Source organism: Rhopalosiphum maidis, chromosome 3, assembly GCF_003676215.2.
Source record: "Rhopalosiphum maidis isolate BTI-1 chromosome 3, ASM367621v3, whole genome shotgun sequence".
Taxonomy (NCBI): Eukaryota; Metazoa; Arthropoda; class Insecta; order Hemiptera; family Aphididae; genus Rhopalosiphum; species Rhopalosiphum maidis.
This window is the reverse complement of record NC_040879.1, coordinates 21,592,406-21,700,590: the sequence shown is the minus strand read 5'-3', so window position 1 is coordinate 21,700,590 and position 108,185 is coordinate 21,592,406. Positions and strand designations below refer to the sequence as shown.

The window sequence follows — 108,185 nt, the reverse complement described above, 5'->3', positions numbered from 1 at the left end:
ATTAAATAATAATTTTTAATCAAATTTACTATTAATTGTTGTTCAATATATTTACGTTTATAATTATTGTAAAGATATTAGAAATTGACAATAAATTAATAAAATTATATTCATTTATTGTCGATTTCTATGTATTAAATACTATAGGTAATATTAAAAAGTATTCAATAAATAATTGTATATAAATTATTATGTAATTATTCAATTAAATTCAATTATATTTAAGCTTATACATACATTATAATATAATAAGTATACAGTAGTATAAGTTACATACGTTTTAAATTATTAAATCATTTGATACATGCCAAATTGTGTTAGATATTTTTTTAAATACAATTTTTTCCTGAAGTTGAAATAGCTAACCAACTACTTGCTTATTGGATAGAATTAGGTATAAATATCAACAGTCACTTGATAAAACGACGAAGGGTGTGTATGAAAATATACATAGTAGACAATATAATATTCCCTAAAATAACTATATCGCTAGATCCAAGAATAGTGATAAGTGACATTGTCAGTTCAAGTGGTAAAAATGTAATAGGGTTATAGTAACGTAGCATGATATAAATTCTGAGCGGAGCGAAGAATGTATTGTTATTAGGGTGGAATTTAATCGCCTGACAGAAAAAGACACTAACACGATAAGAATATGAATTAAAAAGAAAATTATTACAATGATTAAATCTTCTATTCTCAAAAATAAAAGGATTTGCCTGACAAGAGAAAAATTTAAATGACTAAAAATGTATTTCACGTGAAATAAAAACATTTACCTTATACTTTTTACGACCGCGCAGAATGATAAACGTCAAACGTTTAACGGAAAATACTTATTGCTATTGAAAGGGTAGAAAAAAAATTATAAAAAGTGGATCACTGTCAAAAAAACATTAAAACTTACACGAGTAATTATTAACCAAGGTGCGTTTTTTGCCCTTGATCTATCTTCTTTTTTTCTTTAAACCCGTTAATATGAATTTTGCTTTCGTAAGTGGGTCCACTAGTCTCAGTTGAATCTACATTCCCATGACATGTTTGCAAATTAAATATGTGAAAAAATAAGGATAGCTGCATTATCATGCCTCAAACATTTTTATTGATAAATATTTTCCAGATGCACTAGTAAATAGGCTGGAATTTGTCAAAACTAGTTTATTTTCCCATTGTGTCTTGGTAGATGATCACGTATAAAGGAGTGATCTACTTACTCGATATGAAAGAATTCGCAATAAATTTTATACAGTCTGGATCTTCGTGAATCTTTTGCAGTATCTTCACCAACAATGATGCACAGTAGTCCATTGTGCCAATGATATATAGTCCGAATTCCAGCAAAGTGAATGCAGTTTGGATCTCGAGATGTCAATCATTTGACAGTCAGCTACATCACTTTATTTAGAAATTTATTTAATGGAAGTATTTATAGAGTGTGTATTAACTTTTTATGATTGAATTAGTTGCTTCAATAAAATCAGTCGTTGTCACCTATCCAGGTGAAACTTTTTTACTAGATCATTTTAGAATCCGTTATTTTTCAAAGTACTGCAAACACTCGTCCAGAAAAGAGAAAAGATAGAAAAGAGTTTTAGTATCTTATTTTCAAAAAAAGAGCTTTTATCTGCAATGATTTGCTCAGCATTAATACCAAGCTTCAACTTTATACCTTTTACCACCTTTATTTAACTCATAAAAAGATTTTTTTATGTTCTTCGACATGATATGAAAAAAATACATAATTCGTTCTGTGGGCTTCCAAAGACGTTTATTATGAATTTCAAATTACATAAATCATACATGTTATCAAATCTTAATTCGTAAATCGTTATCAATTGGATCCAAACAAACTAAGATGCCTATTAACAGTGTATACAAAATAAAATTATTAAATTAATTTTGTTTGTTAAAACAATTTAAAACAATTTAGAGCATTTTTTTTATTTTGAATTTTTCTTTTGTGAATAGATTTAATAGATTTAGCTGTATTAAAAGATTATAACTTACGAAATTATTTTATTTTATATATATTTTAAATGTGTATTTTATTTTGTTTTTTTTGGATCCAAAATGAAATTTTAATAAGGATTTCTAATGTATGTGACGTCACACTAATCTTCCGTATTAGATACTGATTATGAATCCAAAAAAGTAGTCGACTATATCATAAGCTAACTTATGAGTTATGAAACTTCCATTTTTCATTTTATATAGACAATTGTAATTTTTATAAATTTTTCGACAATCAATAAGTTGTATAAACATTACAAAATGTCAAGGCATTCATATCTTAATGCTCCTTCAAAGAGGTAAAAAGAAATCGCAAAAAAAAATAATGTCTTACCTAGTCTAACAATTTTTTTTTCTATTCTTCCTTAAGAAAATATCAACTTAGTTTTACCTTTTACCAATACTCCAATAAACTATAAATAATGACCAACAAGTATCAGAAAATCAAAAGTAAATAAAAATTTTACTTTAAACTATAATAAATTAGTAATTACCCATCATTCTTTAACTCATTTCAGAACAATTTACTGGAAATTCGATTACAGTAAAACATATTCATATGATTTTTTTGAACATTAAAAAAACTTTATGCACAGAAAATCTGTTATTACTTTTTCGGTAAGGACGAAAACTCTACTAGATCAAGAAATATACGTTATTAAATAAATTTGGAAGTAAATTATTGAAAATAAGTATTGAGGAAAATTGTTGTTGTAATATAATTTTTATCGTCACACGGAGAAAATCAAATAATTGGATCTCAATATAACGGGAATTATTTAGGCTGTTTAGAGTTAATACACAAAATGAACTATTTCTTTTAAATCATTTAAAGAAATATGGATATCAAGGCAAAGGAAATCCTTCATATTTATTAAGCTAATGTTTGTAATGAGTTTATTAACATAATGGGGAGAGAAGTGTTAAATAAAGTTATTTCGCAATTAAAAGTGACTAAATATTAATCGATTAGGTAACGTTGATTTTATTAATGATCGTTCTCATATTGATCAAATGGTGTTTATTGCTCAGTATGATTAATGATGACACTACAGTTAAACGTTTTTTGGAATTCATTTCATTTGACGAAGAATATTGTCAAACAAAATAATATCTTTCAAAACTTTGTCATCGATGATAATTATCAACTGTATTGGGAAACATTCATTTTCAGAGTTAAATATAATTAAAGAAGAACTTAAAAGTACCCCAAACCAAAAACGGTTAAACTGCCTATTTTTAATGTTTATCAAACATGAACTATTATTAAGCTTAGATTATGAAAACGTTATAGAAAAGTTTACAAATTAAAAAACTAGAAAGAAATCATTAAATATTATTTAAATATTAAAAATGACAAATATAGATAAATTACTATACATACATTTTTGTACATTTATTTTACTTGTTTTTTAAACGGCATTTATTTTTCTACAGTAAAATGTATAAATATTATTATGTTCACGTTTTTTTAATTAATACGGAAGTACTCTTTTAACCTTGCATTTTGAAATCCTAATAAATAATAAAGTACCAGAAATTCAATCAGAAATTTAATTTTTACTGATAAGTATGATATTTAATACCAAGCATATTATTATTATTATATGTGTTAAAAATGTATACATCATAAAGGCCCTTGAAATTGTATCGGAGCTTTTAAAACGGCTCTGGATATAAACAATACTCGGTAGTAAGTCTTCTACATCGCATTTCAATTTTTGTTAGTTTCATGTTATACATATTGTTATTTGTGACGTATTTTTGATTTACAGCATAATTGGGTAGACCACGTGGAGGGTTTCATGTTTGTTATAGAATTTCCTGGTCTGAAATTCTACGACAAATATGAAATCTGCATGCTGTCTACAACACGAGAACTGCAATCAAAAATCAAAAAGTTTCGGATATATTATTTTGTTGAACAACCAGAATCAGTTTTGCATTTATTTTTCGAAGAACGAGAATCTGTTTCCCATTTATTTTCTTGGGCAACAAGGTGTAGTTTCACATTTCTTTTTTGGACAACAAGGTGTAATTTCACATTTCGTTTTGGGACAACAAGGATTAGTTTCGCATTTCTTAGGACAACAACAAGCTTCGAAATTGCACTTAATTTGCTCAATTGTCTCTGATAATGAACACATTTGTTTTAGTTGAGATTCTCTTTCACAAATTGTATTTTTCAGTTCACTTATTGCCTTACATTTACATTCGTTTTCTTGCTGCAAATCTGTGACTTTTTTCTTTGTGGAACATAAATCATTGTTCTTTGCACAAATTTCTTCTTGTAATTTCTGTATCCGGTTTTTCATTTCTAAATGATTTTTAGCACTCGCTTTATTCACTTCTATTAATTTTGAAGCAAACTTTTTGGATTTACATTTCTCGTCATTTAATTTACACGTAGCTTCATCGTATCGTATCTCTAAGTCGTTAATTTTTTTGCAGCTTTTTTTCAACTCATTTGATAAATGTTCTCGGTCTTGCATGAATCTTTCTTCCATACGCGTAGAAGATAATTTTGTGTCACATAGACTCTTTTTCGTGTATTTTAGATCAACATTTAACATCCCATTTGTCTCACTTAATTTATTGCATTCATTTTTACACTCATCAAAGTCTCTGCGAACTTTACAGAGTTCTTGTTCATCACACTTCAAATTTGTCTTTAATTTATTAATTGTGCTGTTCTTTTCTTCTAATTCCAACTAAAAAATATCAATACAACTATGTAAATATCTTAATAATGTTATTAAGTATTAAAGTAAACATGAATCTGTGACTTGTAGCACATTCCTCACCATATAGTGTATATTTAATGTTAGGTAGTTTACCTATATAATTATATAACTGCATGATAGATTATTCTAACATAAGGCAGCTGAGCTAATTTCGGTCAAATCTGACTTTAAACATTTAAAAGTTAAACCATAATAATTTGGTAACATATATTTTAATTGTTAAACTGAAAGACTGGTGACAGTAAAATATAAGCCAAATGCCATCTTCAAAATTGTTCTTTGATTATACGGCAAAAATAATTATTATAGTCAACACGTCAAATAAAACATACAGCCAAATTAAGGAATATTAGATTAATTACATTTGTGATAACATAAATAGAAAATTAATCAAAACGTTTATAACAAATAATATGTAGGTATACACATAGAACAATTTTAACTAATATTATAAAATCATTATCGATATAATAATATTTACTGTTCCTGCAGGAACTTTGTATAATAAATTGATATAATGTAAGTATTTGTAATTAGTATATTTTAATATTCATAAATTTAGATTTATGTAAATTAAAATAATTAAACCATATAAAATTATTTTTTTATAATATTTTAATGCCAATTATATTTATAAATTGTATCATTTTCAAATCAAAAAAGGAAGTATTTACTTTAGTTGTACATAATTCCCTCTGAGCGCATTTCAAAGCTGTTTCCATTTCTGCTAAATCTGATTGTAATTTATTTTCATTGCATCTTAGAATTCTTAATTGGCGGTTTAAGCTGTTGTTATCGTTTTCCAGTTTCCTGTACTTAAGTTCCAATTGGTATTCTGTATCCGCAGCTTTCTTAAGCTTTTCTGATTGAATATCACACGTTGCTAATAGTTCATTGAACGATTTCTTATAGTTTCCATTATTACTATTTTCGTTACTTTGTTCAAATTGTGTGTATGTTTGTTGTATATCATTCCTTTCGGAAACCACCGCATCAAACTCTACTAATTTTTTATTTAACTTACATATTTTTTCCTTTTGACAGGATATAATCTCTTCTAATTCTTGTGTCTTGTCTTCTGAGTACATCTATAAATAAATATAATTTTAAATAAATATTTTGGTTGTCAATATAACATTAGTACATAATACATATATAATATTATGTATACTGTATACCTAACCTACTTCGTATGGATTTATTATTTGTATAAATTTAGAATAAAATTAAAATTTTAAATTTAGGTAACAAAATTGGTGAATAATTTATTTTATATATGTATTTTAATTTGTAGTTAATTGTATTGTTTGTTTATAAATAAACAAAATGTATGTTACTATACTTAAAACAGTAATAAACAAAATGACTAAAAATGGAGTCATAACATAGACGCCAAGATAATATTTATTTTAATTTATTACGTATTCAATTTTTTTAATTAACTCAAAATTAATTTTTCGATTTTTTTAAAGTCCTTTTCAAGTAATTCATGAAATTTCATGGTGAAACATTTTAATTTTTATGTTTAATTTCATAAAATAGTTGAATGTAAGGTGGTTTATTGTAAATTTTAAAAATTAATGTTTAGAATTACTAATTAGATAAAACTGGTAAAAGTATCATGAATTATTTTCTTTATAGTTAAGTTGTTTTTTTTTAATAAGACTATCAGGTAAATGTATGTTTAGAATGAATAATTTTGTTCCAAAAGATATTCATGTCAACATCATTGCTGTATCAAGTCAATATTTCAAATTTCAAATTTTTTTTTTTATAAAATAATATTTATACCTTATTTATTTTATAAATTACTAAATTATTCAAAAAAAATTATAGAGCATTTTTGGCTATTTTTCAGAGCATGGTATCATCATTGTATGGTTTTAAGGGACTTAAATCCGGTCTCTAACCATAATATTATATTATTATTTTAATAATAAATTTTAATTTATATATCATCAGTAAATAATTTATTTCGATTTAAGAAGAAATTATTATAATATCTTTATAATTAAGTTTTACGTGGTTTATTCAAAATAACAAAATAAGTAAGTACGATAGAAGAATTTTGATTTTAACAAAATAGTAAGTATATAAATACTAACAATTTTAGTATTTTAAACCTAAAAACATGATTTAAAAAAAAATCAAGCATTTAGAAGTATTTTTACCATAATTTCCAAATGAAGTTTGAGAGACTTTTTTATAAAGTACCTACCATCAAATTAAGCATACAAAAACACACATTTTCCAAAACATTGCTTGAGAGGTAAACTACATTTATGCTGGTGTTAACATAAATTATTAAAGTTTAATTCCGAGATAGTCGGACGTTTTCAAACTCTTTATCGGGACACCGGGACTCCAGTTGCGTAACTATGGGATGGCAAGGCACGACAATGCCCCGGGGCGCTCAACCCTTATAAATACGATTTGTATTATAAAAAATGGTAGGCAAGTGGGTATTGTTCTGATGTATAGACGTTCGTAATGTATAATGTATAGTAGTGATGGGGAGTAGGTCACTATAACGGATGTGTTAAATATGAATGCAATGATAGGTATACGAAAAATGATTCTGAACGGAGATGATTAATTGTCAGTCTAGGATAATTAGTAGGATATATTATATTATTACCTATCTTTAAATTGTAATATATCGTTATTTTACGCGATTTCGTTAAAAATTAAATTTCATACACTCACAAAATGTTTTTTATATTGACGTTGAAGTTTTTTTTCTACAGTTATTTAAAGAAAAACTTATGGAAAACCTTGTATTGGGTTTTCTAATCTTAGGTGTAAGTCACAAAAATTTTATGAATTTTTACATATTTCGTAAACATTTGAACTTTAAATGCTTATAAACAAAAAATTTTGATTTTTTTTTACTACGATAAGTATAACTTATAATAAAGTTTGTATTAAATTTTAAAGATTTTTTGGAAAGCCAAATTTTTTTTATCGGCATTTTAAGAAAAAAATTTAGAAAAATCAAAAATTTCAATTGTCTGCAAATAGCTTTAAAAAAGTCAAAATATTTTGAAATTTTATCGTAAATAAATAACGCTAGTATAAAAATTTGATGAACATTTTAAACATTTATAATGATTCGTTTTTGAGTTGCAGCAAAATAAAAAAATCGATTTTATCAAAAATTGATTATGCGTAAAAGTTCCAGTTTTTCTGTTATTTTTTTAGGTTTTTGCTGACGCTTTTGAAAACTACTGAAAAATTTTTATTTCCAAAATACCAACTATAGATTCATTTTCCTTTTTAAAAAAGGACTGAAATAAAAAATTAAAGCATTATTTCTACTCCAAAACGTGATGACAGACACAAAAAAAAAAAAATTAAAAAAACATACATCATTGTAAAATCAATACATTCCTCACTCCATTCAGAATTTAAAAGGAAATACAAACATTTGAATTTTATTTTAAAATTCACGAGACTTTTAGGAAAAAGTGCAAAACAGCCAAAACATACCTATCATATTATTAGAAAACAGACAAATGGATACTAAAGAATTGATAAAAACATTTTCTGAGATGGAAGCTAGAAAAAAAATTTGAATAGCTACTTTGTAGTTTAGTACATATAACATAAATAAACTATATTTATAATAAGTAATGAGTAATGACTGTTGTTTTTTTTTTTAATTCGGTAATTTAATAAGTATATTAGGGCCAACACTGAACTCTTGATACTTCCCCAGGGGCCCAAATTTATAGTTACGCCACTGCGGGACTCTATATTTAAAACCAGTATCAGTGGCGGATCCAAGTGAGGGGTAAAAGGGTAAATACCCCCCTCCCCCTTGAGCTTATTATATTTAAATGTTATAAATTTATAAAGTATAAAAATGTTGTCAAGAATAAATTCTAAATGGTGAATATTATAATAAGTAAATAATATAAGTAACAAATGTCTATATTAATAAGTATGTTATAAGGTAGGTATGAATAGTATCTGGTGAATATATTTTAATTACCCCCCCCCTGTTGATGAAATTCTGGATCCGCCCCTGACCAGTATAGTCCTGGTTAAACTAAGACGTATGGTATAACAAGTAACAACTCTATTCTAAACTCTCACTAGAATATCTGGTATTACAGAATAGCTTGTTGTGAATTAGTCGTGGTGGAATGAAAACTACCTAAGTGATGATTGAAAAAGTCTGGCTACACTCGTCAGTCACTTTTATAACCGTCAGTTAGTATGTGCATGAACATCCGAGACAAGAATAAAACCAGAAATATAAGCTGACCACTCGAAATATTTTTTCATCGTATACAGTGATTTACATTAAATTAAAATGTAACATTTGCATTGCCAAAACTATCTAAATTATTGTTTTTAAAAACACAAACACCATTTTGTTTTAATATTCTTTTATACGTGTCAAACAGATTTGAAATTGATTTTGTTTCGATTTAAGAATGAAAAATAAAAACTATTATCATTATTATTAGTTATGAGTTTACGACAATAAGAAACAGAGCACGTCACTGCAACACAATATATTCTTACTCCAAGTTATTACCCCTTGATGTGCAATCGGACGCAATATAACGCACGAGATTTGTTATCATCCATAATAATATATATTATTTTAGTTTCAAACGCGATTATAGAAATTTTATCTTTCTGAACGAGATTTCAAACATAAATTATCACTGCTCTTATCTTAAAAGCAATTCTATCGTTTTCGGCACGGGCGAGACGATTCCCGAGCAATTGACTTTATTTTATATTGTTTTATAATACTACCGGAATAAAATAAAAAACATTTTTTTAAGACTAGGCGTCAGTATTTTATGACTACGAGGCACTTGGCCGCGAATAGCATTAGGTAAATCTTAATGACATTGTTACGATTATTTTTTTTCCCATTTTTACCATTAAATATTCAAGAATTGCTGTAAGACGTGCTCGTTTGATGTAGATGGTAGACGACACTTGCCTACAAAAAAATGATGAACAGCGATCAAGACGAAGAGCTCAAGCTCAGCAAAACACATTTCGACGCGATCAAACTTTTGGAGGGAGCATTGCAAAAAATGGATGGAATCATATCTTCAGGTATGTTGTCGTATTATGTTACGTCGCAGAACCGACGACGTCGGACATCGAGCAACAATTTCTAGTCGGTCTAGTAGTGTTTTCAAATTGCTACAATGATTACACTGTTTTCCCAGTTTAGGTTTTTATTGCACTGAAAGGCAGGTGACATATGTAATGTTGGAGAAGATATATAATTGTCTATATTAATTATAATTGGGTAGTCAATGTTATTTTTTAAATGTTTCTTCTATAAAACGTTTGCCTTGTTTGCGATTTTTAATACCTATAGAAAATTTATCGAATTTAAAGCTTAATAAATGAACTGAATTTATTAATAAGACTTTATAATATAATTCAACATAATACTTAGTGTGTTAACAACATTAGTAAGCTATAATTTAGTAAATTCTTAATCATAATAAAAACAAAATTAACAATACTTAAAGCATTTCTATGTGCAAGTTATCTTCAATTAAGTACCTATCTATATTTTACAAAGCATTATTATTTAATAAAATGTTTGTAAATAGATAATAACTTACAAATAATTCATGTATAAATGCCATATTAATAAATTATAGTTAGTTGATAATACAAATTAACCGGTAAATTTAACCAAATATGTACAATGTTAGATTGGAGATTTTCATAGAGTTAATTTTTACTTTTAATTATTCATAAAGTAAAGTACAAGAAAAGTGTGAAAATTAACTGAAAAATAATATGCAATAAAAATTCTTCTTCAGTCGGTAATTGTTTTATTTAATATTCTAGTCCGTTCATTTTAGAGTCATTATAACAATATTGATAAAGTTGAAAATTTTATGGACATTTTTTAATACTTAAAAAACTTCCTACCCAGTAATTTTATCATTATTTATCAATAAGTTTATAAGGAATAACATACATGTCATAAATAATTACAACTTACAATTACTTATAATCAATTTATCAATCATATTTCTTCATTTATAATTACTATATTATGTTGAATGTGAAACGTATTGATATTGATTTGACAAAAAAATTTAAATGTTTTTTATCCTATGTTGTTTTATTGAAGCATAATAAATTATTTATATAAACAATATTAAATAATTTGTAAAAAACAGATATGTGTATCTTTATTTGTTTATGTTTATTGGATATTGGGTAGCATTTTTTTGGAAGGTTCACACAATACCTTAACAAGATTAACTTTATGCAAACCAGTTAATTAAATCATAACAATATAATGAAATTGATATTTTATATATTATGATTGATAGGCAATTCGGTCTACTGAAGCCATATTGTTGGTGAGATTTAATTAAATATTTTATGTAGTATAATAATTGTTGCATACTGTTTTAGACTTAAATATTTTTTCCTCAATATATTGTTTTTAAATATTTATTATTTTTATTTTGTTTTATTTTATTATGCAATGTGTGTTTAGATAGTTGTTTCAATAAATTCAAAATTTAAAATCAAATATATTTATGAGAGGCACATTAATGAACTAATTTATATTCTAGTTACAAAATTAAATATAATTGTAATTTTAGTATAGTAGATGCTGTTATTGCATTAATAAGTATAGATTTGTTTTTGAACTATTTGTATAGTTTATACATTTGTTTGAAAAAAATATTTTTTTATTATTATACCCAATGTATTTTGGATTATTATTTGTTATATAGTTAATAAAAAACTGTTTTTACACTTCCACAAATGTTTTTTAGCATATTCATTTTTTTTAAGTAGCTTAGTATTTTATAAATTTTAATATCAATATTTTGCATGGATACTTGTAGTAATATTACCAAATAAATATTTTCTCATTATTGAATTTCAATCAGTTTAAGTAAGCTGATTGGTTTCTAAAATTGTTATTCATTTATTTTTGGTATATTAAAAATGTTTTTGTACAGAAAAAAATTATTTTTGTTTAATTTCTATTAGTAATTTTTAATTCTAAATTTCTAATTACTAGAATTTTATATTTTTAGTTTAAAATTATAATAAATTTAAAAAAAACCATTATATACCTATGTTATAATGTTTGTTTAACATATACAATTTTGAAAACTCAATAGGTAAACCGCTACAATAAGAATTGTTAAATCATTAATGATAGTAAAAAATTAATTATAAACCATGCGATGAACAAATAAATTAAACAAAATAGATGTTCCACAATCATTCTTTGATTTATCAGATTATTTACAATTAAATATTGAATCATCATATTTATGAACATTTTGAACTATTTTTAAATTCTGAAATTCAAATTCATTTTATAATACTTATAATTAATTTAACAACAACGTTTCTATTTAAGTGTTAAATATTTTATTGTTCAAAACATCATAGATAAGTAGTCTTAAAATTATTTTTATACCTTATAAAGTTATAAGTTATATTATTCCTGTTTAAAATATTGCATAAGTTAACATCTTTGTTATAATTTTTCCTAAACCTTGAACTTTGATAATAACCAATAGGTATAAAAATTAATACAACTTGTTAAAAATATAATAGAGATAGTTTAATTATATTTTTACTATTACAGACTCAAAACAGGAAATTTAAATTAGGGAATTCTTAATAGTTTTAGTAGTACAATAATTGTTATAATTTATTTATTTAAAACTGTAAATATTTAATAGGTATAATTATTGTTAAATTTATATGTAATATCTATCTACTAAGTATAAATATTTATTTTTAGAGCCAACATCAAATTCAAAATGTTTCACCAATTTAAATGGACAGACTATATTAAATAATTTTATTCAACAAGTAAGTATTAAAGTTAATATTTAAATAAATGTTAAAATTTAAATTTTTATACATATTTTTAGGAAAACTCTGATGATTCTTCTGATCATTTAGAGTCATTTAAGCTCCAAGTTTCCGTGTTAAATAACCAAGTTGATATTCTTTTAAGAAAATTAAATCATTTAGAAAAATATCTATTACAGCAAAATGAATTGAGAAAAAAAGCTGAAAATAGGCTTCATGAGGTAAAACAACTTTTCAAATTATGTTATTTATTATTTTTGTTAGTATCTAATATAATAATTACATTATTTTGAAGGAAATGATTTTAAAATCAAAACTAGAAACAGAAAAACTTGAAGTTATTGCCATGCTCACTAATTTGAAATTAGTTAATGTAATGCTAACTAAGGAAAACATGAATCTGAAAGAAATGATAATAAATAACCAAAATACACAAAATTCAACAACATCATCTTATACATCAGAAGTAATAGTAAGTATTAAAAAATGTATCATTATATATGTTATCTAATAAAATACATTTTTACAGATTATATCTATTATATCTTATAGATTAATAACCAATTGTTACAAAAAGGGGGCACTTATACATAAGATTTTCATAAACATTTGTTTTTTAAATTTTATTTACCTTTTAATGTTATTGAAATTTTCAATTTTTTAGAAAATATTTAAAGTTAGAATATTATTTGATTCATATCAAATATTATGACATTTATGGTCTCATGTAAATTGTTTTGATAATTAAAATTATTTAAAATTACATTAAATACATTTACCTATAGAAAAATATACATTGAAATGAAAACTGGTTGATGTCATGGTTAATTCTTAACATCAATGTTTAACTATTATTATAATTGGTATTACTATTTGATTTAGAACTCTCAGTTCCATCGTTCAAAAAACCATGGATCACGTTTCTATTGTAGTTTGCCTCGACATACTATATCTAAAAAGAAAAACGAAAACAAGAATATTAACAACGAATTATTAAATGATATTACTGAATCATGTGCAAATTTAATGAACAGAAGATCACAGTTTGACAAATGTTCATCAGCGCCAAATTTAGGTAACTTTAAATATTATTTAAATTATAAGAACATATTATAACAATTGATTTTGATTTTGATTACTGTTAAAAAAAATGATAATCAAACAATTATTGAAATATTGTTTTGTGTTAAATCTAATTGCATTTGTTTTAAAATATAAAACAAAAATCTAGTATTTTTTTCATGTATATATTCTAATTATTAATTGAGTTCATTTTTTTTTTGTACTCACTATTTAGTTGATTCAAAAAATGATTGTAAAAATGAAAAAATTTTAGAAAATAGTTCAAGTTTTTTTTCCAGCACCAAAATTTATTCTTCTCAAAAGTAAGGAACACAATTTTTATGATTAATAATAAATATTTAATATTAACATTTCTTCTGAATGTTTTAGTTCAAATTTACTAATTAGTGAGCTAAATCGTCAACAATTACATGATTGGTTTGCTGAACAAGGTATTGATTATGTTTTAGAAGGATCAAAATTATGGCCTACTTCTGGAAAAGAATTAATTTCTTCTTCCATCAGTGAAATTGATGAAAAATTTAAGTTTAAAGTAAGTTTAAATAGTTGTTAATGATAAATATTGATCAAAAATATTAATGTTGAAAAACTTATGTTTAAATTATTATATATATTTAAATCACACACGAATAAATTATTTATGATGTATATTTAAATAGAAAATAATCAATAACTACTAAAATAAATAGCCTATGATTAAGTTTAGTTTCTCAAATTTGTTATACTCTAATTAACTAATATTTAAATTATTATTTTTATAGACAAGTGATTACATGATCTCATTAAAAAAAATCTAGAAAAAAAGTTAGCTTAGGTTGATAGAAAAAAAATACAATTTATTTAATTAGAATTTGTCAGCAGGAATATTTTTATTGTAATTTGTATTATAATCTATTAATAATTATTAAGACAAAGAGAATCTATTTTCCGTTTAGTGATTGAAAACTGAAAAATATATCAAATTATATTCTTTAAACAATTGAATAAAGTAAAGTTGCTTAAAAAATAAACATCATGTATAATATGTATACCATATTACAATTATAATATTTGTCTTATAATATAGTTTTTCATACATAAACAGTATTAATATATTATATTTATTTTTTACACAACTTTCATACAAATATAAATATTAATTAAAGTATTACTAAACTTAACACATTTTAATATTTTATAAAAATAGTATATTGTAACTATTTTGTATCAGAAAAGTTGTAAATATATTAATTAGATTGTTTATTTGTTCATGTTAATTAATTACATAATTAAGTATTAATTTATCTTATTTTATTTATGTTTATATGAAATATTTTATCTTGAACTTATAACTGTGTTCTAACGTTTATATACTTTATTGAAACTAAATACAAAAAACAAATAAAACTATACTAATAACAATTTTACTATTTTTTTAGCATTGGCTACATAGAAAAAAGCTAATTTTAGCCATTCAATTTGAAAAAGATCCAAATAAGTTATTAGCTGAAGACAAATATCTGGAAAAATCAAGATATTTAAATACATCTTGGGTATTACAATGGTTAGATGACATAGGTCTTCCACAATATAAAGAACCATTTTTGCAGGCAGCTATTAATGGTACCCTTTTACACAGACTAACCAAAGACGATTTTCTAATGATGCAATTTGGAAATTCAGATTTACATTTCTCTAGTCTTCGATATGGAATTAAAGTAAATAAAATAAATAATACTTATGACAAATTATAAATAATATTTACAAGCTATATTATGTATATCTTAGGTATTGAGAAAGAATAATTTTGATCCTGAATGTTTGATCCGTCGGTCTAATACTAACAAAAATGATGACGATTGTAATTTATCACTATGGACAACGCATAGAGTAATGGAATGGCTTTGTAGTGTCAATTTAGCTGAATATGCATCTAATTTAAGGGGTTCTGGTGAATATTTAATATTGTTACCTTTTATTAATAAAATAATAACTAATCTCATACAGGCAATTATATCAGCTAACATTAAGTTAAAAAATATATTTATTAAACTAAATTAATTTCTAACAAATATTTTACTAATCATTTAAATATTAACTTACATAATTAAGAGGTTCTACTTTAAAAACTTAAATTATTTTATAAATAGTTAAACATTTTAGTACAATATTATAGAAATATGTATTTATTATAATTTAGGTGTTCATGGTGGACTAATAGTATATGATGACAGATTTACTTCTGAGCTTCTAGCAGACATTTTATTCATACAACAGAGTAAAACATTGTTGAGGCGTCATTTAAGCATACAGTTTAGTCAGTTGATAGGAAGAGATTTAAATCAAAAAAAGAGAGATGATCAGTGCAAACCAAAATATAGACCTCTAACAATATCATCTAAGACCAAAGTAAGTGTAATAATAATGATTTGAAAAAAATCAATAATAATTTATGAATTTTATTTTAACCATTGGAAAATTACATAAAACGTGTTTTTTGATGTAGATTCAAAAGAAATCACAATTTTCATTGAAGAGGAAAAAAAATAACAATGAATTGAATATTGGTGATCTGATTTGTCCTATCGACGATTGAAACTAGTAGTTTTATTTTCACGTAGTTAAACCAAAGTTAAGATACTTTTAGTACATGACAAAAAAGACTTATTGCTTATTATATTTTATTATTGTATTTAAATTAATCATAATAATATTTGTTAAAAGATATAACAATAATTAACGATTTCCTAACCAAAAATTTAATTATATTATAAAAGTTAAGGATTTTTTACTAAAAATATTAAATATTTTTACATTACAAAAGTTTTATGTTATAGCCAAATGTATTTTTATTAATAAGTAACTTAAAAAAGTATTTTTTTGAACACAGATTTTTATTATCAATATTTTGGATTTTATTTTTTACTTATTATTTAAATGTATATGAATTATTTATGTTGACTAGAATAAAAGTTTCTGAAGTAGGTTTCAATTAGGGAAAATAGAAGTAACTATGCTCCCATTTTCTTTCTTTCTTTATTTTTTTTTATTATGTTTACAAACGTTAAGAGCAAATAGCATTCCTATATAAATATATATTTATAAATATTATTACAAGGGCAAATCCAGAAATTTTACATGATAAAAAGTAATATACCTAAATACCAATTGGCGTACACCTGTATCATTATATTTATAAAATATTAATTTTAAGTTATGTTCTTAACTTATTTCAATTAACTGGTAAGTTTATTCTTCTATTAAAGATAACAAATCAAGATTAATTCAGCTTGAAATTTCTATGTTGCACATAGGTCAGAGAAAGAAAAAAAAGAAAATATTATTTATTTGAAACAGTACAAGTAGTGGTTACTTCTTTTTTGATTTTTTGGTAGCAGTATTTCCTTGTTTGGTTTGTAATGTATTTTGTTGATTTTTATAGGGGGTGATAACCCTAGACAATGCATTCTTAAGATAGACCTAAGTAATAACATTGATTATAAATACTAGTATTTATAATCAATGGTAATAATGACAATTTATCAATAAAATGTGACGTAAAGCCATAAAGAGTAAGATAAAAAAAAAGTGTAGGTCTGTTATAAATAATTTTAATCTTTTTAAAAAAAATTGAAATTGCATCAATGATTTTGTAGAAGATTAGTTATTATAATAGAAAACGTTATATTAAATTTACAGAAACAAAAATCATATCTATGTAATGGAAAATGGTGTACTCTAAAAAAATATTGCGGACATCCTTAAGCTTCAGTAGTATACCAAATTAAGTATAAATCTAGTGGAAAACTAACAAAATTGAAGGTGACTCAAGTATTCAAGTGTTTTGGTATTCCCATAGGGTGCTTATTCAAATTTATATTAGGTTGTATATTAATAATATAAAATAAAAATTTCATACAACAATAACCTAAATAGGCATAAGTGGATGGATTGGAAGCGATAATTTTCTGTCTTTGTTTAACATACATGCAATATAGGATTATAGACATATTTTATTTCCAATGTGCTGATTAATATAATTTTAATTAGTAATCAAGTATTTAAAATCGGTTTTCCTATATTTTTGATTTTATCAGTTTATCTTCTCAAAATCCTAAAAACGTTATGTTAAAAAAGAATAAAAAATTAACATATTTCAATTTTTGGAGAAGTTAAAATCAAAAATGTATTGTTTAATTATCTTAACTTTTTTCAATAGATTTAAAAAAATAATCCATCAACTCAAAATCAAAAATATTTTTGAAATTTTTGAAGTTAATGATTTTATTACATTTTTAATGTATACTGTCATAATAGTTTTAAAAAAAAATTATCTTATACTTTAATAATAGTAGGTAAGTTTAGTAAGTAATAATACTTATAAATAATTAATAATGATTAATTGTGTTGTTTCTTGATAAAATATACATACCTACAAATAAGTATAAAATAATCTTTATGTTGACTGATCAAATATTAATTTAAAAAGTAAACTTTTTCAAAACTGAATTAATTTAATAGTTTTTATTATATTAATTTTAAACTTAACTAATTACATTTATTATTTGTGACTAACTTGATGACTAACTTTCAACTTGACAATGTAGTGTTCACTTAACTCAATTCGGGTTGATTATTTATATGTACATGTTCAAATTTGAATTTATATAATAAATCAAGTTAAAAGTTAAACTTATTTTGAGTTTCAAGACAAAATTATGATCCAAAATGGCATTATGGTTATCTTTATCAATATATTTATAAATATTAGAGAATGGAAGTATCTCTTAGCAATTGTCCTTAAACACTTAGATCACAATATAATACTATACTAAACAACTAAACTTAAGGATATGAGCAAATACTTAAATAATTACCTACTTAGTTTCTTATAATAATCGTATTAAGTAGGTATTTGGTGTATATATATATGATATACCTAAGATTATATTTTAATAAATGATACAGACCAATGGTTCTCGATCAATCTTTTATATCCAAGTACAGAATAGGTAGTGAATATCGTCAAAAATCTTTTGAAATTCGATTTTCTCGTGTAATTATAAGAATGCATCTAATAACCCTTAATTTTTGTTTAAAAAAATTATAACTTCTTAACTACCTATGTAATTATATGTTGGTAATTTACTACTTCTAGTTCAGAAGCTTTATTTGGAAACTTAATAATTATTGTTAAATCATTTTGTATTTATCACATACAAATTAAAATTGAATATTTAATTAGTTTTAAATCTAATACATATTGATGATTACCAGGTTAATTGCCATAACCCTAACTACTGATCGGAAATGAGATTTCACAGAAACATTAATTTAATTTGTATCATTTGCTTACATCTTAACATAGCGTGAAACTTGAAATACAATTTTTACCGTGTAATTTCTCATTTTCCCTTTATAAATGTCAAAAACGTACCTATGAACACTATAATACTACCTATATAATCACTAGTGACAAAATAAGCAAGCATTGTACTACACCCTTACTCCTTACTGTTATTTTTTTTATAGTAAAAGGATTTACCAGCTAGGTATCGTCTATTCGTCTACGGTTGTGAATTGTAAGCCAACTAAGCCATATCGAAAATATTGACTACTTGACTATTAAGTTTTAATTTATTGTTTTTATCATAGCCATCAAACGAAAGGTTTTCAGCACAGATAAGGTTTTTAGGATTTATATGGTTTTCAGTTCTTGTTTACATTAAATTTTGAAACGTTTCAAAGTAAAACATATTTTAACGAAACAAAACGTTTCATTTGAATTTGGTATTTTTTTTTATCACAAGCAATGATAATTAAATTATAGATACATATATTATAATACTATTGATCGTGTAGTACTACATAATAATCAATGATATTATCTAAGTAGGTACCTAATATTAACTAATTATAATTTAATAAAATATAATAATATTGAAAATATAACTAACTAGGTACTATTTATTAGTAACTTAAACTCTAAGACCAAATATCATTAAAATGAGAAATATGTTTTCATATTTTTATATGCCCAGTGGCCAATTACCTAGTCAAATGGTATGACTCTAGCTCACAAAAAAAAATAAGTTTAATGGTGTTAATAATAATTTCCGATTAAATTTCAATTTTCAATAAGATTATCGAATCATCGATTATCATAGAATGAAAAAAAAAACTTAGTAATTAGATCGAAAACAATATTGTTTTAGTAAATACCTAATAAATATGTCATAAATCATAAGCGTCTTCCTCGGGGATAGATATTGTGTTTTATGTTGATTTCGTCAGTGGGTTTCTCGGCGATCAAAATACGACTAGGATCTCGAGATCAAAAGCTCGACGTGCTAGTTCGGAAAGTTTGACGGGCCGGAACGAGTAGGCAACAACGTCGAGCATCGTAGGAAAGTAGGAAATCCATTCGTTATCAGATTAACTTCGGTCGAACAATCGTAATAATATTTATCAATTTGATATTTTAATACGTCGGTTGCGAATATAATAATAATAGTAACAATCGCCGTATGATAATATTATATTATTGTTAGTAAGTTTTTATAATTGTCGAGCCAATTCTCGATCGTATAACTACGTCTGTTCGTCAACTATCGAAACACTACATTTACACTACATATTGTACTCGAGTTAAAAAAAATGTCATGTCCAGCCGACGTCTCGTGCCAACAATCTCCGCCAACGTCGACGTATACGATCCGGTGACCTGTACGTTTTTGTGCGGAACGTGAGTTGAATTTTATCTCGTAACATTGACAAACCATTCGGCATTCGATTTGCCGGCACGTCGATCACCGTTGCACCGTTAGGGACCGTGAGTCCATTCGTTGTTTGGCTCTATCCGTGACATTCGCTCAAACTTCTATCTTGTTTGTCATTCGCAGTCCAAGTTAAGCATTTCGTTCAAAATGCCCACCATACAATTGACAGCACTCGCCTTATCGCCCTATCACCGTGTTTAGGATAACAAACAATCATCTCCTATTTTCTGCATCATTTTTAATGTTTAGTGAAGTTTTTGTTGATTTTGTTTGATAAACATTTCTATGGCACAGTTCAAAGCGCAGTTATGAGTTTTTTTTAGTGTATTATGTACAGTAAACAACATTTAAATACATTTTTTCGTGAAATGTTTTATTTTTTGTACCCTAATGTTGTATAAAATAATTCACCAAACAATAGCATAATATTATTATTGATGACATTTAAATTATCATAATTGAGAATAATATGCCAGTCACAGATTTCTATGCTATGTGTAGTATAGAAGTCTATGATAACGGTGTTCCAATATTTATCAATATATCAATATTACAATAATACAAACAACTCAAAGATTTATTTTACCTCACCATTATTGAATGGAGAGAAGAAGGCTCAGCTATTTACCTGTCTTTTGAACGTCCAGAAAAATGGATACTGTAAAATTCATGACAATATTTTTTATAACCCACCTGTTAATATTTACAGATCAAATTATTTAAATAGTGATTTTAACTATTCGGTCAGCCATTAAAATTTTGACCATGGATGATCATAATTGTCTTCAATTGAACGAAGATCCAATTCAGTTTGTTCCTGCAAGTGTTAGCAAAACAACAAATGTGTTCTACGATGAAATAACTGGACAGGTAAAGCAATACTTATGATAAAACAATTTTAATTTTGCTGTAATAATATTTAGTTATAATTTAATATTGTTATTAAATTATCATATTGATTAAATGTTTTTCCTATAATAATTTTAAAATTAAATACTAATTATTTATTATTTATTATTGTATAAATTGTTTTAGATAATTACTGTTCATTCCGGTGAGCTGACTGAAATAATTGTAACATCTAGTACTCGTTGTAGAGAAAATATGGTGTTTAAAATTGAAGATCGGGGACCAGTATCTTCAATAAAAATGTCCCTAAACTGTAAAATATTAACAATGATGAGAACAGCATTATCTGTAGTAAGTTTTTGTCAAATCATAATATATGGTGACATTGTTATTGACTTTGAATACTAAGATGAAAAACCAAAAGTGTACAGTATAAATGTTATGGATTATAAATCATAATAAACACAATTTAAATTTTAAATTCATTATGTTATATTTTTTATTTTGAAAATCTTAACTTGTTAAATAACTTATATATTAAATAGGCTCATAAATAAAACAAATAAAAAATAATTTATGTAAAAATAGTTTTTATATTAATAATAAATGATTAATATATAATGTATATTTTTCTTCAAAACAAATACAAATTTAAATTTGATAAATATATTTACTCAGATAAGCTTATTTGTTTTTAATACTTAATTTAATATTTATGTAAAAATATTAGATGTTTCCTAAATGTATCATGAATGATAATACATCATTATAAAAAAATTCTTCAGTATTATTGAAAATAAATTTAAATATAATTGAAACTGTAGCTTCATAGTTAAAATCAAACAACTTTCAAACTTTTTAATATAATCAGCTTTGTTATTTAATTATATTGTTGAAATTTAGTTTTAGGTTTGAAATAAACAATAAATGATTGTATCAATAATTATATGCAGATATTAAATCTGTCAAATTATATTATGATTAGATGTATATTAATAATTTTATTGTTATTTTATGTTATTTATTACATATTAGATAAAATTTTTAGGAATTAATGGAAATTAAAGAAAATACATTACAAAGTCCTTATTTTTTGTATTGTAAATTCAAAGGTGCCAAGTTGTTGGGTTTCATTTGGACTGGTAATAATGAAATACTATTAATAAGTGATAAAGGCGTAGAACTATATCAGGTAAAATAATACTCTAATATGTATTTTAAAGTTATGTAAATCATACTTTTATAATTTCTTTTTATTTAGGTTGAAGGCCAAGTACCTAAGCAACGTATCATTTTTTCTAAATCTATAAATTTGCATGTGAATTGGTTTATTTACTCAAATCATTCGAAATTATTATTACTGTCTATGAATTCTTTTGGAGATTTTCAACCACTCCACATTTTACCAGGAAATATAAATAAATTGTCTAAATTAGAAGGTATTATAAAAATAATTAATTTAAATATTTAATTAATAATAATTATAAGAACAATTATACATATATTTTTTATCATAGTTGATTTAGATACATCACTTAATATACCAAATCAATCAATTAGTGAACGTAATATTGTAATGACTACTGTTTACAACATACTCAGAATATTAGTTTTACCAACAAGTCAAAGTCGTAATGAAATTATAGTTTATACATTAAACAAGTATAGTTCATCATAATTGAATTATTTGTATACAGATAAATTTATGTTTGTACAAAAAAAAATAATAATACTATTTCTTCTTTATTGTAGAATGATGGCGTTTAAAAAATCACATATTCTAAAACTGACGCACAATGGTAAATTATTAATTAATGTAGTGGATAATTTGATTGTTGTTCATTACCAATATACAAAGGTATTTATTTTTAAAGTTATGGTATTTATGAATTAACATTTATAAATACCACAAGTATATTCTTTAACACATTTTTATTGTTTAGTCTTCTTCTGTATTCGATATATACATGGAAGCTGCAAAAGAACATACAATATCACATTATTTACCTATTTTAGATGATCTATCAATCAAAAGAACAATTCCAAGAGAAGGAGGATCACATTATGTTTCTCATCTATGTATCCTTTTTATAAAAAAAATATTCAAGTTTTCTGAAACTAATTGTTATAGGTTTTAAATTTATTTTTTTTTTTATATATATATAAAAGAATCAGAATAATTATTATAAATTATTATTACATAAATATTTACTAAAAGTTAATATTTAGTTATAAGTAGCGCTAGATTTTTATAAGAGTTAGTTTTTTTTCTAATAATCATTGTCAGTTGCAACTAAGGAATTATGAGTTAATTATAATTTAAAACCAATGCATATAAAATTTTCTTGGAAAATAATGGTATATGTTTTCTTTTTTATTCCACTATTTCTATTCTCTATTCTGAATTGAAACAATGACAATAAACTTACCATTAGTAATTTTTTTATATTTGATGTAAAGAAACATTATAAAAAATTTAGTATTCTGTACTACTATTTAAAAAATTAATTTAATTGATAATTATGATTTTAATATTATCATAAGAATTAAAATAATTCTGTACCTTAATTTAATAACCTATTTTTTATGTATCTAATATTTTTGTATTATTATGTTAGTTACATTAATTATATAAAATATATATTATTATAAGAAATAAAATGTTCCTAAAGTTCTTTAATATTTTTATCTCAGATTCAAGTATTTGCATCTCGTTTCAACCAAACATAATAATAGATGCTAAATTAGGTTATCTGTGGTATGTAATTAATTTAATTTTACAATTTTTTTTTTTTACTTTTCTTAGTTTTCTTGGTGTTATAATATTTTAGCTTTTATAATACACGAGGTAAATGTTATCAAAAGAATGTTAAAATTGTACTTAAAAAAATTAATTGTTTATACTTCAAAAAGTAATAAATAGTAAATATTTACTTGCTGACTTGTCAAAGATTTTTCTCAAAAACTTAGTACAAGTACTCATTAAAAGAAATTTATTTGTTATAATGAGTATACAAATAAATAAATAGATCACTAAATTGTGAATGATTTTAACATTAGTTTTATAAAAACTGTATTTTATAAGTTATAAGTATTTATATATAATGTAATAAAACAGTGAATTTATCACAGTTATAATAATTAATAACATTGAAAGGTACACATAAATTTATATTAAGTGTTTTAATTTCTTTGTATATTATGTTTTTGATATGTGATAAGCAAATATCTACAAATACTGTTTTATTTATTTGGAATAGAGACTCATAGTAATTCTTTAAAAATGCATGTGTATATTTAATATATATTTTAATATTTAATTTTATTAATTACATAAAAAAATTTAAATTACTCATTGATGATAGTAGTTTATTGTGAACAATATCATCTTAGAGCTATATTATTGATTCTAAACAAAACTAAGATATGTTAAATTCGACTATTTTATATTTATTAATCATGAACATTGAACTAAACTAAACAAAATGTCTTGAAATAATATTTTATAATACTTAAATTTACATTAAAAACTAAAAAATAATAAAATTAAGTACCTAAATAAGTAACAAAATAAATGTTCCGTTTATGAAGTATATTCTATTACATAAATAGAATGGTGTATTTAGAGCACTTTTTCTATAGCACAAAAAAAAATTCTCTGTATTGATATTTGAGCTCTATTGTTAACTATATACAGTATACATACACAATATATTATATAATATATTCACATGGGGGTATCTCTAAAGGCAGCTTAATATGCTATTATACTGGAAAATTTAAGCCATACAACTTAACTCTTGTAAAAACGAATATATGGTCATGAGAACTTCACTGTCCTTTAAGTTATGACAAGGTAAATCTACCTGTACCAAGTAAATGGCTTAAAAAATGCAGTTTTCTATAATAGATATTTAAATTTACCTACCAAACTTAATTATATTTTGTACAGATACTATAAATTATAAAGATATTATATTTTTCATTTATTTATTCATTTATTGTATGTATTTAGTTAAGTTGAATTATCTGACATTTTAATTTCATTAACAGGCATTTCAAACTAAACTTAGCAGCTGTCACCAGAATAATTATGGATAAATGTTCACTTATTGATTTTCTTCTTTTGCGCCCTAATTCAAAAGATATCACTTTGGAGGTATAATTATTTTATGTTTAAATATACTTAAATATGTAAACTGATTAAGATTTTAACTACTTTTATTGTTATATCATAAAATGTATCAAAGTATTGAAATTGTATTAAATTTACATTGTTTTTTTTTTTGTAAATTGATAAATAAATAATATAGGTATATGGTTAATTTGTACTAAAACAAAAATGTAAAATTAGATGTTAACTAGATTTTTTTAATTGCTTAGATGAGTAGTAACCAACCTTTTTTTTACTGATGTCCATAAAGAATGAAAATTGGCTAGTAATATTATTTTTAGAATAATTCCTTGTTTAAACCAGATAAATTATAAGTGTATATCTTATAAAAAAAACTCATATCTATATATTAATAAGTATTAATATATGTATTTATTTATTTATACTATACAAATAATAACTTAAATATTGTATCATAAATATTTTCAACATGATATATATTCAAGTATTTCATGCTAAAAATAATTGTTTTAATTATATAATTACAATTTTTATGTCTAGATACATCAATTACAATACATAGATATAACATATTATTATACATTATTTATTTATTAACTTTGAATATTAAATGTTTGTTTTTAATTTAGGTATTACAACATATGATTTTACAAAAAACAAGTAATTTAATTGAAATAGGAAATGTTTTTGATCATTTGAATATTGTATACAAAAAACACCTCAACAGTCATATTATGAACACCAGTCCATTACCTAATGACTACATGATCGTTGCTGAATCATTGCAATGTAAAGTTGTTATAGAACAATTAGATGTTTATAAGCATGTATTTGTAAAATTAGTAGATAAATTGGAAAATACTAAAGGTATGTAATCATTTAAAAACATGCATTATCTGAATACATTTAAGTTAATGAATATTTTTTTCTCTAATATTTATCTAAAAGAAGAGTATTGAATTATTCTAATTTTTAGAGCACTACAAAAAATTTATTATTTTTATGTGTTACAGATGATAAGAAATTTGCAATTTCAATATTAGTTGAATACATTCGATCTCTAACAGATAACAAAATCACTATTGAACACTTCCTTTATGAATTACTCATAAATTGTCTAGTAATAAATAAAATGTATTATCAGCTTCATCAGATGGTGCAATACCACATTGTTATTGATTCTAAGCCATTGGTGAATATAAATGTGTAGTTTATTGAATAAAATTTCAATAAAGTACCTTTTCTACTTTCAAAAATTATTTCTAAGAAACAATTTTTACTATTCTAAATTTTATAGATTTTATCATGTTTTAAATAGCAAATTTTGTATTAATTTAGAATTACTGTTTTATTTCAGGCTTGTTTATTATTATCATTAGAATCACTTTATTCACCAGCACATCAGATGGCGCTTGACATGTTGCATAGATTGAATACAGCCCATGAAGAGATAGTAGAAGTCTTGCTTTCCAAGAAACAAGTCATTCCATCTATGAGGTAACATAAGTGGCAATGAAATTAAGAGAACACACACCTGCATGTGTTGCCCCCATCTTACAAAAATAAAACATAGCACACATATCAGCACCAGAACCAAATTGTGTTGTTAACTTTAAAATCATAGTAAATTATCTATTATCAAACTTAAATATAAGAACATTATAAGTGTTATTCAATATTATGATTTTTAAGTTATAATAAATTTGTAATATAATTAATATTGCCCTAAAATATTATTAATTTAGACTAATATTAAAGTACTCTTAGTAACATACACTATGTTCTTATCTTTAAATTTGGTCATTGGTTTATTTACTCTAAAATCTAAATGTAATGGTTACTACACTATATTTTGAATTTGTTCTGTTGAGCTCAAATTTGCTATGCTGTACATTTGTAAGATGGAAAAAAACATGCAGCCATGTGATGAGCAATCTTTTTAAGACATTTGTGTCATGTAGACCTTGGTAATTTATAACACATTCTGATACAAACTGATGAAATATGTATCCATATTATAATATTTAATTTAGTGCCCTCACAACTCTTACATTTAAAAGTTCACCACACAACACACAAAAAAATTGACATTAAACTCTATTACAAAGAAAATTTATTATAATTAATTCAATTTTTGAATTTATAGATACATGTCAAAGCACAATATGCTAGATCACTCGACATATAGAAAACTGACTGAAGTTGCAATTTCCACTAATAATTCAAAAATATTGCATTCCACTAAAGAAGAATTTTTACAAAGAAATGTAACCTCAAATGATGAATTTGATACTAATAGCAGAGGATAGTTTTAAAATTTGTTAAAATTGAGTATTTAAATAGTATGACTATATATTCAATAATGTATTAAAAATCAAATACCTGTGGCTTATGATTTCAAAATATCAATGTTATAACTTCAAATTATTTATTATTTATTTTTGTTAATACAAATATTATATCATAATTTATTTTAAATTGTATTGTTAATTTTATTTATTGAAATATAAAACTATAAGTATTATAAAAATTGGAAAATTTTGTTGATAAATGATAATTATCTAACGTAAATTGATGAATTTAATAAGTAATTTAATTTAGATTAATGATGAATGATACAGGTATAAAATTTAATTTCATCTGCTCTTACTGAACATACAAAATCAACACTAAAATGTGTGATTAACCTCGTTTTGTATAAAAACAAATTTATTTAATATCATTACTTAAATATGTATAATAGTAACTAATATAATACTAAAATTAATTTCTCCTTGCGTATGTTGAAGTAAAACTACTTCCAGTGTTTAGAAATATTGTTGACTAACTTCAAAAATAGCAAAAAATATGGGAGATTGTACAATATTATAGAAGTAAATGTGATTTAATACTAATAACATCATTATTAAATAAATATTACTAACATTTAATTTACAATTTATCATAGTGATATTATTATAAATAAAAAAAATGAGGGTATAATTTGCCTATTATTGTATATAAAAAAAATTAACTGTAAATTTAATTTTAACAATATTATACTTTTTAAAAGTATGTTTCAATAATTAAGAATTGTATATTAATTATGATAAATGAGATTATATTTAATAAATGTATAAATGTTTGTTCAGAAACTGAAAGTTTGTTATAAAAAATTACAATCATAAAGGTACTTTATATAAGTGACATTCATATAAATAATTTACAATTAGCAGTCTTAAAAAAAATTATGATTATGTAAAATTCATAAAAATAAAAAGGACAATACAAAAGTTATCATTATCAAAACAAACTAATCCTATAGTCGGTTCATTATAACCAGGGACGCCACGTTGGACGTTCGTGACATAATATTTCTTTATGAAAAGCTTGTTTTAGGAGATCAGGAATCTGAAATATAATTTAAATAATTGTAATAAAATAAAAATAATTATAAGTTATTTACTGTAGTAGTATTACTGGATTATGGGTTTCAGAATTTTTCATTTTATTGAAATTCTTCAAAATATACTTCAGGTTTCTATCAACTATTTCTAAAATTTGTAGTTCATTTCTTGATATTTTTTTGTTAGTTTTCTAAAATAAATCATAATGTATAAATAAATATGATTAATTAATATAAATTATTATTTGATCTTACAGTAATAGATATATATTTATTTACAGCATATAAACATTCAAATAAATTAAGACATCAATCATAATTTGGTTTCATTCATATATTGTAATACCATATGGTGCAAACTACATAATATCATTAATTTTATTATTTAATGTTAAAAATTACCTGAAATGTACCTCCCCACTAACTAATTGTACCCAAATATAGGTATATAATATTCAATAATTATTATATAATTGTAATATATTATGTAATCATAATAAATAACAATTAGTATTAAAATCATAATAAGAGTAAATGTTAGTATTTAAACTAATTAATTCTTAATTTCCCAAAGATATTAATTTTTTTTTTTTAATTTTTTACAATAATTTAGTTCTAGGAACTCAGGAAGTCTTTTAATTACTTACCATATTATAATTAGCCATAAATTCATCCTTTAATAATAATTTTAATATAACACTAATATCATCAATACTATTGGTTAAACAATGGCCAGTTACAGTTAAGCAATTTATCATTTGATATTTTCGATAAGGTGTGATAAAATTTGTCAAATTTGGTGTTATACGAAAAGGTATTATGTTATTTTGAACTAAATTTCCTGTAAAATTATAATTATAATTATTTAAAGCACAAATTCACTCAGTGTTCAATCAAAAGAGATACTAACCATGAACTTCACTTAAATCAAACTTATAGTGTAAAGCAATAGCCATTCCATTATTTTTGTCAATATTCAGCATCTCGGGCTTTAATTTGATAAGGTTAAATGCATACTCGAAAAAACAAAGTAGTGAGTAATTTTCAACAAACTAAAAATAACGTTCATCAAAGGTAAATGTAGAAATAGTAAAATAAAATTGTATTCTAAGCATGTCACTTACAGTTTTGCGAAATGTCCAATAATCTGATTGCAATGGGTGCATTAATGAAACCCAATTCTTCAACACTTCGTCTGAACCATATTTGTTGCCTACTGCAAGTAAAGATTCCATTAAAGGCTGAGTTCTCTCTGTCTGTAAAACAAATAAAATAAAAATTAATTATAATTTTTTTAAATAAAAAAAATAATAATATATGATATATTTGACTTACAATAATACATGTACTTAATACTGAAAACCAAAAGTCAATATCCTCGTGAATCCATGGCATGGGCTTATTTACTTCTCTAAATATATCAAAGAGTGAAAATATTGAGTTCTTTTTAGTTTCAACCATTCTTAAATTTGGTGCAATTATGAATGTATTTGGTATAGAGAACTTTAAATATCTTTTAGCAGTTTCCTATAATAAAATTGTTTATGACTAGTTAAATACTAAATATGCACCACAATAAGATTATAAAAATGACAATACTTTAAAATCAAGCAAATAACTATTTGCTACTCTGAATAATTGAAAAATTCTATCTTCAGATTCAATACCCTGGCCTTTTGAAACATTGTAGGTATATATATGACCATCGGTTCCACGAATAGACAACTGTTTAACAACTGTACCATTTTTGTCAATGAGATGTACATGACCACTGAAATTATGTATTCTGACAGCCTCAGAAAAATCCTAATATATGATCAATAATAAAAAATATTGCAATAAAATTTATTAATAATTAAGGAAACAGTTGATTAACATTTAATAATTGTATTAATTCATTACGTCAATATAATGGTCACTGGGTATCCTTATCACAGACCAATCAAATTGATGGATTGTGGGACAACGAAAATGATGAACAAATCTAGTTGGATAATTAGATTTGTTTTCTATATACTTGATCCATTTTCTTAGTTGGTTTATCATAAGTTTGATAGTTGGAACTGAAGCAAAACTGAAATCCGATGAAAACTTTTGCTTGAAGAATGGATAACATACTGATAAATAATCCGGAACCAAAAATGTTTTCTTCATTTGCAATTGTACTAAGTTAGAACATGATAAATATGTTAATTTTGTCTACTAGAAAGCTATAAAAGTGATACACACACTGCTGCAGTGACAGTAAAATGCGGCAGAAATAACAAAATAATTATTTCATTTTATTTTATTTTTGTAACTAAGTATGCATACTTGTATTCACATCTTCAGCAACAAACGATATAATTATGGTTTTAATAAAATTTGAAATTTCTCTTGGAACCCGTACATTTAAATTTTTATTTTCAAATGCAAAATCATAACTGAGATATAAGCATTCATACAACTTGCGGCGTAGTTCTTCATCCCAACTTTCTCCTAAAGAAGTTATCTATAATAAAAATTAAAAATAATATAATTTATTTTAAATGAATAATAGTTTGCTGGATCATTACAATTAGACTGTTTAATTCATATTATGTTTATCTTGGTTAAATCATAAAAAAATTAAATATCCAAATTTTAATTCATGTAGAATAAAAATTAACTGTAAATTATAATATTTAATAGTATTAAACCAAAACAGAAATAAATAACAAAATAAAAAAGTTTTCTTGATAATAAATTGTATTAAACTAACCTGATCAACAAAATAGTCCAATTGAGTTATACCTAGATTATACTTCTGCAACAAAGTCATCATTTGTTTAATCTTATCAATTTTTAACATTTGGTATGTTTTTTTTCGAACATCATCTGCTTTATGAATAACAAAATATTATTAAAAAATAGATACATAATTAATTAAATAAATGCATATGAAAAATAATTTACATACATGACAATGTATTTGCAGGCATTGTTTCCTAAACAAAAATCATATTTAAATCATTTTTAATTAATTATTAAAAATATTATAATTTTATACTATTTTATTTTACTTTTTTACTATTTTATATTACCATTGTTTTATTCATTTTTTCAGTGAGGTACATTCTGTTCAAAATCAAATACATTTGTTGTGGATACCATTGTCCAATCTATAATATTAAATTACATTATAAAAATAAATTACATTTTATTTAGTGAAGTATAGTATTTGTTAAAAAAAATTATTATAATAATAATAAAATTGAATTTAAATCAAATTAATACGTTTTGATTTCAACTAAATCTTAACAACCAATAGTAAAGAAATAAGATATTTTTATTACCTTTGAAATAATTTTAACAATGGCTTTGATATTTTTTTCAACAAAGATATTTAGCATTTGAGGAAGCCATATATCAGAAAATATAAAATTACAATTTTCAAAAGCACGTAATAGTGTATACTTGTTATCATCATATGTTAAAAGCCATAAAATCTGAATTAAAACAATTTTTACTTATAAAAAAGTTATTACAATTTGTTACTTTCTAATTGATACTTACCCTGGCTATTATAATATTACATTTAATATTAGTAGTGAATGTAGATGCTATAATATAGCATTTTATAGCTGATAATGCAATATTTACATCTTTAATAGATGACTGGTTAAAATTATGTTCAATTAATGTTGCCCATTGAAGCCAAGCATTTTCTAATATTTCATTACAATTTAAAGTTGTTAAAAATGTGTTTAATTGTGATAGCCGGTTGTTGCATTTATGCACGCGTAAAGGAATTAATTTAAAATTGTCTTCTATAACACATTGCCATTCAATATCAATAGCTTTCTTAGTTTCTTTAGTAGAAAAAAACATGGAATGATATTTTGATGCAATATCTGTGTTACCACAATAATCTTGAAAGCCACCAATGATTGTTAATAATAGAGGTTTCATATCATCCATAAAATCATTGCTTAATGGTAAATTGGCTAAATCATTAAATTTCTAAAAAAAAAAAAAGTTATCATTATAATAAAATATTAGTACTTAATACATATATTAAAAATGTATAACTAATGATTAGTTATACTTTTTTCCAAATATCAATTAATACAGTTATAATATTATGCATTTTAAAATAGTTTACATTTAAAATAGCATACAACCTTTTAATACTAGTTAATGTGTAAAGTGAGTAAATAAATATATATTTTATAAATATTTTTTATACAATATATTATACTAACTTTGTTGTACTTTATAATTGTTGACTGCTTACATTTCACCTCCAAGTTCATCTTATGCAACCAATTAGACGTTGTAATATTATTAAGATTGATACTATTTAATATATTAATAGATACATCAGCCATGTTGTGCTTTAATGCTATCTCTCCAAAAATTAATTTTGATTTATCCTGCAAATTATTACCAAAAATGGTTACTTTTTGATATTAAATTGTATTTAGAAATATTAACCTGAGCAGATTTTATAAAATGTGATTTTAAATTCGAATTGCGTTGATTCAAAAATGAATAATACGTTTGTCGCCATGAAATCAAATCACTCCATACATTTAAGCTATCTCCAATCCACAAATTTCTGTTGTGCCAAATCTGAATTAATGAATTAATATTATTGATATTTTCCGGTGATTGAAACCAACTAGTTTGGATATTAAGTGCTTCTCGTACTTCGACTATCTATGTAAAACAATATAATAATTTAATTGTAATATTACACAATCATTTAGATAACTGTTAAGTATAATTTAACCAACATACCAATTGGGTGGCTTGGAGTAAAGGAATATGAGCATTGCATAAATACTTTGGTAATATTTTCCATTTATCTATAATTTCGGCAGTAGCAAGGTCAATATGTTCCTGGACAGTGAACATTACTTGTTGATCTAATTCTTTTAATCCTAACATTCCCAAATAAAAATGATACTAAAAATAAAAATAAATTGTTAATTAATTAAAAAAAAAATGAATGTAATTATTTATTCTTATGCATATAATAAAAATATAATGTAGAACAACCAAATCCATAAAAGTTTTATATCAATCAAACATAAAAATATAATTGTGTATAAATTAATTATTTTAATTTTAAAATCACCTTCCAAACTAATTTAGATGGCCAAATATTTTGTTTATTTTCCAAATACCACCTTAAATCATCGTAAGCAGAATTTTCAATTGTGTTTTTCCATCTATTTTCAATATTTAATAAAAAGTTATCATCTTCTAATATATTTTCACTTAAAAAACTCCACTCGTTTAACTCTCTTAAACACCTGTTAACATGTGCATGATAATTAAACTGGTAAATTAATTTAGCCCTCTATAATAATGTAGTAGAGACAATAATTACTTAGTTAAACGAATCTTTCTAAACATATTATCTTTATTATAAGATTTATTTTGATAAATGTTTATTCCGTTCATTTCTTGATTTAACAATTCTATATAAATTTGTGAAGCTTCTCTAATATATCCTTGTTGTTCAAGAGATAATGCTTTTTTTGTAGCTTCACATTTTATAGTATTTTGAAAAAGACTTTCTAGAACATCTTCTTCTCGTAATAGAGAATACATCTGAATCATTCCTTCAACAGCTTCCTTAAAAATAATATATATTATGTTTAAACTAAATTTTAACATAATAAACAAGATATAAATATTGAATTTATATTACTAACATCCTTTTTATCATGTATGTAGTAACTACATATATCTTCCATTTGTTGAATGACTAAATACCATAAATTATATGTTTTTCCAATATATACCATTTGATAACTAAAATAAATATTTATCTATATTACATAACATGTATATACATTTTTATGATAAATAACATACGGTTTAAAATAAATGTTTGGTTTACAAAGGATAATAGCTTCATAAAATACTGCCATAAAGTTATTTCTTAGTTTACTTTTTGCTAAAAAATTAATTGCTCTTGCCGATAGTAAGTTTCTTTGATCATCATTAAATAAACTCCAAACATCGGGAAGTAATGATATCCATAGGTTTTTAGCTAAGTTTTCATCAACAAAACATAACTGTGCTAAAGAAAAGCACATATCAAATGTAGAAATATTTCGTACTTGATATGATATTGAAGAACTACTAGTTTTAGAAATGGCATCCTAAAAATAAATAAATAAAACATAATAAAAATAACAAAATAATGTATTTATTATTTTACAGTTTTATCAGAAATTACCATATTATTTATGACTAATAATGGAAAGTCTCCTTGGAGTTTAGTATTTTTGGATATTTTTATCAGTAGCAGTTGAACATAAAATGCAATAGAATCGTCTAAATTATAACTTAATTCATTAGACATCAAAGTATATAATCTCATGCATAATCCACCATTACGCCATAATGTATCATAAAATTTCAAGAATTCATATCTTATTGATGGAGTTTTGCAATTGATACCAAATTCTATACATTCCGAAAAATACCAATTTCTGAAAATTATAAATTTTAGTTATTTTATATGAATAATTTTAATGGTACTACTAATAGATAAGCGATTATAAAATCATATAAGTAATTAATCAATGACATTTTGACAGGATAGTCCAACTATACTCAGGATTTCATAATTTTAGGCTGATGACTGACTTAGGAAAATATTTAATTAACTGAAATTAATTAGAAAGGTTACAATATATTAATTTAAAAACAAATTAATTAAAGTTATTTATCAATTAATAAAATATTCTTAATTATTCTATATTATCTTAAAATATTACAATAATCTGGAATAGTCAACAATATAAATATGGCTATTGTCGAGTGTTATGATATAAATTATTTATTAAAAAAAAATATATAATAAAACCTAAAAGCAGAAAATAATAAAAAAAAAATGGTGAATTAGTAGTGAAATCATATTTAATATATTATTATTATTACCAATTACAATAAAATTACTTATTAATTTTGTAATCGCTATAAAGGAGATCTTTTTGCCACATAAAATATTAAATACATTTTTCATATTTATTGTAGTATATATTTGTATTTTTACCATAATTATTCATAAATATTATATTTTTAAATTAAATGACTTTTTTCAAAATATAATAATATAATATTCATAATTATTTTATTATTATGATTAATTTTGATAATACACAAAGTTATAACATTACATTCCAACACTAATAATTACAAAAAAAAAATAAAAAATAAACAAACATAAACATATAATAATTTAAGAAACAAAGTACCTGAAAATTTCAAGATTTAATTTATAACAATAATCAGTTAATTTTTGAAAACGATTGATAAAAGTGATGGATTTTAAAATTTTAATAACTTGACAATTGAAAAATACAGCCTCATCCCTACAAATTTCAATCCACTTGGTTATTACCTAAAAAAAAAAATATTAAAATTATAAAATCTTACAATAAGAAAATGTAAATTAAATATATTTAAAAAGAATAAAACAATTTATGAATAAAAATAAATTAAATTAAATTACATTTAAAATTATTATCATAATTCGTTCATCAGTTGTAGTTTTTATATATTCCATAAGTGTTGAATTTAATAATACTCCTTCAGCAGCTTCAGATATATCTTTTATGTAAGTAATAACAAGTTCAAAACACTTTACTTGCACTTCAAATGGTATATTGTTTTCAAAATCTCTTGCTCTATCCAAATTTTCAATAACTACTTTTTCAATAAATACTTGCTTACCAACACGTGGCAATGTATCAACGTGAGTTTTTAGTATTTCTAAACATTGTACCTTAACTTTTGGATTTCTGTTATCTAAAAAAATATTTGTACATGATTAATATATTTTAATTTATCAAACTAGCAAGCATTAATTATTTCTACATAATATATTATTTATTAACGGTATACTGACTTTCATTAAATTTAAACATTATATCTCCCATAGTATTAAGTAATTCGTCATTCATATAATTCGGAAAATATATTAATGAAACTCTTAATAATGTCAAACTGATTTCTAATTTATTTGAACAATTACTACTTAAACCCTCTGAAATGATCTAAAACATATATTTATAATGTTAATTAAGTCATATTATATGAAAAATTCATTCATACCGTTTGAATATATAAATGCAACTTTTCTAATCCTTCATTTGATGGAAAGGTTTTTAAGATTTCTGTAATTAATTTTAATGTACCTTCATTACACTAAACATTTAAAAAAAACATAATTAAATACATATTTAAATAAAACAATCCACTGACTTTTAATATAATTACAAGCAAATGTATCTCTTTATAAAATAAATAACTTACTTGTTTGACTTGTGATACAGCAAGATGTCGATTGGTTATTAAAATCTCTCTATGACTATGTGGACTATTTAAATTAGAACCCTAATAAAATAAAATAAATAATTAATTTTAATTATATTATACGCTCATGACTATTTAATTATTTAAAAATAATAATATTACTTCAATAAATGCAAATTGTAGCAATTTGATAAGATGATCCTGAACAGGTTTCATAGCTTCTATCATAATATTTTGAGGTAAAACATTTAGCATGAATGATACAGTATCATATGCTGCTAACAAGTTCATTAAACTCGCAGAAGAATTACCATGAAGCATTTTTGGATTTTGTTTGAAAAGTTGTTCTTTTTTAAGAAAAGAGTCCAAAAGTTTTTCGAACCACCCAAATTTTAATTTTATTTCTGTAGTATCAATTGGTTCAGTGCTTAATATATTTTTAAATAATTTTCTACTGTGTATTGCTAACTTAGTAATCAAGCTTTCAGGTTTATCATCATGTGTCTACATTAAAATAAATTTATATTAGGTAAAAAATAATGCATTTATAGTTTATATACTACAATACCTGGCACCCAACCATTGCTAAAAAGTTCAAACAGTTATCAATAAATTCAGATGATTTCTTTTTTTTTGGCAGTGTGTTATTATTCTCTGCTTTAGGTTGTGCATCATCGATTGAACGTTTAACAGGAAATACTAACGCCTATTTATTAAACATAGTAAAAAAAAAGAAATTATAACAATTTATTACAAAAAAAATACAATATTGAATATAAATACCGTATTTGAAGAGCTGTCAGCAAGTTCCCAACTAATTATCATACATGCTAAATCTATTGCTGTATTTTTAAAATCGGGTATATTGTTATTCTTAGCAATTGGAAATAAAGCTCCTAAAATGTTACGGAGCAAGAATTCTTTGAAAGGGTAAAACAACTAAAATAATATATAAATACAAATAGTTCAGTTTTAATAGAAATCACAATAATAATAATCTTAATACAACTTACTGTATTATATTTAATTAAAAATAAGCTAATATGATGTAAAATTGGCACATTTTGTGATTCATTGGTCAATATCTTCTTAATACATGCAACTAAACCTTGTACATTGCCATTTTTTTCACAGATAGCAGAAACAATTAAGTTTAATGAGTAATTTATTACCGGTAAAGCTTCACTAGAGCTAGCTTTTAAAAGTTCATAATGTATCACTAGAACGATTACAATAATTCAATAAAAATTCAATTTAAACATGTGTCTAGAGACATAATATGCACAGACATTTATGATAATAATAGGCATCTTATCTTCAAGTAGGCTATTATAAACACATACATTTGTTTCTTTGAATACAGTGTTTAAACTTTAAACAGTTTATTTTAATAACAATTGAGTGACATTTTAAATAACAATGTATTTTTATCATGGAATATTTATGATAACCAAATCAACTTACTTTGACTAAGTTTTTCTTTTTTTGGTGGATTTTCAGATAACATTATGTGTGTTAAAATCAAATAGCAGTGATATTTAACATTTATATCCATTGTACATCTAAACCATGTACAAGATATAATGGAATTATATATCAGTTCACAAACATTCTCATTGAACCCCAGTAAGTCATCGATTAACAGACAAATAAGTTGGCATAAGAATACTTTAATTCCATCAAAATCAGATCCACTTAAAACAACGCGAATATTGTTAAAAATCTAAATACAAAAAGTTAAAAATTAACAGAAAACAAATTATATTACCATACACTGATACACAGAATCATTCAAGCTGTTAATGTTTTAAAAGCTATATATAAAAATTAATTAACATAAAATAATTATTATTAGTGTATTATAATTTTATTACAAAAGAATAATTGGGTAAAATTCTTTATTATAAATTTGTTTTGTATAAAATAAGAAATATATTTTTTTCTAAATATATTATATATATACATCAACAATAAAATAAATTTTAATACTAAATAAAAAATATTATATAATCAACAATTAATAACTCACCAAAAGAAAATTAATCCTCAAGAAACTGTTTTATTCTTAATATTTTTAATTTATACTTAATTTATACCCACCTCATCTATGCGAGAGCGGATACAATGGTCCTAAACGGGGGGAGGTATAATTTGTTAGTTATCAACTAAAAAAAGGTCATCATCTATTTTCAAAAAAAAAAACTTTGTTGGAATATGTGATACTTTTTTTTGTGAATGGGGGAGGGGGCAATTAGGGTAATGCCCCCCTTGTAACCACCTTTACATCTATGTAGACATTTACTTATCAATTCATTATTAACTCTATTTCAAATAAGAAAAAAAAGTGAATAGATGTATAAGAAAATATATGTGTATCAACAATGTTTAATTTACATTATTTTACACGAAGAAATAGTGAAAATAATGTATATATGTATTATCATACATAATTATAGTACATGAACATATTTACTTTAAAAATATTGTTTAATTTACTATTATAAAAAAGAAAATACTTACTTTGTTTAAAACAACTCCAATTATATTTTCATTAGATTTAGTAAATGTACATAATAGCTGTTGTTTTTCCCCTTTCTTATAAGAAATTGAAAAACATGGTAATATTATATATTGAAGTATTTTTCCTAAAATATCAATATTGGCATTTTTTTTTTGATACAATTCAATAAATTGAAAAAACACTATTCGTTTCCATTGAATGGTACTTGATTGTATTATTTCTTTTTCTAAAAATCTTCTAAAAAACTGTTTCAACAAAATTAAAAACAAAAATAAGTTCATGCGTAAGTAAAAAAAACTGTCAAATAAAACTTACATTTATATCTATAGGAAATCGCATTGAAAACACAAAAAGTAAATGAAAAAGTATAAAAACTTCATTGGTATGATCTCGATAATAAATAATTATAATTTTTAATATCAGTTTGGGTTCATCCCATTCTGTTGATTGAATAGCAGCTATATTTTTAAAACGTTCCTTAAAAAGTCAAGACGATTAATAATTTAACATAAATTTGTTAATCAATGCCTTTATAAAAAATATTAAATGATGTATAGTTCTAAAAAAAATTAATAAGATTGAAAGGTAATTTGTGATAAGATAAAAACACAAGGTATATAACTTAATTAAAATTTTTCAGTGAAAATAACTTTAGCTTTTGCACATAATTTTTTTTTCTTTTTAATTCTCATGATTATGTTTACCATTTTACACCAATGATTTTTTTTAAGGAGTTTAATGTAGGCAATGTAAGTTAGGTTATGTATGAAATAAGTGATCATTAATGTGTATAACTGTATTTAAAAGAAATAGCAGATCACCCCTGCACATGTCAAAAACACACTATACAAGTATTAACTATTTTGTTTTTTGTTTGGTAAAAACTATCAATTTTTTGGCAACATATTAACTAATCTATTAATTCAATAAAATTCTAACACTTACTGGTATTTCAAGTTTTATTTCAAAAAACAAGAATATTTATTTTATAGAATAATAATAAAAATAAATAATAATGAAATTAATAATGTTAAATTTGGATTTATCCACAGAGCCCTTAAACCAATCTCAAAAAAACCTAAACCTTCTTAAGTTTGAAAACCACAGGAGTAGATAAATGTATGTCTTAAATAAGATGATTAATACAGAGAAAATTATATATTAGTAAGTTTCATGGATAACTCAAATAATATGTATCATAGAATTAAATTAAAATTTGATGTTTAATTTTCAAAAATATTTTGTAAACAGAAAATTTTGATAAACGGAAGTTTCACTGTAAACATTAAGCATAAAAAACTTTTATTTAATTACATAACATGAAATAAAAAAAATGTAAAAATTACTTTGAATTTAATACTGCACCAAATAGTTAGTAGTAAGTGTATAATTTGGTTTGAACTGAAAATCCATTTTTTGGTCATTTTTAATAAATTATATATTATTTTAATACATGCATATTGAATAGATCTTGATGTATCTAAATATATATATAAAAAAAATGTTAAGTTTATAATGAATAAATAACAATAAATACAAATTACAACTAAAAACATATTAATATAAACAATGTATATGAATTTATTTTATTATAAGTTGAAGTCACAAACATAATGGCATTAGCTACACATACTGATAATTCTTAATATACCTTTTAATTTGATTTTTTACTGAAAAATAATGGTGTGTGTTACAATAAAAGCTTAAATACTAGTAAAGCCTAGGCAATGTAATACCAAAATGTAAAAAAAATGTTATGCATTTACTGCTAGTAAAAGTCATAATTTCTGGTTTTCAACAATAGATCTTAATAATTTTTTTTTAGAATTTAGACATTTTGTTTTGTTTTTTTTTTTTTTAGCAAAAAGTTATTACTAATTTTTGCTGGTTACATTTAACCATAGAAAAAATCAAATTTTCAAATAATAATTTTTTTTTTAATTTTACTTTATATATTGTTTATTTTAAAATTTACCATTTCACGCTTACGAAAATCTGATACATTAATCAACCAGAGATTTGACTGATATTATTTTATTTTCCAAAAATTTACCTATATCAATCTGTAAAAGCGTGAAAATAAAACATTTATCACTTAATCAATGATTATCGGTAAAACTCAGGTTTTCTTATTTGTACTTGTACCTCAATGTTTTTACTGATATAATAATTTAAACCATAATTTTGTAAATAAAAAATAAAAATACACACAAATAGTTATTAATATATTAAAGAAGGTTACCAATACTATAGTCATAGTTATGAGTTCTAAATGTCATAACTAAGGCTCGGATTTATATGTATTTATGAAACTAAAATATGTATTTACGTTAGAAAAATATGTACACAAATATGTGCTAAAAAAATCAAAATATGTATTTTAGTAATATGATTTATTTATATAATATATCCATATGAGTTTCTAATGAAACAAATTATATTTTAAATACTAAAATTATTTAAAAAAAAAAAGTTGTTACAAATTATAAAATATAAATAAAAAAAGCTAAAAAAATTGTAATTATCTTGATTACAATTCATGATAACAGCCATTTTTAAATTTTTAAATTCAAAAGATCTTCAATTTGGTCGTAAAATTGCCTTATACCGACTAAATGATCTTTCCGCTTCCACTAATGTTATTGGATAGTATTGCATTTTGACTATGTCTGAAGGAGTAAGTTATATCTACTGTAGATTAAGTTTAATAATTGGTATTATTTTGTTACTATTTTTGTACTTTTGGAAATATGGGAAATTGTCTGTATTGAAAAATACAATCGTATATAATTAATAATTATTAAAAAATCGTAAATGAACAAATTGTCAAAATATATAGGAAAAAACGGAATTATTGAGAAAAATATAAAAACATGTACTTATGGCAAAATATGTAAAAATATTTAAAATAAAATATAGTTAATTACATTGGAAATCCCTTGAAACGAATTTATCACTCACCTAAATTAGTTTATCAAGTCACAGTAGTCATATGTATTTACATAAAAATCCGAGCCCTAGTCATAATGTACATTTATTATAATAATACTAAAAATACATATATATATATATACATATATATATGTGTGTGTTAAGAAATAAAAATTAAAACTAACCAGATTTTGAAGTTGTCAATAAAGTTTCAAGGTGTGATGAGTCTGATGTCAATACATTTCGAAGAGATTCACATTTGTCATTGCGTACCATTGAAATAAAAAATAAACTCCATGTTGAATTCTAAATTAATTTTTTGTGATTACATAAGAGTTTATTATTTTAAAAATATGCTATATGCCTTTAATTAATTAATACTAATGATAATAAAAAAATCAAACCTTTATATTTTTATCTAAAAAAAATAATTGTATACTATCTACTGGAAACTTCAACAAACATTCAGTCAAGTGTGGATATAATCTATCACACAATTCAACATTTAAAGTATTTTGATTCAAAATAAGTTCACAGATTTCTTTAATATGAAAAAATTGTGTTTCTGTTATTTGACTTATTATTTGTATAATTTTCTCTAAACTAATTTCAAGTTCATACATTGATGTTCCTAAAACCAAAAATATTATTAAACGACATGTATTATAATTTGTTAAGCATTTTTTAACTTTAAATATGCTTAAGTCTATTTTAAATATTAAAATATATTAAGAATAATAACAATTTATAATATTTTCTTACTATGAATATCACAATTTAAATTGTTCCATAAATATTTAAATGAATTTAATATGGTAGTACAAAACATCTTATTTGGACTAGATGGAAATAATTTTGTTATATATAAAATATAATTAATATTTATTAATGTAACCTTTTCTGGGTCTTGAAATAAATCATTGTAATATAATAATAATTTATCCACCTAAACAAAAATGGGGTTTAGTTAAAGTAAATATGTATTATTTCACAAAATGTTTTATTTAATAAATTTTACCATTTTTAATTCTATGATCAGATTTATACTACGAGATTCTAAACACTGGTATACTATTTCTTGCATTTTAGTATCAGAACTCATTAATGCATTCAAAAATATTTCAAATATTAATATATTATCTGAATTTGCCATAAAACTTGAACAGTGTACTAAAACTTGCATGGCTACTTGACGAAATTCAAATAACTGAGTAGATGATAAACATTTAAACATCTTTATTGAATTTATTTCTTTACTATCCCCTTTGCATACAATATTAATCATATTGAAATAAAATACATTAATTTTATTTAAAATGTCTACAATTAAAAAAAAAAAAAAAAAAAAAAAATGAGATTTAAAGGTTTACAAATTACAATACAATATCATGAAATCTATTTAAATAACTCACCGAATTGTTCAGTAGGAACAGAATGCAAAGCACAAAATATGTGCCCTTTCATCATACCAATTTGAGATTTAAAAGTAAAAGTATCAAATAATCTATTTCCTGGAATTGCTAGTTGAATTTGCTTATGGTATGGCTCTAAAATATCCACAACCGTTTTTTTTTGTTTATTTGCCATCAAGTTAATTATTTTTATAGACTGTAAAAAAATTAGAATCAGTATAAAATAGTATGTTATATTTTTTAATGCATTTGAATCAAAAATGTTAAAAGCAATATAAGTTTTTACTTATGAGAGTTTAAAACAATTATTAATAACAATAAGTCAAAAAGTAAAAGTTATTTCATAGTTTATTATTTTAACCTGTTCTCTGAGCAAATCATTTGGGCCAGTTATATAATCAGTAATCTCCATCAAAATAGTGTCCTGTATTAAATCGTGCGATGGATTTTTTGGTTTAACCCAATACAACCAGTTTAACATGTAATCTAAATTACTTTCAGCAATTTTTAGAGTACCAAATGACAACTAAAATGTATATAATTCAATAATTCATTAATATTAAGCTTACAACATTTATAAAATTCAAGTTATTAAGAATAATACATGTTTGTTGTAATCAAAGAATATAAACAGCGTGGCTCTAAATGTATCATTAAAATGTTTAATAAACCAATTGGAATATTCATTAGCCTCAGTTTCTTCTTTTAGTAAATTTGAAAATAAAGTCTGCAGTCCTAAGCAACCTCCACGTTTACAAATCCAACTTAAATCGTAACAAAGTTCACAAAATTGCCGGAACATATAAGTTATAAAAGGAAAATAAACCACCTGAAATAGCAATACATATTTCATCAATATTAAAATAAATATAGTTTATAATCATATATATATTAAATAACAATACATACACTATCTCCTAAGATTTTGTGTGATTCTCTTAAAATAAATTCTGTAGCTTTTACACCAAAATAAGAAATATTTTCCTTTTCATTTGATAATACTTCACAAATAGCATCAATTATAACGTAAGGGTTAACTTCTAAAAAGTATCCATATGAAATATCACTAAAGTGGCATATGGAAATATGAATAATTCTTTTGGAGAATTCGTTAAAAAATGTTAAAGCATCTGACTTTAAATACTCATCATCACAGCAAATCATTAAACCTAAATAGAAAATATTGATAAATTTAATATATTTGAAAATATTTTTAAATTTAATATTATTGCAATAAACCATTCCACAAGCTAAGCATTTAATTTGTTTATCAATTTTATATTTTTGATGATAAAAATATTTTTAATTTCCCTAAACATCAAACTACCAAGAGGTGACTGATTAAAAATATTCAATTCTAAAGAACAAAAATAAGTTATTATGTTTAATGTTTAAAGAAAAAATATAATTTGTAATTACCAGTTAATGCTTTTATATACGTTTCATCGGTAATAGTATTAGTATAATGTAATTCATTATCAGCAAACTTTTCTATCAACGTTTCCAAACTGAAATTTATAAATAAATTATACATGAAATAATATAAATGATTAAAAAAAAAATGAGTATATAAAAATATTTTATTAATATTAAAATCCAACATATATTAAACTTATATAGTAATGCCCAATAACAAATATCATTTTTACTTAATAACATTAATGATAACTGGTTCAGAAATTTTAGGATTTAGATTTTTTCCTATGCTTCAATTGTATATTTTTAGTCATAATAAATTAATGTAACTAGACCAGATTGAAAATTTAAAAAAAAATTAAGCATATATCATTGATTTTTTTAATCAAGAGTCAAGCCAACGCATATATATCATTACATAAAATTTTTCATATTATTTTATTGTAAAATGTTACTATCACTTTAATAAAATTTTAATTAAAATAGGGTTAACTCTTTAATAAAATATAATAAGTTTATTTTATTTTATATAAATCATTATTAAATTATTTGAGTTTATTATTTTATATTGTTTGTTCAGTATAAAATGTAAAATATTGCAAGCATGTAAAATGGGACATATTTCATAAATTAATATTTAAGTTGAAAACCAAATATTAACTAATATTATAAAGGTTTAAACTTTACAAATTAATTCTTTAATTTTAAGGTATGAACAATATTTATGATCAAATTTTATTATTTAATTAATAATAGTAAACATATACTTAAATGATATATTTTTTTATTATTTAATTAGCTTCTAACACATCAAAGTTCAAAACTTTAATGTCAGTGAAACTGGTGGGAATATTCAAAAATTCATATTTTTAATTTATAATTGAATATTTAAATTATACAATATTCACTATTCAGATAATTAACTATCAGATTCAGGTTGATTTAACTTTTTAAATTTCATATTATTCTTGGGTAGCTTCACACAGCATTCACACCATTAAAAAATCAACTTTTAAATTCAAGAATTAAAAAAATATTTATTTATTTAACTTCTAAAATAGAAACTACACTAATGTCCTAATGTTGTAAAATATTTTGAATAATTGTTTTTCTAATTATCAGTGGGCATACAATTCAAACATTTTTTATTTTTATAGAAACAAATTATTAAATATATTTTTATATTACTACTCTGGTGTTAATACTAAAAGTGAGTAATATATTGCAGACCAAAATAACAAGGAGTCTTGCATAAATATTATATATGTTGGACAATATACTTCAGAAATAATATTTAAAAAAAATATAAAAACTATAATTGTAATACTTGATATTTGACAATAATTGTAAAATTCTATTAGAATCGTACTCCATTGATATCACTAGATATCCTCTTATAACATTCCAACTTTGTAATCTATTGAATCTATCATTGTCCAAGGTTAATGTTTGAACAGCAGTATGCACACCCTATGAAAACATTAATAAATTTAATGACAATGTTTAAATAATTAATATTAATTAAAAAAAAAAAAAATAATAATTCAATTCAATAATGTAGAAAAATGTTAATGAAAAATAATGCGATAAAATCTGAAAAATTGTAGTAAGTTTAATAATAATTAAGTCCAAATGCTTCATTTCATAAATGGCAATCATTAAATAATATTTAGTTCAATTAGTGTATTTTTAAAATTAAATCATGGATTATTAAACACAATCATATATGTATGGGAAATGATAAAAAAAAATTAGTATATAATTGCTTAATATTAATATTATTTAATTAATTCTCATTTTTAACTTACAGGTCCAATATCCATTTCTAATATGGTATTATCATAATCATCATATGTTATACATATTTTAGGCTTCCTAGAAACTTGATGAAATTGTTCATGAGCTCTAAAATAGTCAGTTTTCATAACCGAACTTCGATTAAGACCTCCAAACTTTCCAAGTAAACTTAAATAAAAAAAAAAAATTATGTTAAAAATAGAATAGCTTTATTAAAATATTCTCTTGACAATTAAATTCACCTAACAGCTGGCAGTGATATTGATTCATGTGGACTTTGTAAACAATCACACAATCCTTTCATTATTTCATTTCGAATTGGAAGAACAGGATCGTCTAAGAATTGAACTGGCAAGATATCCAAGCATTTCTCTAAAATACCAAGGCCCTGCAGAAGATTAAAAAAAATGAAAAGTATTAATTATTTAAATTCATATCAATTAATATATATGAAAATAATCATCACTAATATACTATATTTTAAATAATTAAATTTCTTTTTCATCTTTGTTATTTTTCAATAATTAATATCATTGGTAAATTAAAAACAAAAATAAATTTGAATATTTTGTCGACAAAATGTTGAATAGAAAATTTCATAACTAAAGACAAATTAATTGTTGGGAAAATAAAATGTTGTATGACACTAAATAATTTATAAACTCCACTTTCATAAATTGTATACAAAATATATTTAAGGACATTTTACATAAGTATTTTTACAAGTAAAAAAACTAACGGTAAAAAGTATTAAAAATTCTAAAATAAAATAAAATTAATAATTAAAATATAAAATGAATATTTTAAAATATTGCCTTTCATTAATTAGTTTTGTTTAGTTAAGTACATAATAGTATATGTAAATCGTATTGAAGTATAAGCAATATTTTTTTAAAGATTATTGCCTAAAGCACTTATTTATAAAAAAAAATTTATCCACGAACAACTATATCTTAGTGAGAATTTAAAATATACACTAAACAATTTCAACAGCATTATCCTATCATCGATACTACCCTAATATTTTTAATTTATAAATACAAGGTATATATGCATATTATAATATGTATATATTTAGTATCATTTAGATAAATCAATAAAATATAAAATAAGATATATACATACTTGTGGAGTTAATTCAGGTATTTGAAATGAATAAGCAATTACTGACAATAAATCCATTATATGAGAATGAAGAACCACTTTAAACATACACTCAGCTAAGCACAATTCTGCAAGCGCAACTTTTGTTTCAATTGAATCATTTGTTAAACTTTTGTGGTATGAAAGTAAATCTGTAAAAATGAATTATTTAAAAATATATTTAGATAAAAAGACAAATTAAAAACAATGTTCTATGTGTAATTTAAAAGTTACATATAGATAATAGCTTTAGGAAAACATGTAGTTGGAAATGAAAGAATACTTAAGGGTACAAACAAGTTATTCAAGATGGATCATTTGGAATTTTACGTTTGTCTATTTTTGTATGATTATTAGGACTTTGGTTTTAAAACTACGACTAAACACTTCATAGTTCATAGTTTATTCTTCATTAAGCAAGTATGTCAACATAATTTCATATCAATAGTTAACTAATACAAGATAAACATAATCTCAAACTATTATTTATTTTTATTAGAATTAAAACTATGGTCATAGCTCAATTTTATAATCCTACTTGTAATTTTTCTGTCTAGCAATATCATTGATACGATGCGTGTACACAAACTAAAATATCCCAAAACTTATACAACATTACTTACAATCAAACTAATATTCATACACTATTAACAGTAAAGGTGGCGTAATGAATGTACAATTGCCTAAATTTTATCCCATACTAAATAGCCGCAAACGGACCCCTTAAGTATTATAATTAAAAGTTTTTCAAAATAGTGTAAGTAAAAATATAAGTTTATAATACCGCAAAACAGACATCTAATTAATGAATACATATTTTCTCCAAAATCATAACTTGCTGTTTCAACAATAATTAGCATTGTTTTTAATATTCCAATAAAAAACACAGGATGTTTTGTGTTTTGTAAATTATTCATCAATCTATAAAAAACATTTTAATTAATTACTTTAAAATTATTATATTAAAACATAGTGCACATGAAATTATTTATTTTTAATAACTATTTAAAATAATTACGCTTGAATAATTTTATAAACATATTCATCACGTTTATTATCATTATGGTTTAGTTTGACATTTAATTGAATCTTATCGACCAAATCAAATATTCGTGATTTTTCATTTTCATCAATTAGATTGTTTAATATATACTCAAATATTAAACTACTAAAAGCTGAAACTAAAACTTCATCGTTCAGTGCCATTTCAAAGATTAATGTTTCAAGATTATTAGCATAAATTTGTTTGACTAAATGATCTCCTGTGATCAATGTTTTAAGATGAATTGGATTGATACACGAAAGCTGAAAAAATAATTACATTTTAAATGCATTATTCATAATTAAGCCTAAATATATCATTAAAATAAAATATTGAAGAATCTTAATAAAAAAAAGTTAACCAATCATTAAAGCATTAACAATAAATAGTAATATAGTCAATCCATTTAGCCATGAAACTTAAAAATAATTTTAAGACATATATTTTATAATTTTAATAAACCTAAAAAAAAGCAAGTTAAAATGTCTAGGAAAAAACAGCCTTAGTAGAATAGGACATGGAAAATGAATCCAACATAATTTATCTTTTATATTGTCCAATATATTGTTTTATACAACGCTGACAAATATGGTTTCTTAAATTGTGTTAATCTGTGTATAGATATCTATTTATACATGATAATGCTACATGGTTTTTGTTTGAAAAATAATATTAGCTTCAACCATAATATTATACCATAATTTAAATAATAAATAAAAAGAACTAGAGCAGAGGCGCATACAGGATATTGTTTTGGGAGTGCTAAATTCAAATCATTTTTAAATATTAATAGTATTTATAATAATTAATATTTATAATAATATAAACAGAGGTCTCTCCCAGGGCCCGGAATGACAAGTATAAATATATAATATTATGTTACACCTAATGTTTCAATTTCGTTAGTTGATAATTTTTTTATATAATAATTTAAAGTCAATATACCTAATAAAATTATCAAAATGTTTGGGGCTAGCCATTTTTGTTGGGGGGGGGGGGGCTAAAGCCCGTTAGCCACCTCTTTGGGTGCGCCCTTGAACTAGAGATTTGTACAACAACTTTTATGTGCACATTAAAAAGTATAAAATAAGATAATTTTATCAAATATATGTTAAAATTGACTAAATAGGAATGAATTCAGGATCATAAATATAAACTTTTATCACCTCATGACAACTTAATAATAGAAATACTAGTAATTTGTCATTATATACACTAATACACTCAGGATCACAAATTATGGTAAACAATATGATATTTTTAATAGTTCAAATTACTACTCAAAGGTTATTTTACGATTTAAGTGCCTTATTAAAACAAATAATCTAAAAAATATTATTTAAAATATATTTACTTACAGAAAGAAGTATTTCTTTCACCATTTCTTTTTTCGGCAATGAACTATCACAAATTTTTAATGACAACAATGAATGTTTTACAAAATGATTAAATGTTTTCTTGTATTGAGGATGAATTGAAAATTTTTCTCCTTCAATTTTAACCTAAAATTATTTATTATTATTAAGAATTATTATTTTTAAGTCATGCACCAGAATATAATTACAATAAATTGGAAAACTGTTCTAATTGCTGGAATAATTATTTTAATAAACCGTTTGCAATCGGCTAAGGAATAAGGAGCTATTTGTGATGGGTGATAACCATACTTAAAATCCTCTTTTTCTTTTGATTGTTTTCCTAAAAAAAATATACATATATATTTATGTAAAATAATTGTTATATAACATATACAAGCTGTAAAAAACCCATAATTTATTTATTTAAACCCAATAAGATAATAATAAAATTTTTATTCTTAGTATGCAAAAAAATATATTATCGTTATTAATGCACTATATAATATACTCATTGTATAAAAAAAATGTATTTTGTTTCTTCTATAGATTACTTTTAGATAGTAAGACATGTTCTAAAGCAATAAGTTTATAGGTTAATAGAGAAGAAATCTAATAAAATGTAATATTATAAAAAAAAAGTTGAACACCTCAGTGGTTTTATTAAGTGTTTTAATAAACATATAAAAAAATTGCAAAATTAATGCTATTAAGGATTATGTTGAATATAAAACAAAGTTTGAACAAAATATGGATATTAGTAAAAAAAAAATGATTTTAAATGAAATTTAAGCAATAATATAAAATATGAAAAATAATGTTAATAAAATAACTTGCACATTATTATATTATAAACTTGCTCGTCTAACGGAAAATGTTTATAACATATTAAAAAATAAAAATACATATTGTTTGAAAGTAGATATAAAATATAAAATATAATATTAAAACTCTAAAACACACTATAATATCATGTATTTCATTGATACTATATATTACTATTATATTATTATATTATATTTATCATACCTGCTAACATAGATGCAATGCTTTCGATTTCATTTTCTTTAGAAAAGTTAGACCTAAAATATCAATAAATATATAATTAGATAAACTATCATAAATTACATTATATAAATACTTAGTAAAAAATATTACTCATTTAATTGTGGTAAATAAAATGTTTGAAACTGTTTCAATTTAATTATAAAAATTTGAAGTACTCGATAAAATAAATCTACTACAGAACTCTTCTCATCTTCAATTAAATTCAAGTTAGTAATTGTATTATTTTGTCTTTGAACGATGCAACTTAATACATTCATGACCATGTTACACAAATTTATTTGGTATCTAAAAATAAACTTTATACTAATCATTTACACACACATTGGAATATAATAAAAATATATCACATTATTTTCAAGTAAAGTTGCAATTCAATAATAATTTACAAAATATATTTATAATACAAAAATAATAATTATGACTTTAAGATAATTGTTTCTTTGACAGCAGATTAATGGTCAAATTTAATGTTATATTTAATTAATATATGAATCTAAAATAAACATTATATGTAAAACAAAATATATCATACATCAATTTATTTTATTTTACTAATGATTTTTTAATTTATTACAACAACTGAAAATATGAGTAAGAAATCGAAAAAATATTGTATTTTAAAACCTTTTTAATATTGCATACAGTAGTGACTTACTCAGGCTGGAGAGTGGAATCTAATAAATTAGTAAAATGTAAATGAATTACACGGACTAAATAATTTATTGATAATTGACTGTGTAAATGTGTAATAAGATGATCAATGTATACATAAGCTTTAGGTCTTAAAGCACATTTTGATGTCCAGGATCTTCCAGTGATTAATGTCTCATCTAAAAATCTATCCATGAAAGGTAAAAATTCTATGAAAAAAAAAATGTTGACAATTAATAGTGGTATATTTTTTATTTAAATAAATTTAACATACCATGTTTATAATCAATGAGTATAAAAGATTCAAATGCTGAAAGCAATTCTGAGCGAATACTACTAATATTTGATGCTATGTTACAGTTCATTAGACTTATAATTCGACTAGGCAATGTAGGACAATGTAAACGAACTCCATCCTTAGTACATTTTAAAAATGATGAAAAAAAAAATAATAATCTCACTTGGGCATGTTTTAAATCCAATATTAAATCTCTGAGGTCTGGTCTAAAATAGAATTAAAAACATAAAATAAATGTAATTAATGAATATACAAAATTATGAATTAATATTCAAAAATGTTAGTTATTTACTTGTAATTAATCTCCAAATTAAAAAAGCTCATGAGTACTGGAATCAATTCTAAAATATCATTCTTAAAAGCTGGAACTTCACTATAAAACACATAATATGTTTTCAATATCAACGCAAGTTCCTTTAAAACTTTAAATGATACTTTTCCCATTGGAACAAAAATATACTAAAACAAATAAAATTAAAACTTTAGATGATTAACAAGGAATTAAATATCTTTTTATTGAAATCAGCCTAAAATTAGGTTCATAATAATTACAAGGTAAAAGAAATTCTAAAAAATACTTTTAATTATAATACCAATTGAAAATAAATCATATTAAGAATTATAAATATCAAATATCAAAATTAATTTTTTCATGTAAGTAATACAATACAATTTAAATTAAATAACTCAAAAATAATTAATATTATATCTATATTGTGTATGAGCAAATCTAAAATCTAAATCATATTTTAACAGTTTATATAGTTCATTAAAATTAATTATGAATAGGGTAACAAAAAATATACAAAAATGTATTAAAACTTACATTAACAGAATTTCTTGTAACAGTTGTAGTTAATCGGATAGTAGTGATTAATTCTTTTAAATCAGAAGTTTTTTGATAGTTAAAAATTTTTTCTGGAGTACTAGAATTGTTATATATATCCTTAATAAGCATTAACAGTTTATAAATCTGAAAAAATAAATATTTACAAAATTATTCATAGGGATCTACAATAATCTTTTACAGTATTACATACTGTTACAGATTTAGTTTCACATTTATAACACTTTTAGAAAAATATTTATATTTTAATTATTATCTATACATAAATAAAGATCACTGAAACCAATGTAATGTAAAATTAGTTATATTATACTGGTAAATTCATTCAATTAATATAAAACTAAAATATATTATCTAAAATACATAAAATTATACAATGTGAAACAATAATATTATGGATATACCTCTGCTTTTAAACAAGTACTATCATATTTTGGTTTAAAAAGATTTAACAACTCCTTAATGATTAAAACACTACAAAGGGCACACTGTTCATTATCAGTTTCAATAACTTTTATGCATGTCCTCATGATGTTTTGAAGATGAATTTTTGCTTTTTCGTGATTATTAATGACTTTATTAATTATTTGAAGTATAATTTTTCTTATTTTCTGTAAAATATATTGTACAAATATTAGTTAAAATAGTTAAATATTTATATTAATAAATAATAACATATGATAGGATAGAATACTACTATAAACAATTTTAATATTTAATTGTGTTATTGATAGTAATTATAAATTGAATTATAATACGATTGATTAAAATTTTTTTTTAATTATTATTTACAGCTATTTTTCTTTAATAATACTTACAAATAAATCATTGTCTGGGCTAAAAACTGGCTCAGTCGTGTATAATAGTTTAAGTAAAATAACAACCATATTATCAAAGTAAATTTGTGATCGACAACATTCCTGAAAATCAAATTTAAAAAAACAATTATTACTATTTATAAATTATATTATTTATTTTATTATTATTTTTTTTTTTTAAATATAATTCAACTTACTTCAAGGCTTTCGGAAATCTTTTGTATAAGCTGCAGTTTAACCTTCATATTTACAGCAGAGTTAAGTATTAGTGTCAAATCCACTGGACCTGAGGTTTTGGGATGTACTATTTTACGAACTGGCTCCATCGTCTTAGCAAAAACTGAAAATTCAAAGAATTTAAGTTAAAGAATTTTACACTTTGTTTTACTTAAATAGAAAAAATAACAATAATCAATTTTTTTTGTATTTATTTATCATGATTGATATAAAAATAATAATTAAAATAATAGATAAACAATTTACTAAAACATTAAACCATTTTGAAAGGAGATATAATTTTTAGTCCAATTTACTAGATTACAAACCATATGCATTAGTAAAATATAATTACACACCAAATTTAATATTTTTAGTGTTAAACACTGAAGTAATATAGTAAAATAAACTTCTCTCGACTAATGACTTAGTAAAATAATAAAAACAATAGATATTCAATTTGATAATTCATTTTCTCACTTATCAATGAATAAGTTGACCTGTACCAAATTTGATGGAAATAAAAATGTATACTTCCTATTGTATTTATTTTATACATTATACTCTCTTCATCCAACCTATTCTACATAATAATATACCCAGTTACTTGTCTACTTATTATCCATAGTATATACCATTATATATTGTATGGTTATATAAATGGTAAATTTTACATTAAAATGCATAGTATACAAATAACAAAGCATAATCAACATTTAAGCAAACAATAATCAAAATAGCTATAACTACCAACAATCAAGATAAAAAATATTTAAAATACAGTGCATTCATAGTTCTAATGGTAGTTAAACCTATTTAATGTATACATCCAAAAAATGTAAAATAAAAGAACCTACAACAATTAATGTAATATCAATAGAAATGGTAATAAAAATACATCTATAATAGGTTTTACTCTTAAATTGAAATGTTGGTGTATATGAAAGTAAAGTAAACATGTTAAATACAAAAACAATATACTATAATTTTTTTTTATTTTATGTCAAATAGTGAATCCAAGTACCTAATAGTGCATAAAAAAATCTTACTAAAGATACTGGTTCATGTCTAATAATTTACAAGCTGTACACGCCCAGTATTATTACAGTTGATAATCGAGGTGGTACTAACGATTACACAACCGTTAGTAAATAGGACCACAAACATAGATGGAACAAATATACAATATTAAATTTTAAAAAAAATAAATAAAAACAAGCATTGACAGCTTGACAAAATTATTTACCTTTTATTTATGTTTCCTCGATGATAATTGTGTAAAGCAACGTTTTGAACGGTTATTTGGACGCCGAATTAACTGGACTTCATAGTTCATGTGACGACGTCAGCTTGGTAAGTAGAGAGTTCACCGTCTCGAATGTGTGACGATCACATGAATTACGTCGATTTTCGAATCAAACGTTTTCGGTGGCAACATTATTGTTGTTATTATTATTATTATTATTATTATTGTTACAATTTATCATTGTAGTCTGTACGATATCGATTTAATTTTTTCAAATTATTCCAAAGTTACAATGATAACGCCTGTGCGGCTATGAGAAACGCGCGTACTATAATACTATCACCGGCGAGACAACGACACGGCGCGGCAACGACTATAGAATGAATGAGTGCCGAGCGGTGACGAATGACGATCGGCCAAGGTGCGTGACTGTGAGTTAGCGGCGGCAAACAAAACGCGTTAATCTGCTATCAGCCATTTTTTTTGTCCCAATTTCTGGTTGTTCCCACGTATAATAAGAATAATAAATAAAAAATATAAATAGAGTAAGAAATACTAGCCGACTTTGAATGACCACAATTCACTTATTAAGAAGTGATTATTATTTATAACTGATATTCATCATTGATAAAGAATGATAAGAGAACGACTAATTTTTCTACTTAGTTTTAGCTAATGCTACCTTTTTATTATTTTATTTTAAATATTAAATATAATTTTATAATTATTTTATTCCATCACAATGATATTTCATTTCAATTTGCAGATTGACTAACACACATTCTACTCTTTGGTTGCTGCTGGTACTGAGTTCTTCAATCCACTACCAAATTAATAAAATCCAAATAAATATTTGACTTTTATTTCCTCAAATGACTTGTTTCTTTATACTTAGGTACCTAAAAACAAATTGAAATCATTGTATTCACGTTAAAAACAATTGATATCTTTACAGGAATAAAATTCATATAGCATTTGTTTTCTTCTTTTTTTCTAATAAAAGCTTGTGGCCTGTAGGTGCCTATAAAAATAATTCATCCCTAATATTTTGTTTTCAACATTTGCATTTTACTATTTTAGACGATTTTAATTAATTGAGAAAATGTTACTGTAAAACACCTATAAATATATGAGTAAACCACGGTATTATAATCTACTGTGGTATAAACAAATCAAAATAATAAACATGATGTTCTTTCATAAAATGCCCATAATGAGTAAAAATACATTTTGTTGTTTACATAAAATACTTAATAATTAAATTAGAAGCAGGCTTTGAATTCTGAAGGTTATACGGGACTTAATTTACATACTTATCTTTGACAGTCCCTTAAATGTAAAATTTAAGGTATTTTAAATACTTTTTTTGTTAATTAAATTGAATTTTAGATTTTTACTTGATAAAAAGATATTATATTTTGTACTTTATAATCACAATCTCTAGTTGTAACTGTATAATTATCATAGATATCTATAGTTTTTTTTCTCCAACAGGTTTATAGTATGCTTAATTCATTTTTCATCAAGAATTAATAAATTAAGCAAAATTACTTTAATACATCTATGATTTGTCTATCTCGCACAATCGTGATTTACAAATTATATAATAACTTTTTTATTAACATTAATTCTGACCTTTGGGTTGCTTTCTATGCATTATAATTAGTTCAGATTTGGATTCCAGAAATTAAATTGACTTAGGTAATTTGAATTAGATTTAATTTTCAGAACTGACTAAACCATAACCTTATTTACAAATTCTATTTTAATAGCTGATTAATTGAGATTTATTCAAAGTAGTGGACAAACAAATTTCTCTTAAGATGGTTATATTGTTAAGAAAAATTGTGGCTTTATCTTAATCTTGGTATTATCAATTGACATGTTACTCACTGGAACATTCAAATTCAAAATTCTATGAAAATTTTTTTATATTTTCATTGGAACTTCAAAATATATATGATCATAAGTTGAAGCTGGACAATTTTTTGTTGACGTAAAATTTGAACTGCCTTTATGAGTCGATAAGATAAAGTTGGATCTTAATGCAGAAACACTTCCAGATATTTCATTTAAGTATTTTCTTAAAGTTAAGAAAATAATATATAGGTATATAGTGATATTCTTATATGACAAAATAAAAATACATAGGTTACAAAATTTCAATCCACTTACTTTTTGTATTTGTTTATTTTTTACCAATATGGTAATATAGGTAGCTTATTAAAAAGAGTTTACTATACATAGCTGGTAAATATCAACTGCTCATTTTACTCAACTTTTTCTTTATGTTGCAACAGAAATGTTAAAAATCAAAAAAATCTTAAAAACACATATTTCTATCTGATTTAATAGTTGATACATATAAAAATAATAATTCTACAAACAACTAATATTTCATATATTTAAAAATTGTGATTTTATAAACACGTGAAAATTAAATATTTCAAATTTATTATTAAATATATATATGTATAACAAATGTTTAGAAATTTTTATTATAAAGTTCAATAAGTATACTTCATTAAAGATTTAAAGAAAGCTTTAGTTTATGGATAATTTAAATTAAATTAACAATTTTTAAACAATTACCAATATATTATTTCTTTTAATAATTTTAAATTCAGTGAATACTCATCATATAATATTTTATTAAATATTTTCAAATCATTTACATGACGTGTGTATATTATTTTAAAAAGCTATTACATGATCTAGAGCTGGATTTTACAATTATTAAACAATCATCATTCAATAATTAATATAATTAATATGCCTTAAATTTGAACAAACTTAAAAATTTTTATTATTATTTCAAATACATTTAGGATGATGTATTCTGAATATATTTTTTTTATACTTTTATATTTAAGTAAACACTACACTTATATCTTAATGTGAATACTTATTATTTATTAAATAAGTTTTGTATTTATGAAATGAAAGTGTACTTCAAAATGTGGTTTATAATATTTCAAAATGCAATTAATTAATTTTAAATCAATATATAACTTGGTCAAAATAAAATAATTTAGGTAATCATTTAAGTTACACTGTAACAATAATATAATAATCATTATTAAGTACAATAAAATAAAAATTATAAATTATATTCATATGCTGATGTACGAAACAAAATTAAATTTATCATTATCAATAAGATATTAGATAAGAAAAACAATTTACCTGTAGCTTATTAATAACATATATGCAAGACAATTTATTTAAACATAAAATAGAGTACAGTAACATAAGAAATAACATAAGTCAAATGTCAATAACATAAAATTTAGATAATTTGTTAAAATATGTAAATTATATAATATACAAAGTCTACTGCACGAGAACTAATTATTCAAATTAATATCATTTTTATGGTTATTTATAATTATAATATATAAATATTTTTTAAATATTAAATTAAAATTAAAGGGGATCCAAGCTTGTCATAAGATAAATAAAAATAAATAATAAAGAACAAAAATTACAACATAATTGGTTTATCACATTTGAATAGCTCTTTTTGTTATTCTATATATGCATTCAAAAATAATTGATTATATTACAATATATATTATGTTTTTAAACATAAACAATACATTTAGTAAATATAATAATATTATATTATATTTGCAAATGTTTAATAAATCTTAAACATTTACCTATACTATGTGTTTAATTTTTTGCAACTTAAAATAAAATACAGAAATTTAATAAATTTTAATTATAATAAACATAATAAGTAAATAATGAATACTCAATTCACTATAAATTGTCCCTGTACTTTTAAGGTGGACAATTCTATGTTTGTTTTGATATAAGTTCTTGTTCCCGTACCAACATTGATTCTTTTTGATGTTCTCTTTGTAATGCTTCTCTTTGCTTGGCAACACGTAAAACATTAGCTCTTTTCTAAATAATAATAAAAGAATATTACTATATATATACAAATAAATTATGATATGAATTATCATATTATTTATAAAATACAATATTTGTGTTATAATATACACATAAATGATAGTATAAGATTTGTATATTAACTTTTAATTTTAATTTTTAACCAACTTTTCATATATACATAAAAGTACACAAAAAGAGTTTCTCGACAATATTGAAAATTAGTAATAAAATAAAATAATATATACATATAAATCACCTTTTTTTATTCATCCCAATTACTAATTATAAATAAATATTTATATGTATTGTAAACTCCATGAAAGTAATTAGTTAATAAAATATAAGCTAATGAAATAAACTTATGTGAATTTAATTGTTAACAATCAAATTAAATATATATTTTATACAATATTCTTGAATTTAATAAAAATTGATAAACAAGATAGTATTTTTACCGTATTAATACGTACAATATCAAATATTGTACAAAATATAATACCTTATATAATATAATGTATAAGGTAAAAACTGATTTCAAAAGTATCTTTTTTTTTAATAATTTCAATATACCTTATACATCAATAAAGAGATTTATATAAAATATATGCCTTTCAATTTATAATGTTCTTGGTCAATACAGTTTTAGATAAAAATAATACTGTTAGTAATTTTGTGTTGTAAAATACAGATTATACAATATATCCAATAATAAAGCACACTAGCATAAAATGTATGTCATTGTTTTATCAAAACATAATAATGTTATAACTGATGTGATAGTTTGTACTCTTTTGTCTTTTACATAGATAATAAAGATATGGATATATAAGGAATCCACTGATAATTTTAATGTTTTATAGAACAAATAAATAATTTCCTAAACACTATATACAAATATTGTTAAATAATAATAAAACTTACTTCTAATGTCATAGTTTTCTTGTGTAAAAACATGAGTTTTTTTTTTAATTCAACTAGCTGTCCATGACAATGTTTAATAGATGAGAACTGAAAATTAATTAAGTTATTAACTGAAATAATAAGAGCATAATATTATTTTACCATATTTTGAACTTCTGATTCATTTAATAAATTAGAAAGTTCTTCATTTTCTTTAAGCATTGCATCTATAAGCGATTTTTGTTTGTCACTATAACATTAATAACATTTCAATAATATAAAATAGCCATTAGCACATTCTGTAGTGTAGAATTTAGAAAATATGAGTTGTAGTACATGTTTTTACATTGTATTTGTATAATATAATTATTATATAATCGATTTATTAAATTTAATTTATTAATATGTTAAAAATGTATGTAAATATTATGTAACTTAAGTAGGTTTCTAATTTATATAAAAACCATTATTTATCGGTTCAGTATCTATTAACTATATTAGATTTTGACATAATACTATTTTGAATTTTATAATAAAACAATAAAAGATGTATAAATAACAATACTATAATAATTCTATTAATCAATTTTATTTTTTATAATTTGATAAAATTGTTTTTATCTTCAAGAACAATTACATAAATTAGTTGATAACCTTTATTATACTAAACCAACTATATTACTAATTAAAAGATAAATTAATATTCATCAAATGGCTTCGACAAAATTGTATTTGTATTATATATTTATCTGCAAAAAATTTTACATGATTACATTCCATGAAATATAGGTGTGTTGTCCTTTTAATAATTTTCCAACATACCATCTATTTAAATATATTAATGCACGACTTAATAAGTATTTGTATTTTACCAAAATGTAAAATTTGATATTCTAAAAGCTATATAATAATTGAATATTTAAACAGCATCTAGGCATATATAGTTTTTATATAAATTAGTATTTTTAAGTAACTCTTATAATGTTATAATATATTAATATGAAACAATTTTTAACAAAGCCAACAGTTTAATTTTGTAGACAATCCTAATCCTACACAATTTAGAGGAAAATTGTTAAAAAGTTTATAGAAAAGAATCATGCTACATTTTTTCACATAAAAATGATAAAATGGGTATGATTGCACCAAAATCAAATATTATTTTTGTCTAATACCTATGTACATATTAAACAAACAAAAAAAAAATTTTAAAAATAGATAAATATCATGAAAAAAAACTAACTTACTCTGTAAAATGAAAACTTTTTAAGTAATTATAATATGAATATTTGTATTAAATTGTGTTTAAATATTACTTAAATTAATATCAGTTATTTGTACAAAGCATAATACCATACAAAATAAAACCAATTTATTAATAAATAACATATAACTTAAATTAATATTCAAGAATATTAAAATTATGGAATCTAAATTAAATAATAGGTAAATACTACTATTCCAATTTATCAAATAGTCTCTAAGTATCTCGGCTGGGTACTTACACAACTTCTCTAATTTCAGATTGAACGTCTTTTAAATCTGGATTGATTTGATTTAAATAGGAGTTAATTACTAATAACCCGGGCTTTGTTTCTAAACTAATTCAAAAAAATAACACAATATATGTATTTAAAAAGTAGAAAAAAAATACACATAATACTTCACAATAAATTATTCATAATTACCTCGGCTCATTTATTTCTCGACACTCATCTTTAGGTACCATGTTTAAATCATCCATTTTAATGAAAATAAATAGTTAATAAAACTAAAAAAACTAAAGTCTGAAAATTATTTATTTATTTCCTTGCAAAAATGAAATATCAAAACGTTTAATGATAATTCTTTATCATCCTTACAAATGTTTTAAATATTATTATTATTGATAATATCAATAGGTGATAACCACAATACTGCATGTTTAGTTGCCTATTTATGATTTATTGTGGAGCTATCGAAAATAAATTATTTTTAGAAATATGATATGAGAATTAAGAATATAATAAATTATATACTTATTATTTTAGCATATTATTATAATATTTAAAAATAAGATATTAATATCTATATTTACACTTTTTTTTTAAAATTAAATGCATTCTACTTTAAAATTGTAAATTGCAATGTACTTGTTTTTATTATTCATAACCTTTATGAATAACAAACAAATAATTGAATTAATTACTTAATCTTATGTTAATATTTAATACAATATCAGAATAAATATAAGTATGTAAAACACAATATAATTTTGTAAAGATGGGAAATTATTATATTATCATTTAGAGTCTAAATTTTAGACCAATGATCAAATTTTTTACCAATTTCAACTACAATTTGATGAGGTTCAATTATTTAGGTAGGTAATCACAAAATTAAAAATATATTAACAATTCATAATTGTATGGCTATTAAGTACAATTAAAAAATAAACATCTGTATATCTAACAATTTTGTTTTAATTAAAATATATTAAAACTTAAAATTTAAAATAAATATTTATGTAATAATATTTAGTTAGTATTTTAATTTTGATAATTTCAAATAGGTAGTTACAAATTGGAATTTATAACTCAATAGTTGACAATCAAAAATGTACATTAAAAATAACGCAAATAAATAATTAAATGGAAAAATAATTCTAGCATTTTTGTCATTAATCTCAAAACTATTTCAACAATTTATAGACATAAAAATATCAAGACTAATGTGTGTGATATAAGTAGTAGGTACATTAAAAAAATAAAAACAATTATTGCTGAAAAAGTGAATACATAATAATAATTTAATTAATACATCATAGTACTATACTTAGCTAGTTAAAGAAAAGTGATTAAAGTTAAAGACTATGACTATACCTTCCTAGAAATAAGTTAAATATTTTCAAAGAATCCGATTGGTTTCAGAGAAAACAAAACTCTAATTATGGTAATTAATCATAATTCATACATATATATACATTAAAATCTTAAAATAAAAGATGGAAAAGCAGTAATAAATTTTTTTCTAAATGTAAAAAAAAGTTTGATTCTGTCGATTATTAAATATTATTTATCAAATACTAGAAAAATACGATATCAGGGGTATTGTAAATAATCTAATATATAATTTCTTAGAAAATAGTAATTAACAAGTAAGAGTAAAAAAATAGTACTTCAAGTGATTTACTAAGAAGAAGTGACATAATATATTATAAGATAAATTTATAACATTTTCAGAACTCTTTAAGTTTTAAATCGTGATCATAGGTTACTTTGTTTTTCCTTATATTTTCTAATATTTATCATTTTATGTTTGTAATTTTTAAAAGACTAAAAATACAAAAAATAAGAAAAATGTTTTTCCATATATTATATGGTTAAAAATTACAACTCTATAGTAAAAATTAGTACTTCATTAAGTACTTCATATTTTTTTTTACAATTTTACAATTAAAATAAAATAAAATATGTAGATTATTAAATTAAGTTAAATATACATATTACCAAGAATTTATTATGACAACAAATATATTTAAAAACCGACAAAATATGATAATCAGGGGTAGGTAATAAATGTTAGAAATATATTTATATTTTTTAGGTAATAGTAGTATTCAATTATTTTATAATACAATTTTGTTGTGATAGTATGGGTGAAATGAAAAAGTACTTATCTCACCTGTCAGGAGGGGCTGTTACTAATGTTATAAGACTTCAAACATTAACAGTATTATTGTCTTCAATTATACATTACCTATACTAAATTATAAATTTTAGCAAAACGTTTTGACATTTATTGGCCTTCAAGATTTAATTTATATGCCTTTTCATGTGCCTACTATGTTTCATAAGATGTATATGTATTCATCATCATGAATCAATTACCAATCAATTCAATAAATCTGCCTAAATTTTGAGCTAATAATTTATTTAAACCGGGCTATTTAATAGTATAAAATAATTTATATAATTTGTATTTTATTTTTTACACTTTTTTAAAAGGTATTGTAATGCTATTGCGATGCTACTAATTCACTAGGAACTAGGATTGGTAAATTGAGTCCATTTAAAAAAAAAATAATAGGTAAGTTGAGTTCTGGGAAAAAAAGTAGTACGTAAATTGAGTTCCGGAAAAAAATGTTGGTACGTTAAATATAGTAAGTACGTAAAATGTTATAATTATGATGTAAATATTGTATTATAAATGGTATAAATTATATGTGGTTTTTATAATATCATGATCCCAATAAAGATTTAACAAATTTAAATTCAGCATGATATGATTAACTATTTGTTGTAAGTACGGTGGTAATCGCACCAAATATTTGAGGGAAATGTAGCATCAGGTGAGATATAACTATATAAGTTTCTATAGTATATAATCGCAAAATATCTGTATTTGCTTGTCATTTGGTTGTACAGCTATTAAATATTTTAAAAAACATTCGCCAACTTCTTCAAGTCTTAGAAATGGCAAACCAAAAAAATATTTTACAAAATTAGTTTTTTCTATGTTTAAACAGTTTTATAAATATAAAATATTAAAGTTTTAAGTTTTTAATATTTTAGTCCTAGTTGCGTCAATGGTTTATAGTTGGAAACTTGAGACCCAATAAAATAACGATCGGGCAACAAACGTTAAAAGAGTTTTTTTCTGATTTTAAGATTCAGTAGTATTCAACACAATATAGAGAAGATAATGTGATAACACGCGACTTGGCCAGGAGAAAATAATGGCTTATTTTTCTACGACAATTTTGTAGTTTAAATAATGAATCGCGGACGAAAAGTCCGTTTTAAAAAAAGTTGGACAAAAAATCCGGAATCAGTTTTTATAGTCGGACAAAAAGTCCGAGCACATTTTTAGGATCGGACAAAAAGTCCAAAAATTAATATTTATTTTAAATATTTAAAAATTTAAAAATGTTTGTACACATATTATATTATTATATATTTTCGTATATAACTAACAAAAATATAACGAAACTCCACTATAGTTACAGTAATGACAAATTTATATATTTCTTGTTGTATATACTATTTTTTTTTTAGTTTTTGTTTAATTGACTTGTTTATAATAAAATAAAATGCATTTTGTTTGTTAAAATGTATTAAGTTACAAATAAATTTTGATATTGTTGTTCCTAAGATATCGAGTGATTGACGATTGTACCTATGTTAATATTTTTAAATACATGTATCTATACGACTATACGTATCTATAAATAATAAATTATATAATTATAAATTAAAATAAGAAAATCGAAAAAAAATATAATAATATATAATGTCTACAAACATTTTTAAATTTTTTAATAAATATTAATTATATAAAATATTTTGTATTTTCGGACTTTTTGTCTGACACTAAAAATTGAGCTCGGACTATAAAAACTGAATCCAGACTTAAGTCCAACTTTTTTTAAAACGGACTTTTTATCCCGGTCTTTTTGTCCCTGGACTTTTTGACCGATTACCTCAAATAATATCCATCGAGAGCATCACAAGCTTTGAAGGCCGGTTGTTTGAATAATAGACAATAGCATTATAGCTACTATGCATTATAATATTGTAATGAATCAATAAATCAATATCGTATTTAAGATGAAAGATACCTGTGTGTGCTTATACATATTATTTATTGGTTAAGAGGCCTCGCTACGGTTATTATTTAAGGGACAACATTTAGGCAATTCATAATCTCATCTTAGCTGCCCGAGATCTATGTGTTAGTTGTAAATGATTATTAGTGTTGAATGAAATTCGATGCGGGTAGTGGAGTACGCGCATGCACATGTCAATAACTCGATAATAATAAAAAATCACTATACGAATTTTACGACAACTTACTTATTGATTTGACAAAATTAAATTTAGTTAACGTTGTCTGATCTTAATTCTAAAAAAATATTAAAATTCAGGATTTTTTCCAGAATCAAAATCGGACATCTTAAACTAACTTTAATTTTGTCAAAACTTTACGTCTTTTGAGTCCAAATTGACGGCAGTAGCGAGGCCCTTTAATACAATCAATAAAAAACGTTTAAATTTAAATTAGTTCTTACAAAGAATTATAATACATTTTGAATGATATTGGGAGGTGATTTCTATTAATTTAAATACTGTTTGGTATGACTGGAGTTTGAAAGTTTTCCTCTTTATATTTATTTGATATATAACATTTTTATTTATTTAAACTTGTTAGTATGATATAAGTATATTTCATATAGGTTATGAAATTTGAACAATAATTATACAAGTCTATATTGAATGTTAGTATAAATAATGAATATAACTAGCCTTAGAGTAATATGGCGGTGCTTGGCTGTATTCATGTTAACTGAATTCGTGCAATCAAAAAATGGGCCGCTTTTTTCACAAAGTGTTATCACATTATCTTTTCAACATCGTGGTAGGTATACAATATAACGTGTGTAAACATCACGGCTTAAGATATCTTAAATCGTGGTAAGCAGTGCCGGATTTAGATTTTTGTGGTTCCAAGGCGACTATTATCATTTACTCGCCGAATAAGCCACTTTTTAATCGTGTTGCGATGTGTACTGGTCCATAATCATATTATGTTAAGAAGTGTAAACATTTCCAAATTTTCAAATTATAAACGATGTGTTTTAGACCATTGTCCCGATGATATCATTATATTGATATAATAGTCTTTAAGTTAAATAATATACATACAAAATTTAGCTTTAAAAGATATAAGTACATAAAAAAAATGTTTGAAATTGAACTTGAATAAATAAAAAAATGATCTAAGGACTTAGAACTTTGTAAAGTTGTAAAAACTAATGAAACTATATTATATTATAACCATTTAAACAAGAGAACAAATAAGCACTTTATGCTTATTTTATTGTGGACTTATCGGTAACAGTTGGTTGCATTAAAAAGTCAAAACAGTCACTAAAATATAGTATATATACCGAGAATCTTAATAAAATACATAGTTATATTTATTTAATCCTTTTCAATTATTTAAACACAAACACTTTTTTCATTTTTTTTTTTATATTAATACTTATATTATTAAAGCGATAAAGTATTATGTATATTTAGTAGATATCAGTTTTACAATCATAATGAATAAATTATAAATTTATTTTAAGATGAGCATAGGTGGCTGGGACATTTGCTCGTAGTTTTTTTTTTTATATGAGTATATACAACTACATAATATTATATTAACAAAAATATTGGTAACTAGATGTTATAATATAAATAAAATGATTTGTTTGCAGTAAAATATTTTACAATTTAATTACTTAAATTATTTAAGCCAATTTTTTCTAAGAACTTCAGGACTTACTAGTTGCCTGTAAAAATAAAAATATAATAAATATTTTATGATTATAACTTTATAATAAAATGCATAAGTATATTTTATGATTTAAACATTATAAATAACACAAATGTAATTTGTATAACGTTTCATCCCATAAATCAATACGATCATTAATAATTAACTTTTCTATGAAAAATTTGATTTAAGCTCAATTTAAGCTATTTAAAGACATACATATATTTCCATTTTTATTTTAGTATTGATAAAAATGTGTAGGATTGGTCAAAAATATTTATAATTTAATTTAAAATCTTACATACCTAAGTTGTTATGTTAGCAATTAACTAAAGTCGTAAAATTTTGATTTTTTTTTTTAAGTAAGTATTTCAAGTTCAAAATATTTTAACCAAACTCTTTAAAATCACGAAAATGTACATGTCATTTATAGTTTAAAGATGCTGAATTTTAATAATTAACTTTTGAAAATTTAAGACGAATGCTATAATATAAAACAACTTATACCTATGTTAATATTTGTATATCTTATAATAAAGAGCAAGTCCTTGTTTAAAGTGGAAATTAGATTCTTAGAAAACAAATTACCGAAAAAACCGTTAAGGCATTAATTAAGTGAAACACTTTTTACACAAACATTATTATAATATGTTCATGCCAATAAATTATATAAAATATATTATTTATCTGACAAAAATTGTATGATTTAATGATTTCTGGTTCATACAATCAGTTTAAACTTATTTTGTTTTCAATATAATTACTTTAAACGAAGATAAACACACAAGAAACACTGACTAGAAACATTGTGTTGACAACTAATCTAATTCTCAGTACATTAGATTGTAAATACAAATTATTTAGTACAATTGAGAAAATACGTGTGCGATAAGTCATTTGCTCTTTACTGCCATTTGCTTGTACACCAACGGACGCACACGGGTGAAAAACCGTGTCACTGCGACGTAGTCGTTCACTCGTTATGACAGTCTGGCGGATCACAATAAATGGACGAACCAGAAGTCGACGCACTCTGCGGACATGTCAGTAAATTGCACAACGCTGTCTACTAGGCTTGTTTGACAAAAATGATCCTTCCAGTATGATTTCAATTATTAATGATGCTGCTGATAATTATGTCTGCGACAGCTAATAATACGCTAGATGTTCGTTATTAACTATACACCCGTATTCATTTCACTGTATGCGTCAAAAACAAGTAATTATATGTTTATTAACTTTGTTATGAAAACCATTTAGTAGCTGTTCTCAATTTTGAATAAATAAGCATTAAGTACATTAAGTTGAAAAAGTTTTCATTGTACTTCACGAACCAGGATGTGACTGATGTGAGTGCTGTGGATATAACATGTATGAGACAATTTAGTATGGTAATAAGGATACTAATATATACGTATACTATGCAAAAGAAATGTACCTACAATGTCAATATTAACATATTATTGTGACATGTTATAACCATGCGACGAAGTTTTATATTCGTTGTGAGATTTAGTACTATAATATAATAATACATACTATTTACGAATCTGAAAATATTCATGGTTTTTTGTGGTTTATAAGTGGAAAATACAGCATTGTTGGACTAAATAAGTTATATGAAAATATTATGAATCATCATTGTACCTTCTAAAATGAAGCAAATCATAAATATTGTGAGAATACAAATTCATGTAATTTCAAAATTACCACCCTAGGATCTCCAAGTTGTGAACACGGAGTATCGGGTACTCGGGTTGTAAATATGAGACCCCAGTGTAGGGTTATTGACATACGTGCATTTTCAGACCAGGAGCAAGCTGCATGTTCACGTCATACCCAAAATTTTCATATTAAAAACACTGACTAATTAGGAAAATTTCAATAAATAATTATTCTATTATTTTATGTGCGATTATTTTTCCAAACAACGATTGTTCGTTGGTGTGGCACATACAAATGTTGATAATTGATATTTTATATAAAAAATAGGGGCTGGTGAAACTCGATTCCGGTGTGTAGAAGCCGCCTTCGGAGCCTCCGAGGTGGTTGAGTGAAAATTGTTTCACAGGAAATTCGGTAGAGAATGGTGATCTAGAAATTGGTCACTAAAAATGTGAACAGTTGATTACCGTCATAGAGTAATAATAATAATCCTATGATTACCATATTTGTGAGTTATTAGTTTTTCTATAACTTATCAGTTATCACTCGTTGTAAAAGTTTGTCCCATTGCATGCCTGGTTTTTTTTAATGAATAAAAAAAATATATATAAATATGAAAAATGGTAATTGAGAGTCTAGCTATTAGCCCACAGCTGGCCCAACCAATTTGTACACCTAATGACGACGAAATTCTGATGTTGTTTTGTAGGAGAAAATGTTAAAGTCGATTGCTATGTTTGAGTATTAAGTAATCCATAATCATCGGGAAAGTTAAATTTACACGCAACTAAACTTATCAGGTAAGCATCCGACTGCATCGGATAGTGGATGATGTGGGTGGTGCACGGGTGAAATTGTATTTTCTATTATATCTTATGTCCCTATCTGGTTTTTTTTGCACGAATAAAAAATTAATAAATACTAAAAATGATAAATTAGGTGTCTAGCTATTAGTCTTTAGGCCGATGCAAATCGATACCTGTGATTCTGGGCAATCCTTTGGTGGGTTGTTGTACCTCCTGACGTCGAAAGTCTGATGCTGTTTTGTAAAGGAGACAAGTCAAATTACATGTTAAAAGTTAAAAGTTAAATTAAGTTGTCAGGTATCATCGAGGAAAATCCATTTAAACGAAACTAAACCTCCCAGGTAGGCAATCCGACTATGTTGGATCCCGGATGATGTTCGCGTAGTAAGTTATATCAACATTTGAACTTTGAATAGTATAAAGTTCCTATGCAAACACCTATTAGAGTATATAACATATAGTAAATATTATATACATTAATATGCATTTACAGTGCTGAATCTCGAGCACTTAAACCGTTTCTAAGCCGCGACGAATTTTGCGTCTAGCACTGTTTTACTTATACGATTCCGGATTCGTGTAATTCGTGTGTAATAAAACACGGATATTCTTATTAATTATCTTTTTAATGCATATATCAACAATTATCAATTTATGTGTACTATTGGTTATGATTGAATATAATAGTTGTAGACCTGTTTTTATATAACAACAAAAATAAGAACTAACGAAATCGGTCCTAAACAAAAATTTTTTTTGTCATAAATATATTAAAAATTACAATTACAAAGATGATTTAAGATGAATGATGATGTTTTTTCATAGAAAAAATAATATTTAAAAATTAAAGGTTATAATTGAATTCTGTGTAAGCAAGGTAGAAACAATCACATAAGCCTCGGCCTCCCTCCCCCAAAGCATGCTCACCACTTTCTTCTTAAATATTGCAATTATTCAGAATCTGATTTTTAGAATTTTTAACTGTGTCATAAGAGCATATTTGGTTTTTTGTTCTAAAGACTATCCCGTGGAAAACTTTTGTTTTTCAAATGATAACTTCCTCCTTTTCTACTGTAAATTATTTAGATAATATTTCTAAGAATGTTGACGTATTTGACCGACGAGTAGTTTTTAAGTTATTTAAATTTTAAATACTTGTACTAAGATTAATAGAAACATGATAATGATATTGGATAATATAGGGCTAAGGTTATTGGCGTAGCCAGGGGTTCGGTTGTTACCCCCCCTCCAGCCGTGTATATATCAAAAATATATACATAATGTTTATAATATAGGAATACAATCATTTGATAGAGGTAAAATGTATTCTGTTATGCCTTATTCACATTATCGACTGCACCAGTGATAATAATCATTATCATTTAATCATCTTATAATTTTACCACGGGTGTAGATTTATTTTATTTTATTAAAAAAAAAAAACTCCATATAAAAATCCTGGCTACGTCACTGGCTAAGGTGACCTTAAATTGATAGTAATTTATTTATTATTTCTAAAAATGGTTGAAGTATTATAAGCACTAGATCCAATATTACAGTTTATATAAGTACATATATGTAATAAACATTCAAAAAAATCTTGAATTAGTTCATTATTAAAACAAAAAAAATAGAGTTGATCATGCTTGGTGAATCACTCTGTATACGTAATGCGTATATATATTTTATTATGAGTTCACAACTCGTTGAGACGTCGATTTTATTTAAGGTATATCATTAAAATGTAGGTACCGGTACTGTATTTCAAGTGCTATAATAGAAAAAACGGACGATAAATGTGTTATTTTTTATAATATGCACTGTGAGCGTTTTATGAGTACCTAACAATAATACGTTTTATAACAGCTGCAGGCTGCAGGTGTATAATAAATAACAATCCTCCAAATGCGTCTCAAAATATAAGTCTGTGTGAAATCGATTATGGCAGTAAATTGATATACCTCGGAATTAGGATTCTTGTCGTTAGGAGGGGTGCGTACGCCAATGTAACAGCAAATCAATAACCACCCTCTCCCCCACATCATATAAAATACTAGCGCAACATACATATTGCGTGGCATTGTGAGGACCGTTACCACCTGCCAGTGGCTGCCATAGATGGTTGCTTCTTTTCGCTCGACTGTGTATATAAATTCCTAAGGAGTGCTGGGTGAATTATACGAGCTATCCGTCGCGGAGCAACAAAAGAAAATAAGCCGCTTGTTCGTTTCGAATAATGTTATACTATTATATTCTACGCCCCTGGCTTAATTGTCATAACATTTAATATAATAATATATGAATATATTTTGTGCAAATTTTTAAAAGGAACTTATTGATATTGGTATTATTAGTAATATAATATGTATTGGGTATACACATACAAAAACAAGCGCAACTGTGAAAAATCATCTAAAATATCAAATAATACCTATTCTCTATATTCTATTGTTTATTCTTTTGTAATTACACTGCTATAGTGTTACCTATTATTTTCCTTATTATTGTCAAATAATAATTTCATACAGTACATTACTATATATATTATCAATTATTATATCTAATATCTACATTAGTTTTTCAAAGGCGCCCTCAAAAATATAAACCGGGGCCCGAGGTGGATTATAAACACTTAACCAATGCATATAGTGGGGTAGGTAATATTAACTAAAATAGTGACGGATATGCACTCCTGCGGGTGCCCTTGTTGTTTTTACCCATATATATCGAATAACGCCTTTACACCTAAAGGTTAAACATGCACTATTATAAATAAATATTATAGTATTATATTGGTATAGCTATAGTAATGTATAGATGCATAGTACCTTTCCCTTACGAATTAAAATATTGATATACAATTGGACAAGTCTTAATATTGTATGTTTTATTATGATAATTATTCTACTACAAATCATTTTTTTATTGGCCAGTAAATTGGAGTTAATTTTTATTAAAAAATATAACACTGCAGATAACTTGTATGTAACTGTCCCTTGTAAATTATTACATAATTGTTTTCAGCACAAAAAGATTGTCCTCTAAAAGTCTAAACGGATAGGGATTAATAATTAACCAATACCTTACTGCACGATATTTAAATGTACATTTGAACCCAGTTTTAACTTTCAACTATGTAATGAAATTTATATTAATTATCGATTTTTACAATGAAACAAATTATATGTATTATATATACATATAATTATAGATAAATTTAATTTCTTAGATAGTTATTAATATATATATATATAACTAATTTTATGAAGCAAAATTTAAAAAAATACTAGGTTATTTTTAAGGCATCTTTAGGTCATTATTGCGGTGAACCGTAATTATTTGGATTATTTCAGATACATGTACATCATAAAAAACATTTTAATATTAACAATAAAAATCTTAGTTTTGTAATTTCTTTAATTGTGTAGTGGCATCTTCTATGGATGTAGGATAGGGTCTCTCCTTAATTTAGTTAATATTATTGGCCACTAGATATAGAACTTTTTAGTATTGTTATGCTCATTGTAGACGTACACTGTTTTTTATAGATCTTCCATCTGATATATTCATCAGCCCGCTGTTTAAAGTATCAAAATATCTACCTATTCACTACTAACAAATTACTGCCCCTTACTGAAGTTATATGGCTAATTTAATTTTCCAATTAATATATAAATATAAAATGTTAACACTGTGAAAAAAAAGGATGTAGGCTGAAAGAACACAACTGACAGTGGATAGGTAACTATAGCCACATCATGCGCGATTATAGTTTAGGTATATTTGTACATGTTTGGGAATTTATAATTAAGAAATTGTAGTATGAAGTATTCTGACACAATAAAAAAGTATGATCTAAAATATAACTAATTACTTTTTAGTGATGCACTGTCGTACATACTTGGCAACGTTGTTTAGAAGTAAAAATAATATAGGGCTCGCAATTGTGCGTTTAAAAAGGTACCGCCGATCGCACCCTCGCAAACACGACCTAAAACAAAAATGGTATTATACGGTACCACGAAGAATAAAGATATATAATATGCATTGTGAGCGTTTTATGAGTACCTAACAATAATGCGTTTTATAACAGCTGCAGGCTGTTATAAAAAATATATATATAATGTTATATATATATATCTTTATTCTTCATGTACGGTACAAGTTTTTCAAATTGTGTAGCCTTATTGTAATTAGTTTAATTAATATTAGATTTTCAAATTTTTATTAAATTATTTAATATTTAATTTACTACACATACCTATAATGGCAAATTAGAAATTAGACCTCATACCTAACTTGGTAGTGATTCTTCGGTATCTATACCTTACATTTATAATGAATAACGTTTACATAATATGGCATATTAGTACGTAAGTCATAAGGTCTAACAATATAATATGTACCGATAATTAAGACTACGAGGATACGATAAATACGACCGTTGACCTTTAACATTTGATAAAAATATTTATAATTACTGGTTAGGTGCCCACTGCTTATAAATTAATAATATAATAAAGATAACTATTCTTCCCAGATTTTCTGTTAAAATTTACAATTTACATGAACAACTTTAAGAAACCCTGTATTAAATTTTCAATCCTTAGCTTAACTGAGCATTTTTAATTTTTAACTACAAAATGATTTTTAAATTTTCGTGTTCAACTTTTTATGTAAAAAAAAATTTGCCTTTGTGGCTTTGTGTATCTTTTATATTTTTAAATTTGTATAGGTAGGTAATAGGTAAAAATTTATGAGGAAACTTGTATAAAATTGTCAAGCGTTTTGACCTGGGAAATATTTTTTTATCGATATCTATGGGAAAAAGCCGAAAATTTAATATGTTAATAAATAATTACAACTAGTTTAAGTGTATTGGATATTTTACTATAAATGAAAATGGTAATATAAATATTTGGTGACAATTTCAAATCACCTACGATTTCAAGTAGATACGGTACCAAGTCAGTGTCTACGGTTATTCGTATCTGAGTTACATAATAGATAATTTTTTAGTCGATTCTTTGAAGAATAGATGTTTTACATTAAACTTGAAATATTGTTTAAATTAGGTAGGTATTGCACAAATCGAAGCATTTGTACTGCCCTGAAAAATGATAATAAGTAGGAAAAAACACATAGTACAATCATTTAAAATTATAACTATTTAGAACTAAACGATTCTTTTTCGTTGTTTTTTTTTTCGAATAATTCGTTATTTTCATACAACATTATTACGTAAGATAAGTTAATAGATAAACGCGACCCGTTCACATAGTACTTATCAGTTATCGACATTAGCTGCCGTGTTAATAATTTAATTCTATTAAAATAATAAAACAAAATAAAATACAATGCAAATGATCGATAGCAAAAAGTAATGATGACGATATTTGCGATGATAGTAATAATAATAATATTGTATTATCAACGCTATCAGCATTCAACGCAACACAGTCGTGGTGTGGTGCAAATACTAAATAGTGAAAACCGTGTAACAAGTTATTGACGAGCCGGTCCGAAGGGTGGCGGCCATGCGAGAGAAATACTTCGACGCTATCGAGAGTCATGCGCGTCGCATTCGACTAATCGTAACTACACTATGCGAACCCCTGTTTTAACATTTTGTTATCATATTTACTTTTGTCCATGATCAAATACGAGTAATGATTTGTTAATGTTGTTAAACAGTTAAGCACGCTTTAATCGTTCGTCGTCGTGTTTAACTGCTGTTGATTTCGTTTCTTTTGTATTTTTTCGGTTTTACGCTTGTTTTCGTCGTAACTTTGTGAGTACATGTTTTAATTGTTTTTCTTCTAGTAGGTTATACATCGTTATTTTCAATGATCAATAGTTTGTCTTTTTTTTTCTAACAATTGATTTTCAGATTCTTCATTTCACAAGAGTGAGTGAATAGTAAAGCCAAGAGATACCTATTCCAGTTTGACTTGGTGAAATGTCGTCTTCGCAAGGAAAACCCATGCCCAAAGATACCCAAATCATTATGTCAATCATGAATGATTTAGGAATACGTGATTATGAACAACAAGTCTTAAACCACTTGCTGGAATTTAATTACAGTACCTACAGTGAAATAAAACTATTGGTTTGTTCTTCTACAATGCTTTATTATTTTGTTTACTAGGATACACTACACTCATTTTGGAAGAAGCCAAGGCTTGTTCAACATTCGCTAATAAGGATGAAGTTGATGCCGATGATGTTAAAACAGCAGTTCAATTGGTTCAAGATGGTGTATTTCTTAAATCTCCTCCACGTGAAGTAATGTAGTATTTTTATTAATTTTAAAGTTTTTAATTATTTTGAAATCGATGATTGCGTTCCCGTACGTATGAACTTAAGTAGCATTATTGAAGATTACTATCAGCTTATTCACACTATATTCTGATGATCATATGTTTATACATATGGTTATGTTTATGTTTACATTATATTAATGTGGCTGTTTCTGGTGATTATTCGCTCCATTTAAAAATTATTTCTGCTAGCAACATACCCGACAAATGTCTAACCAATTAAATATAATATACGGCTAGGTCAGGGCCGGCGCTAGAAGTATTGGCACCTGTTTTGGAGCCCTTAACGTCCCCCCCCCTCCCAACTAGTTTAAGTAGTAATAAAATTAAGTTTTAAATAAAATTAGTAAGTATGTATTTTTATATTATAACTAAACTTTATTATCTGTTCAAAAAATATTGTAATAAGGTTATTAACTTATAAAATTGCCGCATTATGTAAAAAAATACAATAAAATATAAATAATTGTAATTTTAAATTTGATACTTATAACTATAATTATTATTAAAACTAATTTATTATACAAATATGAGACAATAGTTGATGTATCTTCAATTACAACGACATTAGATAATGAATATTTAAAATTGTGTAGATTGTTAATAATAATTTAAAGATAAATTAAATAAAAATAATTTTCAGCTTGGCGCCTGTTCCATGCTGGTCGCCCATAGCTTTTGCTGTAAAATTTCTTGAATTTATAATAAGCAGTTATAAAATGTTAAATTTTTTACTGTTTAAATAAATATAATGATAATAAATATAATAATTAATTATTTGTATACTTTTATTTTCTTAAGTAAGTGAAATCTGTTGTCCAACAAACATTTTTATCGATAGTAAATATTCATAAGTTTCATAATTAATATTGTTATACTCTTAGGTTCTTGTTAACTGTCAATAATTAAATATTTTAATGATTTAACTATTTGTAATTAGTAAATTGTTCCACTAGCACCATAAAAAAATAATTTATAATAATTAATTTCTATTATGTCAGTAAATTCAAAAGTTTAAATATATTACTTTAGCCTTTATTGAATTCTAAGTTTTTTTACTTTTCTTTAATTTTATTCAATTTAAATTAAGGTTCCAGCCAGTGACATGGAGATTTTCTACCAGTTCTTTATTTTATAAGTTCACTCTTAAAAAAATTCTAATTATTTTTTTTTAATCTAAAACTAAATTAATTTTGTTAAACAAATTGTGCTATTGTAATTTTTAGCTATGGGTACGTGTATTTCCAAGTTTGTGGAAAGATATTTGCTCGATCATATATTTTCATAACTAGCTATTAAAAAATGGAGATTGCATATTATTTTCAAATAATTTAAATTCTTTTTTTTTTTGAAAATCTATGACGATAAATGTCCTAGCAATAGTTATATTGATAAGACAATAAAAAAGTATATTTTTCATTTTCTATTCATCAACTATTTAGATTGCTACAGCTCTTTTTCTTCTTAAAAGAACATTGTACCCACATTTATTGTCTCCATCTTACTCGTGTACATCCAAGCAAATTCGTGTTCAGCCAAATCTATTTTATACTGTTAAATGTAATATTAGAATCAATTAATCTATTAAAAGACTTAAAGATAAGAATATTATCTAGAGCACCAAATTTATTGATATTTTCTTCTAAAATGAGATTTATCTATGATTAATATTAAAACTTAAAAAAGTTTTATATTTGTAAGACGAAGACAACACTTGTGAGTACCATGTACTTTAAATGATGACTTATGAGATGGTCTTGTTACTTGTTAATAAGTTATACTTAAAATCATCCAATAAGGTTGATTTATTCACATTAAACATACAAGCTTTAATGAAGATCCAAAAATTAATCATACTAATGTTATTTGAAAAATATTTAATTCAGTCAAAATAAAAATATAACAATTGAAAAAAAAAATTCATAGTCATTTGTTAAACCAACAGTTATACAATTGTTAATTGGAACATTACTATAAAATTCAATACTAAACAAAAATTTTAATATGAAAACTATTGTATTCTATACTAAGCAAATATGTCAATCAAAAGTTATTCAATTATAATTTAATATAAAAAAACAAAAGAAAATATCAGGTCCTTTTTCTATTTTAATACATATTTACTAAAAAAATATATCAAATATTTATTTCATATTTTAGATATCGTGAAATAACTTAACCAATTAACCAGGTATAAACTTGAAGTATACATTTATTTTAAATTAATCAATGTAAAAATGAGTATTATTAAGTATGTAATTTGTAAGGCAGTAAGCTTTTAAATGTATTATATTTATAAATAGTTTATTTATGAAATTGAAATATTTTATCTGATTTTCTGAAAACTATTACTTAGTTTAAAAGTAGTACACATTTTGATAACTATTAATGAGTAATGACTAATTTTTTTAAATAGTCTATTTTGGGTAATTATGTAATGAAAACTTAATTTTATTTAGACAAGAAATATAGTTTTATCTTTTGTTTTTACTAGACATATGTTAATATTTATTAATTTATAACATTTAAATAGATAGATTTTTCATTTGTCATATTATGAAAAGTTTCATTATATTTAAAATTGCATGTAATTATAGATATTATTAACTCTATATATGTTATGTATTACATAATATATTGCAATTATAAATATTTAATTATATTTTGTTATTATTATTATTATATATTATTTTACATTATATTTGTTGAAAATGTTTTAGTATTTAAAAATCATACCTAGATTCAATAGAGTTATTTTTGTAAATGAAAAAAAAAACATTAAATTTAACTAAAAGATTAATTTGATATTCGAGATTCTCATAGTAGATATTATTATATACATTCATTATAAGACTATAGATTTATTATTTTTACCAAAAAATGTTTTATATTTCTTAATTTTTTTATTTACAACTATGACTTTTAAGTTTTAAAATAGACATTTTTAGATATTTTTTATATCCAGTGCTATGCTAATCATCATTGGTATTGTAGTGAAATTATGTTTGTCCTTAGCTCAACTCTGGTAAAAACATTGTATATGCATTATTGGTAGTTTATATGTAGTACATTCTCAAAAAAGTTGAGATCTACTGGGTTAAAATATTAAGTATAAATAAAAATGTATTTTAAACTGTTATACAATTTATAGGAACTTATTAAAGCAAGTAATGAAATAAACAAAAAACCATTGCCTGCAATAAAACCTGCTAGTGGATTGAGAATTCCTCAAGGTAGTTCAAATTTCTTACAAACAAATTATAGACTCAGAACTGATTTGGTAATAGTACACATTATTTTATTAAGTGTTTTGGTTAATTCTTTTTATGTTTTATTTTTAAAGAATACCGGAAGAAAGGTTATGAAGAAAAGCACCAAAATAACAGCTGCTGAAATGTTAAATGCAACTAGACAAACGGAAGCTATCAGTAATGCTAAGACTACCACACAATGTAATTAAATATATTGAATTTAATTTTAGTATGCCTAATTTAAGTGTAATTTGAAAACATTTTGCATAAAATTTAAATCAACTATTAAATATTTTGTTTAAGTCCATTGACACACTTAAACATTTATAATATGCCTATAATATACATTTTGTTTTATTTCTCAGCATTTAAATATTAATAATAACTGTTATTTGTAGCTGATCTAAGTTTGGATGATTTAACTGATATCGACATTGACGAGATTATTGGAAGTCAGCAGAACAATCAAGATAGTGATGGTGATTTCAATTTGGATTCTTTATTATGCGACCCCAATGGATTATTATTTTAAACATATATATTATAGCAAAACAATGTTTTTATTGGATTTAAACTTTAAATTAATAATTTAATCTATACTACTTAATTTAATATTTATTATAATTCATAAAGAAAAAAAGAAAAAAAACACAGCTACAGTTTGTTTTGTATACAATTGTATAATCCATGTAGTTATATTTCATAAAGTGAATTCTTTCTAAATTCAACTGTAAATCCTTTAAAACTAATCAATATTTATTGGTCAATAAAAGTATGTTTTTGTAATTCCTAATTTAAGTATTTCTAACGTCTTATTTTAATATTTCCTAACACAATTTTTTACAGAATAAGTAATTTTCTGTTACAAACAAAACAATCCAAACATGTTAGAAAATATGTGAACAATTTCAAAAGTAATATTTATCATTAGAAAAGAAAATTTATGAGAAATAAAAAACAATGAATTGGGTATTTGATTACATTTTAAAAGTATTTTAGTTTTTCTACAATACATGTAATTTCATGAAATTTGTTTTAAAAAAAGATATGGTTATAATTTGAACTTATTACAATAATAATTACATACTATTTTCATAGTTTTATAATATTCTTTGGAAAATTATGAAAAATACTACAATAAAATTTTGTTTTTATATTTATTATAAACTTGATATCAAGTATTATAAAATAACATTTTGAAATATATAATAGACACATGGGAAATATTTATTTATATCAAGCTAAATAAAACATTCTCATTAAATTTAAAGTTTAGTATATTACATTTATGTTTCTTCATGAGATCATACTATTCATACTTAATATATTATAATGTATAATACATAAATAATATAATATATATATACCGACTAATTACCTGTTGTCTATTCATATTAAAATAACAAAAAAATATAAAATTGATGAGTATCTTGACTTTAAATCAAAATGTTATATTAATTTAAAATATTATAATTAATTTGCTATAGCACAAAAAACTAATAACTAATTTATATACGATAATACGAAGATACAATATTAGGTATTATATAAAAAGTAGTTATTCTCGAGCATTATTCGCATGAATCGAGAATAAGACCACTGCGTCACAATTAACTTTTATAAATTATTACCAAATTACTTATTCAAGAGAATTGTGAAAATATGTTGGCACGAAATTAAAATGAACCTATGAAATTCGCATTTTTATGTACCTACGGTCCTGACTATAAAAGATTTGTTAATACGCGACCGAGGAACGTCAGGATTTTTATTTTTTTTATAAGTGTAGACCTAAAAGTGGCTTATGCCCGTGCTCCAGAAAAATTCGAGAAAACCGGCTCGGGCAACAATTAATCATTGGATTATAATCTAAATTATTACAGTTTCAACTATTCAATGAGATAAGGTACACTGGACCTCAATTATACAGCAGAGTGACTTTTAACTTAATGTGACCTTATTAAATATGTATAATTTTTTTAGAAAAAAATAGTAAACGATCTAAACTACAACGGAACAGTTACACAATACTACAGTAACCTAAGCTTTTAAAATTCAATATTACTGGCTACAATCGGAATAACTGTAAATCATACAGAATACAGAAACGTATTGTTTATTAGTCGACAATATTCTGAATAATTGAGCATATTATTTGAAATTGACAACCGATATGAGTAGTCATAGTGAGTAGTCCGACCAAAATTAACTAAAATTATTTTCTTATCACAATGAAAAAAGTGAGGGGTCCTACATTAAAATAATAAATATTTTTTTCTTACCTCTATAAATAAAGACCACCCTAATATATATATTAGTATATTTTCCAAAGTTAATACTTTAATACTAAATTAAGATCAATTAAGAACTTAACCTATGTCTGTTGGGTGTCTTTTTTTCCAAATCGCAGACTGGGCCTTTTCGAGCCAGTCCAACACTGCTACTAATTGTCTTAGACTGACAAATCAACTCCGTTCAGAATCATTTTTCGTATACAATGATACCTGTCATTGCATTCAAATTTAACACATCCATTATAGTGACCTACTCTCCATCTCTACTATACATCAGAGCGATACCCACTTTCCCAACCTTTTTTTTATTTATCATTAAGAGACCCTAGTACTATATGTATAATTTAAATTTAAATGAGATTAAAAATTTGTGAATCTGATTATAAGAACAATTTTGGTGGTAAAAAATTTATCTAAGGTAGTTTATTTTTTAGAATATTTTTAAAAGATCAATTTATTTTGATTAAATTAATTTGGAACGTAATAAATGTTTTTAAATTATGATTTTTGAGACATGAGTATATTTCTTAAATTATTTACTCATCATATAATATTAACAATTTTTGTCATACGTTTAAGTAGCATAATTTTTTTTTTTTGGTCAAGTCTATCTGTTACACCATGTATATATATATATATATATATAAATATAAATAAATAAATTATTCTTTTATAGTTGTAAATACGGGTCAATGTAACGAATCTGGATCCTAATTCTATCGCAGAGTACAGAATATAGACGAAGAAAAATATTATAAATATATAAAAATTAATATACATTCAATTTCATCACTGCACAACGGCTCAATAATACATCTGTTGATCATATCAGATAATAATCGCAATTAGGTTAATCCATTACTCATTGGCATATTAATTGATAACTAAATATTCAGAGCGAAGCGTTGACATATCAAGTCAAAAATATGTACCCAGGGGCTTATGAAATTTAAGATTTTTCACTCCCCAAATAAACTAATCATACCTATTTATTAGGTTATTTATTTACATATTTATTTAAGGCACACACGATGCTGTCATGTTACTGATTTTATTTATTTAAGCAGACTTCGAAATAAAATACACAGATTTCGTCTGGACGATATAAAAACGACGAGGCGTTGCTCTCTGTTTAAAAGGAGCTCATACATGACGCCGAGCGCGATCTCCGGGAATCCCGCCGAGTCATGGCGACCATATCAGGATCAGTGATCCTATTGTTGGTTCCACTGGTCTCTGGTAGCAAGTCGTTCGATGTTTCACAGACGGTGGACTCTCGGAGCGAGAAAACACTACAGCAACCACTACTTTTTCTTTTCCTCCTCTTGCACCCTGTAGACTGTCTGGACCTTCTCCTTCTCCTCGTACACCCCACAGACCGCCTGCTCGAGGACCTTCTCCTTCTCCTCGTACACCCCACAGACCGCCTACTCGAGGACCTCCTTCTCCTCCTCCTCCTCTTTCGGGTGCTGCTACAAGGATTCCGGCAATTGCTGGCTGCCATTGTGAGGGCACTGCCGACGGCGCCACCGCCGCTGGACGATGAAGCGTCTTCGGTGGTTTCTTCGTCGGTGTAATCTGTATCGTCACCATCTTCGCTACTGGACAGATACTGACGACGGCGTCGTCGGCCTCCATACCGTCTCCTCCGGCGTCTACTCCCCCGTCTCCGCCGGGACGACGCGTCGACCGTTGACGAGTCGTCGTTGTCGTTGTCGTCGTCGTCGTCGTCGTCGTCTTCACTGGTCTCGGCGGTACCGTCGACGCCACGTCTCCTCATGCGTCGGCGACGAGACCGCGACCGGGTATGTCTCCGGCGACTCTTCGATCGACGGCCAACGCGCGTCCGGTGACCATGTCTCATTGTCACTACACCGCTAACGCCACTAGTCGACCTGCCAGCGACTTGCATCCCGTTATCGTTCAGACCGCTCGAGACGGAATCGCGTCTTCTCAGTGTGACGTTTCGCTTTGATAGTTGTTTTACCGCCATTCGTTTTTCAGTGATCCGTTTACCAGTCATAATGCACTTTACGTAACGGTTTGGTTACAAGAGTCAAATATCATGACAAAAAAATACACTCTGGGTCTAATCAATCATATCGATTGTCAATTTCAAATAATATGCTCCATTCAGACTATTGTCGAATAATAAACAATACGTTTCTGTATTCTGTATGATGTACAGTTATTCCGATTGTGGCCAGTAATATTGAATTTTAAAAGCTTAGGTTACTGTAGAGTTGTGTAACTGTTCCGTTGTAGTTTATTAGTAGGACCTTAGAAGTGATAATAATAATAAATTAATAAACTATTATTAATTGCTCCGTTCCTGTAAAAAAATAAAGCTGGGGTACGCAAAAAAAAAAAATTGGAGGGGAGCTCCGTTCTCCTACGCACTGATCCTCATCATATCTTCGCCATATCTATAAAACACTAATAGTCATTAGTAAAATATTAACCGGTTAATGTGGTCGTTGTAAATGTATATTTTTTTACGTTGTATAATGTATTTTTTTTTGTTATTCCAAGTTTTAAATTATTTTATTATTGCTTTAAATCAATCTATTTCTCTAGTAGTTTTGAACTTGGGATTTGTATATTCACCTATTATTTTATTTATTGGTTTATATTAACCATTTAGATTGTTACTTATCAATTATCATAGCTTTATAGTATACTGAAAAGTTTTTATTTTTTTATTTTATACCTATTAGATTTGTTGAGTTTTTCTCTGTCCGTGAGTATAAGTAGGTATCATATATTTTTGCTCTTCTACTTCCACTAACATCTGTTTATTTTCGTTTAGTTTTTTTCGTCATTGCTGTCTTTCTCGTTTTCAGCTATAGTTTTCGAATTGGTCCCTTTTTCTTCTAATTCGTTTATGATTATTACTACTGTAACTTCTACTGTAGAAATTTTTCTTCCATCAAAGCATATACGATATTCTTTAGTCCAAGTATCCTACAAAAATACTTTTTCTTTCTTTTATCCAATTTTTTCGTTTTTTCTTTGGTCTGTGTGTATATAGTATAGTCTCCGGTACCAAATATTTTTAGATAATTTATCTGGTGTTTAATTGAACCATAATTCGTAAGTTATTTTTCATTTTTGGCCTGTGTTATCTGTACGATTTATTGTGTATGCTATTGTACCTACTCAATGCTTCTGCCCTTACGTGTTTTGGACAAATTTTTACTGTATAAATTAGTTTTAACCGTTTCTATAATTTGTCCACATTAAACTTTTCACTTTGTCATTTTTTTGAGGTCTATATTACACTCATCGAATGCTTTTTCCAAATTTATCCAATATGGCTTTGATTTCAATATTTTTATATTCCAGATCACAATCACTCCAACAATCACTCTTGCAATGCAATTTAATAAAAATGCACTGTCTCCTGCATTGTCACAGAAAATTCATATCCTCGAGTTTGCCTTGTTCCCTCCATTATGAATTTGAGATGATAAATTAACCAATATTCATGTAAAATGCATTATGTATTATAGTGGTTGTCAACCTCCAAGGTGAGTATATACTTTTGTGCCTTGTTATACGCTTTTTTAAATATTAAAAAATTAACACCATATATTATTCTTGCATCATCTTCATAGTTTTTATAATTGATTTCATACATTTTTTATCAATTTTTCAAATAGAACGTCCAATATATCGGCTGTATTCATTATCACTTTTATTTAGAATTTCTATTTTTCCCAATTCTTATTGACATTAAATTTGTTAAGTTTTATAAATTCTTTTTCCATAATAATGAATTATTTGTACATTTTCTGTACACTATAAATATATTATTCATGCATGATAATACTATAGCTATATATATTATGAATTGCCATTATAATGAGTCATCTCAGCATTTTTATTTGTTTTATAAATTTATAACTACTATATAGATTATATAAAGTTATACTTATTGAATACAATCTACAGGGTGATAACTTAACAATAATATAATATTTCAATAACTCTTTCTAAATTCAATTCCACAGAATTCATGTCAATTATAAAATATGATAATATATAATATTTTTAAAAAAATGCATTTATTTTAAAGTCCACTATAAAAAGTTGGAAAAATGTTGTTATTATAGTTACTTATTATAAAGTACCAAGAAAACTATACTGAATATTATATCTCCATGGTAGATTATTATAACAATTTAAAAATTAATATTTTTTTGGTACATTATAATTATATGTTGAGTTTTGTATTGAGTTAATGCATAATTTTATTAAAATATAATTAACATTTATTTTGACAACATTTGCAAAGCCAAAATTTAACAATATCATGGTGCCTGATCGCCTCATTAAAAATAAATCTAAAAGGCCCATTTCATCGGTTAAAAGTGAGTACTTATAATTAGGTATTGACGATTTAAAATTGAATTATAAATTAACTGTAATCTTAGAACAGGTATCTACCCCGATCAGGCCCACAATTAAAATATTAACAAAGAAAAAAAATACTTATACAGAAGAAAAAAGTTATATTTGTACCATGTCACAAAATTCGTTAATGAGCAATAAATGTGATAAAATTCGGAGAACCAATCATCCGACAACATCATCCATTCCGCGTTCATCCCAAAGTGAACTTAGAAAACATTTGATCGACAGATCTGACAATTTGGTAAGTATGTATATTATATCCTACATTGTTTTCCAGACAGTTAGCAATGCGTTGGTATAAAATATGTTAATTCTTAGTAATATAACGTTTAAGAAACGTCATGTTATTTAATATCTACGTATTAATTTTATTCGGGCAATATATGCTCAAGTATTTTATTTTTATTTTAAAGACAAAAAAAAGCTATCAGACATTATTTAAAGAATTAGAAGATCGATACAAGGACGTAACAATTGAATTGGAAAAGAGTAAACAAATTGTAGAATCTCTTCAAGAGCAGTTGAATAAAAATAAAGATGATAAAGAAATTCAAACATGTGGAATTAGTTTAGAACAATTAGAAACTAGCTTAGAACAATCAGAGATAAGTTTAAAAAATCTGACCAGTGAAAAATCATTGTTGAATTTGGAATTGAAAAATACAAAACGCGATTTAGATGTAAAAATTGAAGACCTTTTAGCTATATCGGAACAAAACTCAACATTAAATTCAAAAATAGAGTTTTTAAATAAGAAAGTAGATGATTTAGAAAAGATAAACTCTGAAAAAACCATGAGAATTGAAAATTTGTTCAACGAGAGGAACAAGTTAAAAAATAATTTTGTCGAGGTTTCGAGGGAAAGAGATTTGTTTCAAGAGGAAATAATTGGACTTAATAATAAGTAAAATATTGAGTAACTAAGTAATATCATATTTTAGTAATTTACGCTCGTTTTTATAGATATACTAAAACTAATCAGAAATTGCTTGAATTGAGATCCGATGTCGGACAAAAGAGGTCCGAATTTGTGCAACGTTCCATGCTATTAAGTGATCAATCTGACTTAAACATTAAACAGCAAAAACAAATAAGACTCAAGTGAGAATAATTATTTTTACAGTGTATCAGTATATTATAGCATTGATAAATTAATAAGTTAAATGTATATATGTTCATTTTAGGGAAGAAATAATTTTGGAACTCGAATCGATGGTCAAACGTTTGGTATGAGTAAAAAATATTTATTAAACATTTGCATTACAAATTTACAATTATTCATTTAATTCTTTAAATTGAAATATATGTTTTGTTAACGGATTGTGTATATAATTTTAATATAATTTTATCTGATTTACAGACACTTGAAAACCAGGATTATGCTATTATTATCGATCGTTTAAAAAATGACAGTATCGAGTTGAAAAAAGTAATACAAGCGTGGGAAACCAGGGCTGGTTGTTGGATTAATACATTTGTTCGAGAAGAATTTGAATCAAAAATTGAGAATCTTAATAAAGAAATCCAACAATTAAGTGTTAAAAACTTACAACTAACAGAAACGTACAACAAAATAATTTCAGAAAAATGGTGAGACACAGATGGTGAATTATTATTGTAATTTTGTAATTTCATTTAAATTTAACGTAATTAATTGACTGTGTTCGCGTACTATTTATGTATGAGCCATATCATGAATATTATGTTTGCTTCAGTTGTGTCCAAACATAATTTGATAAGTGTTCCTACGTTTGTGCCAACAGCGAACAAATATCTGAAAAAGAAAGAATTGTTGAGATGAAACAATCGACCATTGAACAAATGACAGAAATAATCAACTTGATGAGAAAAACAAATATTCATAATAGTGATAATGAACAATTTACGGGTACGGAGACAGATTGAGCGATAGGTATGAAAAACAAAACGCGGCATTAACCATCAGGGTTGCTCAACACAATGTGTTAATGTCATTAACAACCGTGAGATCATACTATTATTTATGTTTTGGTATTACAATTTTAAAATGATGACGTGTGCATATTTTTTTGTCTAAAATCACTTTTAGGATAAATAAAAATGATCAATAGGGTAGTTTATGTTTGAAAAATGTTTCTAGTTTGTACTTTAGGCAATTAAAACAATTTGGAGCGTTTATCAAAATAATAATAAATCATAGAAAATTAGAATTTTTAAGAAAACCAGTTTGTTGCACTCAAAGTTTAAATTAAATATTTATTTTTTTATTTTACAGGTAGCAACACAATTTTTAAATATTCTGGATCTTTTTGAGCTTTTTAAAGATATTATAAACTTTTTTGATTTGTTTTTATTCACATTTATATGTAGTGACATTTTTGTTTGTCATTAAAAACCTTGAAAATATAATACAAGCAGGGGCGTATTTAGAAATGTCTCATGGGGGAGGGGGACACAAACTAAAAATTCAAATTAGCGTACACAGGGCTTAGGTTAAAATATTATAAATTAGTGATATATAATACCGTGCGCCCATACGTGAAAAATAAGAGAGTTTAAAGAGGCTAATACTTTCAATAATAAAAAAAAGTATAAAATACGGTGAATGGGGGCGGGAGGCACGGGCTCTAAGGGTCACCTAACTTAAAGCTGTACGATAAGCACTTTTTATTATTGATTGTCGACTGTTCGTAAAAATAGATTGTAATCGATCAATTTTTTTGTATCTGTACGGCGTCCCTTCTGAAAATAATTTACTCTAAACTCGATTATGGTTGCTTTCTTTTGGCTCGGATTCCTTCTCTAATTGGAAACCAATTAATAAATTTCAAACCTCATTCCTTAGAACGTTCATAAGATCTACTACCTGACCTATCATTGAAATTGAATCCTATTTGTTCACCTTTTAATATCAGATGTATTGTGTTGCTGTCAAATTATTTAGTAGAATTTATTTATAATTATCATCAAACTCTTGATATTTATTATTCATATTTCAATTGACGATACCTGAATCTATGCCGGTATTATCCATTATTGCTAATTCTGTTTCAAATTTCCACCAATACATACATTAATTCTATAAAAACCCGCTTGACGAACAATCATATTATGATTCTTTTCTTTATTCTTCTCATGTTTATTCTAAAAGTAAATTATCAGATCTGTCCTTTAAAGATCCAAAACAAAGTTTTATTTCATGGTTAATGCAGCTTTAATTGTCATTGTTGCTTATACAAAAGGACCAGTCGCTCATCCTTTTTCTATTATTGCATTCTATATTTTGGAGCTACATATAGTTCTTTTATCTACAACTACAATCTCTCCCCATCGTCTTTCTCCTTCATAGCTGAATGATATGCCATCATTGAAGCCTTTACTCTAATTTTAAATTTTAACACAAATCACTATTTAATAGTCTCTGGTACTATATTATATCCTAATTTGACTTCACTTCTTAGTACAAAGTTAAAAATTTTCACACTCAATCAATTAAATTATATAATTCACTTCATTCACCATATTGGAATATACGGTAACGAAGTTACCAAAAACCGGGCAAAATCCACATCTTATTTAAACTGCCTTTTTCTTACTCGTCTACTTCAGTCTGATTAACTAGGAGCCTATAGCCAATAAGCCGACGTTAGGAATAACATTTCGATAACGAATAAGACCATGTAGTTGTAGCCAAAATGGCCTAATAATCTTAATATTATCAAGGCAATTATTTGAGAAAATATGGTTAGGTTAGGTTTGATTTGGATTTTTTAATAATTATGTAACTGTCAATTTAAAAAAGATGATAATTGAAGTTTAGATATCAAATGATGGTTCAGATGAAATAACTAGAAACTATCAATTAAACTTTATGTCCATTCTTTCGTTACAAATTTTAAAAATTTAAATACAAAAATATTTTTTGAACGATCTAAAAGGTTAATCTATGCAAACTTATTCATTGAAATGTAAAAATAAAACTACATTTTCAATAAAACACAACCAATTCGATATATTTAAAAATATATATAATAATAGTTATTACACATTTTATTTACTTTCACAAATTTCAATTCGGCGACATGTTTAAAAAATAAATAAACTTTATCCGATTGATTTAATATTTTGTGTAGTTCATTTTTTGTTTTGTTATCCATTGACAATGTTTTAGGGAGATTAGATAAAAACAATTTTGAAATATTTTTTTTCATTTTTGGTTAAGGTATAGAATATTATATATATTACATCCAATATTTACAAAACATTTAGTTTAATAAGTTAAACTTACATAGACCATAGTCCATAATATATATTATATTGTTCAATTTAATAATTTAATTCTCTATTTTGTATATTTCATTCCAGGGAATGTATCTCTGACCTTTACCACATCTTATTTGCTCGCTTGATTTTTTATCTGCTCTGTAGACTAAATACTTTTAGTTAATTTTCTAAAATGTAATATTTCATTCAATCTCCACTCCATTCTCAATACTGAATAATATGTAATTGCATACAAATTGTAATCATTTTTATTTTAAAAACTGGCTTTATCATATAATATACTTGTAATTTATATATTTTGTAATTGTTGAGCTATATTAATCTGTAAACTAGTAGCTATTAATAAAAAAAAAATTTATGTTCAAGGACTTTTATCAATATTTAATTAAAACAAGGATTATATAGACTTTAAAGTATGAATTTTTGAAGAAAAAAAATGGAAGTTATTTTATTCATTAAAGTATAAATAAATACATATATACAATTTGTAAATGTATTTTAGTAATATTATTATCCAATAGTATTCTGCTAATCAGTGGACACCGGATGGTATAGTGACTAGTGTTTGGCCAATGGTCAAAGTGTTTTCTAGTTGCTATATAAGTTATATCGTATTACAATTGTGTGCTAGTTGCCCTTGAGTATATTGCTCTTGTTTTATTATTATTATTATTATTATTATTATTGGGCTTATTGATATTACAATTAATTATTATTTTCAATGTAATATATTCGCTTAAATATTACATATAATATACAATATTACAGTCCGTAGCATTTTTAATTAAGTATACTCTTACTACAGTATGTATAATATTATGATACCCCACAATATCTGTCATTTAACCATGCCACAAAAAAAATTGCCGGTTACCAAGTATAACGTGTTAGAGAAACAGTTTAAAGAATTACAACTTTATTTAAATCCTTTTCTACGATAATTTTTTTTTTAGATATATATATATATATATTTAGACAATATACATTTTTAAAATACTCAAAAATGTATTTTTATTAAGCCTGATGAACTGATGTTCATATGTGTATGTGTATATGTGAACATAATTAGCTCGCATACTTTAAGACGAATCTTAGACTATATATCAAACAAATTTCAGAAATTGAATCTCACAAGTTGTTATAGCAGAACTGCAAAACTATGTTTAAGAATTTTGCTTTTCCATGTACTTAATTCATGCTACCTCTAGAATCTTTTTACCAATTTTTAACATTATTAAACAATATTCTTGAATTGTAATATTTCTTTAAAGAAAAACAAAATAAATAAATGTACATTTATTTAACAAATTATAAAATATGCAGTAACATCCAATAGTTATTTTTTTAAATTAAAAACAAAACAAAACTATAATAATATAAATTTCTTAACTAGCAGTTGCATTTTCTTATTTAAAATATTTTGATGTTAAAAGCAACACAATATTACTTTATCAAACAAATTACTCAGAATGTTATTTCTTTCTCAAATAACTATTTAAAATAGAATACAATGTTTAGTATTGAACAACTTTCATCACTTACTGCGATATAAGAAGAAAAAAAAAGCAGAAAATTTCTTTACTGTTTGATAGATTAAGATATAGATTAATTAATGTGCTCTAACTATTAGGTGTAAAATTAATGAACAGTGTTAGCTAATGATATTTGACTTCTTACACCTTCCAATTGTGATATAAGTGATGACTTTTCTTTTTCTAGTTTCATAATAGTTCCATCTAGCTCATCAAGTTCTCTTTTTTTATTTGTTACTATACTTACCACACGTTCAAATACTTCTTTAACAAATTTTGTTTGTGAAATATCACAAGACTGACAAGTTTGATCGGTAATTACTTTTTTAGTAGCTCTTGTTAATACAACATTACGTAACTGACGATCCTGTACGTTAATCACTTTTTTAGTAGCTCTGGTTAATGAAATATTACGCGACTGATAATTCTTGACAGCAATTCCATTTTTATTGCATTTTTTTTGTTTTTCTAGAACAGAAAAATAATTTCTTACATATCTTAGATTAAAAAATTAATACTACATAAGTATCAGATGGATAATTTTTATTTAAAATTTAATTATTATTTTTCACGGTAAAATGTTATTGATACATGTACTAAGCAATTTAGCAAGTATAACGCATAAGTTTCAAATGTTAGTTGAATACATTTTCTACAAGTTAATAAGCAACCATCGATCATGTAGTAGGCTAATTAGTTGCCTATTAGAATTTAATCTATTGGGTGATTATAAAAGGTTCTTTCCTTAAAAAGAAGTACTCAATAAATATTTTATAAACTAACCTTAACAATGAAAATTGAATTTTTTTTATAGTATAAAGTGTGTCTTTACAAAAAACATTAATGAATAACCAATACATTCTTTGTTGCTTAAAATATAAAATAATTATAATTAGCTTTGTATAGCTTTACAACATTCAATTAAATATTAAAATAAATTTAAGTAATATTATATATTATAATTAATGACAATGTTAATTTAATTTAAATATAAATATATACCTATTACGAGACATCAATAAAAATGTTATGCTTTATACTTAAATTGAATGGTTATAAATTCATATATCTTATTTTAATAATACTTCAACATTTATAATAGTTTTTATGATACATCAGTACCTACTGTACAATGCATCATGTTTATGATTGATTCAAACCTATGTTGACACATATCACTTCAAAGCATTATTTTCAACATTTTCAATTTTAAGAATACGCTCTTTAAAATAAAAAATTAAGTTTTATTACTGTACCCAATAATGAAAATTCATCATAGGTGCGAAAATTTCATTGGTAGTGCTGGTCAACCCATTAACAATAATTATTGGAAAAAAAATATAATATATGATACCTTTGGTATTTTTTAATGGCGTGTTTGCCATTTCAAAACGGCCTTCTTTAAAAATTGTTGGTACTGCATTAGAATGAAGTACGCGTCTCTTTACACCGGATTTGAAACATGTTGGCTCAAAGTGAAACGAACATATCTTACAATTTGGTGAAACTTCTGCATTTGTTAATCTACACTGATTAAGCCAGATTTGCCGTTTTTTTGGACACAATGGAAATCTAATCAAAACAAAATACAACTCTTTAGACTGGCATGTGCTTGTCCCAACATACTATAAAAAATAATAACAATACTTACGAGTGTAAAGACATCTTGGATCTGGGATATTTGAGCATTGGTTCCACACACAAAATACAAATTTTCGATGAATTTCCAGTCATGACTATTGTTACAAAAAGAAGACATTGGATGAATTAAATTTGAATTCAATAATAGGAAATTGAATACATAAAAATATAAAATATTTTCATCAGATTATTTATTTTAGCGTCTATTTTTAAGATTACCTTAAAATAAATTTATATTACTAATTATTTAATCTAATTTTAACTATAAATAATTGTTATCAGGTAACTATTAATTTATAGTATTTTAATATCGGTTTGAACCATATAATAACAATAATAATAATAATTAATAATCCTAAAAATAATAATTATTAATGGTAATTTATTTCCTATCAGAAATGTGATAGAATAAACTAAATTTGGACATAATTATAAGTTATATAATAATTATAATAATATTAGGTATATCATATTATATTATAATTGTTATTAACTTATGTCAATAGTTACACAAATGTATAGTGTTCTTGTATTCAGCTATCAGCCCTGGCCTTTTACTATTATACACACCATAAATTTAACAACGACTCGTCTAACCAAATACAATGGAAGGTTGCCTTCCTTGATACTTATTTGGGGTTGGTGCCACCAGTTTAGTGACTAATACATAAATTAATGAAAAAAAAATTATGCTACTAATAAAAATTCACCATTATTATTAAACAAGATATAAAATTGATTTAAAATATCAATAGGACAAAAACTTCATTGGTAGTGCTGATCAACCCATAAACAATAATTATTGGAAAAAAAATATAATATATAATACCTTTCATATTTTTTAATGTCGTGTTTGCTATTTCAACATGGCCTTTTTTAAAAATTGTTGGTACAGCATCAGGATATAGTATGCGTCTCTTAACACCGGATTTGAAACATGTTGGCTCAAAGTGAAATGAACATATCTTACAATTTGGTGAGACTTCTGCATTTGTTAATCTACATCGATTAAGCCAGATCTGCCGTTTTTTTGGACACAATGGAAATCTATTACAAAATAAAGAAAAATTAATTGGAATAACATGTGCTTGTCCCCCCATACACCATAAAAAAATAATAACGACACTTACGAGTGTAAAGACATCCTGGATCTGGGATATTTGAGCATTGGTTCCACACACAATATACAAATTTTCGATGATTTTCCAGTCATGATTATTATTACAAAACGGCTTCGTTGATCTATTGTAATTACACAATCATTGAGAGATCAAATCTGCTTGTCAAAACTTTCAGTGAGTACCAGAGATAGATAAGTGAGAAGTAAAATTATACTATATTAAGATTTTCAAGAACAAAAATTCGATATGTAACGGTACGGAAACATTACGTATCGACTCGCATCGAAGACGAAGTCCGATACGAGTCGATGGTTCGTTACGTTTCGCTGTTATACCACACGTAAAACTTATTGATCGTTCATTATGCAACCGATTCGTATCGTTACACTCCAATAACTTCAATAACAATTATTATTATGTTGTGAACGCCACCAGGAGCGCTAGATACTAGACCACGGATTAATATATCAATTAGTAATTATTCGTAATTAAGACTCATAATTTTTACACCGCTGATACTGAATAGTGAACAATACATTTGATTATGTTTTAATTTCAATTTTTTTCCTATATTGATTATTTTAATTAACTGTAATACTTATACTAATACATAATGTATTAATTGTAAAAATAATAACGTACGTATTTATATTTATCGGTTGAAATAACATACCTTTATTTAGCTTAAATTTGAGATTTTTTTATTCCCCCTCTCCACCATTAAAATATTACCTATGAACAACCATACCAATACAGTCCATGAAGCAGTCAACAATTGGCAGCTGTATAAGCTGGTGCAATCGTTTTCCAAATCCCAACAGATACATAGAAAGACTTCTGAAATGGATTGATATTGTTGGTTTGGATAAAAATGAAAAAAGGTAATTTTTAGTGATCATTTGTAGGGGACAGTTGTACGAATCTGACACAAAACGCCTCAATGCAAATGCCTATCCAACATCGAATTTACCAGGTATAATATATAATAGATGGTAAAGTTTACACTACCTTAAAATATATTTTAATTTGTTTTATAAAATGCAGATCAATAGTTATTACCAGTAGATATAACATTTAAAGATTGATAAAACGAGTACATGTCTTCAATTCCCTCCCGTGTTCAAAGTTAATGAATAATGATCTAAATGTATCTGGCTGTGATCTTTTTGATAATAAATTTGAACACACCTTCCAATTACAACAATTTATATGTTCTCCATCCGTACTCGTTTAATGAGTAATTAAAATATTATTGAAAATATTTTGGACCGTATGAAATTAGTGGGTTTCAAAACAAACCACCATATAAATTAATTTTTAGGTAGTAATTAGTATTAAATCGTACAGTACTCCCTCGTTAACACGAACTCGAAGGGAGCGTAAAATAACCTGTTCGTGTTAAAAAAACGTTGTACAAGCCGAAACGCTCAAAACGAATTTGTTCGCGTTAAACGAATATTACTTACACAAACAAATTTTCGTTATCAGAGTAGCTTAAATTGAATACACTTATTAACATACACAATCAATTACATATACATACCAATTTTATATGGTATCAATTTTAATGATGCATTTACGTGTAATATATATATAATAGATAAAGGTTATTTTACATTAATACTATATTCCTATTGTTTGAAAAAAATTCTTTTTATGACTTGATTATAAATATAAATTAAAACTCACGTAAAGGAGTAGGTACTACGTTTACGAGTGGATAATTTAAAAATTTGATGATGGATGCCTGGGTCAATGTGACTTATTTTCAAGGCACTGTTTTTTAAATTCTAATATTGTTTAACTAGACGTCAAACTTGCAATCCACCTAACCACTGGTTCGGGAAAATATGACGAGGGTATAAAAGGCTGCAAATACATCAGCTCGAGAATATTTATATTTATCCACTAGACGTAGTTCAGTAGCTTCAAGTTCTTGAGTTGAGATTTCGGGGTTTTCATCCTATACAACACTTTCATTGCAGAACTCGATATTATTAATTATTATGTAATAGTATAAAACTAGTTAAAATAATAGTTTATTCATCTAATGTTGCAGTAACAGCTAACAATTTATTCCAATTCATCATTATTATCCCTGTTGATAGGTACCTAACCTAAGGGGGTGAAGGTGGCTTAATTTTCAATATTTCATGATTATTAAAAAAAATTATTGAATGTTTTTGACGTTAGATCAAACCGTGAAACAATGATTTCCGTCATCAGTTATAAAATATTCCATTTTATACATTATTGATCGAAATCAAGGCAAAAAATTGCACGGTGTTAAGTCTGGACTTGAAATATCGTTTAAAAGCAGCAATTATTCTTTGATAAAAAATAATTTATATACGATTATTCAAACACTTTTATTCGAATAGGTACTCTACAAGACTGGTTATAAAATACGTCAACAATTTTATTTTATAGACATATATTGCCAAAATACTTAGCGCGTTAATAAATCGTTAATCAAGAAACTCTAACTATTAAACTTAAATTGTCTATTTTATGCGTTAAGGCAATAACAGTTATTACCTATCCACTATCGGGCAGGTAGTGGCGTATTTTACTAAAGTAAAATTTTCGATTACCTTGACGTAGGTGAGTGGTTGAAAGTGTCGATACCTTATCATTTCGCCATGGTTTTAAGTCCCAAAATATTACTATAGTATGATACACATATTCACAGAGTCTTGTGATTGAGTTGTCATGTTTAAATTACATTTTTTGTACATCAAGAAAAAACATATTCGATTATATATGTCTCACCTATAATTGAGTTAAATTTAATAAATTACAATACTCTCTATATAATATATAAAAGTATTTTTCCTATAGTGTTTTTTTAAAAAAATATTTTAATAAGAGAATTTATAGTAGTTTCAATTGAATTAAGATGTATATTATAGGCACCATCCCAACTCATAATACCATATAAATATACCTATATAAGCTGAGCCATAGTTATGAAAACCATTATCTTGATAGTAAGTGAAAGTATGTAGCTAAGGGTTTTAAATTTATAGAATAATAATCTGATGTTGCTAGTTGTATTTTGTAATTTTGATTATGTCATAACAGTTTTTTGACTCAAAGCTCAAAAAATAAAATGTTTATATAGGTAGTTAAATTCAAATATACTTGTCTTTTCTCTAAAATCTAAATTAAATTACTAAATTGACTAAATAAACTTAACTGTAAAATTCCCGCCAACTCCGATCGGCACAAAACAACAGTGATGTATTATTGAAAATTGATAGCCCGAGCCTGCACAATGGCGGGAGTATAAGATTCTACGTCATGCCTAATCATACGTACCTATCGAATTTGGTTTTTATAAACCCTGATTATCATTTTACATTATCATTTTTAGTTTAATGTCATTGTGCAATGTCATGTTCCGTTTGATTTTTTTATTTGTTCGTAACTAGTACACACTACGGTATTAATGTGTTTTATTTATTTTTATTTTATAATTTGGTTTTATATAATAAATTGTACTTTTTAGTTACTTCTTAGGAATCGGAAAATCATTGATGCGTTATCGAATGTGACTTTCGGCAAAATCATGTCGTCTACTCAAGATAAATCGTTGTTTAAAAATTCTCAAATCGTTGTGTCGATGATGAAAAATTTAGGAATACGTGAATGCGACGATCAAGTTGTAAACCACCTGTTGGAATTTAATAACTACAGTAACTGCTGTGAAACACGATGTATTTTTTTTCCATGACTAATTTATAACTTGATTGATTAGGATCCATATCACTCATTTTGGAAGAAGCCAAATCATGTGCAACATTTGCTAACAAGGACACAGTTGATGTTAATGATATCCAAATGGCAATTCAAATGGCTAAAGATGTCGGATTACCCAGATCTCCTCCGTCTAATGTAATATAATATACATTTTTATTTTCAAAAAATATTAAATTAATTTTTGTACTGGTGTACTGGTAACTTCGGGTGGTTCAAAAACAGATTTTGTGTTATACACCAATTTTTATTATAATGAAAACATTATAATATGAACCCAGTTTAAACTATTTAGAAGTCTACTATATAACTATACTTTAAAAATACACCTCTTTGTTCAATTTAGTTAATCAATTAAATTGATTGTTTAATATAATAAAAATAATTTTGGTAAGACTTAAGGTAACTTTAAACTTTTCAGTTGTCTTTAAATCATTCCAATTGTTATTATTTCTTCAATTTATAACTTTCATTATTATCAACATAACGCTGGTTTTACATTAGCTGTAATAGGTTCATAGTTAAATTTTATGTGTAGATTTTTATCCAAAATCAAACGATTGTGTATAAAAATATTTGTATTTTAGAAATCATGGATATATCTAACCCAAGTAGCATTATTCAAGTACATTGTTAATCAATACATACAATGTTCTAATAAATCTATATTGACATCATTTTAATATTTCATAATAATGTGGCTTTTTCTAGTGATAATTTGTCTCGTACATAAATTATATCTTGCATCGTATAGGTTGTCTAATATGAAATTAGTTATAGATATTTATAGCTAGTAACCACCAATATAAAAATAATATATTAGAAATAAAATTATTTTTTTCATTAATTTTACTGTCATTATTAAAGTCATACGGAAAATAATATTTAATTCATGTTAAAATATGTGGGTAGATATTAATTAATCCACCATATATTTTCATTGATAGGCTTCTCAAAAAATGAAGATAGCAGAATTTTTTAGTTTAAAAATGAGTTGATATACTTTTTTTGAAAATACTATCATGATGAACAATTCAGTGATTCTGGCGATTGAAGCTGACCTGAACTCTTAACTATTGACAAACTTGCAAAATGGTGTGTTTACATTATCAATATTTAAATAATTAAATAATATTGTTTTATGCGTTATGATATATTTATACTTTTTATTCTTAATCAAGAGTTGGTTTTGTTACTTGGTCATAATATTTGAATTCATATAATAAGTTTATTTTTTTCATAAAAATCGATCAAGTTATAATGGAGAAATAGATAACGATACACATGTTCTTTGAAAATTATTTAGTTAAGTCATAAATAAACATACAATTATATAAATTATATCAATTTCACATTAATAAATCATATTTATTAACCATTATTTATATAGCCGTATAGTTAAGTATACAACTTTGTTAATACAAAATGTATAACTTTCTTGTCATTTTTATTAAATATAAAAAAATGTACATAATAAAAAAAAAAATACTAGATCAATTTTATATTTTAAAAAATATGTAAGTAAAAAAATTTAATAAATTAGATTGCTATTTAATTTATAGTTTGAATACCATAAAAGAATTTAAAGAATCTCAATGGAAAACCTAAAGCTGGGTTGATCAGCTTAAATAATTTATTTTAAAGTTTTTATGGGAATTATACATTTACATTTTATATAATAATAAAAGTTTAAATGATAAGTTATTGACACAATTACACATAGCAATATAGGTATTGAATTAAGTATATAAACATATGAGCTAAGATATTCAGAAAGCTGGATATTGAATAAGCATTTCTATAAATATGTATGAATAGAACTGTATCGTTAAATATTATATGATTTGCAGAAACTAGTAAATGCAAGAAATGTATCAAACAAAATAAACGCATTGAATTCTGCCAGTAGATTGAGAAAACCTAAAAAAGAGTCACATTTTTCAGCAAAAAATTTCAAACTCAAAACTCGTACGGTAAGAAAAATGGTAAAACAAGTTTTTAAATTATTAGCTTATTCTTTTTACATTATTTATAGAATGATGGAATAAACGCATGGAAGAATATCATTGAAAAAACAGCTGCTGAAATATTGAATGTGGCTACACAAACTAGAGCTATGGACAATATTGATATTCTTTCACAAAGTAATTTAATATTTATTATTTATACCTCTAAAGCAGGAGTCAGTCTTCAACCCGTGAGCATTATTTGCAACTCGCGATCACATTTAAAATATAGCATGTATCTTTTCTATTTCACGAATGAAAATTTTTGAATTGAAAACTAGCTTCTTTAACCGATATTCACTTCGGAAACTTGCGAAGGATTGCATCGTCCCAGATCCCACCAAATATAGAAAAATTAGTTAATAAAAAACAATGTCAGTTATCACACTAAAAATAAAATAAATAATTTGCAATTCAAAATTGAAATGTTTTAATAATAATAATAATAATAATAAAAGTTTGTAATTTAAAATTTAATCATATAAATTATAATACTAAAAAGATTGAAGATCCCTTGCTTAAAAGTATGTGGAATGTTCACATTTCGTATAGAATTCACATCAAAATTTTAATATATTGTGTGGAACTGTAAAAGTCTATTGATATATATTTTAACATTTATAGCGTGGCTGTAATATTATACAGATGACAAATATCTTTTACTTACCTACCCAGCATATTTTTATACAGCAAACATAACGGACATAACTAAAATAATTGTAAATACTTTAGTATTTAATATGTCTTTTGTTTCATATATTTTTATTAATATTACTATTCATAACTATTTGAATCTCACCTAAAATGTCTAAAATTCTATCATTTGTTCCTATTTATAATATTAATTAGTATTATTTTTAGATATTCAAAATTTGGATGATTTACCTGAATTGACAGATTTAGATATTGAAGAGGTTATTGCAAATCAACATAATAATGAAGAAGTAATTACGCCTAAAGTCAATAATTTTAATGTAGATTCTTTATTAAATGACCCTTATTCATTATGATTTATAGTTTTAAACATGAATTTAGTAATACTCTTAAAAATATTTTTTTTATACAGGGATAGTTTATAAGATGTATCGTTTTACCATATGAAATATTTATTGTAATTAATAGAAAAATTATGTATTTATTGTCGAGTTAATTTGTAAAAAATTGTATCATCCATGTAATTGATTTTATACCACTAAATATATTCTTTCTAATGTTTATTGATTTCTGATTTTTGTTTTAAACTTTTATAACCCTAAATACTATATATCATCTTTCAAGTGCTTAAAATTATCTATTTAATTAATAAATAATAATACTATTTATATACATATATCTAAGTAAGTTTTATAATGAATTAATATGAAATAATCTATAAATATTTAATTTCTACAGCACTTGACCAACTGAACGCATATGATATTGCCTATTGCACTTTAGGACTATGGTCATAATTAAACACGAGCTCTTTCACTCTGGAACCATGTTTTGACTAAAACATGAATTATGTAATTCATAATTGTATTATTGTAAAATTATATACAAATTAGAATGTGTGTTTAGAATATTTAAGAACAATAAGTAAAAATTGTTACTCTTGATTGTAAAGGTCTGCCCAAATTAACAAACTTTTCAGAAGAAAAAACATTTAATAAATACACATTAAAAAATTACCCAATTATAATTACCAAAATTTATTCACAAGTATTGCGCTGTACAAAATAGTTATGACAATTCGTAATAATGTTTGACAATTTTAAATAAACATAAAAATGTTAAATTATTAAGATTTTCATATGATTGATTTTATAACTGCTTTTTTACTATATAAACATAGGTTATTAATTACTATTATATAAATATAATATAGTATCCACTTGCTTTTATATCTAATATTTTATTTAAATTTGAATTACTTGTAATAGAGTAGAGTAGGCTATGGAATTAACAAAGAGTTTACATTCAACTTAAAATTTATTGTAATTTACCGAAATTAACTTATATTAACAAATTGTTGTACACAGGACATGGTAGCCGTAGCTCAAGTATTTCACTTTTATAGACCAATTCTATTTTAAATATAATTATGAACTTAAATATTATAAAATATAAATACTTAACAGTCATAACACGAATGTCTCGATATTATGATTCGTGAATGTCGAATAGGTAATCATAATCGTAATGAATCAGTGAGCTATTTACCATTACCAATAGCCAATAGGTACCAGAAATTCGTAAAATTAGATCGTCGACAATAGTCAATAATCACTGATTACTAGAAACAGTAAAAACGAATTTATGGGCATAAAACATATAAGTAATAACTGATAAATAATTGGTACCTACCTATCTATAATAATTATTACATTATATTAGTATTAAAAGTTCGAATACCGATGTTGTACGCGCAGACTCCGACACCGCGTCGTGCACCGTTCGCAATGATACAACGCGTTAAAGATAAGAATTTCATTCTAAGATTAACACTTTATCAGTTTATCGTTTATAGCTTTAAGAAAAATATCACAGTTTAGAATATTTTATTCGATATAACACGTATATAGATGATGTATTTTAAATTTTAATACTTGGGTACACACATTATCAATAAGTTTTGAAAATCTATTAAATAAAATATAAGTGACGAGTAATTTAGTAATTTAACTACAAAAAGTAACTTAAATATAAGTAATTTCGATACAATGACTTTTAACTCAAGTTAAGTTACTCTTCTCGGCACTGATTATCTATATTCTATCATTACAATCAATAACAAATTGTTCTCATGAACGTTTTTCAAAAACGAGATTAGTAAAGTAAAACTAAACGTTTGATTCACTTGATTAATATTTTTTGATTAGTAATTTACCAGTGGCATTGATTACATCGTAAGATTGACGAATTTATTCGTCTAATAGGTACCCAGTGAAAAATGCGTCATTTAGAATTAGAACTGGTATGTTTCTGTATATTGATATTTAATTTAAAAAAATTGCACAAACATGAAAAAAGCAAAATAATATTATTTATTAAAACAGTTTAATACTTTAAACCACAGTAATTCGGTTTAATTTTTGTGACTGATGTCTAATAAGTGTTACTATTATTAATAAAATGTCAAATAAAATAAATATTTGAAAATTACTGATAATTTTATATATTTGTAATAATTTATACGTATAACATTGCCTCTCGGTGAACTATACACCTAAGTTTAATACCATTAATAGTAAAATAGTATACCACTAAGTTTAAAGAATACTTATTAATTATGATTTATGAGTGTACTTATGATGATTTTATGATCATTCTATGATCTATTCTTTTGACGATCGTTTGAATTATGAATATGATAATTATATTTATATTAAAATACGTATTGAACGTAATCAGGATGGCTCTGTAACCCATGGCACCAAAATGACCAAAATGCAATTCAAAAGCGCAAATACATTTTACAAAAATAAAGTGTATTACTGTATTTTATCAAAATCATATAAGTAGTTATTAATTAAGCTTTAACAGTGATATTAAAATGAGTGAAAAATTTCAAATTTCAACTACATATTTGTAGTAATTAGTATAATTATGAATTTATAACATAAGTATACTTAAATACAGTAAAAATATTGATACTAAAATTATAATTATAATTTTAATTGAAGTATCTCAAATTTGAAGCCCATAGTTTTTGATAGTAGTTTAATCTGTAAATTGTTTTTCTATGTACCTACAAGTTCCACGTTTCTCTATAATTATATTGAAGTTGACTTTAGAGATATCAAATACCATTTGTTATAGGTTTATACTATATATACGGTATAGTTATTTTAAATAATTATCAATCGTTACCGTAATTTATTACGATAAAATACGATACAATAATTAGGTATATTATTAAACTTCAATTGAACTCAATCGTTGTTGTTTTGAAATATAAAAATCATAGTATTTAAAAAATAAATATAATGATTATCAAGTGTTAAACTAAAAGTCATAAAAGTTATCGTATAATGCCGTAACGGGTACAATATCAGGAGTACATACAATTTATTTTTGCGCTTTTATCCCACTATTCACTACTAAAATACAAATAAAGAATTAGCGCTTTTTATCTATCGAAAAAAAAAAAATAGACGATTTGTGCTTATGGATTCCACTAATTCAAGATATTTATTACCACTGGAAATAGTATTTCCTACTTACTAATTACTATGTACAGACCACAATCTGGATAGGTAAAAAGGTAAAAGATAACTCTGAGTCGCGATCAGCCGCCGCCGGTATAATATGTATTTTATTCATTTTGTCGCAAATGATATAGGTAATGTTAAATTTTTATTTTCCGCAGTTTATATATAACCTCTTTTAGTATGACTTCAGTGGCGGCGCTAGGATTTTATGCCCGGTAGGGCCAACTCGAGGCACGTAATTTTACTGAAGGGCCAATATATAATACCTATAATCAGGGGCGGATGAGGGGGATATAGATCACCCCAAAACTTTTTTTTTACTGCTAACATTTTGAACAAAGTATTGGTAATGACCATTCGTGTTTGCTAAAAACCTATTATCCCCCCAAATTTTATCCAAACCAAATTCTAATTACGCCACTGCCTATAATAATATGTGAAATTTTTGTTCCACATTTCCTGGCTCCTGCCGGCTGCCTAGTATACTTTTACCTATTTACATAATAAAATAAAATTGTATTGGAATAATTACAAATTCATAATTTAATGTAGAAATTATAAATTATAATTTGATATAACACTTTTGTAAAAACAAAAAACACTTGATTTTTTTTAATGTAATATTTTTTCTATAAAATATTGTGTTTGGATAGCATATAAAAATGGATTATACCAGTGATATTCCTGTCGGACGTAGTTGTGATGTAATGACCCGATAGTAGTGTTATAATAAGTCATAATCATTGATTACGTATATTCAGTGGGATTAATAAAAGACAATGAAAAATATTTTATATATGTAGGTTTCGATGGGAATTTTAATATTTAAAATTTAAAACTTCCATAAAATTTCAGGGCGGGTAAGTGGACGGGCCAAGGACTTTTCAGGGAGGGCAATGGCCCGCCCGTGCCCGCCCTTGGCGCCGCCACTGTATGATATCATACACTTATTATATACTGTATTTTTACAAAAACAGTTTGTTTTTTTTTTTGTGTGTAACTCGAGAATGAATAACCGATTGAAATTTTCACCAAATATTCATATTATTTTCTATTTACGATAACATTTTAAAAAAATTTTCAATATAATTTGTATAAAAATATACAAATTGTTATATAATAAGAAATTCATATACATTTTTATTTTTATACCTAAAATTTGAAAATGTTAAACAACTAAAACAAGATTCTGCAAAAAATTGTTCAACCTACATAAAACAAATTCTATGGAAAAATAATTTCTTATGAGCATTCGAAGTTCAAATTTTTACGACATTATTCATCCGTAAAATAATTATTTCCCCTCGACAAATTTTTGATATATTGTTATATTAAAAAAAAAATAATAGTAGATACTTAAAACCAAATCTCGATTATCATTTTCAATATATGATAACATTTAAATTCTTGATAAAATTTTATTTTTTTATTTTTTTTTTTTATAACTATTGTCGATAAAGAATCAAAATTCGACGTGTAGTTTATAAGTCATAAAGTTATAAGTTATAAGTGTTTAAAATAATTAAGGTAAGTGGAGTAATAGACAAACATTTTGCGGGGTATCTCTGTACAACTCCACTCCTCTCGCCTAAATTTTAAATACGTCCAACAGTTATAACTCATATTATATCACTCGTCCTAATTTCGATTTGTATGTATCAAAATACTCCGAAAAATATTCTGCTTCAGAATATATGTATAAAATTAAAAATGCAAGTTGTAATTTAAAAAAATTATAGCGACATAAAATATTAAACATTTTTTAATATTTTTATTTTTTAAGTGTTTTATATCGACTGGGAATTATGTAAAAAAAAAAATGTTTCAAAAACGTAAATAGACTTCGAAATAATTTAATATTTTTCGATAAAAGGATCACCCTATTTAGCATCCAATACATTCTTTAAGCTTGTAAGGTAAAATTTTAAAGTTACTACTTCAAGCCCATTAATGTATGGATACTTTGTGTTAGTGTGAACTCGTTTTACGATGACATCGTTTTGTTATTATTTTTAATTTAAGATTTATAAAAGTATCCATAATTTAAAAGTTTCTTCATTAAAATGTATAGGTAATGAAAATTTCTCCGTTTTTGATAAACCATTTGTTATTGAGAAATGTCCGATAGTGGAGATTTCAGTGTACATAACATTTTTGAATAGGTGGTACTTACGTGTAATTATAATTGAAAAATTATTCTTAGCTAAATGTTGGTACCAATTAATTTTAATTGTAACTGAATCTTGAACTAATCAAGTAGTTAACAATAATCAGTACATACAAACAAGGCTGCGGGAAAGTTAACCAATTATTTTAACTCGTTAAGTTAATATAGATAAATGTAAGTTAAGGTTAAAGTTAAAAGTTACTTTTTTATTAATTCAACTCGTTAAAAGTTAATTTGTAATAAAGTAAATTAACTTAATTAAAAATAAGTTACTTTTATTTTTTCATGTAAAATTAATCACATAAAAGGTTACAGGAAGCAATTCGAAAAAATGTTATGACTTATGAACAAATAATAATTGTTAACGATACAATGAACTTATTGCTTGATAGTTAATATGTTAAAATCATTCTGGGTTTTCTCGTTAAGTTATCAGTTACTCATGAAAATAAAAGTAACTCGTTAGGTAACTTAATTAAAAGTAACTTAACTTTAACTTTTTTAACTCTTTAATGCTCAACCTTGCATACAGATATATTTTTACTTTGTATATAACTCCATTAGTAATACAACATGAAAAAAGAGCCGTTATAGAAAAAAAAAAATAGACAAAAAGCTTATTACACGAATTTTGGAGTTTGTAATTGTATTAAACTGTCTACTTTATTTTATTATATTAATTTATTAATACATACTTTTTAATTATTTACTAAAAATTAAAAGGTATTATGATATTTATTAATTTTCAATTTTTTTTAATTTTTATTAT

The 108,185-nt window shown here is 24.4% G+C and overlaps 9 protein-coding genes across 12 annotated transcripts; 5 read left to right on the top strand and 4 right to left on the bottom strand.

The window, feature by feature from the left end:
* Positions 1 to 3,989: 3,989 nt before the first annotated feature.
* Positions 3,990 to 5,842, bottom strand: LOC113557822 (tropomyosin-like). The gene is made up of 2 exons (XM_026963368.1): positions 5,429 to 5,842; positions 3,990 to 4,721 (listed from the first exon to the last, which is right to left on the bottom strand). The coding sequence occupies exons 1-2, from the start codon at positions 5,840 to 5,842 to the stop codon at positions 3,990 to 3,992; spliced, it is 1,146 nt and encodes a 381-aa protein (XP_026819169.1).
* Positions 5,843 to 9,440: 3,598 nt separating this feature from the next.
* Positions 9,441 to 16,415, top strand: LOC113557276 (liprin-beta-1-like). Of its 2 annotated transcripts, XM_026962715.1 has the most exons (13): positions 9,441 to 9,609; positions 9,703 to 9,839; positions 12,535 to 12,605; positions 12,668 to 12,829; positions 12,904 to 13,080; positions 13,491 to 13,683; positions 13,906 to 13,993; positions 14,061 to 14,223; positions 15,110 to 15,223; positions 15,281 to 15,388; positions 15,459 to 15,621; positions 15,871 to 16,079; positions 16,177 to 16,415. In XM_026962715.1, the coding sequence occupies exons 2-13, from the start codon at positions 9,731 to 9,733 to the stop codon at positions 16,264 to 16,266; spliced, it is 1,647 nt and encodes a 548-aa protein (XP_026818516.1). In that variant the 5' UTR covers positions 9,441 to 9,609; positions 9,703 to 9,730; the 3' UTR covers positions 16,267 to 16,415. The 2 variants fall into 2 exon arrangements, with proteins under 2 accessions (XP_026818516.1, XP_026818515.1); XM_026962714.1 differs by having other exon boundaries at positions 9,444 to 9,609; positions 15,110 to 15,388.
* A 3,240-nt stretch (positions 16,416 to 19,655) lies between these two features.
* Positions 19,656 to 27,846, top strand: LOC113556451 (regulator of MON1-CCZ1 complex). The gene is made up of 14 exons (XM_026961401.1): positions 19,656 to 20,415; positions 21,159 to 21,319; positions 21,485 to 21,649; positions 22,347 to 22,490; positions 22,560 to 22,737; positions 22,816 to 22,960; positions 23,051 to 23,156; positions 23,242 to 23,377; positions 23,993 to 24,056; positions 25,352 to 25,457; positions 26,063 to 26,300; positions 26,447 to 26,625; positions 26,791 to 26,930; positions 27,580 to 27,846. The coding sequence occupies exons 2-14, from the start codon at positions 21,215 to 21,217 to the stop codon at positions 27,740 to 27,742; spliced, it is 1,869 nt and encodes a 622-aa protein (XP_026817202.1). The 5' UTR covers positions 19,656 to 20,415; positions 21,159 to 21,214; the 3' UTR covers positions 27,743 to 27,846.
* Positions 27,847 to 28,541: 695 nt separating this feature from the next.
* LOC113556708 (transformation/transcription domain-associated protein-like) lies at positions 28,542 to 56,420 on the bottom strand. Of its 2 annotated transcripts, none has more exons than XM_026961817.1 (62): positions 55,878 to 56,420; positions 54,613 to 54,755; positions 54,416 to 54,517; positions 54,002 to 54,208; positions 53,577 to 53,723; positions 53,043 to 53,209; positions 52,727 to 52,956; positions 52,457 to 52,661; positions 51,892 to 52,086; positions 51,763 to 51,815; positions 50,943 to 51,076; positions 50,737 to 50,880; positions 49,355 to 49,641; positions 49,121 to 49,257; positions 48,319 to 48,488; positions 47,436 to 47,581; positions 47,205 to 47,361; positions 46,724 to 46,866; positions 45,400 to 45,488; positions 44,890 to 45,149; positions 44,585 to 44,809; positions 44,342 to 44,506; positions 43,981 to 44,176; positions 43,587 to 43,888; positions 43,331 to 43,514; positions 42,973 to 43,199; positions 42,754 to 42,874; positions 40,984 to 41,117; positions 39,953 to 40,114; positions 39,637 to 39,882; positions 38,581 to 38,839; positions 38,130 to 38,335; positions 37,900 to 38,055; positions 37,685 to 37,822; positions 37,279 to 37,620; positions 37,117 to 37,197; positions 36,916 to 37,008; positions 36,710 to 36,857; positions 36,314 to 36,609; positions 36,057 to 36,202; positions 35,033 to 35,288; positions 34,666 to 34,955; positions 34,503 to 34,602; positions 34,175 to 34,422; positions 33,920 to 34,097; positions 33,580 to 33,747; positions 33,274 to 33,498; positions 33,042 to 33,212; positions 32,353 to 32,799; positions 32,133 to 32,285; positions 31,881 to 31,958; positions 31,757 to 31,784; positions 31,559 to 31,674; positions 31,132 to 31,309; positions 30,721 to 30,983; positions 30,418 to 30,624; positions 30,154 to 30,345; positions 29,943 to 30,074; positions 29,729 to 29,870; positions 29,466 to 29,659; positions 28,893 to 29,009; positions 28,542 to 28,823 (listed from the first exon to the last, which is right to left on the bottom strand). In XM_026961817.1, exons 2-62 carry the CDS (start codon positions 54,739 to 54,741, stop codon positions 28,746 to 28,748), a joined length of 10,890 nt encoding a protein of 3,629 aa, XP_026817618.1. In that variant the 5' UTR covers positions 54,742 to 54,755; positions 55,878 to 56,420; the 3' UTR covers positions 28,542 to 28,745. The 2 variants fall into 2 exon arrangements, with proteins under 2 accessions (XP_026817618.1, XP_026817619.1); XM_026961818.1 differs by having other exon boundaries at positions 46,766 to 46,866.
* Positions 56,421 to 59,545: 3,125 nt separating this feature from the next.
* On the bottom strand, positions 59,546 to 62,506 carry LOC113558810 (biogenesis of lysosome-related organelles complex 1 subunit 6-like). Its single transcript, XM_026964361.1, has 5 exons — positions 62,369 to 62,506; positions 62,186 to 62,281; positions 60,843 to 60,930; positions 60,702 to 60,788; positions 59,546 to 59,789 (listed from the first exon to the last, which is right to left on the bottom strand). Exons 1-5 carry the CDS (start codon positions 62,422 to 62,424, stop codon positions 59,679 to 59,681), a joined length of 438 nt encoding a protein of 145 aa, XP_026820162.1. The 5' UTR covers positions 62,425 to 62,506; the 3' UTR covers positions 59,546 to 59,678.
* Positions 62,507 to 76,131: 13,625 nt separating this feature from the next.
* Positions 76,132 to 80,658, top strand: LOC113557820 (transcription initiation factor TFIID subunit 9-like). Its single transcript, XM_026963365.1, has 6 exons — positions 76,132 to 76,244; positions 76,344 to 76,536; positions 76,602 to 76,738; positions 79,925 to 80,053; positions 80,117 to 80,225; positions 80,423 to 80,658. Exons 2-6 carry the CDS (start codon positions 76,413 to 76,415, stop codon positions 80,554 to 80,556), a joined length of 633 nt encoding a protein of 210 aa, XP_026819166.1. The 5' UTR covers positions 76,132 to 76,244; positions 76,344 to 76,412; the 3' UTR covers positions 80,557 to 80,658.
* Positions 80,659 to 84,173: 3,515 nt separating this feature from the next.
* On the top strand, positions 84,174 to 88,639 carry LOC113557821 (structural maintenance of chromosomes protein 3 homolog). The gene is made up of 8 exons (XM_026963366.1): positions 84,174 to 84,239; positions 86,616 to 86,691; positions 86,755 to 86,975; positions 87,148 to 87,638; positions 87,698 to 87,835; positions 87,919 to 87,961; positions 88,095 to 88,324; positions 88,498 to 88,639. The coding sequence occupies exons 1-8, from the start codon at positions 84,174 to 84,176 to the stop codon at positions 88,637 to 88,639; spliced, it is 1,407 nt and encodes a 468-aa protein (XP_026819167.1).
* A 3,769-nt stretch (positions 88,640 to 92,408) lies between these two features.
* Positions 92,409 to 95,464, bottom strand: LOC113558532. The gene is made up of 5 exons (XM_026964017.1): positions 95,301 to 95,464; positions 95,000 to 95,217; positions 94,181 to 94,265; positions 93,884 to 94,101; positions 92,409 to 92,997 (listed from the first exon to the last, which is right to left on the bottom strand). The coding sequence occupies exons 1-5, from the start codon at positions 95,381 to 95,383 to the stop codon at positions 92,636 to 92,638; spliced, it is 966 nt and encodes a 321-aa protein (XP_026819818.1). The 5' UTR covers positions 95,384 to 95,464; the 3' UTR covers positions 92,409 to 92,635.
* Positions 95,465 to 95,800: 336 nt separating this feature from the next.
* LOC113558808 lies at positions 95,801 to 102,066 on the top strand. Of its 2 annotated transcripts, XM_026964359.1 has the most exons (7): positions 95,801 to 95,929; positions 96,197 to 96,264; positions 98,803 to 98,989; positions 99,052 to 99,188; positions 100,901 to 101,023; positions 101,086 to 101,194; positions 101,918 to 102,066. In XM_026964359.1, exons 2-7 carry the CDS (start codon positions 96,232 to 96,234, stop codon positions 102,064 to 102,066), a joined length of 738 nt encoding a protein of 245 aa, XP_026820160.1. In that variant the 5' UTR covers positions 95,801 to 95,929; positions 96,197 to 96,231. The 2 variants fall into 2 exon arrangements, with proteins under 2 accessions (XP_026820160.1, XP_026820159.1); XM_026964358.1 differs by lacking the exon at positions 95,801 to 95,929 and having other exon boundaries at positions 96,120 to 96,264.
* The last annotated feature ends 6,119 nt before the right edge of the window (positions 102,067 to 108,185 follow it).

Bases quoted from the DNA above. Each gene is read 5' to 3' on its own strand.
- LOC113556708 (XM_026961817.1), bottom strand. From the start codon at position 54,741: ATGGAGCCAGTTCGTAAAATAGTACATCCCAAAACCTCAGGTCCAGTG. The intron at 45,489-46,723 runs GTATTACAATTA...TATAAATTTCAG, and splicing joins CAATTATTGTCAAATATCAA to TTTGGAAACGTTGATAGAAA. The intron at 33,499-33,579 runs GTATGTTGGTTA...TGTTTTACATAG, and splicing joins TACTCCAAGCCACCCAATTG to ATAGTCGAAGTACGAGAAGC.
- LOC113557821 (XM_026963366.1), top strand. From the start codon at position 84,174: ATGTCTCATTGTCACTACACCGCTAACGCCACTAGTCGACCTGCCAGC. The intron at 86,692-86,754 runs GTGAGTACTTAT...CTGTAATCTTAG, and splicing joins GCCCATTTCATCGGTTAAAA to AACAGGTATCTACCCCGATC. The intron at 86,976-87,147 runs GTAAGTATGTAT...TTTATTTTAAAG, and splicing joins TCGACAGATCTGACAATTTG to ACAAAAAAAAGCTATCAGAC.
- LOC113558532 (XM_026964017.1), bottom strand. From the start codon at position 95,383: ATGACTGGAAAATCATCGAAAATTTGTATATTGTGTGTGGAACCAATG. The intron at 95,218-95,300 runs GTAAGTGTCGTT...ATTTTGTAATAG, and splicing joins TCCAGGATGTCTTTACACTC to ATTTCCATTGTGTCCAAAAA. The intron at 94,266-94,999 runs GTATTATATATT...TTGTAACAATAG, and splicing joins GACATTAAAAAATATGAAAG to TCATGACTGGAAATTCATCG.
- LOC113558808 (XM_026964359.1), top strand. From the start codon at position 96,232: ATGCAAATGCCTATCCAACATCGAATTTACCAG. The intron at 99,189-100,900 runs GTAATATAATAT...TATGATTTGCAG, and splicing joins CCAGATCTCCTCCGTCTAAT to AAACTAGTAAATGCAAGAAA. The intron at 101,024-101,085 runs GTAAGAAAAATG...CATTATTTATAG, and splicing joins TCAAACTCAAAACTCGTACG to AATGATGGAATAAACGCATG.
- LOC113557820 (XM_026963365.1), top strand. From the start codon at position 76,413: ATGTCGTCTTCGCAAGGAAAACCCATGCCCAAAGATACCCAAATCATT. The intron at 76,739-79,924 runs GTAATGTAGTAT...TACAATTTATAG, and splicing joins TTAAATCTCCTCCACGTGAA to GAACTTATTAAAGCAAGTAA. The intron at 80,226-80,422 runs GTAATTAAATAT...TGTTATTTGTAG, and splicing joins TGCTAAGACTACCACACAAT to CTGATCTAAGTTTGGATGAT.
- LOC113557276 (XM_026962714.1), top strand. From the start codon at position 9,731: ATGATGAACAGCGATCAAGACGAAGAGCTCAAGCTCAGCAAAACACAT. The intron at 12,830-12,903 runs GTAAAACAACTT...ATTATTTTGAAG, and splicing joins CTGAAAATAGGCTTCATGAG to GAAATGATTTTAAAATCAAA. The intron at 13,684-13,905 runs GTAACTTTAAAT...CTCACTATTTAG, and splicing joins TTCATCAGCGCCAAATTTAG to TTGATTCAAAAAATGATTGT.
- LOC113558810 (XM_026964361.1), bottom strand. From the start codon at position 62,424: ATGGATGATTTAAACATGGTACCTAAAGATGAGTGTCGAGAAATAAAT. The intron at 62,282-62,368 runs GTAATTATGAAT...TTTTTGAATTAG, and splicing joins CGAGAAATAAATGAGCCGAG to TTTAGAAACAAAGCCCGGGT. The intron at 59,790-60,701 runs GTAAGTTTTATT...ATTATTATTTAG, and splicing joins AGAAAACTATGACATTAGAA to AAAAGAGCTAATGTTTTACG.
- LOC113557822 (XM_026963368.1), bottom strand. From the start codon at position 5,842: ATGTACTCAGAAGACAAGACACAAGAATTAGAAGAGATTATATCCTGT. The intron at 4,722-5,428 runs GTAAATACTTCC...GATATTTTTTAG, and splicing joins GGGAATTATGTACAACTAAA to TTGGAATTAGAAGAAAAGAA.
- LOC113556451 (XM_026961401.1), top strand. From the start codon at position 21,215: ATGGATGATCATAATTGTCTTCAATTGAACGAAGATCCAATTCAGTTT. The intron at 22,491-22,559 runs GTAAAATAATAC...CTTTTTATTTAG, and splicing joins AAGGCGTAGAACTATATCAG to GTTGAAGGCCAAGTACCTAA. The intron at 22,961-23,050 runs GTATAGTTCATC...TCTTTATTGTAG, and splicing joins ATAGTTTATACATTAAACAA to AATGATGGCGTTTAAAAAAT.